Here is a 119,428-nt window from a genome sequence, read left to right as displayed (position 1 = left end):
CAGAGTCATCTTGGGATTCCTGACCCCCCCTCCCAGGGGTATCCTGGTGGCAATTCCTCCTTCCACGCTCCTGCACCGTGGAAGTGTCAGAAAGGAGCAGATTTAATTAAACCCAGGCACCTCCAGCACTATCCCTGACCCCACAAACCCACGGCAGTGGCTACAACTCGGATTCATTCCACGGGCCAAGATAAACAAGAAAGGGGGGAAGACGTGTCCTGCTCCAGGAGGACATAAATATTCCAGCTGGGAGGCTGTGGGAGCTTAAATCCCCTGGAACTGGTTTCCCTTCCCAAGCTCCCCCTGGCTGGTGGGTTTCACTGGAGCTCTGGGAAAACGGGCCAGGAATTTTGCACCAGAGCGTTTTATCCCCGGGCTTTAAATATTTTAGAATCCAGAAACGCGAATGAAGGCGACGAAAAGCTCCCTGTGTCCCCCTGTGCTGATGGCACTGGATGTCAGCAGGGAGGTTTTTGCCAAGGGGGGTGCTTGGGAGGGGGATGTTTTCCCGGTTTTCCAGCTTTCCCAGTCCTTGGAAATTAAAGCTGCTCCAAAGGGAAGGGGAAGAGTTTCTGGTGATTCTTCCCGTTCCCAGATATCGGGGCCTTCGTGGCAGGAGGGGTGTCAGTCACCCAGGGGAGAGATCCCAAGGGAATATGTATCCATGGCTAAAGGTGGTGGGATGATCTCACCGGGGGTTGGAAAGGTCCATGTGGGGTCTGGGAGGTGGAAGAATTCCCATCTCCAAGGGGTTTTGTTCCCTGATGGGGACATCTGCTCCTGGTTTGGGAGAGGGGGAAACCTCACAGAATCCTGGAATGGTTTGGGTGGGAAGGACCTTAAAGACCATCTCGTTCCAACCCCTGCCATGGGCAGGGACACCTTCCACTGGAACAAGGGGAAGCTTTGACCAAACTGCCCCTGGAGCCCTGGGAGTGTCCAAGGCCAGGTGGGAGCAACCTGGGAGAGTGGGAGGTGTCCCTGCCCAGGGCAGGGGTGGCACTGGGTGGGATTTAAGGTCCCTTCCAACCCAAACCATTCCAGGATTCTGGAGCCCCTCTGCTCTGGAGCCAGGCTGGGAGAGCTGGGGGGTTCCCCTGGAGAAGAGAAGGCTCCAGGGAGAGCTGAGAGCCCCTGGCAGGGCCTGAAGGGGCTCCAGGAGAGCTGGAGAGGGACTGGGGACAAGGCAGGGAGGGACAGGACACAGGGAATGGCTTCAAACTGGAAAAGAGGAAATTGGGTGGGATATTGGGAAGGAATTCCTGGCTGTGAGGGTGGGGAGGCCCTGGAATGAATTTCCCAGAGAAGTTGTGGTTCTCTCTGGATCCCTGGAAGTGTCCAAGGCCAGGTTGGAGCAACCTGGGCTGGTGGAAGGTGTCCCTGCCCATGGCAGGGGTGGAATGAGATGATCTTTAAGGTCCCTTCCCACTCAACCCATTCCATGACTTACCAAGGAATTGCTGCAAAACCCACAGGACTTGGCTTTCCACCTTCCCCCCTTCCCACTGCAAGATCCAAGGATTTGTCCACCCTCAATGGGAACAAACCCCACCCCCTTGGATCCTCCCTGCACCCCCTTCATCCCAGCACTGCTCCCACCCCTCACAACAACCTCCTGCCTTCCCAGGGCCTCCCTGCCTGACCAAGGGTCACTCCCGGGGGGATCCCACCCCTTCCAGGGGGCAACTGGGAGCACATCCCACAGCGGCACCACCCCTACAGCCCGGACCCTTTTTGTCGTGGAAAACCCCATAAATGGAGTTTGGCTGGTGACAAAACTGCCCTGCCCAGAGCCCTGGGAAGTGGGGACAGGGAGAGGCAGGGCTGGGGGAAGGGTAGGGTGGGAAGGGGCAATTCCAGGCCGGGGGAGGTGGACGGGTCCCTTCGGAGGCGGCGGAAAATTCACTCCGCGATAAACGTAAAATTCCCTCCGGGATCAAAACCGAGCTCTGAAATCCCCCAAAAAACAACCCACGGCCAGAGATTGATTTCCCAGCCCTGGGCAGAGGAAGGGGTTGGAATTATTGTTTGTTTGGGGGGGTTGTTCTGCAGTCAGGAGGGGGGAGAGATGGGCAGAGGGGAGGCTGGGGGATGTTTTACGGTCGTGAATAAAGCAGAGGGGAGGAGGGGAAAACCCGGAGGGAAAAACCCGCTCCTGTTCCCGGGAAAGTGTTGACAGGGCTGCGTTTCTGCTGGGCTGCTTTTGTGCTATGGGATACAGAGCAAGGAGAGAACTGGATTTTTGGGAAGGCAGGAGGCCCCGGGGGGTTTGCACCCAGAAATCTGGTCCCGCTTCAGCCTGTGAGAGCAGCAGGTCCCTCATCCCGGAGCAGCTGGACAGGCAGGAGACTCTCCCTGGAGCTCCCAGGATGCCTGAGGTTGGAAAAGCCCTCCCAGCCCATGGATCCCCCCTGTGCTTGATGCCCCCCTTGTCCCCCAGCCCAGAGCACTGAGTGCCACGGTCAGGCCTTCCTGGGACACCTCCAGGGCTGGGCACTCCAAACCTCCCTGGGCAGCCCCTGCCAAAGCCTCACCACCCTTTCCAGGGGGAAATTCCTCCTCCTGTCCCACCTGAGCCTCCCCTGGCACAGCTGGAGGCCGTTCCCTCTCCTCCTGTCCCTTGTTCCCTGGCAGCGGAGCCTGATTTCCCCTGGCTCCAACCTCCTTCCAGGGAATTTTAGGGATCCAGAAGGTGCCCCCTGAGCCTCCTTTTCTCCAGGCTGAGCCCCCCCAGCTCCCTCAGCCTCTCCTGCTGCTCCAGCCCCTTTCCCAACTCCATTCTCTTCCCTCCACACGCTCCAGCCCCTCCGTGTCCTTCTGGCCACGATGGTCCCAGACCCGGACACGGCACCAGCCCATTCCATCCCCTCTGACATTCCCTGCCAACCCTTTCCTGCCCTAAACACCCTCCTGAGCTCAGCCCTGGCAGCTGCACTCGGCTGCTGCTGGAACCAGGACGTGCAGCCGAACATTCCCAATGAATTCCAGCCTTTCCCAGCTCCCGGTGCCCGCGGGATGAGGGGGCTGAGCCCTCCCTGTGCCCGGAGATTCCCATCCAGCCGAGCTGGGATTGCCCTCGGGGCTGTGCCAGGACCATCCAATATCCCTGCAAGAGCTGGGACCTGCCAGGCTCAGCCCCGGGGATCTAAAGCTGAAACTTCAGGTTTAGGTTGGATTTTGGGAAAATTCCCTCCTGGGAAGGATCGTCCAGCCCTGACTGGGGGGGAGTCCCCATCCCTGTGGGATTTAACAGCCCTGTGGATGTGGCACTTGGGGACATGCTCAGGGCTGGGGGATGGTTGGATCATCAAATTTTAGGGACACTTGGAGAGCTGGAGAGGGACCTGGGACAAGGGATGGAGGGTCAGGACACAGGGAATGGCTTCAAACTGGAAAAACGGAGATTTGAGTGGGATACTGGGGAGGAATTCTTCCCTGTGAGGGTGGGGAGGGGCTGGGATGGAATTCCCAGAGAAGCTGTGGCTGCTCCTGGATCCCTGGAAGTGTCCAAGGCCAGGTTGGAGCAACCTGGGCTGGTGGAAGGTGTCCCTGCCCATGGGGGTGGAAATTAATGGCCTTTAAAATCCTTTCCAACCCAACCCATTCCAGGATTCTGGAACCCCTCTGCTCTGGAGCCAGGCTGGGAGAGCTGGGGGGGTTCCCCTGGGGAAGAGAAGGCTCCAGGGAGAGCTGAGAGCCCCTGGCAGGGCCTGAAGGGGCTCCAGGAGAGCTGGAGAGGGACTGGGGACAAGGAAGGGAGGGACAGGACACAGGGAATGGCTTCACATTGGAAAAGGGGAGATTTGGGTGGGATGTTGGGAAGGAATTCTTCGCTGGGAATCCCTGGGAGATCCAACCCCAGCCGGGAGCAAACAGCAGGGACAGGCTGGGAATCCCTGGGAGATCCAACCCCAGCCAGGTGCAAACAGAGGGGAGAGGTTGGGAATCCCTGGGAGATCCAACCCCAGCTGGGAGCAAACAGAGAGGAGAGGTTGGGAATCTCTGGGAGATCCAACCCCAGCTGGGAGCAAACAGCAGGGAGAGGTTGGGAATCCCTGGGAGATCCAACCCCAGCTGGGAGCAAACAGAGAGGAGAGGTTGGGAATCCCTGGGAGATCCAACCCCAGCCGGGTGCAGGTGCCTTTGAGCAGCTCCCACTTCGCCCCCGGGGGCGGTTTTGATTTAAATTCCAACTTCCAGGGCCCGAATTTCCAGCCAGGGGCTCTTCCAGCAGCGCTTTTAATGAAGGGGGAGTTCAAACAGCACCCGGGGAGATCAAACCCAGGCCCCCGGACACAAACCCGGCTTTGCCTTCATTAGTCCTGCCCTGCCAGGGGCCTTTTACAAGCTGTTTATTTTCAGAGCCATGTGCTGGGAGGGGGAAGCAAATCCCGGCACAGTGGGATGGATTTGCTTAAAGGGTTTATAGGGGGAGGGCTTGGCTTTTCCAGAGGGGGATAATTGGATGTGGAACGCGCCGTTCCCGGGGTTTGGGGAACGTGAGGCGTGAAATGGGCACGGCTGGGATTCTTGTCTGCCCAGAGAGGCCCCTCTGGGAGCTGGGGAGTGGCTGGGATGGGGATTGGAGTGGCTGGGATGAGGGGCTGGAGTGGCTGGGATGGGGGATTGGAGTGGCTGGGATGGGGATTGGAGTGGCTGGGATGGGGCATTGGCAGGGATGGGGGATTGGAGTGGCTGAGATGAGGGGATTGGAGTGGCTGGGATGGGGGATTGGAGTGGCTGGGATGGGGGATTGTCAGGGATGGGGGGTTGGAGTGGCTGGGATGGGGGGTTGGAGTGGCTGGGATGGGGGATTGGAGTGGCTGGGATGGGGGATTGGCAGGGATGGGGGGTTGGAGTGGCTGGGATGGGGGATTGGAGTGGCTGGGATGGAGTGGCTGGGATGGGGGATTGGCAGGGATGGGGGACTGGAGTGGCTGGGATGAGGGGTTGGAGTGGCTGGGATGAGGGGTTGGAGTGACTGGGATGGGGGACTGGAGTGGTTGGGATGAGGGGTTGGAGTGGCTGGGATGGGGCATTGGAGTGGCTGGGATGAGGGGTTGGAGTGGCTGGGATGGGGGGTTGGAGTGTCTGGGATGGGGGGTTGGAGTGTCTGGAATGGGGGACTGGAGTGTCTGGGATGGGGGACTGGAGTGTCTGGGATGGGGCATTGGCAGGAATGGGGCATTGGCTCGGGGGTTTTTCCAAGCCAGGCCGCCCAAAATCAGGTGGGATGGGGGGTCCCAGCAGGTTTGGGGGACAATTCCAGTGCAACAGGGACGTTTGGGCAACACTCACTCCATGAGGTTGAGCTCTCAGGAGCCAGGGAGGGAGCAGAGATCATGGGATCACAGAATTCTGGGATCATTTAGGTTGGAAAAGCCCTCCAAGGTCACCAAGTGCCCCCTGTGTCCCATCCCCACCTTGTCCCCCAGCCCAGAGCACTGAGTGCCACCTCCTGTCATTCCTGGGACACCTCCAGGGCTGGGCACCCCAAACCTCCCTGGGCAGCCCCTGCCAAGGCCTGACCACCCTTTCCAGGAGGAAATTCCTCCTGATGGGATGGAATCACACCTTCCTCATGGCATGAAGGCTCAGGTGGCTGGAGCTGGAGCCTCCAGGGAGGTGTCACAAGCAGGACCAAATGTGGGAAGGCAGGACTGTCCCTGCTGCCCACACCCCACACACCCCAACAACCCTGGAATGCCTCATGGAATGCTTTGGGTTGGAAGGGACCTTAAAGATCATCCAACCCCAATCCCCTGCCGTGGGATCAGTACATTCCACTAGAATCCCACTCCTCTTACTCCTTTAATCCTCCTAAACTCCAGGTGAGGAGCAGAAAATTTAGAGGGAATAGATCTCCTCCTCCTGCAGCGTTCTGTGTCCAATTTTCCCTAATTTCCCCCACTGTTTTCACTGGCATTATCCCACACACCCCAATTCAATCCCTGTTTCCTTCCCTCCATGAAATTCCCACATTTGATCACCCTGTTGCACCAAGTGATCCAAGGAACACCAGGAGCAATAAGAGGTGGAGGAATCACATCCATTTGTACCTTCCCAAGAGAGGAACTCCCTAGTAGACCAATCTTCCCCCTGAACCCCAAACCAAAGCTTTTCTTCCCATCAGTGGTACATCCCAACCCGTGATCCCCTCAGGAATTTGGAGGCAGCTCCTTCCTTTCCCTCCTCCTTAGCCCGTCTGGGAAGTTCTTGCACAGGAAGACATCCACGATTCCATGGGGGAGGCCAGAGGTTCCCACCCAAGCATCCCCATGGGAACGCCCTCTCCAGACCAACCAAGCCACCCTGAAAGTTCACCTGGAGAGCACTTGGCCACCACTGCACCAACATCCATCCTTGCCCAGCCCAGAGGGGTCTTTCCTGGGCGGATCCACCTCTCCAAACCCCTCCCACAAACCCACCTCTAACTCTGACCCCACCAACCTGGATCCTTTTCCCACAACGGGAGGTTCAAACAACACCATGGCAAAGCTGAGCCTCGCACAGCTCCGGCTGCGAAGGTCCCAGACGCCAATTCCACCCCGGAATTCCCAGGGGAAGGCAGGAATCCCTCCCTGCAGGCCGCTCACCTTCTTCGCCACGTGGCACATCTGCTCGGCCGGCAGGTAGTCAAAGGGGAAGACGAACCTCCAGTTGAAGTTGCCCTCTCCCCCCATGGACCTGTAGTGCACGTCTGTCTTCTGCTTGTTCTCCTCGTGCCCCACCAGCCACCTGCAAAGCACAGACAGAGCCCATGGAAAACCGGGAACGCGCCGAGGATTCGGGAGTTCCCGGCGCAAAGGACGCGAGCGGGAAATGGGATGTTCCCCTCAGCCCTGCTGGGATTCATTTTTCCCAGCTGAGTTCTGCAACTGCTGGAGGTTTTACTCCCCTTTCCAGGGTTTCCAAGGTGCTCCCCACTCTTAGGTCTCTACAGGTCCCTATTGTCATGGGAGCATCCAAGAATTCCAAAGAAAAATGACGTCTTCGAGCAGTTCGGAGCCCAGTGGGGACGTGCCTTCCAAAAAAATGGATCTGTCCATGGAGAGGTTTGGATCCATCCACGGAGAGGGTGGATCCATAGTTGGAGACAGGTGGATCCATACATGGAGAGGTTTGGATCCCTCCAGGGAGAGGATGGATCCATGTCTGGAGGGGGGTGGATACCTCTGTGGAGAGGTTGAATCCATCCATGGAGAGGGGGATCCATAGCTATAGAGGTTTAGAGCTATCCATGGAGAGAGGCGGATATATTATTGGAGAGGTTTGGATCCATCCATGGAGAGGTCTGGATCCGTCCATGGAGAGGTTTGGATCCATCCATGGAGAGGTCTGGATCCGTCCATGGAGAGGTTTGGATCCGTCCATGGAGAGGGTGCATTCATCCATGGACAGGGTGGATCCATTCACGGAGAGATTTGGATCCCTCCGTGGAGAAGTTTGGATCCATCCATGGAGAGGTTTGGATCCCTCCAGGGAGAGGATGGATCCATGTCTGGAGAGGGGTGGATCCATCCATGGAGAGGTCTGGATCCATCCATGGAGAGGGGTGGATCCATCCACGGAGAGGGTGGATCCATCCATGGAGAGGTTTGAATCCATCCATGGAGAGGTTTGGGTCCATCCATGGAGAGATTTGGATCCCTCCATGGAGAGGTTTGGATCCATCCACAGAGAGGGTGGATCCATCATTGGAGAGGTGCAGTGGTTCATCCCAGCAGGATTCACATCCATCCCAGCAGGATCCAGGTCCATCCCAGCAGGATCCGTGCCCACCCCCGCCATGTTGCTCCCAGACCGGTTTTCCCCCTTTCCCCGCTGTTCCCACTCCGGACTCCAGGCTCCCCGGGGTGGAAGGACTGACCCTTTGACGTAGATGTCGCTCATCTTCTCCCCGGTGATGCTCAGGTCGTCCAGGATCACGTCCCTGGTGTTCCAGATGATGCAGCGCAGGTAGAACCTGGAGAACCCGGAGAACCCGGGAACAGCCGGCGTGAGCGGGTGGGAAACTCAGTCCCTTCCCACCCGGGCAGCCAATCCTGCCAGGAGCTGTCATTCCCTGGGGATGATCCCACATGGGAAGGTGAATCCCATCCCACCTGGGCAGCCGGTCCTGCCACCAGCCATCATTCCCTGGGGAATGATGATCCCACATGGGAACCTCAGTCCCTTCCCACCCGGGCAGCCAATCCTGCCATGAGCTGTCATTCCCTGGGGACAATCCCACATGGGAAGATGAATCCCTTCCAACCCGGGCAGCCGGTCATGAGCCATCATTTCCTGGAGATGATCCCATATGGGAACCTCAATCCCATCCCACCCAGGCAGCCGGTCCAGCCACCATCCGTCATTCCCTGGGAAAGATCCCACATGGGAACCTCAGTCCCACCCCACCCAGGCAGCTGGTCCTGCCACCAGCTGCCATTCCCTGGGAATGATCCCACATGGGAAGGTGAATTCCATCCCATCCGGGCAGCCAATCCTGCCATGAGCTGTCATTCCCTGGGGATGATCCCACATGGGAATCTCAGTCCCATCCCACTCGGGCAGCCAGTCATGAGCCATCATTCCCTGGGGATGATCCCACGTGGGAACTTCAGTCCCTTCCCACCCAGTCCTGCCATCAGCCCTCATTCCCTGAGGATGATCCCATGTGGGAATCTCAGTCCCTTCCCACCTGGTCCTGCCATCAGCCATCATTCCCTGGGGATGATTCCACATGGGAAGGTGAATTCCTTCCCACCTGGGCAGCCGGTCCTGCCATGAGCTGTCATTCCCTGGGGATGATCCCACATGGGAACCTCAGTCCCTTCTCACCCGGTCCTGCCATCAGCCATCATTCCCTGGGGATGATCCCACATGGGAAGATGAATCCCACTCCACCCGACACTTCCAAGCCCTCCCAGTTTCCCAAAGAGAAGGGGCTGGATCGTCACCCCCCCGGGAAGTGCCCAGTTACCTCTTGGCTTTGCGGGGGCTGATGTTGAAAGGGGGCCCCGGATGTCCCAGGGATTTGGGGAACAGATCCACCCACATCTGCAGCTTTCCCTGCGGGGAGAGAACAATCCATGAAGCACGAGGAGCCTCCAAGCTCCATCACCTCGGTGACAACCAGAGCGGGGGGAGAGAGAATCCCACGTGCTCTGGAATTCCTTCGATGAGAGGGAAGGATTCCCTCATGGAAAAGTGTCCTTAAATATGATATTACAAGTATTTTATTGTGGGGATGGATTGGAAGTCCTGTGAGGAGCATCCAAGGGAGCTGGGGGGGCTCAGCCTGGAGAAAAGGAGGCTCAGGGGGGACCTTCTGGATCCCTAAAATTCCCTGGGAGGAGGTTGGAGCCGGGGGGATTCGGGCTCTGCTCCCAGGGAACAAGAGACAGGAGGAGAGGGAACGGCCTCCAGCTGTGCCAGGGGAGGCTCAGGTTGGACATCAGGAGGAATTTCCCCCTGGAAAGGGTGGTGAGGCCTTGGCAGGGGCTGCCCAGGGAGGTTTGGAGTGCCCAGCCCTGGAGGTGTCCCAGGAAGGCCTGGATGTGGCACTCAGTGCTCTGGGCTTTGATCAGTCACAGGTTGGACCTGATGAACTTGGAGGGCTTTTCCAACCTCAGTGACTCCGGGATTCTGGGATTCTCTGATTCCATGAACCATGGAAAGTGGAAAGTGCTCTTTGTACTTTCAGGATTTGACCTAAAAATGACTTATTTTCAACCCGCAACATTTTCACCCCCTGAGTTTCCTGAATCTCATTTGCCACCCTCTTAAGGGAACAAAGGACAGGAGGAGAGGGAACGGCCTCAGGCTGTGCCAGGGGAGGCTCAGGTTGGACATCAGGAGGAATTTCCTCCTGGAAAGGGTGACCATGCCTTGGCAGGGGCTGCCCAGGGAGGTTTGGAGTGCCCAGCCCTGGAGGTGCCCATGGAATGACAGGAGGTGGCACTCAGTGCTCTGGGCTGGGGGACAGGGTGGGGATGGGGCACAGGGGGGATCCATGGGCTGGGAGGGCTTTTCCAGCCTCTGGGATCCTGGGAGGAGGATTCTGCACCAGGACTGGGAGATCAGAAACGACTTTTCCATCAGAAATGTAAAATTAAAATTGAAATGGTAAAAAAATGAATAAAAACAAATAAATATAAAATCAAATGGAACGGAATAAAATAAAGATAATAAAATAGAATAATATAAAAGAGAATAAAATAAAATACTATAAAATAAAAGAGAATATAAGAAAATAAAATATAAAATAAAAATAAAATAAAGATAAAATAAAATAATATAAAAGAGAATAAAATAAAATAAAATACTATAGAATAAAAGAGAATAGAATAAAATAAAACATATACAAAATAAAGATAAAATTAAAAAAAGATAAAAAAAAGAGAATAAAATAAAATATAATAGAATAAAATAGAATAAAATAAAATATAAAAAATATATAATAAACTAAAAATAGAATAAAGATAATAAAATAGAATAAAATAAAATATAAAAAATATAAAATAAAATAAAGATAAAATAAAGATAATAAAATAGAATAAAATAAAATAAAATTAAATTAAAAATAAAATAAATGAAAATAAAATAGAGATAAAATAAATTAAAGTATAAAAAATATAAAATAAAGATAAAATAAAATAGAATAATATAAAAGAGAATAAAATAAAATAGAATAAAATAAAATAAAATAAAATAAAATAAAAAATATAATATAAAATATAATAAAATAAAATGAAGATAAAATAAAATAAAGAAAAAATAAAATAAAATAAAAATAAATTAAAATAAAATAAAAACAAAATAAAATAAAGATACAGATAAATTTCAAAACATGAGGCACAGCTGCAGGGGGCTGGAATCTGTCCCCCCCTGTCCCATTCCCACCTGAGGGATGCCAGGCTGCAGGGGCTGCAATCCCTGTGCCCCCATTCCCACCTGAGGGATGCCAGGCTGCAGGGGGCTGCAATCCCAATCCCATTCCCACCTGAGGGATGCCAGGCTGCAGGGGGCTGCAATCCCTGTGCCCCCATTCCCACCTGAGGGATACCAGGCTGCAGGGGGCTGCAATCCCAATCCCATTCCCACCTGAGGGATGCCAGGCTGCAGGGGGCTGCAATCCCAATCCCATTCCCACCTGAGGGATGCCAGGCTGCAGGGGGCTGCAATCCCAATCCCATTCCCACCTGAGGGATGCCAGGCTGCAGGGGCTGCAATCCCTGTGCCCCCATTCCCATTCCCACCTGAGGGATGCCAGGCTGCAGGGGCTGCAATCCCTGTGCCCCCATTCCCATTCCCACCTGAGGGATGCCAGGCTGCAGGGGGCTGCAATCCCATTCCCATTCCCACCTGAGGGATGCCAGGCTGCAGGGGCTGCAATCCCAATCCCATTCCCTCCTGAGGGATGCCAGGCTGCAGGGGGCTGCAATCCCAGTCCCCCCATTCCCATTCCCACCTGAGGGATGCCAGGCTGCAGGGGGCTGCTCAGCCGCCGCGTCTCCACGTGCTCGGGCACCAGCCCCTGGTGCCGCAGTGCCAGCAGTGCCAGCCGCTCCTCCACCGGCCCCAGGTGCGGGTTCGGGGCCTTCCCGTCCTCTGCCAAGGGCAAAGAGCAGCGTCAGTCCCGCGGGGGAGGCTTTGGGATGGCTTTGGTGTGGCTTTGGGGTGGCTTTGGGGTGGCTTTGGGACGGCCCAGGGATCACCAGCAGCCCCGGGGAAGCCGGGGCGAGCAGGAGGGGCAGAGCCTCCGTTCCCAAATCCATCACCACAACCCCCCCTGGGCACAGCTGGGCCACCCCACGGGCAAGTCTCATTCCCATGCCCTTCTCCCATGAGCAAACCCCCCCCAGATGGGAGAGGGACCTGCTGGGAGCCTCGTGCAACCACCCCAAACCAGGGCAGGGGGACAGCACAAGGACCAGGTTGAGGGACATGGAAAGGAGACCCCAGGCTTGGATCCCACTCCGGGGTCCAGGGCTCCTAAAGCCACAGAAATTGGGGTGCAGGGTCCCCAGCAGCCCCCCAGCCCACACTGCTGCCCTGCTGACATTCCCACTCCCACCAGAGGGTTATCCCATCATTCCAACCCATCCAGGATCTTCAGCTGGGCAGAGGAATGAGCTCCCAAGGGGATCCCATTTCTTCTCTGCTGGGTTGGGGATGAAAGACAGAAAGGAGGGGGGGAGGAAGGCCATGGAGACACCACCAGCAGAGCTTGGGGGCTGATCCTGCTTCCTCTTCCATCCCAGTCCCTGCTCCACCCCTCCCTGCTCCCACTGGGATATCTGTGGTCCTTCAAGGAAAGGGGTCAGGACGTGGCAGCCACGGTGAATAAAGACCTGGAAGCATCTCCTGCTACTCACCTGCTCCACCATCCATCCATCCATCCATCCACTCACCCATCCATCCATCCATCCATCCATCCATCCATCCACTCACCCATCCATGCACCCACCCATCCTCCCATCCATCCACCAATCCATCCACCCATCCATCCATCCATCCATCCATCCACCCATCCCTCCATCCACCAATTCATCCACCCACCCATCCATCCATCCATGCACCCATCCATCCTCCCATCCATCCATTCACCTCTCCACCCACCCACCCATCCACCCACCCATCCACCCATCCACCCACCCATTTATTCACCCATCCATCCACTCATCCATCCACCCACCCATCCACCCATCCATCCATCCATCCATCCACCCATCAATCCATCCATCCACCCATCCACCCATCCCTCCATTCATCCACCCATCCCTCCATCCATCCACCCATCCATCCTCCCATCCATCCATTCACCTCTCCACCCACCCATCCATCCATCCACCCATCCATCCATTTATCCACCCATCCATCCCTCCCTCCCTCCCTCCATCCATCCATCCCTCCCTCCCATCCTCTCATCCATCCATCCCTCCCTCCATCCATCCATCCATCCTCCCATCCTCCCATCCACTCACCCACCCATCCATCCATCCACCCATCAATCCATCCATCCATCCATCCATCCATCCATCCATCCATCCACCCACCCACCCATCCATCCTCCCATCCATCCCTCCAATCCATCCCTCCATCCATCCATTCATCCCTCCAATCCATCCCTCCATCCATCCATTCATCCCTCCAATCCATCCCTCCATTCTCCCATCCACCCATCCAGGCAGTTGGGTGGCCAACCTGTCCTTGGCTGAGCCTGCTCCAGCCTCCCCATCCCATTCCATGATTCCATAACAGTTGGACAGGATGAGCTATCCCTGGCAGGGGCTGCCCAGGGAGGTGGTGGAGTCCCCACCCCCGGAGGTGTCCAAGGAATGACGGGATGTGACACGTGGACAAGGTGAGGATTGGCCGGATTGGACTCAATGCCCTCGGAGCTCTTTTCCAACCTTAACGATCCTGGGATTTCATGATCCCAAAGCTCTTTCCCAGCCTAAAAGATTCCCTGGTTCCACGAATCCAAGCTGGATGATTCCACAAGCACCCCTGGGCCAGGCTGGGGAGGGAGCAGGACCTCACCCCAACCCCGCTGCCCTTCCAGGACCTTGGGCACGAAACGCTATCCCATAAACGTTATCCCATAAATGCCATCCCATAAACGCTATCCCATAAACGCCATCCCATAAACACCATTCCAGCTCTGCCAGACCCAGGTGACACATCCCAGCTCCTTTCCTGGCAGAGTGCTTCCCTCCAGCCGTCTGGGCTCCATCCCAGCCATTCCCAGGCACTGGGAAGCTGGAGTGTGCACACAGGGGGGTGCTGGGACCGGGGGGGGGCAACCGGCCCCCCTCGGGAACTACAGCTGGGAATTGTGGGATGAGGGGCCAGGGAGTGGGATGAGGGGCTGGGGGGGTGTGGGATGAAGGCTGAGGGGTGGGATGAGGGGCCAGGAGGTGTGGGATGAAGGGCTGGGGGGTTGTGACATGAGGGCTGGAGGGGTGTGGGATGAAGGGTGAGGGGTGGGATGGGGCTGGGGGGGGTATGGGATGAAGGGTGAGAGTTGTGGGATGAGAGTCAGGGGGTGTGGGATGAGGGAACAGGGGGGTTGTGGGATGGGGGGCTGTGGGATGAAGGGTCGGGGGGCTGTGGGATGAGGGGCTGGGGGGGTGTGGGATGAAGGCTGGGGGGTGGGATGAGGGGCCAGGAGGTGTGGGATGAAGGGTTGGGGGGTTGTGACATGAGGGCTGGAGGGGTGTGGGATGAGGGAACAGGGGGGTTGTGGGATGGGGGCCTGTGGGATGAAGGGTCAGGGGGCTGTGGGATGAAGGCTGGGGGTTCTGGGATGAAGGACCGGGAGAGTGGTGGGATGAGGGGCTGGGGGAGTTGTGGGATGAGGGGCCGGGGGGGTGAGATGAGGGTTGGGGGGTGGGATGAGGGGCTGGGGGGGGTGGGATGAGGGTCAGGGGGTGTGGGATGAGGGGCTGGGGGGGGTGGGATGAGGGTCAGGGGGTGTGGGATGAGGGGCTGGTGGTGTTGTGGGATAAGGGTGCAGGGGGGCTGTGGGATGAGGGAACAGGGGCGTTGTGGGATTTGGGGCTGTAGGAGGAAGGGTCGGGGGGCTATGGGATGAGGCGTTGGGGGGTGGGGGATGAGGGGTTGGGGGGTGTGGGATGAGGGGTTGGGAGCTGTGGGATGAGGGGTTGGGGGGCTGTGGGATGAGGCACTGGGGGCTGTGGGATGAGGCATTGGGGGGTGTGGGATGAGGCATTGGGGGGTGTGGGATGAGGCATTGGGGGGTGTTGGATGAGGCATTGGGGGCTGTGGGATGAGGCATTGGGGGGTGTTGGATGAGGGGTTGGGGGGTGTGAGATGAGGAGTGGGGGGCTGTGAGACGAAGGGTCGAGGGGGTGTGGGATGAGGGGTGGGGGGCTGTGAGATGAGGGGCTGGTGGTGTTGTGGGATGAGTGGCCAGGGGGTGTGGGATGAGGGTCGAGGGGTGTGGGATGAGGGGCTGGGGGTTCTGGGATGAGGGGCTGGGGGTTCTGGGATGAGGGGCTGGGGGTTCTGGGATGAAGGACCGGGAGAGTAGCGGGATGAGGGGCCAGGGGGTGTGGGATGAGGGTTGTGGGGTTGTGGGATGAAGGCTGAGGGGTGGGATGAGAGGCCAGGGGGTTGTGGGATGAGGGATCAGGGGGTGTCAGATGAGGGTCGTGGGGTGTGGGATGAGGGGTTGGTGGTGTAGTGGGATGAAGGGTGGGGGTTGTGGGATGAGGGGCCAGGGGGTGCGGGATGAGGGTTGGGGGGTGTGGGATGAGGGGCTAGGGGTTCTGGGATGAAGGACCAGGAGAGTGGTGGGATGAGGGTCGGGGGGGTTGTGAGATGAGGGGCTGGTGGTGTTGTGGGATGAAGGGTGGGGCTTGTGGGATGAGGGGCTGGGGGTTCTGGGATGAAGGACCGGAAGAGTGGTGGGATGAGGGGCCGGGGGGGTTCTGGGATGAGAGGCTGGCAGTGTTGTGGGATGAGGGGCTGGGGGGACTGTGGGATGAAGGGTGGGGGTTGTGGGATGAGGGGCTGGGGGGGCTGTGGGCTGAGGGGCTGGGGGAGTGTGGGCTGAGGGGCCAGGGGCTGTGGGATGAGGGGTTGGGGGAGCTGTGGGCTGAGGGGCTGGTGGTGTTGTGGGATGAGGGGCTGGGGGGACTGTGGGATGAAGGGTGGGGGTTGTGGGATGAAGGGTGGGGGTTGTGGGCTGAGGGGCTGGTGGTGTTGTGGTCTGAGGGGCTGGGGCAGACGCTTGTAAAAGCCCTGCTGTGGTTTCCTGGCCCAGCCCAGCCCAGCTCACAGCTGGTTCCCAGATCTCCTCCAGGTCAAGCTCCACACTTTGTTCTGCTCTTTGAACTCGCTGCCATTAAAGCAGAGGAAGGTGAAAGGCAGGGGGTGGCATGGGGGGGGACCTGCTGCTCCAACACCTCCCCAGCCCCAGCTGAAAACCCCCTGCTGCCTTCCTCCTCTTCCTCCTCCTCCTCCTCTTCCTCCTCCTCCTCTTCTTCGTCCTTCTTAGGGAAAACCAGGAATTTAGACCTTGATTCCCAAGAGCAGGAGAGGGATCAGCGCTGGGTTGTGCCTTGTTTTGTGCCTCTGACGACCCCCTTGATGGGGTGGCCCCAATACTGCCACAATAAAATTTGTCATGGGATACTGGGAAGGAATTCCTGGCTGGGAGGGTGGGGAGGCCCTGGCATAAATTTCCCAGAGGAGCTGTGGCTGTCCCTGGATCCCTGGAAGTGTCCAAGGCCAGGCTGGAGCAACCCGGGTTGGTGGGAGGTGTCCCTGCCCATGGTTAAACGGGATGATCTTTGAGGTTCCTTCCCACCCAAACCATTCCATGATCCCCCCAGGGCCTAAACACCCCTTTGATGCCTTAAAGCAGAGTTTTCTCACAGAGGCAACTCCTGCCCCAAGGGGGTGTGGGTCAGAGGGGCACGAGGTGATGCCCAGGGTGGTCAAAGGGTCAGTGCTGGGGTGGGTTTTGTGCAAACAAGAAAACACCTCCCCAGGCCTCAGAGATACTCCCAGATAGGGCAGAGGTTGGTTTTGCCCTTCCAGCTGCCCCCTGAGCCCTGAGGGGATCCCTGGGCACTGTGTGTGTGATCCTGTCTCCATCTAGTGACCCAAAACGAGATTCCAATGGCACAGCTGCTCCTCCAGCAGCTGGAACATCAGGCTGGAGCTTCTCAGCCCAGGATGGACTTCAGAGCTCCCGCAGCCCAGGGAAGTCACCCAAGGTCAATGTTCCCAGGGCTGCACTGCAGGTCTGGGTTCGATCCCAGGGTTTGGGGCACGGCCAAGCCTGGGAATGGTGCAGATCCAAGCTGGACAGTGAGGTGGGGAGGATGGGGATGTGCCCACCAACCTGCTCTGGCCTCCAGCTCCACCCCTTGCTCTGGATAAAGGAAACTCCGCTATCCCAGAAGATCCCAGTGCCCTTACCCTGCTCAGACAGGACGTACTCCTGATCCCTGAAGATGATCCGGTCGGATTTGTAGGTGGGAGCCTTGTAGTTGTGCTGCAGGGAGAAGAGGTGGAGCAGCTGGGAAGGGCGGAGCTGGTCCCGCCACTGGTTGGGCCCGGAGCTGAAACCGAACAGGACCACGGACTTATGGAATGGGTTGGGTTGGAAAGACCTTCAAAACCACCCAGTTCCAGGGGCAGGGGACACCTTCCACCATCCCAGGTCACTCCAACCAGGTCCTGGACACTCCCAGGGACGGGGTATCACCAACTCCCCCGGGCAGGCTGTGCAAGGGGAGCGTCCCCAGCACGGTGTGACCGGGAGACGCCGGGGGGGTGACGGGATCTCCCCGAGGATTTCCAGGTTATTTGCCCCATTTGGGGCTCCTGGAGGAGAACCAGCACTGGGGGAAGTGCAGCCCCGGGCAGGTGCCCCTGGGACCCCCCTGGTGCCCCCCCAGAGCCCCCCAGCCCCAGTACCCACACGCAGTAGGTCTGGGGCAGCCCGCAGCGCGCCCCGTAGCGCGACAGGAACCGGTTCTCCAGGTCGATGACGGTCTCCCCGATCTTCTCGTCCTTGGACAGCAGGTCGTAGTCGTACAGGGCCACCCGCAGGTCCTTCTCCAGGGGCAGGGTGCAGCTCAGCTCGAACATCCTGCACGGGGTGGGAGACATGGATGGGACGGGGGAGACCCTGGGAGGGACCCACTCCCCATCCCAACACCCCAGTGGGATGGATCCACTCCCATCCCAACACCCCAGTGGGAATGGACATGGACCCACTCCCCATCCCAACACACCAGTGGGATGGACCCACATCCTATCCCAACACACCAGTGGGAATGGACCCACTCCCCATCCCTATACACCAGTGGGAATGGATCCACTCCCCATCCCAACACCCCAGTGGGAATGGGAATGGACCCACTCTCCATCCCAACACCCCAGTGCCAGTGGGATGGATCCACTCCCATCCCAACACACCAATGGGATGGATCCACTCCCCATCCCAACACCCCAGTGGGAATGGACCCACTCTCCATCCCAACACACCAGTGCCAGTGGGATGGATCCACTCCCATCCCAACACACCAATGGGATGGATCCACTCCCCATCCCAACACCCCAGTGGGAATGGACCCACTCTCCATCCCAACACCCCAGTGCCAGTGGGATGGATCCACTCCCATCCCAACACACCAATGGGATGGATCCACTCCCCATCCCAACACACCAATGGGATGGATCCACTCCCATCCCAACACACCAATGGGATGGACCCACTCCTCATCCCAACACACCAGTGGGATGGACCCACTCCTCATCCCAACACACCAGTGGGATGGACCCACTCCCCATCCCAACACATCAGTGGGATGGACCCACTCCCCATCCCAACACCCCAGTGCCAGTGGGATGGATCCACTCCCCATCCCAACACACCAATGGGATGGACCCACTCCCCATCCCAACACACCAGTGCCAGTGGGATGGATCCAATCCCCATCCCAACACACCAGTGGGATGGATCCACTCCCCATCCCAACACACCAGTGCCAGTGGGATGGATCCACTCCCATCCCAACACACCAATGGGATGGATCCACTCCTCATCCCAACACCCCAGTGCCAGCAGGATGGACCCACTCCCCATCCCAACACCCAACAGTGCCAGGGCTGTGTCATGTTGGCTCAGTTTATCATGGAATCATGGAATGGGTTGGGTTGGGAGGGACCTAAAAGCTCATCCAGTTCCATGGGCAGGGACACCTTCCACTCTCCCAGGTTGCTCCAACCTGGCCTTGGACACTCCCAGGGATCCAGGGGCAGCCACAGCTTCTCTGCCCAACCTGGGACAGGGGCTCCCCACCCTCTCAGCCAGGAGTTTCATCCCAATATCCCATCTAAACCCTGTCCATCCAGCTTTTCTGGGAAGGTGTCACTGGCAGCCTGAACTGGCAGGAACTGCCTCAGGAAACCATGTTTATGGATAACTCTTTTCCACGGAATCCCATTTGGAGGTGTCCTGTCCCACGGTCCCAAACAGGTCTCCATCCATCCCATTTTTCCTCCAGACATGGAACCAAATTCCCTAAACCAGGAGCAGAAGTTCCCTGGACTCCCCCTACCACCGGTGGGACCGGGATTATTCCTCCACGAGGGAATTCCAGGTCTAAACATCCCTCCTGGTGCATCCATGGATGACGGAGCAGACCCAGCTCCACAGCTCGGAATTCCCAGGGAGAAGATGAACAAGAGCCAAGGGAATCATGGAATGGTTTGGATGGGAGGAACCTTAAAATCCATTGGATGGGAGGAACCTTAAAATCCATCCCATTCCATGCCCTGCCATGGGCAGGGACACCTTCCACCATCCCAGGTTGCTCCAAGCCTCATCCAGCCTTGAGTGCAGGTTGGAATGGGAAGCTCTGGCTCATCCAGCACAATTCCCTCAGCGTGACACAAAAAAATCCCCTGGATCCCAAAGTGAATCCCAAACTTACTTCCCAAAGACAGGCTCCAGGGTGCAGGGCAGGTAATTCTCCTGGTCGTTGATGGATTTCTTTCCCACGGAAATCTTCACGTAGGGATCGCACTGAGGGGGGGGGGGCAAGAGACAGGGAATCATGGAATGGGGTGGGAAGGACCTTAAATCCCACCCAATCCCATCCTGTGCCAGGATCCATAGACCAGGATGGTCCAAACCCCATCCCTCTCACGGTCCCAGCAACCTTGGAAACTCAGCATTCCTTTAAAAAGGGGTTCAATTGACTCGAGGGCCGGGAAAAAAAAAGTCGGGAAAACGATCCAACTGCACCGAAAAGATTCCACCCGGCTCAGGGTCAGGGATCCTCCATCCCAGCCCTCACCAAAAAAATTCCCTGGAAAAGGCACCCGGGACCAGTTCCTCATAACTTTTCCTGGATTTCCCTTTTCCTGGAGATTTTTTTGTTTTTAAGGAATGGATGGGAAAGCACCAGCCAAGGAATGACACTGGACACCCGGGATTCCCCAGGGGAATTCCCAGCCCGGGGGGGACACTGGGGGTCAAATTTGGGTCAGTTTGGGGGTTTTTGAGTGTGAAAAAAGAGCCTTTTTTCTAGTTATTCTTAATCCCTGGGAGTCACTTACGGGAGATTCCCAAGGGCTGGAAAAACTTCATTCCCAACCCATTTTCAAAAGCCAGGCAGGTTCAAAAGCAGTTTCATTTTCTTCACACATTTTTTTCATGTATTTCATACAGATTTCATGTTTTTCATATTTTTTTTTATATTTCATCTATATTTCATCTATATAAATATTCTTATTTTTCATATATATATTTCATATCTATTTCATATATTTTATATATATAAATTTCTTATTTTTCATATATATATATTTCATATCTATTTCATATATTTTATATATATAAATTTCTTACTTTTCATAATATATTTCATCTCTATTTCATATATTTTATATATATAAATTTCTTATTTTTCATAATATATTTCATATCTATTTCATATATTTTTTATATATAAATTTCTTATTTTTCATATATATATTTCATATCTACTTCACATATTTTATATATATAAATTTTCTTATTTTTCACATATATATATTTCATATCTATTTCATATATTTCATATATATAATATTTTTCATACATTTCTTTTATATATTTAATATATTTCATATCCATATTATTTCCCCTCTATATTTCACATCTCTTTCCTCGCCTATTCAAACATTTCCCGTTGTTTTCCTTAACTTTTTCCCTGTTTTCCAGTCGGAACAAAAACAGTTAAAAAGGACCTTTCCCTGAGATATATTTTTTTTTGGGGGGGAGGGGGTAAAGTGACCCAAAGTGAACAAAAAAAATAGAATAAGATAGTATAGAATAGAGTAAGATAGTATAGAATAGAATAAAATAAAATAGTGTAGAATAAAATAAAAGAATATAGAATAAAATAAAAGAATATAGAATAAAATAAAATAGTAGAGAAGAAAATAGTATAGAATAAAATAAAATAAAATAAAATAAAATAAAATAAAATAAAACAGTAGAGAAGAAAATAGTATAGAATAAAATAAAATAAAATAGTATAGAATAAAATAAAATAAAATAGTGTAGAATAAAATAAAATAGTGCAGAATAAAATAAATTAAAAAATAAAATAGTATAGAATAAAATAAAATAAAATAAAATAGTAGAGAAGAAAATAGTATAGAATAAAATAAAATAAAATAGTATAGAATAAAATAAAATAAAATAGTGTAGAATAAAATAAAATAGTGCAGAATAAAATAAATTAAAAAATAAAATAAAATAAAATAAAATAAAATAAAATAAAATAAAATAAAATAAAATAGTAGAGAAAAAAATAGTATAGAATAAAATAAAATAAAATAGTATAGAATAAAATAAAATAAAATAGTGTAGAATAAAATAAAATAGTGCAGAATAAAATAAATTAAAAAATAAAATAAAATAAAATAGTAGAGAAGAAAATAGTATAGAATAAAATAAAATAAAATAAAATAGTATAGAATAAAATAAAATAAAATAGTGTAGAATAAAATAAAATAGTGCAGAATAAAATAAATTAAAAAATAAAATAAAATAAAATAGTGTAGAATAAAATAAAATAGTGCAGAATAAAATAAATTAAAAAATAAAATAAAATAAAATAAAATAAAATAAAATAAAATAAAATAAATAAAACAAAATAAAGACCCAATTTCCTTTTGCCTTAAATTTTCCTTCCGCACTGGCAAAGGAATTCCTGGGAAAGAGAGAATTTCGTCGCCCTTTGGCACCAAAATCCCCCCAAAAAACCCGCTAAAAAGCCAAAACTCCTTTCCACATTTGAACTAATCCTACGGAAAAATCCCCGTGGGATGAGGAAGAGCTGGCTCTGGCATCCCCAGAGTTCCAACAGAGGCAGAAAAGAGGGACAGATCCCCGAATTTTAAGCGGAATCGACGGATTTTGGTCGGTTTTAATCAACCTGTCCCAAGATCCCGCCCCCGGAGCCCATTCCCACCGGGATAGCGGGATAGCGGGATACCGGGATACCTTCCCGTTGGAGTCCTTGGGCTGCAGGTCGAAGGCCCTGACGATGTAGACCCGGAGCAGACACTCCTGGAGACCCCGCGCCGGGAGCTGCCGGAACTGCCGGGGCGGCGCCGGCACGCGCGGATCCTCGGGAAGGGGGTAGATCCTGAAGGAACCCTGGGAAGGACACGGGAGTTCAGGAGCGATGGGCGTCCCCAGCGGATGGTGGGACGGATCATGGAATCGTGGGATGGGATGGGTTGGGTTGGGTTGGGTTGGGTTGGGTTGGGTTGGGTTGGGTTGGGTTGGGTTGGGAGGGACCTGAAAGGTCGTCTTGGGCCAGTGTGGGAAGAGACACCGCCCGTTATCCCGGGGGCTCCAACCTCGCCTTGGACACTCCCAGGGATCCAGGGGCAGCCACAGTTTCTCTGGGAATGTCATCCCTGGCCCTCACCACCCCCACAGCCAGGAGTTCCTTCCCAATATCCCACCCAACCCTGCCCTCTGGCAGCTTGAAGCCAGAATGGGTTCATGGAACCATGGAATGGGTTGGGATGGGAGAGACCTTAAATCCCATCCAGTTCCAACCAGGGACACCTCCCACTCTCCCAGGTTGCTCCAACCTGGCCTTGGACACTCCCAGGGATCCAGGGGCAGCCACAGCTTCTCTGGGAAATTCATCTCAGCCCCTCACCACCCTCACAGTCAGGAATTCCTTCCCAATATCCCATCTATCCCTGTCTTCTGGCAGTGGGAAGCCATTCCCTGTGTCCTGTCCCTCCCTCCCTTGTCCCCAGTCCCTCTCCAGCTCTCCTGGAGCCCCTTCAGGCCCTGCCAGGGGCTCTCAGCTCTCCCTGGAGCCTTCTCTTCTCCAGGGGAACCCCCCCAGCTCTCCCAGCCTGGCTCCACAATCCTGGAATGCCTTGGGTTGGAAGGGATTGTAAATCCCACTGATTCCACCCCCTGCCCTGGGCAGGGACACCTTCCTCTCTCCCAGGTTGCTCCAACCCGTCCTTGGACTCTCCCAGTGCTGGGGCAACCGCAGCTCCCGTAATTCCCGGAATCCTGGAACGGTTTGGGTTGGAAGGGCCCTCCCAGCCCCTCCCCGGAATTCCAGGCCTCGGGAGCCGCTCCCACCTTGAACTCCCCCACGACCGAGGGGTCGTCGCTGCAGTCGCGGCTCCGGCCCCGGAGCAGGGGGAAGGTGTGGCAGAAGTCACAGAGGTGCTCGAACTCCTCCACCTCCTCCAGCTCCGCGTCGTAGACCTGCAGGGACACACGGGATGGGGACGAGGCTCCTTCCAACCTCCTCAGGCCCCGGGAAAATCCCCCCCCACGGGGGAAAAAAAATCCCGGGATCTCCCACCCCCGCCGTCCCCCAGGATGGGGATGGAGAGTTTGGTGACCCTACAATAAACACCAGCCCATCACAGAGGGCTCCTTCCAGGGTTTCCCCCCGGAAAAATCCCGCTGGGAACGTTTTCCTTAAGGGCAGGAAAGGTCTTTTCCCCGTTTTAGCCCTGCTGGGGCCTGGGTGTGAAATCCTGCCCGGTTTTCCTCATTCCCAAACAATTCCCAGGGCGGCCTTTCCCCCACCTCCTCGGCCACTTCCAAAGTGGAGATTTCCCGAAGGCAGCAGAGCTTCCAGAGGGGATTTTGCAAAGCAATTTGGATTTTCCAAGTAGGTATTTTTAAAACAATTATATTTATATTTATATTTTTATATAAAATTATATTTTTTAAAAATAATATTTCTATTTATATTTATACATAAAATGTATTTTAAAACAATAATATTTATATATAAATTATATTTTCAATGGTAATATTTATGTTTACATTTATGTATAAACTATATTTTAAAACAATAATATTTATATTTATATATAAATTATATTTTAAAACTATAATATTTACATATAAATTATATTTTTAAACAATAATATTTATATTTATATATAAAATTACATTTTTAAAACAATAATATTTTTATTTATATATAAATTTTATTTTAAAACAATAATATTAATATTTATATATAAATATATTTTAAAACAATAATATTTATATTTATATTTATAATATATTTTAAAACAATAATATTTATATTTATATATTAAAATTATATTTTAAAACAATAATATTTATATTTAGAATATCTTTTTTAACAAAAATATTTATATTTATATATAAAATATCTCTTAAAACAATAATATTTATATTTTAGATATTATTTTAAACAATAATATTTATACTTATATATAATTATATTTTTTAAACAATTATATTTATATTTACATATAAAATATATTTTGAAACAATAATATTTATATTTATATATAAAATATGTTTTTAAAACAACACTTACCTTTAAAACAGTATTTGATTTTTTAAACAATATCTATTTTTAAAACAACACTTACCTTTAAAACAGCATTTTATTTTAAAACAATATATATTTTTAAAACAATCTTTACCTTTAAAACAATATTTTACTTTAAAAACAATCTCTATTTTTAAAACAATACTCATCTTTAAAACACAACTTATTTTAAAAACAATATCTATTTTTAAAACAATACTTACCTTTAAAACAGTATTTTATTTTTAAAACAATATCTATTTTTAAAACAACACTTACCTTTAAAACACTATTTATTTTAAAAACAATATATATTTTTAAAACAATCTTTACCTTTAAAACAGTATTTTACTTTAAAAACAATATATATTTTTAAAACCATACTCATCTTTAAAACACAACTTATTTTAAAAACAATATATATAGTTTTAAAACAATACTTATCTTTAAAACACTATTTATTTTAAAAACAATCTCTATTTTTAAAACAATACTTACCCTTAAAACAGTATTTTACTTTAAAAACAATATTTTTAAAACCATACTCATCTTCAAAACACAACTTATTTTAAAACCAACGCGCATTTTTAAAACCAACATCCATTCGGAAAATATTCCGGTTTTTTCCCCCCTCGGGGCAACGTTTCATTTTTTTTTTTTTTTTTCCTAAGCCCAAAAATTCCCCCCAAAAATTCCTGGAGCGCGAGATCCAAGGAGCCGGAAGTGCGGGAATCCGCTCACCTTCAGGGTGTCAAAGCCCTTCTCCAGGTAGGAGCCGCATTTTTCCCTCTCTCCTACGGAAGCATAAAACTTGCTCCACCAGTCGATGAACTCTTCCTCCTGCAGCAGATCCCAGAGTTCCTCAGCTCCAAGGAAAGATCCCAAATTCCCGGAGCTGAGCTCCCGCGCCGACCCCAACGCCGGGGGTTGGATCCCCCGCCGGGAGCTCCTCCAGCCCCCATTCCCGGGGGGATTTGGGGGATTCTCCCGGCCCAAATCCGCGAACCTTCTCCTGGCGGGATGGTTCTCCTCGGGAGGGCAAAGTGGAGCTCCCAGGAAAACGACGGGAGCGTTTTTAGGGAGATTCCGGCCCTTTGGAAGGTGGTTTTCCCGGGATTCTCCGGGCGGGACCGCGCAGGGAATGGGACCGAACGGACTCCGGCGCCGAGACTTTTGGGGACAGGGATTGACTTCCTGGTTGTGCCCCAGCACCACCCAACCCCCTCCATCCCGACACAGCCCGGGGGGAAGGAAGAAATCCATCCAATCCCAATCCAGACATTCCCACGAAAAATTAAGGACAAAACCCTCTTCCCACGATATCAGGCCGAAAAGCAGGAAAATCCCACCCAGTTTCACCTCCCGCCAGCAAGGACCAGTTGCCTCATTCCCTGGGCAAACCATTCCAGCCCCGAGGATGCTGCTCCGAGAGGAAAACCGCGGATTTTCCAAGAATCCCATTTTTTAAATGCCTAAAGCAAAGCCGGAGGGGCTTTGCCTGCGATCCACGAAACGTTCCCACGAAACATTCCCGCAAAACAACGATGCCTGATTCTAGAAGGCCACAGAATTCCAGACCAACGCAGGAATTACACCAGAGGTTTCCTGGAATTCTGTTTGAAGCCAGTGCTGCGGGATTTCACTGGGACAGACGTTGGATTTCATGGGAATATCACACAAATTAACTCCTTTTTTATTTTTTTTTTGGAAAATCTGAATTTGCCTTCCATGATTTCCCCCGGTTTAGTGTTTGAAAAGCTCCTCTTGGAGCATCGTGGCTTTCCTGGGACGTTCCCCCGGGGATTCCAAGGAAAGCACTTGGATTCATCCCAGGACTTACCCACGGGATCTTCTGCAGCCCCAAGGAAAGAGAGGGGGGGGGAAAGATTTTAGTGGATTTTTACGGAGGTCACGACAAAAAAAACGGGAGGAATTAAAAAAGGGAGGGAAGGGGAGCAGCTGGAATGTTAATAGGGAAGGGTAGGAATCCGTTTGGGAATGGGGCGGGCAGGGAGAGCAATGGATCCACCACGCCAAGGATGGACTGAGGGATTTCATGGAGCGACCAAGGGGGGCCCAAATCCCCTCCAGGGATCCCAGATTCATTCCCAGCTATCCCAAATCCCCTCCAGGGATCTCAAATTCCATCCCAGGGATCCCAAATCACCTCCAGGGATCTCAAATCCCTTGCAGGTATCCCAAAGTCCCTCCAGGGATCCCAAATTCCCTCTCAGGGATCTCAAATCCCCTCCAGGGATCCCAAATTCCATCCCAGGTCTCCCAAATCACCTCCAGGGATCTCAAATCCCTTGCAGGGATCCCAAATTCCCTCCAGGGATCCCAAATTCCCTCTCAGGGATCCCAAATCCCCTCCAGGGATCCCAAATCACCTCCAGGGATCCAAGATTCCCTCTCAGGGATCCCAAATCACCTCCAGGGATCTCAAATTCCATCCCAGGTATCCCAAATCACCTCCAGGGATCCCAAATTCCCTCCCAGGTATCCCAAATCACCTCCAGGGATCCCAAATTCCCTCCCAGGTATCCCAGATCACCTCCAGGGATCTCAAATTCCCTCTCAGGGATCCCAAATTCCCTCCCAGGTATCCCAAATCACCTCCAGGGATCTCAAATTCCCTCTCAGGGATCCCAAATCCCCTCCAGGGATCCCAAATTCCCTCTCAGGGATCCCAAATCACCTCCAGGGATCCCAAATTCCCTCTCAGGGATCCTAAATCCCCTCCAGGGATCCCAGATTCATTCCCAGCTATCCCAAATTCCCTCCAGGGATCCCAAATTCCCTCTCAGGGATCCCAAATCCCCTCCAGGGATCCCAAATTCCCTCCAGGCAGTCAAAATTCCCTCCAGGCAGCTAAAACTCCCTCGAGATTCCCAAATCACCTCTGGAAAGCCAAAGTTACCTCGGGACACCCAAAATTCCCTCAGTACAGCCCAAATCGCCTCCAGGTATCCCAAATTCCCTCCAGAGAGCCAAAAATCCCCCTGGGATATCCCAAATCACCTCCAGGTATCCCAAATTCCCTCCAGGGAGCCAAAACTCCCTCCAAGTATCCCCAAACCCCTTCCAGGTAGTCAAAATTCCCCTGGGATAGCCAAAATTCCCTCAGGATATCCCAAATCACCTCCAGTGGTTTATCCTGGACACAGCCCAGAGGGTCTCCAGGTCGGGATCTGTTCCCTGAGCCTGGAGCAGGTGGCTGAGGGACCTCCTGCATTCCCTCTCCAGCTTTTCCATGGATCCCACGGGATCAACCCCCGGCTGATCACAAATTTAAGCCCAAGGGATCGAAGCCTCCAATTTGAGCTTGGAAAGGAGCTCCTCCAGACCTGGAAGTGAGTTATCCAGAGGTTTCCTGCCTCCCCATCCCTGTCCCCTCTCCCGGAGCAGGGATCACCACGAGGTGGGCTGGCACCTTTATCCCAATTCTCCCAGGCTGGAATCATGATCCCAAACGTTTTCCCGCTCACTACTGGGATAAAAGTCCAGGTCTTTCCAGCTCCAGGGAGTCCAGCTTTGGAATTCTCTGCTAACATGGGAAAATCCACCTTTAACAAGGGATCAGAGGGATGATCCAGGATTATTTCACCAGCGGGACCAGCTCAGCAGTTTTCCAGGGAAAGGGAAGCAGCAGAGCCCCTTCCAGGGGGGAAATCCCAAAGACAGGAATATCTTATGGCCAAAAGCTTCCAGAAATACAGAAATTCCAGTATTATTTTTTTTAATGACTTAAATCCCCAGAATTCCCCAGCGGGTTGAAATTCCTGGGATTGTGGTTTGGGCACATCCAGGGCACTCAGGGAACGTGCTGAGTTTCCATGGAGTGGGGAAACCTCGGGGGAACCCCTGAGGTTCCTCAGACGGGGCCTTGAGGATCCCTGGATCAGGGCTTGGGATCAGCAGAGCCATCGGCTGCCTCATCCCTTGGGATAACAGGGAATGGGGTGGAAGCTCTGCCTGATCCCCCAGTTCTTCCCCCCTTTGGATCCCCAAACCCAGACCTGTGTCACCCCAACGGCTCCGGGGACGTTTTCAATCCCATTTTTTCCCCAATCCCGGAGAGAATTCCCTGTTTTTAACCTCATTTTGGTCAGGAAGGCTGAGGCACAGGGATTTCCCCCCCCCTACCCAGGGTTCCCTGTGACCACGAGCCCATCCCATGGGATGCATTCCCAAATGGAGATCCCAGGAACCTGGGCTTGTCCAGCACAACCCAGCTGTCCCAGGAGTTGCTGGAATGGTTGTTTCAGTCTGGAGAAAGACGTGGAAACCTGGGAAATTCCCACACCACGGACAAATCAGCTGCTGGTGGAACTTAATCCTCACCAGCACCTTCCAGGGAAACTGAGGCAGGGCCAGGATCAGGCCCAGGCAGAGCCCGGAGCGGAGCAGCAGCGGGATAACGGGAGCCTCGATCCTTATCCCTGTTCTCCTGCTCACTCTGGCTCTTCCCAGTGGGAATACAGAGAATTACAGCAACAAACCTGCCCAAGGCAGCTGAGCCACCCCCTCAGGCTGGGCCCGCTCATCCCTCCCGGCTGGAGGCAGAATTCCTGCTGGGGGAAAGCTCTGGAGCTGGGATGGGATGATCCCTCTGGAAAAGGCCGGGATGTTCGGCTGCCCGGGCCTTTCCCCTGGATCCTCCTGCCCATCCCAGGATCAGCTCTGGGCTGGGCTGGAGGGAGGAGGATTTCTCCCTTCAGGAAGGAATTCCTGCCTGGGAGGGTGGGGAGGCCCTGGGATGAATTTCCCAGAGGAGCTGTGGCTGCCCCTGGATCCCTGGAAGTGTCCCAGGCCGGGTTGGAGCGACCTGGGAGAGCGGGAGGTGTCCCTGCCCGTGGGACTGGATGGGCTTTAAGATCCCCCCCAAGCCAAGCCATTCCATGACTCCACGGTGGGAACCCAGCATTCCCCCCTGGCCAGGGGCTGTCTCCCAGCTGGGAATAAAAGGAACAGGGGGAACATTCCGGGAGGCAGCTCCTTGGCAGCCGTTCCCAGGAGGAGCCATCCAGCGCCAGGAGCTCTTCCAACGGTAACTGGAGAAGCCGTGAAATGTGTGCTGGGCTCTGCAGGGAGCAAAGCCAGCGAACAACCAATTATCCCAAATCACTCCCAGGTCTGGGCTCCGTGGATTTGGCTCCGCTGGGCTCCGTTCCCGGGTCCTTCCCTGGGATATTTGTGTGGGACGAGGAATGTTCGGCCGGAGGGACGGGGGAGGCACCGCAGGGAAAGGGCCTTGGAGCCATTCCCGGGGGGAATGGGAGCCTCCTCCTTGGAGTCCCACGGCTCAGGGGCGTCTCAGGGCTCCTCCTGAGCTCCTCTCCTCTGGGAGATGCCCAAGAATCATGGAATCATGGAATGGGTTGGGTTGGGAGGGACCTGAAAGCTCATCCAGTTCCATGGGCAGGGACACCTTCCACTCTCCCAGGTTGCTCCAACCTGGCCTTGGACACTCCCAGGGATCCAGGGGCAGCCACAGCTCCTCTGGGAATTCCATTCCAGCCCCTCCCCACCCTGCCAGGCAGGAATTCCTTCCCCATATCCCACCCCTCCCTCTGGCAGAGGGAAACCATCCTTTGCCATTAACACCACAGCGGGAGGCGGATCCCCGGGGAAATCCAGGGATTTTCCCCCTCCTGGACTCCACACTGGGCTGGAGCTTTTGGGTTGGAAAAGCCTTTTTTCCTAATATTTCTTCCCCTGCCCCTCATCCCACAGCTCCTGCTTTCCTGGGAAGCTCCAAAGCTCTGAAAGGAGCAGGAGGTGGGACAGGGACGTGCACGGCCCAACTCCATGACCAGCTTCCCAAACCAGGATGGTTTTCCCAAGGGAACATCCACACCTCCCTGCAAAGTGGGGTTTGTTACATCACATCCCATCATCCCGTAGGATCCTGGGGAAAACCAGGACAAGGGGTCTGTTCCTGCCTCCCATTCTGCTGCTTTTATTTTTAATTAATGATTTGCAGCTTTTCTCCTCCTTTCTTATCCCCCCCTATTTTATGGGAACTAAACCAAACCCACGCTCCTGTAAATTCCAGATGCTGATGGACAGGGCTGGGGAAGGGATTCATGGAGGGTTTGTGGGCACTGTTGGGATCCCAGCACTGCCACCCATCCATCCTCTCCATGGGACACACAAACCACCCCAGGGGGCAACATCTGGGTCCAGAGGTGCTGCAGAGACACAGGGACAGAACTGGGATAGATGGAATACTGGGAAAGAATTCCAGCCTGTGAGGGTGGGAAGGGCCTGGCACAGGTTGCCCAGAGAAGCTGGATGAGGGTAATTAAAGAATCCTGGAATGGTTTGGGTGGGAAGGGACATCAGAGCCCATCCAGTCCCACCCTGTGCCATGGGCAGGGACATGGCAGGGACACCTTCCACTATCCCAGGTTGCTCCAACCTGTCCTTGGACACTTCCAGGGATCCAGGGGTAGCCACAGCTTCTCTGGGAAATGCATTCCAGGGCCTCATCACCCTCCCAGCCAGGAATTCCTTCCCAATATCCCACCTATCCCTGCCCTCTGGCACTGGGAATCCATTCCCTGTGTGCTGTCCCTCCCTCCCTTGTCCCCAGTCCCTCTCCAGCTCTCCTGGAGCCCCTTCAGGCCCTGCCAGGGGCTCTCAGCTCTCCCTGGATCCTTCCCTTCTCCGGGCTGGACAATCCCAGCTTTCCCAGCCTTTCCTCCCAGCAGAGCTGCTCCATCCCTCTGCTCATCCAGGTGCCCCCTCTGGACTCTCACCAACAGCTCCACATCCTTCCTGCTCCAGAGCAGGACCCGGGATTCCTCCCCAACCCCAACTCCTTCCCTTGGGCAGGAAGGGAAAACCATTCCCCGTGGAACTGCCACCTCGCCGAGCAGCAAGGGGGTCTTTCCCAGTGGGAAATGCCTCTTTCCCATCTCCACATGCCCCCCAATCCCAGAGAAAAGCCCTCGAGGAAGCCGTGAATTGGAAGTGAAGCGATACCTACAGGAGGCGGGGCCCCGGCAGGAGGGAGGGTAATTAGTGCAGAGCTGGTCACGCCCTCGGCAAGCTACAAATCAAAAGGATCCATTAGCCATGGAATTAGAGGGATGGGGGGGAGCACACGTCGGCAAAAGCACCATTGGGGAGAAATCAAAGCAATTAATCCAAGGAAATCCGCCCCGGGGACGAGGGTGAGGCCTCGGCCCCAGGGAGGGTGAACCCTCCCAGCCTCGGCAGGGTTTGGGCTTTTAGGGGTGTTCAGCAAACTGGACACGGTTACAGGGAGTGGATGGGATGTTAGAGGGGGAAATGTGGGATGGAAAAGCTGTTAATGCTTTCCAGTGGAGCAGGGAATCTCCCCGGGCACAGCGGGGCACGTTCATCCCGGGAGCCCGCGAGGGGTTTAACGGGATCAGCAAAGCTCGGGACCAAGGCCCAGCTCCAAGCTCAGCCTGTCCTGGGCGGCCCAAGAGCTGCCATCCCTGCCCTGGGCACCAAGCTCTGCTCCTGCTTCCCAAGGGTTGGTCCCTTGGAGGTGGGAGAGGGGGACAAACGAGATGTTCTTCCCAGAAAACATCAGCCCCATCCCACCAGCGTTCCCTGAGCCTCTCCCCCAACACGCTGCTCTGAGCCCCACCCCGGACCTGAAACCAGCTGAAAACACCCCATTCCCAGCTGCTCCACGGGGAAAACATTCCCTGAGGCTCAGCTCCAACCAGGACACCCCCCCAGCTCCGGGAGGCTGCTGGGAACGGCCCCTCCATGATTTATCCACGAGCAGAAGGACAAACCCCTGGCTCATCCCTTGGGGCTGCACATGGACACACCATGGATGTCCTTCCCAGGGGAGTGACCCCCTGGAGAACAGGGAATGCAGAGCAGGCAGGACTTCAGCCCTTCCAAAACCCCACTCCGGGTCCATCTCCCAAACTAGAAGGGGTCAGCCTGGAAAAGCAGCTGTTCCGTGGGTTTGGGGAGGTTTTTCCATCCCTCCGGACGACCACGGTGTGGTTCACGTGCACACCAAGTGCTCTGAACTCCAGATGAACTCCTCTTCCCCCCTGGATGGGATGGCCAACACTCCCCAGCCCTGGAGCAGGGGGGATTCACCTCTGCTTGTTTTCCCCATTCCCGAGGAGGACAACAGAGGGATCCTTTGTTCCCAACATCCATCGGAGCAGGGACCAAGGCCAGGTCTGGCAAGGAGGGAGAAGAGCTCTGCAGCCACCCACTGAAGCACAGCCCTGCACAATCCTGGCTCCTGCTTCCAAGGTCACGGCTGGGAGAGCCCTGGGAATGGGCTCCTGGCCATGGATCCGTCCCTCTTTCCCAGGGAGAAGGAGCAGGATGGTCTCTGCAGGCTGGGAGTGCTCCTGGACCCCCCGGATCTGCCCCCAAACGGGAGCAGGGCGGGGTGAGAGGACCCTGCTGATCCACCCACGTCCCAACCCTGTCCCCCTCCAGGGCAGGAACAGCTTCCAGTGCCAGGATTCAGGGGTCAGGGAGGGAGAAGGCGGGAATTTCGGTTTGGCTTTCCAGGAACAAGCTCCCTCCTCTCCCAAAACAAAAAGGGAAAGACAAACAAACAAACAAACAGAGGAGGACAAATGTGGGGTCAAAGTGAACAACTCGGCTCAGGGCAGGGGTTGTTTGGGAAGTGTTTGTTCCCATAAAACATCATCCAAATCTTCCCTGGAGTGGAGGGGTTTGGCTTTGCCACGTCCCTCTCCCCCTTTTCCCCCCCTTTCAACTGTTCCCTGAATCTGATGTGAGTTGGGAGATGTTTTTCCATCAGCTTTAAACCACCCCAAGGAACGATGTGTGGATTGCAAACCTCTCTCCTGCCCCTTCCTCCGGGATCTCTGCAGCTCCTGGGCTGATTCCCCACTCCTGGGAGCCGCCCCTGGAGCTCCAAATGCTGGGAACATCTGTACAGAGGGGGGGTTGTGTCCCTATCCAGGGGTTTCATCCCCCAAAAGCTGATGGGAGGAGGGTTGGTCACATCCCCATGAAATCCCTGCGAGGTTTTGGGTGGGAGATCCCAGGGATTCCCCAGGGATTCCCAGAGGGAAGGGCTGAGCTGCTCCAGCTCTCCCAGCTCCAGGAGCATCACAGGAAAGGTGCACATGACTACTCTTGTCCTGGAGGATTTTTGGGAAGAAAGCCCTGCCTGGGGGTCCCAGAATCATGGAATCAGGGAATGGGTTGGGTTGGGAAAGACCTTAGAGACCACCCAGTGCCACCCCTGCCATGGGCAGGGACACCTTCCACTAGCCCAGGATGCTCCAGCCTGGCCTTGGACACTCCCAGGGATGGGGACTTGGAATGGGAGCCTGGGGGTGGGATAAGTGACCAGGACAAGGCCAGTCCAGGCTGGAGTCCCACAGTCATGGGATTTGCTGGGAACTGGCCAAAAATCTTCATTCCCAGCCCGATTTGGGATCCCCAGGCCGAGCCCACCCTGGGACACGCCCACGGGGATCCAACGGCACCACGGAATCCTCGGGAATAGAAACGCTGGGGAGCCACCAAGGGGATGGACAAGGAGCAGGATTGGTGCCCAAGTGCCACATCTTCCTGCCCACCCCTGGAAGTGCCCAGGGCCAGGAAAGGTGGGGCAGGAGACACCCGAGGGGCAGATCCTTCCCCAAAGCTCAGGCTCTTCCAGCCCGAGGTTCCCTGCGGCACCTCCAGCCTTTGGAACGGGGGGAAAGGCAATTCCAGCACGTGCCCAGGACACCAAAGGGACAGGAGACCATGGGAAGCTGCACCAAACGTTCCTGGCACCACGCCCAGCTGCTCCTGGGCCACCAGGATCACCTGTGGATCAGCCATGGATCTGCCCAGCTCGGCACAGGCAGGGCTGTCCCAGAGGGGACACCCCTGCTGGGGCAGGAACACAGGGATTACGGGAATGGGAAGCTCCAGGGAGGAGAACAGCAGCTCCAGGGGCGTGTCCAGCCTGATCCACCCACGAGGGACAGCTGAGGTCCCTCAAACTCACGGCACAGGGAGCTTGGAACACCCCTCTCCTTCCCTGCCCAAGCTGGATTGTGGATCCTGCAATCCCAGTCCCACCAGCCCCCTCTGCAGAGGGACTGGAGCTGCTGGAAGCAGCAAGGGAACCTTCAAAGAGGAAAACTGGGAAAAGGAGACCTGGCTTGGGGTGAGGATGATGGAACCTCGGGGAATCTTTGCTTCCAGCCTGGCCTTGGGAAAACTGTCCCATCATCTCCCAGCACCAGTTCACCTCCCAGTGCTGGGATAAATCCCTCCAGGGATTATTTATCCCTCCCATCCCTTCTTTGGGACAGTGCCTGTCCTTCCCAAGGGGTGACTCCAGACCTTGTCCAGCCTCAAACCAAACCCCACAGTGAGGAGGAGACGCTGAAGGAAGAGCCTGGTGTGGAGAGAGTCCCTTGTCCTCCCCCAGAAGAGCCAACCCAGCCCCTGACACCGAAAGCAGGGAAGGAGGATGAGTTTGGGGATGTGCAGGTGGAGGAGGGGGGGTGAGAACACGGGTGGAAGCTCCAAAGGGAGGGAGAGAACCAGCCATGGCCTCCCAGGGCATCACTCCAGCCCTCCAGCCTCCCAGGGTCCCCCAGAGCACCCCGAGGATCCCGTTATCCCCCCCTGCCCCGTTTTCCATACCTGGGCAGGGAGCAGGGGCTCCTTGTCGTCGATGTCGATGAGGACGTCGTCCCCGGGCGTGAGGCTCACGTCGTCTGCAGGGAGGGCACGGCATGGCAGGGCAGCCAGGGGCACCCAGAGCCTTGGGGTGACACCCTGCACCCCACCCAGAGCCCTCACACCCCCCACGGCTCCTGTCCCTGATCCCAACCCCACCCAGAGCCTCAGGATGACACCCTGCACCCCACCGAGAGCCCTCACACCACCCACGGCTCCTGTCCATGATCCCAAACCCACCCAGAGCCCACACACCCCCCATGGCTTGTGTCCCTGATCCCAACCTCTCCCAGAGCCTCGGGGTGACACTCTGCACCCCATCCAGAGCCCTCACACCCCCCACAGCTCCTGTCCCTGATCCCAAACCCACCCAGAGCCCTCACACCACCCAAAAATTCATCTTCATGATCCCAGCCTCTCCCAGACCCTTCACATCACCCACGGCTCCTGTCCCTGATCCCAACCTCTCCCAGAGCCCTCACACCACCCACGGCTCATGTCCCTGATCCCAACCCCATCCACAGCCCTCACACCACCCCAAAATTCATCTTCATGATCCCAACCGCTCCCAGAGCCCTCACACCCCCCACAGCTCCTGTCCCTGATCCCAACCCCATCCAGAGCCCTCACACCACCCACAGTTCATATCCCTGATTCCAACCCCATCCAGACCCTTCACACCACCCATGGTTCCTGTCCCTGATCCCAACCACATCTTCACAATCCCAACCTTGTCCAGGCCCTCCACAGAACCCAAAAACTCATCTTCATGATCCCAACCTCTCCCAGAGCCATCACACCACCCAGGGCTCCTGTCCATGACCCCAACCCCATCCAGAACCCTCACACCACCCACAGTTCATATCCCTGATCCCAACCCCATCCAGACCCTTCACAGTACCCACGTCTCCTGTCCCTGATCCCAACCTCTCCCAGAACCATCACACCACCCACAGCTCATGTCCCTGATCGCAACCACATCTTCACAATCCCAACCTTGTCCAGGCCCTCCACAGAACCCAAAAACTCATCCTCATGATCCCATCCTCTCCCAGAGCCCTCACACCACCCATGGCTCCTGTCCCTGATCCCAACCCCATCCACAGCCCTCACACCCCCCACAGCTCATATCCCTTATTCCAACCTCATCCAGACCCTTCACACAACCCAAAAATTCATCTTCATGATCCCAGCCTCTCCCAGACCCTTCACATCACCCACGGCTCCTGTCCCTGATCCCAACCTCTCCCAGAACCATCACACCCCCCACGGCTCATGTCCCTGATCCCAACCACATCTTCATAATCCCAGCCTTGTCCGGGCCCTCCACAGAACCCAAAAACTCATCCTCATGATCCCAACCTCTCCCAGAGCCCTCACACCACCCACAGCTCATGTCCCTGATCCCAACCCCATCCAGATCCTTCACAGCCCCCAAAGTTCATCTTCCTGCGGGTTGACCAGCCTGGCCCAAGGACAGCCCATCCCACCAGCCAGTCCCAGAGCTAAACTCATTCTTGGCACCTCCTGGGGTTTTTGGATCCGGACTAGAGCTGGGTTGAGCTCAAAGCCACGTGGGGAGTGACCCACGGCTCCTCCTGGAGAAGGGAGGGCTCCAGGAAGGCTTGGACAAGGACACGGAGTGACAGGACAAGAGGGAATGGATTGAGCCCAGGGAGGGCGGGGTTAGGTGGGATACTGGGAAGGAATTCCTCCCTGTGAGGGTTGGGAGGGGCTGGGATAGAACTCCCAGAGAAGCCGTGGCTGCCCCCGGATCCCTGGAATTGTCCAAGGCCAGGCTGGAGCACGCTGGGCTGGGGGGAGGTGTCCCTGGGCGGGTCCCTCCCCACCCGCCCCGTTCCCTGCTCCACGAGGATCCCGGTGCCAGCCCACCCCGTACCTCCGTGCCCGGGGGGCCGGGCGCTGTCCTGGCCGGAGGGATCCCATCGGAAGGGCTCCAGGGAGCGCACGGAGCACTGTCCCACCACGGGCCGGCGCCCGAAGGGACGGTTGTCCAGGACCTTGATGACGATGGGGGGGCTGTAGAGGCTCTCCTTGGGCAGGCGCTGCGGGAACAGGGGGGGTCAGGACACGGGGCAGGGGGGCAGAGCTGCTGCACCACCCCACAGAGAACGGGGGCAGAACCAACCGTGCCATAAAGGGCTTTGTTATGGGGCTCCAGGGCCTTTCACCAGAATAATCCATTTCTGAGAGCTTTGGGGTCCTTCACCACGAGATTCATTTCTATGGGACCTCCAGGCCCTTCACCAGAAAATCCACTTTTATGGGACTCTGAGGTTCTCCACCACAAGATTCATTTCTATGGGACCTCCAGGCCCTTCACCAGAAAATCCACTTTTATGGGACTCTGAGGTTCTCCACCATAAGATTCATTTCTATGGGACCCCCAGGTCCTTCACCAGAAAATCCACTTTTATGGGACTCGGAGGTTCTCCACCACAAGATTCATTTTTATGGGACCCCCAGGTCCTTCACCATAAGGTGCATTTTTATGAGATTTGAGGTCCTTCACCATAAAATCCACTTTTATGGGACCCCCAGGTCCTTCACCATAAGGTTCATTTTTATGGAGCTCTGAGGTCCTTCACCACAAGATGCATTTTTGTAGGACTTTAAGGTCATTCACCATAAAATCCACTTTATGGGACTCTGAGATTCTCCACCACAAGATTCATTTCTATGGGACCCCCAGGTCCTTCACCAGAATAATCCATTTCTGAGAACTTTGGGGTCCTTCACCACGAGATCCATTTCTATGGGACCTCCAGGTCCTTCACCAGAAAATCCACTTTTATGGGACTCTGATGTTCTCCACCACAAGATTCATTTTTATGGGACCCCCAGGTCCTTCACCATAAAATCCACTTTTATGGGACTCTGAGATTCTCCACCACAGGATTCATTTCTATGGGACCCCCAGGTCCTTCACCAGAATAATCCATTTCTGAGAGCTTTGGGGTCCTTCACCACAAGATTCATTTCTATGGGACCTCCAGGTCCTTCACCAGAAAATCCACTTTTATGGGACTCTGAGGTTCTCCACCATAAGATTCATTTTTGTGGGACTCCAGGTCCTTCACCAAAAGATTTTTAATGGTGCCCCCAGGTCCTTCACCATAAGGTTAATTTTTATGGGACTTTGACATCCTTCACCGTAAGATTCATTTTTATGGAGCTCTGAGGTCCTTCACCACAAGGTGCATTTTTATAGGACTTTACGGTCATTCACCATAAAATCCACTTTATGGGACTCTGAGATTCTCCACCACAAGATTCATTTTTATGGGACCCCCAGGCCCTTCACCATAAGGTGCATTTTTATGAGATCTGAGGTCCTTCACCATAAAATCCATTTTTATGGGACTCCCAGGTCCTTCACCATAAGGTGCATTTTTATGGGACCCTCAGGTCCTTCACCACAAGATTAATTTTTATGGGACCCTGAGGTCCTTCACCATAAAATTCATTTTTATGGGACCCCCAGGTCCTTCACCAAAAGATGCATTTTTATGGGACTTTGAGGTCCTTCACCATAAGGTGCATTTTTATGGGACTTTGAGGTCCTTCACCACAAGGTGCATTTTTATGGGACCTCCAGGTCCTTCACTATAAAATCCACTTTCATGGGACTCTGAGGTTCTTCTCCACAAGATTCATTTTTATGGGACTTTGAGGTCCTTCACCATAAGGTGCATTTTTATGAGATCTAAGGTCCTTCACCATAAAATCCATTTTTATGGGACCTCCAGGTCCTTCACCATAAGGTGCATTTTTATGGGACTTTGAGGTCCTTCACCAGAAGGTGCATTTTCCTGGGCCCCCCAGGTCCTTCCCAAGCAGCCCCGTGTGATCCCAGCCCCCGGGGCCCTCACCACTTCCATGTAGAGCACGGAGACGTCGAAGTTGGGGTTCTTCTTGACGTTCTTGATGACGCAGGACTGCACGAGCTGCCCCCCGCACTCCACCAGCAGGCTGGGAGAGGTCACGCTGGCCAGCTGGAAGCTCTTGAGGTTCCTCAGCCCCCAGGCCAGGATCTGCAGGGGAGGGGACAGCAGAGACTGAGCCACCCCTCTGTCACCGGCTCTGTCACTGAGCTCCTCGCCAGGGGAAGGGAAGGTGAGGGGTGGCCCTCCATGGAGAGGTGACCCAGTGGTGGGAAAAGCCGGGTGTGCACGGAATCCCTGAGGCTGGAAAAGCCCTCCAAGGTCACCGAGTGCCCCCTGTGCCCGATGCCCCCCTTGTCCCCCAGCCCAGAGCACTGAGTGCCACATCCAGGCCTTCCTGGGACACCTCCAGGGCTGGGCACTCCAAACCTCCCTGGGCAGCCCCTGCCAAGGCCTCACCACCCTTTCCAGCAACAAATTCCTCCTCATGTCCAACCTGAGCCTCCCCTGGCACAGCCTGAGGCCGTTCCCTCTCCTCCTGTCACTTGTTCTTTGGGAAAAGGGCCCAAACATCCCCCCGGCTCCCCCCTCCTGTCAGGGAGTTGTGAGGACCAAGAAGGTCCCTCTGGAGCCTCTTTTTCTCCAGCCCCCCAGGTTCTGGGGGTTCTCTGCATCCCAAGGCCTGTTTTGGATCCCCGCTCACCTTGATGGCCATGACCTCATCCCCTGTCCCCTCTCACCTCGATGGCCATGACCCTGTCCCCGTGACCCCGTCTCCTGTCCCTGCTCACCTCGATGTCCTCATGACCCCATCCCCGTGCCCCTGTCCCCTCTCACCTTGATGTCCCCCTGACCCTGTCCCTGTCCCCTGCCCCCTCTCACCTCGATGGCCATGACCCCGTGACCCTGTCCCTGCTCACCTCGATGTCCCCATGACTCCATCCCCTGTCCCCTCTCACCTCGATGGCCGTGACCCCATCCCTGTCCTCTGTCCCCTCTCACCTCGATGGCCATGACCCCATGACCCTTTTCCCTCTCATCTCGATGGTCATGACCCCATCCCCATGACCCTGTCCCTGGTCACCTTGATGGCCATGACCCCATCCCCGTGACCCTGTCCCCTCTCACCTCAATGTCCCCGTGACCCCATCCCCGTGACCCTGTCCCCTCTCACCTCAATGTCCCCGTGACCCCGTCCCTGTCCCCTGTCCCCTCTCACCTCAATGTCCCCATGACCCCATCCCCATGCCCCTGTCCCCTCTCACCTCGATGGTCATGACACCGTCCCAGTCCCCTGCCCCCTCTCACCTCAATGTCCATGACCCCATCCCCATGCCCCTGTCCCCTCTCACCTCGATGTCACCATGACCCCATCCCTGTCCCCTGTCCCCTCCCACCTCAATGTCCCCGTGACCCCATCCCTGTCCCCTCTCACCTCGATGGTCATGACCCCATCCCTTGTCCCCTGTCCCCTCTCACCTCGATGTCACCATGACCCTGTCCCTGTCCCCTGTCCCCTCTCACCTCAATGGCCATGACCCCGTCCCTGTCCCCTGTCCCTGCTCACCTCGATGTCCCCACAACCCTGTCCCCTCTCACCTCGATGTCCCCACGACCCCATCCCCTCTCACCTCGATACCCCCACAACCCCGTCCCCTCTCACCTCGATACCCCCACAACCCCGTCCCCTCTCACCTCGATGTCCCCACAACCCCATCCCCTCTCACCTCGATGGCCCCATGACCCCGTCCCTGTCCCCTGTCCCCTCTCACCTCGATGGCCGTGCGCTGCAGGACGGGTCTGATGCCCTGGGGCACCATGTAAATGTTGGGCTCCCGCTGGGGGGGCGGGTACGGAAGGTCAGAATCCTCTGGCTGAGGGAGCAGAGAGAGGGAAAGGACATGTCAGGAACCCCAGGATGGGACACCGACCCCCTCCCCACGCTGGATCCTCCCAGAGTCTCCATCTCTCCGCCAAACTCATGTCCCTCTGGAAGTCCAGGACAGCCAGAGGGGGAGATGAGGGTTGGGGGGAGGATTTCGCTGGAAAACTGGGTTTCTCCCTTTCATCTGAGCCTGGAGAAGATCAAACACCTGCTGGGAGCGATCCCTGAGCGTTCCCAGGGAAACAGGAGGGATCTGCCCTCCAGCAAGTTCAGCCCCTTTTAGGGAAGGATGAGGTGGAACCACCTCTGTCCCACCAGGATCACGGTGGGAGGGTTCCAGAGGGATGAGGAGAGGGGAGGAAGCGGCAGCAGCAAGGTCAGAGTTGGGCAGAGTGAGATGCTGGGAGCCAGTTCCCAAAAAGTATTGATTTAGTGGGAGCAGCAGCACGGGATGGGGGGCTGGCATCACCCTTGGGTGTGGGAAGGGGCTGCTGTTCCTACAAACCACATCAACCACCACCCCACGGGACAGGGAAAGCCACCCCTGCACAGTGCCCAGGGAGAGGGAGCTCCAGAGGGTGATCCCAAATCTGGGAAGCACGTGAGGGATTCGGAATTTGCCTTCTGAGGGGAGCAAAGCAGGAGCCAGAATTCCCTGGACACTCGTGTTCCTCTGGAACCTGCATCTCCCAGTCCAGAGTCACCAAAAAAAAGCAGGAATGAAAGGAAAACCTCGGAAAATGCCACCCCTCGAACGAGGGCAGTTGGGAGCAATTTGGGAACCTGGAATTCTTTCCAGGCTGGAAACACACTGCATTAAATCCAGTGTGTTTCTTTTCCAGTCCCAGGATTGGAGCAGGTTTCCATCTGGGCACAAATAAATGCTCCCCAAAGGGATTTTCCCTGTGGAATGTAGAGAATCGTGGAATCACGGAACGGTTTGGGTTGGAAAGGGACCTTAAGGATCATCCAGTTCCAAGCCCTTGCCATGGAGCTTTAATTCCCGTTGGGAATTGCTGACTCAAGCTGGAGATTTTGGGTAATTCCGTTCTGGGGCAGATGCCCGGGTTTCCCACCTGGAGAAGTCCTCCATCCCATGATCCATGTGCTCACAGAGGGGGTTAGTGCCGGCAGGGAATGGGAAGGTTATCCAGGAGGTGAGTCCCAAGGAGAAGGGAGAGCATCCCCAGCATCACCCGGGAACCCCCTGCTTCCCAAAATCCTTCATCTGAGGCTGCTCACACCCGGAATCACGGAATGGTTTGGGTTGGAAGGGACCTTAGTGATCAGTCCTTCGGGAAATCCATGTGGGATGAAGGGAAAACTCGGGGGAAGAGCTCCTGCCTGTCCCTGCACTCTCTCCAGGTTGAGCTTTGGAGGCCCCAGGGGACACTTGGCTTCCAACCCTGCACCATCTCCAGCTCTTCCTGAGTCCTTCTCGCTCCCTGCTGCTCTCCCAGGGCTTTTCCAGTGGCCCTCAGCGATTCCAGGAGGATCAGATGTCCCACCAGATGGACAGCAGGGAGCAGGGAATGCCGGGGATGAGGCAGGAGCGGGGAGGGATCAGGGAACAAGCAATTCCCAGGCACAGCTCTCACCCACAGCGGGTGGGAGGGAGGAGACAGCCAGGAAAACACCTGCTGGCAGTGGGATGGCTTGGACAAGGACAAATCAGAGGGAATGTGGGTGGGAAGGAGCTCTGGAGCTCAGCTGATCCCACCCTGGCCGTGAGCCGGGGCTGGAAGAGCGATGGGTGAAGCCAACACTGAGCCAGGGCTGGGAGCGTCTCCCAGTTGGAATGGGAGTTCCAAGAAGGGCTTAAACCCCACAGTTTGGAGGGGATTTGGTCCCAAAAGGCCGTTCCCAAGCAGAGATGGAGCAGGAGGATGGTCCCAGCCTGGTCCTCCAGGAGCACCAGGATTCTCCCCAAGGCGCTGGAGACTCAGGCTGGCACCAAACTTTGGGATGAGGCTCAGGGATGGGTGGGATGGGGATCCCACGGGGCAGGAGAGCCAGGCCAGGCCCCTCTGGAGGAGCTGCTCTCCCCGAGAGTCTCTGTTGGGATTTTGCTTGGATTTCTGGGAAAAGGAAGGGGGGTGGAGGGGAGCAAAATACCCATTGGAGGAGCCCCTCGGAGAACAAGGCCGGGAGGCAGAACTGTGGAATTCCCCATCCAGGGATGGGAAGAGATGAAGGAGAAAGAGCAGAGAGATGATTATGGTCACACCAACTCATGGGAGCAACAGGGGTGGGCCCCGCTCCCTCGGGAAAGGCAGCTGGGAAAATGTGCTCATCCCATCCAATCCAACCTTTCATGGGAATGTGGCCAGGCCCCAGGGCCTTCCCTAGCTCATCTCCCAGATTTTGGGGTCACCTGGCTCCAAGGGCCACCCCAACACTCCAGCAGATCCCTGCCTGGAGTTTTCCAGGATGGAACTTCCCCCCGTGGTGATCTGCTCCGAAGGAGCCACGAGGTCTGGGGAGAGACTTGGACAGGTTGGGATCCTGCTCTCGGAATCACAGACCCATGGAGCAGTTTGGGTTGGAAGAGACCTCGAAGGTCATCCAGTCCAAACCTCCTGGGATGAGCAGGGACACCTCCCACTATCCCAGCTTGCTCCAGGCCCCATCCTAACCCTGAACTTTTCCAGGGATGGGGCAGCCACCACCTCCCTGATGAGAATATTTCCTTCAGAACCACTGGAACAGTCCGGGAAATCCTCAATTCCTGGGCAATTCCCCAGGAAAAGGTGGCAACCGGGATTCCAGCTGAGGTGCAGCCGAGGGGCAGCCCAGCATTCCAGCTTTTCCATGCGTGCTTTGGGAAGGGGGAACTCCTCACACACACACATCCCAGGGAGCTGGGATGGATCCCAACATGCTTCCCAATCCCACGTTGACTTTCCCTGCCATGGGTGAAGCACAGAGTCCACCCCCCCCCCCCCGTCCCGCTGGTGGTCACTCCTGTCCCCAAAATCCGGATGCTCCCGGAAAAAGGGGCTCCCCCAGGGAGGCAAATCTGCCCCAGCCCAAGATGAAAAGCAAGGGATCCCTAAAGACTCACCTCGTCCAGGCTGGAGGACAAATCACTCTGGAAAAGAGGAGGAGAGGACAGAGTTAGAGGAATTCTCATCCATCAGCCCATCCCAAGGCTTGGAATTGCAGCTGAAACTGAATAGGATCCGGGAATGGTTTGGGTTGGGAGGGACCTGAAAGCTCATCCAGTTCCAGCCAGGGACACCTTCCACTATCCCAGGTTGCTCCAACCCGGCCTTGGACACTCCCAGGGATCCAGGGGCAGCCACAGCTTCTCTGGGAAATCCATCCCAGCCCCTCAACAGCCTCCCACAGAAAAATTTCTTCCCAACATCCCACTCAAATCTCTCTTTTTCCAGCCTAAACCCATTCCCTGTGTTCTGTCCCTCCCTCCCTTGTCCCCAGTCCCTCTCCAGCTCTCCTGGAGCCCCTTTAGGCCCTGCCAGGGGCTCTCAGCTCTCCCTGGAGCCTTCTCTTCTTCAGGGGAACCCCCCCAGCTCTCCCAGCCTGGCTCCAGCCCTTGGAGCATCTCCGGGGTCTCCTCTGGACCTTGGAATGGGACCCATTTTCCCTCTTCTAACAGGCCATAAATGAGCTTTCCCGCTTTTTCCAGCTCTTTTTGCCAGCTGAAGGACACCGGAATCCCTGCAAGGGGACTCCTCCATCCTAAAATAATTCCTGAGGACAGGATGGACAAACTGCCCATGGAAGTTCCAGGGGGGTTCATGCAGAGCTCAGGTGAAGCTGGGGATGGAGCAGGGATGGAGCAGGGATGGAGCAGGGATGGAGCAGGGATGGAGCAGGGATGGAGCAGGGATGGAGCAGGGTCAGGGATGGAGCTGGGGATGGAGCTGGGGATGGAGCTGGGGATGGAGCAGGGAATGGAGCAGGGATGGAGCAGGGATGGAGCTGGGGATGGAGCAGGGATGGAGCAGGGATGGAGCAGGGATGGAGCAGGGGATGGAGCAGGGATGGAGCAGGGATGGAGCAGGGATGGAGCTGGGGATGGAGCAGGGATGGAGCTGGGGATGGAGCTGGGGTTGGAGCAGGGATGGAGCAGGGTCAGGGATGGAGTTGGGGATGGAGCTGAGGATGGAGCAGGGGATGGAGCAGGGATGGAGCAGGGGATGGAGCTGGGGATGGAGCTGGGGATGGAGCAGGGATGGAGCAGGGTCAGGGATGGAGCTGGGGATGGAGCTGGAGATGGAGCTGGGGATGGAGCTGGGATGGAGCTGGGATGGAGCAGGGTCAGGGATGGAGCAGGGTCAGGGATGGAGCAGGGTCAGGGATGGAGCAGGGATGGAGCTGGGGATGGAGCAGGGATGGAGCTGGGGATGGAGCTGAGGATGGAGCAGGGGATGGAGCAGGGATGGAGCTGGGGATGGAGCTGGGGATGGAGCTGGGGATGGAGCAGGGATGGAGCAGGGGATGGAGCAGGGGATGGAGCTGGGGATGGAGCAGGGGATGGAGCAGGGTCAGGGATGGAGCTGGGGATGGAGCTGGGGATGGAGCAGGGGATGGAGCAGGGTCAGGGATGGAGCAGGGATGGAGCAGGGTCAGGGATGGAGTTGGGGATGGAGCAGGGGATGGAGGAAGGGATGGAGCAGGGGATGGAGCTGGGGATGGAGGAGGGGATGGAGCAGGGATGGAGCAGGGTCAGGGATGGAGCTGGGGATGGAGCAGGGATGGAGCTGGGGATGGAGGAGGGGATGGAGCAGGGGATGGAGCTGGGGATGGAGCTGGGGATGGAGCAGGGATGGAGCTGGGGATGGAGCAGGGATGGAGCTGGGGATGGAGCTGGGGATGGAGCAGGAGATGGAGCAGGGTCAGGGATGGAGCTCGGGATGGAGCAGGGCCAGGGCTGGAGCTGCAGGGAGGAGTCAGGAATTACCTCGAAGCCGGGGATGTGATGGACAGCCGGCTGTGGAGAGAAAACACAATTCCCACTGCAATTCCTGCTGCCGCCTCAGCCTTCCCTGGCAGGGAACATCACCCCCACACTACCCACCTCCAAACACCCTTGGCACGAGGATTCCAGGGAAACCAGGGCTCTCCTCTTTCCAGGAGGAACTGGCAGAACCTCAAACCCACCCAGATGATTTGTGGATCCCACGGGCCCTCCGAGGGCACAGCCCTTCCCAAGGATTTCCCCCTCAGGGGGTGAGGGGGAAGCAGAAGGCCCGTGCAGGGGAGTTGGTGCCTTGTCCTGGCTCCAGGGGCCGTGCTGGGACCTCCAGGCAGGAGGGAACCGTGGGATCCCCATTCCCAGGGACACCCAGGCTGGGAGGGAGGGATGGGATGGGAGATGGAGCTCCCAGTCCATCCATGTTCCCTGGCACAGGGGCACCCCTGGCATATGCAGCAGCCACTGGAAAAGGCAGTGTGGCTTCAAGCTCTCCTAAACCCCCTCCAGAAATCAATTCCAAGCAAAGGGCAGCATTCCTCATGGATCTCTGCAGTCCCAGCTCCCCGTAGCTCCCCCTGAGCCCTCCAGGGGTTGTCTTAGGAGAGAAGGAGCCATCCAGCCCTTCCCACCCGGAATTCTGCAGGTTTCCATCAGGCCAGCCCTAAACCACCTCCTCCTCCACGCTGGAGAGGCTCAGCCTGTGGATTTATTCCTCAAAAAGGGCCAAATCCGTGAGGCTCTTCCCGAGCCTGAGCCTGGGGGGACACAACCCGACACCCGGCAAAGGTCGGATCCGCCGGGCAGGGAGACTCCAGGGGGGAGAAACCAGCGCTCCAGGAGGGGCTGAGGGAGGGGTGGGGGGTCTCACCTTCTCCCTCTGGATGAGCTCGAAGGCCGCCAGGAGCTCCCCCACGTTCCTGCTGCCCTTGGTGACGGGGTGCCAGGCCAGGCGGGGCGAGCGCTCCAGGCTGGGCCGGCAGATGCAGCGGCCCATGAACTCGTCTGCTCCCTGCGGGGAGACACGGGCACTGGGAGCCTCCTTCCCAACCCTCCTCCCGCTGGAATCCACCCCCACGCGCCCCCCAGACTCGGCCAAAGTCCCACCACCCAGGTGGGTCCACCCCAGGATCGCGGGATGGACCGTTACGGGACCGGTGAGGAAGTTCAGTGGGTTCGATGCCCAGAGATCCCCCCCTGGAATCCTTAGGGTTGGAAATGCATTTGGGCTCAAGCAGGAGGTGAAATTCCCACTCCACGATTCCCAGAGCAGGAGCCCTGAGCAGCAGCTCCTAAAAATCCCATCTTCCATTGAAGAAACATTCCCTGCTTCCAGCACTGCTTCAAATCTCATCCCAAGCTTTTTCCACAGGGAAACGTGGTCCATTTGCCCACTCTGGATGATGGAGATGCAGCTTCCCACCCCTTTTCCCGGTGCAATCCATCCACACACCACCAAAACTCAGCCAAAATCCCACCACTCAAAAACCAGGATCATGGGATGAACCAGGTGAGAAAGTTCCATGGGTTCGAAGCCCAGATCCCCCCTGGAATTCCTGGGGCTGGAAATGCCCCTTTTTCAGGCATTTGGGCTCAAACAGGAGGTGAAATTCCCACTCCACAACTCCCAGAGCATTCAGGATCAGCAGCTCCTAAAAATCCCATTCCCTGCTCCGCAACGGGATCTTCCATTGAAGAAACATTCCCTGCTTCCAGCACTGCTTTAAATCTCATCCCAAGCTTTTTCCACAGGGAAACGTGGTCCATTTGGCCACTGGGGATGATGGAGATGCAGCTTCCTACCCCTTTTCCCAGTGCAATCCATCCACACACCCCCAAAACTCAGCCAGGACCCCACCACCAAAAACCAGGATCATGGGATGGACCAGGTCAGAAGATGAAGTGGGTTTGATGCCCAGATGGTTTCCAGATCCTCCCCAGAATTCCTAGGGCTGGAAATGCCCTTTTTTAGGCATTTGGGCTCGAGCAGGAGGTGAAATTCCCACTCCACGATTCCCAGAGCAGGAGCCCTGAGCACTCGGGATCAGCAGCTCCTAAAAATCCCATTCCCTGCTCTGCAACGGGATCTTCCATTGAAGAAACGTTCCCTACTTCCAGCACTGCTTCAAATCTCATCCCAAGCTTTTTCCAGGGGGAACGTGGTCCATTTGCCCACTCTGGATGATGGAGATGCAGCTTCCTACCCCTTTTCCCAGTGCAATCCATCCACACACCCCCAAAACTCAGCCAGGACCCCACCACCAAAAACCGGGATCATGGGATGAACCAGGTCAGAAGATGAAGTGGGTTTGATGCCCAGATGGTTTCCAGATCCCCCCTGGAATTCCTAGGGCTGGAAATGCCCTTTTTTAAGCATTTGGGCTCGAGCAGGAGTAAAATTCCCACTCCACGATTCCCAGAGCAGGAGCCCTGAGCATTCAGGATCAGCAGCTCCTAAAAATCCCATTCCCTGCTCTGCAACGGGATCTTCCATTGAAGAAACGTTCCCTACTTCCAGCACTGCTTCAAATCTCATCCCAAGCTTTTTCCAGGGGGAACGTGGTCCATTTGCCCACTCTGGATGATGGAGATGCAGCTTCCTACCCCTTTTCCCAGTGCAATCCATCCACACACCACCAAAACTCAGCCAGAATCCCACCACCAAAAACCAGGATCATGGGATGGACCAGGTCAGAAGATGAAGTGGGTTTGATGCCCAGATGGTTTCCAGATCCTCCCTGGAATTCCTAGGGCTGGAAATGCCCTTTTTTAGGCATTTGGGCTCGAGCAGGAGGTGAAATTCCCGCTCCACGATTCCCAGAGCAGGAGCCCTGAGCACTCGGGATCAGCAGCTCCTAAAAATCCCATTCCCTGCTCTGCAACGGGATCTTCCATTGAAGAAACATTCCCTACTTCCAGCACTGCTTCAAATCTCATCCCAAGCTTTTTCCATGGGGAAATATGGTCCATTTGCCCACTCTGGATGATGGAAATGCAGCTTCCTACCCCTTTTCCCAGTGGAATCCATCCACACACCCCCAAAACTCAGCCAGGACCCCACCACCAAAAACCGGGATCATGGGATGAACCAGGTCAGAAGATGAAGTGGGTTTGATGCCCAGATGGTTTCCAGATCCCCCCTGGAATTCCTAGGGCTGGAAATGCCCTTTTTCAGCCATTTGGGCTCAAGCAGGAGGTGAAATTCCTACCCCACAATTCCCAGAGCAGGAGCCCTGAGCACTCAGGAGCAGCAGCTCCTAAAAATCCCATTCCCGGCCCGTTCCCAATTCCCATTCCCACGCCAGGCTCACGTAGGTGTCGTGGTCGTAGATCTCCACCACCACACAGGGGGGATCCTGGGCCAGGCCCGGGGGGGCCCCGAAGATCTCGACCTCGTAGAAGATCAGGGTCTGGTCCCACGTGGGGTTCAGGGTGTTCTGCACCACCTGGGACTTCTGGCTCTGGTGCAGGAAGGACACGATGGCGTAGGGATCTGTGGGAATGGGATACAGGGATCTGTGGGATACAGGGATCTGTGGGAATGGGATACAGGGATCTGTGGGAATGGGATACACGGATCTGTGGGAATGGGATACAGGGATCTGTGGGATACAGGGATCTGTGGGAATGGGATACAGGGATCTGTGGGAATGGGATACAGGGATCTGTGGGAATGGGATACACGGATCTGTGGGAATGGGATACACGGATCTGTGGGATACAGGGATCTGTGGGAATGGGATACAGGGATCTGTGGGATACAGGGATCTGTGGGAATGGGATACAGGGATCTGTGGGAATGGGATACACGGATCTGTGGGAATGGGATACACCGATCTGTGGGAATGGGATACACCGATCTGTGGGAATGGGATACATGGATCTGTGGGATACAGGGATCTGTGGGATACAGGGATGGGATACAGGGATCTGTGGGAATGGGACACAGGGATCTGTGGGATACAGGGATCTGTGGGAATGGGATACAGGGATCTGTGGGAATGGGATACAGGGATCTGTGGGATACAGGGATCTGTGGGAATGGGATACAGGGATCTGTGGGAATGGGATACAGGGATCTGTGGGAATGGGATACACGGATCTGTGGGATACAGGGATCTGTGGGAATGGGATACAGGGATCTGTGGGATACAGGGATCTGTGGGATACAGGGATGGGATACAGGGATCTGTGGGAATGGGATACAGGGATCTGTGGGAATGGGACACAGGGATCTGTGGGAATGGGATACAGGGATCTGTGGGAATGGGATACAGGGATCTGTGGGATACAGGGATGGGATACAGGGATCTGTGGGAATGGGATACAGGGATCTGTGGGAATGGGACACAGGGATCTGTGGGAATGGGATACAGGGATCTGTGGGAATGGGATACAGGGATCTGTGGGAATGGGATACACGGATCTGTGGGATACAGGGATCTGTGGGAATGGGATACACGGATCTGTGGGATACAGGGATACAGGGATTGTGGGATACAGGGATTGTGAGAATGGGATACAGGGATCTGTGGGATACAGGGATACAGGGATCGGTGGGATACAGGGATTGGGAATGGGATACAGGGATGGGATACAGGGATCTGTGGGAATGGGATACACGGATCTGTGGGATATAGGGATTGGGGGTATGGGATATAGGGATGGGATACAGGGATCTGTGGGATATAGGGATTGTGGGAATGGGATATAGGGATGGGATACAGGGATCTGTGGGATACAGGGATTGGGAATGGGATACAGGGATCTGTGGGAATTGGATACAGGGATCTGTGGGAATTGGATACAGGGATCTGTGGGATACAGGGATCTGTGGGAATGGGATACAGGGATCTGTGGGAATGGGATACAGGGATCTGTGGGATACAGGGATTGGGAATGGGATACAGGGATCTGTGGGATACAGGGATTGGGAATGGGATACAGGGATTGGGAATGGGATACAGGGATCTGTGGGAATGGGATACAGGGATCTGTGGGATACAGGGATTGGGAATGGGATACAGGGATGGGATACAGGGATTGTGGGAATGGGACACAGGGATGGGATACAGGGATCTGTGGGATACAGGGATTGGGAATGGGATACAGGGATCTGTGGGATACAGGGATTGGGAATGGGATACAGGGATCTGTGGGATACAGGGATTGTGGGAATGGGATACAGGGATTGGGAATGGGATACAGGGATTGGGAATGGGATACAGGGATGAGATATAGGGATCTGTGGGATACAGGGATTGTGGGAATGGGATACAGGGATTGTGGGAATGGGATACAGGGATCTGTGGGAATGGGATACAGGGATCTGTGGGAATGGGATACAGGGATTGTGGGAATGGGATACAGGGATTGGGAATGGGATACAGGGATTGTGGGAATGGGATACAGGGATCTGTGGGAATGGGATACAGGGATTGTGGGAATGGGATACAGGGATCTGTGGGAATGGGATACAGGGATTGTGGGAATGGGATACAGGGATCTGTGGGAATGGGATACAGGGATCTGTGGGAATGGGATACAGGGATTGTGGGAATGGGATACAGGGATTGGGAATGGGATACAGGGATTGTGGGAATGGGATACAGGGATCTGTGGGAATGGGATACAGGGATTGTGGGAATGGGATACAGGGATCTGTGGGAATGGGATACAGGGATTGTGGGAATGGGATACAGGGATCTGTGGGAATGGGATACAGGGATCTGTGGGAATGGGATACAGGGATTGGGAATGGGACACAGGGATCTGTGGGAATGGGATACAGGGATCTGTGGGAATGGGATACAGGGATTGTGGGAATGGGATACAGGGATTGTGGGAATGGGATATAGGGATTGTGGGAATGGGATACAGGGATGGGATACAGGGATCTGTGGGAATGGGACACAGTGGGAATGGGATACAGGGATCTGTGGGAATGGGACACAGTGGGAATGGGATACAGGGATCTGTGGGAATGGGATACAGGGATTGTGGGAATGGGATACAGGGATTGTGGGAATGGGATACAGGGATTGGGAATGGGATACAGGGATTGGGAATGGGATACAGGGATGGGATACAGGGATCTGTGGGAATGGGATACAGGGATCTGTGGGAATGGGATACAGGGATTGCTGCTCCTGCCCAGGGATCTGTGGGATCTGTGGGAATGGGACACAGGGATTGCAGCTCCTGCCCCACTGGGACCCGCCAGACACCCCTGGAGAGGGCTCCAAACAGCTCCTGGGGGATTCCTGCCCTTCCCAGCTCCCTCCAGCTCTCCAAACAGGATTCCTGCCCTTCCCAGCTCCCTGCAGCTCTCCCAGAGCTCCCCCAGGTCCTGCACGAGGACAGAAGGAGCTGCCCAGCCCTTCCCACCTGAGCTCCCCCCTGGAATTGTGCAGGTTCCCACCAGGACAACCCAAAACCACCGGTGTTTTTCCAAGGTTGGGATTGTTCTAAAGCTCCAGGGAGACCTTCCAGCCCCTTGCAGGGCCTAAAGGGGCTCCAGGAGAGCTGGAGAGGGACTGGGGACAAGGCAGGGAGGGACAGCACACAGGGAATGGGTTTAGACCGGAAAAGGGGAGATTTGGGTGGGATATTGGGAAGGAATTCTTGGCTGTTGGGGTGGTGAGGGACTGGAATGAATTTCCCAGAGAAGCTGTGGCTGCCCCTGGATCCCTGGAAGTGTCCAAGGCCAGGTTGGAGCAACTTGGACTAGTGGGAGGTGTCCCTGGGTGTCCCTGGATGAGTTTTCCAGCCCGTGCTGGATCCAGCCCCAGGATCCAGAGGGATGGGAAGGGCTCACCTGAGAAGCTGTCCTTGTCCATGGGCAGCAGATCCCGTGCCTGGTACAGGTAACAGCGCAGGTGGTACCTGTTCCCACCTGCCAGAGGGACATGAACCACGTCAGGGATGAGCCAGGGAATGTTTCCCACCCCTCTGGCTCAGTCCCCCCCAGCCCCAAGCACATCACATTCCCACACGGACAAACCCATGTCCCCTCCCGCCCCTCCACCCTCCTCTCATCCACCTGCTTCCCACGTGGGCGCCAGGAAGAGGCCGGGAATGCTCTTCCCTCCCCCCTTTTCCCCCTTTTTTGGGCTCTCACAGTCGAAGATGCAGGAGATGGTGGGTCTGTTCACCCCCAGGCTCAGCGGGGCCGCTCCTCTCCCGTCGTCGCTCCTGTCGTCCGTCACCCCCCCCTGCCAGGGCAAGGAGGCCAAGGGTGGGCATCCCAGGACCCCCCCTTGGGATGGGCTCCTCCAGGGCACCACCCACACGGGTGTCCAGGAGGAGTTTGGGCTTCTTATGCTCCAAGGAATTGGAAAATTTAGGTGGGAAAAGGCCCCTGAGACCCCCGAGTCCAATCGTTCCCCACCCCTGACCGTGTCCCCAAAATCCACAGGGTGTTAAATCCCCCCAGGGATGGGGACTCCCCCCTGCCCTGGGCAGCTGTGCCAGGGCTGGCAGCCCTTTCCAAGAGGAATTTCCCCAATATCCAACCTGAGCCTCCCCTGGCACAGCTGGAGGCCGTTCCCTCCCCTCCTGTCCCTTGTTCCCTGGCAGCAGAGCCCGACGCCCCCCCCCCCCGGCTCCAACCTCCTTCCAGGGAATTTTAGGGATCCAGAAGGTGCCCCCTGAGCTCCTTTTCTCCAGGTTGAATCCCCCCAGCTCCCTCAGCCCCTCCTGCTGCTCCAGCCCCTTCCCCTTCTCTCCCAGTCCCACCTCGGCTCTTCCCTCCCCCCGTGCCCTGACCCGGCCTCTCATCACCTCCCAGTTTCCCCCCCTGGCCTTGGAATATTTAGTTGAAGGAAAAGGAGGGATTTCTGAGGCTGGGAATCCCACCCAAGGGCTCCAGGGTGGCAGCCAGGACCCCCGGGGTGGGAGCAGGGGGAGCTCAGGGAGGCTCCAACACTTCTTCCCCCCCTTCCAGGCGCTGCTGGTTTTCCAGGCAGAGCTCAGGGATAAGACTCGAGACTTGGACGAGGGAGCAGCACGTCCAGGGGTGCAGAGGAGGAACCCCCTCAGCATCCCAGAGCTCCACGGGTGACCTTCCCACCGGGTTGGCACCCGGGGCCCCAGAGGAGCCACCGGGAAAGAGCAGGAAAAAGCAGGGAAAGAGGGGGGGGAAGCCAAATGGAGGGGGGGAATAAAACCCAGCTTTGTGGTGCCGGGGTTGGGTCTCCTTTAGCCACCGGGAGTGAAACAGAAAATGAAATAAAATTGAGCTATTTAACTATGTAAAGTGTGACTTTGGAAAACGTAAAACCGCTTAAAAGTTTCCGCCCAAGCTGCGGGCAATTAAGCTAAAACAGCTTAAAGAATAGGGAAGGCTTTTCAGCACGTAGAAAGGGGGTGGGGGACCTGAAACTGTTTGAGATGTTAAACTTTATGTAACTACTCTGTAACGGGAAGAATAGGAGGTAAAACTAAGTGTCCATTCAGATAAGGCAGACTGCAAAAAGAGGGTGTGTACAGATAATTTGTACAGAAATTGCTACTTTCAAACTGTGTAAAAAGCTACGGTGTTCCTTTGCTCGGCTGAGTGCACCGGGGGAAAAACACCTGCCCCTTTGCACTCCCCGGCCCGTAATAAAAGCGCTTTTCAGACTGTTCAGAGGTTTCTTTGAATCGGGAGAGCAAGGAATCGGGGAAACCCAGAAAGCTGGGATATCGGGAAACCAAGAGGGCGGGAGAACGAGTGGCTGATAAGGAGCTGATAAGGAGCTGATAAGTTGATACCGAGCTCCGGCCTGAGCCGGCTGCCCCCATTCCCGGGCAGGAATTGGGGCAGGGAAGGGGGGGGGTCCCTACCAGAGCCCCCTCCAGGGCGAAGACGGCGGCGGCCCCGGTGCGCTCCAGGGGCTCCATCCTGCGCCTCCAGCGGCGCCGGCGGAACGAGTCGGTGCGGCGCTGCTTCAGGTGGAAGCGCCAGCCGAACAGCGACGCGTATTCCCAACCTTCCCCGTCCAGCTCCTCCTGCTTGGGCTGCCCGGACAGGAGGGACACGCCGGGACTCAGCGGGGTGGCTGCCAAAACCACCCCGGCCCCGTCGAGGGTGACAGAGGGAAAACCGCCCGGCACAAAACCGCCCGGCTTTTCCGGCAAAAAAACCCCAGGGATTCGGGGGTTTCGGGGTGTTGTCGGCCGCGGTGGTGCCACCCCGTGCCCTCCCCGGCTTGGAAACGTGGAATAGAGTCACGGGGTCATTTAGAGGATCACAGGAGTGTTTAGGTTGGAGGAGACCTCCGAGGTCATCGAGTTCAGGTTGGGAATGACCCTTAAAATCATCACGGATTCGTGGAATGGGTTGGGAGGGATCTTAAATCCCATCCAGTGCCACCCCCTGCCATGGGCAGGGACACCTTCCCCTAGCCCAGGTTGCTCCAGCCCGGCCTTGGACACTTCCAGGGATTACCCACTAACAGTGCCGGGTCCCCCCCTGGGAACTGAGCCCTTCCCCAGTCCCTGGGGTGAATCCCACTGGGATCGGGCTCACTGGGCTGGAGGGTCCCCATGCTGAGCGAGGAGGGAGCCACATCCAGGGTCTCCACCCCCCCAGCCTTCCCTTTGCTTTCCCACCTTCCCGCGGCTCTGCCCCCTCTGGAATGTCTCCCTGGCTCGCTGCTCACAAGCCTGCGCTGGCTTTTCCTCCCCGGAGCTGCGTCCCCTCCCCGTGACACCCACACCCCCTTGGCAAACAGGGCGCCAGGGGCTCCCCACGGCCACAGTTATCCAGGAGAAGCGCTGGGAAGGGAGACAAGTGTCCCTGAGAAGGGTCGGGGACGGGGCGGGAGGAGCCGCAGCCGCGGTGCCATTCCCGGTCCAACTGCACCATCTAGAGGGAAGCGGGGCAGGGACAGGCCGGGGACAGGCTGGGGACAGCCCCGGGATGTCCCCATCCCACCCCAGAGCCCTACCAAGCCCCTCTGGAGCGGCGGCCACCCCCGGGACACGCTGACCCTCCAGTGGGAACCCCCGACCCTCCAGCTGGGAACTCCGAGGGGCCACCGACTCCAGGGAAAACCAGCTCTGTGCCAAAGCCACCTGCACGTGGAGGGACAGGGACACCCCGGGGAGGGACAGGGACAGGGACACACACCCCCCCCCGGCCCATCCCACCTTCCGGGAGGTGTCCATGTGCTCCAGGTCGCGCCGGCGGAGCCGCACCCAGCGCCGGCGCCGGTTGGTGTGGTACATCTTCTCCGCCGGCACCCAGGCCTTGGGCCGGCGATCCGGGGGGATGGTCAGCCCGTATTCCCAGCCTGGAAGAGCGGGAGACACCCCGGTGAGGAGCCCCAACCCTCCCTGTGTCCCACCAGGGACCCTCAGCAGGGAAGGAGCGTCCGGATCCGAGGAGATTTCCCAGTTTGTTGCTCCTGCCCGTGGTGGTCCCCCATGGATGTGTCCCTCTGGGATTCCCAAGAGGGGAATCCCTGGTGGCCCTTGGTGGTCCCCATGGATGTGTCATTTGGGATGTCCCAGTGATGGATCCCTGGTGGCCCTTGGTGGTCCCCATGGATGTGTCCCTCTGGGATGCCCAGCTGGTGGATCCCTGGTGGTCCCCCATGGATGTGTCCCTCTGGGATGTCCAGCTGGTGGATCCCTGGTGGTCCCCATGGATGTGTCCCTCTGGGATGCCCAAGTGGAAGATCCCTGGTGGCCCTTGGTGGTCCCCATGGATGTGTCATTTGGGATGTCCCAGTGATGGATCCCTGGTGGCCCTTGGTGGTCCCCATGGATGTGTCCCTCTGGGATGCCCAAGTGGAAGATCCATGGTGGCCCTCGGTGGTCCCCCATGGATGTGTCACTCTGGTGGATCCCTGGTGGCCCTTGGAAATCCCCATGGATGTGTCCCTCTGGAATGCCCAAGTGGAAGATCCCTGGTGGCCCTTGGTGGTCCCCATGGATGTGTCCCTCTGGAATGCCCAAGTGGAAGATCCCTGGTGGCCCTTGGTGGTCCCCATGGATGTGTCCCTCTGGGATGTCCAGCTGGTGGATCCCTGGTGGTCCCCATGGATGTGTCCCTCTGGGATGTCCAAGTGGAAGATCCCTGGTGGCCCTTGGAGGTCCCCATGGATGTGTCCCACTGGGATGTGTCCCTCTGGGATGTCCAGCTGGGGGATTCCTGGTGGCCCTTGGTGGTCCCCATGGATGTGTCCCTCTGGGATAGTCAAGTGATGGATCCTTGGTGGCCCTTGGTGGTCCCCATGGATGTGTCACTCTGGGATGCCCAAGTGGAAGATCCCTGGTGGCCCTTGGTGGTCCCCCATGGATGTGTCATTTGGGATGTCCAGCTGGTGGATCCCTGGTGGCCCTTGGTGGTCCCCATGGATGAGTCCCTCTGGGATGTGTCCCTTTGGGATGTGTCCCTCTGGAATGTCCAGCTGGTGGATCCCTGGTGGCCCTTGGCTCAAAGTCACAGCCTGGGGACTCTCTGTCCTCCCTCCCTCGGGCCACCCCGACCCCTGTGACCGTCTCTGGCCTCATGTTTTCCGTTTCTCTCGCACCAGAATTTCGGGAAGCTGTCCCTGGACTATCCCAGCAGCCAGGAGAGCGCTGCCTTTGGGAATTCCCACCCCCAGCCCGAGCAAGAGGGTCCCCCAGGGCCTGACCCCCTTCTCCTGATCCAGCAGGGATCCAGGACATGTCTCATCCCTGGGGAGGGAAGAGCAGGATGGGGGATGAGCACAGGGCCCCCAAAGTGCTCACGGTACCTTTCTCATCCACAGCTCTGTTGAGATCCGTGTCCCACTCCAGGTCTTCCCATTTCCAGCCCGGAGGACACTCGATCTCATCCTTGGGCAGGACCTTCTCCCCGTTCTGTGGGACACAGGGGTGTTGGCAACAAAAGGATCCATAAATCCCCCCTGATCTCCAGCACTCCCAGCCCGGGCTGGTGCCCAGCTCCAGCATTCCCACCCCAGCTCCAGCATTCCCGCCCCAGCTCCAGCATTCCCACTTTTCCCTCACCACGTCGGTGTAGGCGTCAGTCATGTGGATCCACTGCCCCCCGGGGAGCCGGACCTGGTTCTCAAACACCTCCTCCACGAAGCTCAGGTGTCCTGCATCCACGTCATGGAGCAACCTGTATCCCGGGAAACATCCCATGGGATTGCCCATCCCACCCTCCACATCATGGAGCAACCTGCATCCCGGGAAACATCCCATGGGATTCCACATCCCACCCTCCACATCACGGAGCAACCTGCATCCCGGGAAATATCCCATAGGATTCCCCATCCCACCCTCCACATCATGGAGCAACCTGCACCCCCCATGGGCACATCCCAGTCAGGGAATCCCCATTCCACCCTCCATGTTGTGGAGCAACCTGCATCCCGGGAGATGTCCCATGGGATTCCACATCCCACCCTCCACATCATGGAGCAACCCGCACTCCAGGAAACATCCCATGGGATTGCCCATCCCACCCTCCACATCATGGAGCAACCTGAATCCCGGGAAACATCCCATGGGATTGCTCATCCCACCCTCCACATCATGGAGCAACCTGCATCCCAGGAGACATCCCATGGGATTCCCCATCCCATCCTCCACATCATGGAGCAACCTGCATCCTTGGGAAACATCCCATGGGATTGCCCATCCCACCCTCCATGTTGTGGAGCAACGTGCATCCCAGGAGACATCCCATGGGATTCCACATCCCACCCTCCACATCATGGAGCAACCTGCACTCCAGGAGACATCCCATGGGATTCCCCATCCCACCCTCCATGTCATGGAGCAACGTGCATCCCAGGAGACATCCCATGGGATTCCCTATCCCACTCTCCACGTCATGGAGCAACCTGCATCCCGGAAAACATCCCATGGGATTGCTCATCCCACCTCCACATCATGGAGCAACCTGCATCCCAGAAAACATCCCATGGGATTTCCCATCCCACCTCCACATCATGGAGCAACCTGCACTCCATGGGCACATCCCAGTCAGGGATTCCCCATCCCACCCTCCATGTTGTGGAGCAACCTGCATCCCAGGAAACATCCCATGGGATTCCCCATCCCACCCTCCATATCATGGAGCAACCTGGGACACACCCCAGTCAGGGATTCCCCATCCCGCCCTCCACATGATGGAGCAACCTGCATCCTGGAAAACATCCCATGGGATTCCCCATCCCACCCTCCATGTCATGGAGCAACCTGCATCCCAGGAGACATCCCATGGGATTCCCTATCCCACTCTCCACGTCACGGAGCAACCTGCATCCCAGGAGACATCCCATGGGATTGCTCATCCCACCTCCACATCATGGAGCAACCTGCATCCCGGGAAACATCCCATGGGATTTCCCATCCCACCTCCACATCATGGAGCAACCTGCACTCCATGGGCACATCCCAGTCAGGGATTCCCCATCCCACCCTCCATGTTGTGGAGCAACCTGCATCCCAGGAAACATCCCATGGGATTCCACATCCCACCCTCCACATGATGGAGCAACCTGGGACACATCCCAGTCAGGGATTCCCCATCCCACCCTCCACATGATGGAGCAACCTGCATCCCGGGAAACATCCCATGGGATTGCTCATCCCACCTCCACATCATGGAGCAACTTACATCCCAGGAGACATCCCATGGGATTTCCCATCCCACCTCCACATCATGGAGCAACCTGCACTCCATGGGCACATCCCAGTCAGGGATTGCCCATCCCACCCTCCATGTTGTGGAGCAACCTGCATCCCAGGAAACATCCCATGGGATTCCCCATCCCACCCTCCACATCATGGAGCAACCTGGGACACATCCCAGTCAGGGATTCCCCATCCCACCCTCCACATGATGGAGCAACCTGCATCCCGGGAAACATCCCATGGGATTGCTCATCCCACCCTCCACATGATGGAGCAACCTGCATCCCAGGAGACATCCCATGGGTTTCCCCATCCCACCCTCCATGTCATGGAGCAACCTGCATCCCAGGAGACATCCCATGGGATTCCCCATCCCACCCTCCTGGGCATGGGCACAGCCTGGGGCCATGCCCAGCATTCCCAAACCTCTTCCACCTCGGGTTCCAAGCAAAGCTCCCGGGACACCTCAGGCCAAGCCCAAACCCCGTGAAATCCCTGCCAGTGCCCCACGGGGATCCCATTCCCAAACCTCCTCAGCCTCGGAGACCCCGGCCCTCTTCCCTGCTCCGGGGGCTGGTTCTCCATGCGGATCTCAGGACAACCCCCAAGGCTCCTCAAAGGGAGCACCAGGAGGAACCCCCAGGGCACCCCAGCCCTGCAGCCCGGGCTCTGCTCCGTTTTTTGGGATGTCCCACTCACGTCCTCTCGGGGCAGACGAACCAGTCCCCGGCCCAGGCCCATCCGGCGGAGGGTCGGAAGCTGTCCTTGGGCAGGCGGATCCGGCCCGTCACGTCCGAGTACTTGGGGTACGTGAGGCCCGTGGTGCCCCAGTTCCCCACCAGCGCCAGCTTCGTCTGGTTCTCGTACTGGGGGGAGCAACAGCAGGCAGGTTTTGGGGTGGCAGGCACGAAATCCCGCCCGGAATCCTTTAGAGTTCCCACCGACCAGCCCTGCGGGGCCCCATCCTGAGGACGGGACCTCCTGGGAAAAGCCAACCCCCAGCCCCACCAGACTCCCTCCTGGCCAGGAGGTGGATGGAGATGGGAAGGGACGATGTGGATTTATGGCTCTTTCCCAACTTTCTCCTCAACATTCCAGGCTGGATATTGGTGGAAATGTTTCCCTCTTCTCACAGTTTTTAGGGAATAACGTGACCTGTGGTCCAGCTCATTCCCTTCCCTCCAGCAGGAGGATGGACATGGGAAGGGACAATGTGGATTTATGGCTCTTTCCCAATTTGATCCTCAGCATTCCAGGCTGGATGTTGATGGAAAGAGCTCCCTCTTCTCACAGTTTTTAGGGAATAACATGACCTGTGGTCCAACCCATTCCCTTCCCTCATGCAGGAGGATGAAGAACTGAAGAGACAATTTATGGATTTATGGCTCTTTCCCAACTTTCTCCTCAACCTTCCAAGCTGGATATTGGTGGAAATGGATCCCTCTTCTTACAGTTTTTAGGGAATAATGTGACCTGTCCCCACCAGGGTCCAGCCTGTTCCCTCCCCTCCACAGGAGGATTGAGATGTGAAGGGACAATGTGGATTTATGGCTCTTTCCCAGTTTGATCCTCAACCTTCCAAGCTGGATATTGGTGGAAATGGATCCCTCTTCTTACAGTTTTTAGGGAATAACATGACCTGTGGTCCAGCCCATTCCCTTCCCTCCAGTAGGAGGATGGAGATGTAAAGGGACAATTTATGGATTTATGGCTCTTTCCCAACCTTCTCCTCAACCTCCCAGGCTGGATATTGGTGGAAATGGCTCCCTCTTCTCACAGTTTTTAGGGAATAATGTGACCTGTACCCACCACGGTCCAGCCCATTCTCTCCCCTCCAGCAGGAGGATGGAGATGGGAAGGGACAATGTGAATTTATGGTTCATTCCCAATTTGATCCTCAACCTTCCAGGCTGGATATTGGTGGAAATGGATCCCTCTTCTTACAGTTTTTAGGGAATAACGTGACCTGTGGTCCAGCCCATTCCCTCCCCTCCACAGGAGGATGGAGATGTAAAGGGACAATGTGGATTTACAGCTCATTCCCAACCTTCTCCTCAACCTTCCAAGCTGGATATTGGTGGAAATGGATCCCTCTTCTAACAGTTTTTAGGGAATAATATGACCTGTGGTCCAGCCCATTCCCTTCCCTCCAGTAGGAAGACGGAGATGTAAAGGGACAATGTGGATTTATGGCTCATTCCCAACTTTCTCCTCAACCTTCCAGGCTGGATATTGGTGGAAATGGTTCCCTCTTCTCACAGTTTTTAGGGAATAATGTGACCTGTACCCACCACGGTCCAGCCCATTCTCTCCCCTCCAGCAGGAGGATGGAGATGGGAAGGGACAATGTGAATTTATGGTTCATTCCCAATTTGATCCTCAACCTTCCAGGCTGGATATTGGTGGAAATGGATCCCTCTTCTTACAGTTTTTAGGGAATAACATGACCTGTGGTCCAGCCCATTCCCTCCCCTCCACAGGAGGATGGAGATGTAAAGGGACAGTATGGATTTATGGCTCATTGCCAACCTTCTCCTCAACCTCCCAAGCTGGATGTTGATGGAATTGGCTCCCTCTCCTCCCAGTTTTCACGGATTGATGTGACCCGCGGAGCCGCCGCCCGCCCCGGGGAGGCCCCAAATCCCAGGATATCCCTGTGGGTCACTCACGGTCTCGGCGAACACGGAGAGCTTTCCCTCGGCGAACTGGTTGAACTCCTTCTCGTCCACGGCCAGGCCGAACCAGAGCCGCACCCGGATCTGCGCCGGGATCCGCGGCCCCGCAGCCTCCTCCTGCGGGTACTGCCCCGGAACGGCCCCGTCAGCACCCCCGGGGGGATCAACGGGAATGCTCGGGATGGGAGGGCGGGAATGGTGCCCCGGAGGGGGGAGGTGGGACACGGAGCACAGCCGGGAATTGGGAGAAGTTTGGGGATCGCGGAATCGCGGAGGGAAGAGACCTTCGGGATCATCCAGTGCCGGTCAACAGCCCGGAAATGTGTTCCCAGGGGACACTGAGGAGCTTCAAAGGTCCAGGGGTTGGAGGCAGGGAGAGGGGTGGGATCAGGGACAGGGACAAAGGTAGGGACAGGGATAGAGTCAGGATCAGGGACAGGGTCAGGATCAGGGACAGGGACAAAGCAGGGACAGGGATAGAGTCAGGATCAGGGACAGGGTCAGGATCAGGGACAGGGACAAAGCAGGGACAGGGATAGAGTCAGGATCAGGGACAGGGACAAAGACAGGGACAGGGATAGAGTCAGGATCAGGGACAGGGTCAGGATCAGGGACAGGGACAAAGGTAGGGACAGGGACAGAGTCAGGATCAGGGACAGGGTCAGGATCAGGGACAGGGACAAAGGCAGGGACAGGGACAGAGTCAGGATCAGGGACAGGGTCAGGATCAGGGACAGGGACAAAGGTAGAGACGGGGATAGAGTCAGGATCAGGGACAGGGTCAGGATCAGGGACAGGGACAAAGGTAGAGACGGGGATAGAGTCAGGATCAGGGACAGGGTCAGGATCAGGGAAAGGATCAGGGAAAGGATCAGGGACCGGGAGAGGGACAAGGTCATGGACAGGGTCAGAGACAAAGTCAAGGACAGGGACAGAGTCAGGATCAGGGAGAAAGTCAAGGACAAGGTCAGGGACAAAGGCAGGGACAGGGAAAGGGACAGGGAGGGGGGCAAGGTCAGGATCATGGACAGGGTCAGAGACAAAGTCAAGGACAGGGACAGTCAGGATCAGGGACAAGGTCAGAGATGGGCAGGATCAGGGACAAGGTCAAGGACAGGGACAAAATCAGGGACAGGGACAGAGTCAGGGACAGGGACAGAGTCAGGGACAGGGATAAGGTCAGAGATAGGATCAGGGACAGGGAAAAGGACAAGGTCAGGGACAGGATAAGGGCCAGGGACAGGGACAAGGTCAGGGACAGGATGAGGGACAGGGAGAAAGTCAAGGACAGGATCAGGCACAGGGATAAGGTCAGGGACGAGGTCAGGGACGAGGTCAGGGACAGGAATAAGGTCAGGGACAAGGTCAGGATCAGTCAGAGGGAAAGGGACAAGGTCAGGGACAAGGCCAGGGAAAAGGTCAGGATCAGGGACAGGGACAAGAACAGGGACAGGATCAGGGACAAAGTCAGAGACAGGGAAAGGGACAAGGCCAGGGACAAGGTCTGGATCAGGGACAGGGATAAGTCAGGGACAAGGTCAGGGACAAAGTCAGGGACAAAGTCAGGGACAGGATCAGGATCAGGGACAGAGTCAGGGACAAGGCCAGGGACAATGTCAGGGACAGGATCAGGATCAGGGACAAAGTCAGGGACAAGGTCAGGGACAAGGTCAGGGACAGGATCAGGATCAGGGACAAAGTCAGGGACAAGGCCAGGGACAAGGTCTGGATCAGGGACAGGGATAAGTCAGGGACAATGTCAGGGACAAAGTCAGGGACAGGATCAGGATTAGGGACAAAGGCAGGGACAAGGTCAGGGACAAGGTCTGGATCAGGGACAGGGATAAGTCAGGGACAATGTCAGGGACAAAGTCAGGGACAGGATCAGGATTAGGGACAAAGGCAGGGACAAGGTCAGGGACAAGGTCTGGATCAGGGACAGGGATAAGTCAGGGACAATGTCAGGGACAAAGTCAGGGACAGGATCAGGATCAGGGACAAAGGCAGGGACAAGGCCAGGGACAAGGTCTGGATCAGGGACAGGGATAAGTCAGGGACAAAGAAAGAGGGACAGGATGAGGGACAAGGACAGGATCAGGGACAGGGTCAGGATCAGGGCAAAGGCAGGGACAGGGACAAAGTCAGGGACACCCTTCAGGGTCAGGACACCAAACCCAACCCACACACTCAGCAAAAATAGAAATAATCCACAGGAATTTTCCCTCATTTCCCCTTTTTTCTCTCTCTCAGCCACTTTTCCCTAATCCAAGTGCTGCTGGTTTTCCATCCAGAGCTCAAGGACAATGAAAAAAATAAATCCCAGTTTAGGGATTTTAGCTCATTTTTGCTGCCAGCCGGGTTTGGGCTTTGGGGCTTTACTGAGTTTATTTTGTTTGACTTTATTTAGTTTAGAGCTTGTTCAGTGCTCATTCTCTGCTCCCGAGGTGGCACCGGCCAAGGAATGCCACTGGAGATGGGAGAAACTCGGGAATTGCCTGGCAGGGGAACGGCAGCTTAAATTCCTTGGGGCGGCAGAGGGTCAGGAATTGGGGGGAAAAAAAATAATATATATATATATATATATACACTAATTATATAATATAGTTTTATTAATTATATTTATCATATAATTCTATTATATAATTATATAATATTATATATCTGGTTGCTTTTAGCTTGTAGGGTATATTTATTCGTGTAAATAAATGTATATACACTTCCCCTTTCCCCAGTTTTATATATATATATATAATATAATTATATAATACAATTTTACTAATTATATTTATAATATAATTATAATTCTATTATATAATTATATAATATTATATATCTGGTTGCTTTTAGCTTGTAGGGTATATTTATTCGTGTAAATAAATGTATATATACTTCCCCTTTCCCCAATTTTATATATATATATATATATATATATATATAAAATATAATTATATAATATAATTATATTAATTATATTTATCATATAATTATAATTGTATTATATTATTATATAATATTCTATATATGGTTGCTTTTAGCTTGTGCAGTATATTTATTTGTGAAAATAAATGTATATATACTTCCCTTTCCCCAATTATATATATATAATATAGTTATATAATTATACAAAATAATTATATTAATTATATTTATTATATAATTATAATTACATAATTCTATTATATAATTATATTATATATATGGTTGTTTTCAGCTTGTAGGGTATATTTATTTGTGTTAAATAAATGTATATATACTTCCCCTTTCCCCAATTTTATATATATATATATATATATATATAATATAATTATATAATTATATAATATAATATGGTTATATTAATTATATTTATTATATAATTATAATTATATTTATATAATTATATTATATAATTATATAATATTATATATCTGGTTGCTTTTAGCTTGTAGGGTATATTTATTTGTGTAAATAAATGTATATATACTTCCCCTTTCCCCAATTTTATATATAAATATAATATAATTATATAATATAATTATATATATATAATTATAGTTTTATTAATTATATTTATCATATAATTATAATTCTATTATATAATTATATAATATTCTATATATGGTTGCTTTTAGCTTGTAGAGTATATTTATTTGTGAAAAATAAATGTATATATACTTCCCTTTCCCTAATTATATATATATATTATATAGTTATAAAATTATATAATATAATTATATTAATTATATTTATTATATAATTATAATTATATAATTCTATTATATAATTATACTATATATATGGTTGCTTTTAGCTTGTAGGGCATATTTATTTGTGTAAATAAATGTATATATACTTCCCCTTTCCCCAATTATATATATATATATATATATAATTGTATAATTATATAATTATATAATTATATTATATAATATAGTTGTATTAATTATATTTATTATATAATTATAATTCTATTTATATAATTCTATTATATAATTATATAATATTATATATATGGTTGCTTTTAGTTTGTAGGGTATATTTATTTGTGTAAATAAATGTATATATACTTCCCCTTTTCCCAATTTTTTATATATATATGTATATAAAATATAATTATATAATATAATTCTGTTAATTATATTTATCATATAATTATAATTATATTATATAATTATATGATATTATATATATATGGTTGCTTTTAGCTTGTGCAGTATATTCATTTGTGTAAATAAATGTATATATACTTCCCCTTTCCCCAATTTTATATATATATATATATGATATAATTATATAATATAATATAATTATATCAATTATATTTATCCTATAACTATAATTATATTATATATCATTAGATATATAATTTTATATATTATATAATTATATAATATAATTATATTAATTATATTTATCATATAATTATAATTATATTACATAATTATATAATATTATATGTATGGTTGCTTTTAGCTTGTAGGGTATATTTATTTGTGTAAATAAATGTATATATACTTCCCCTTTCCCCAATTTTATATATATATATATATAATATAATTATATAATATAATTATATTAATTATATTTATCATGTAATTATAATTATATTATATATAATTATATATATGATTTTATATATTATATAATTATATAATAAAATTATATTAATTATATTTATCATATAATTATAATTATATTATATATAATTATATATATAATTTTATATATATTATATAATCATATAATATAATTATATTAATTATATTTATAATATAATTATAATTCTATTATATAATTATATAATATTATATATCTGGTTGCTTTTAGCTTGTAGGGTATATTTATTTGTGTAAATAAATGTATATATACTTCCCCTTTCCCCAATTTTTTATATAGATATATTATATAATTATATAATATAATTTTATTAATTATATTTATCATATAATTATAATTATATTATATATAATTATATATATAATTTTATATAAATTATATAATATAATTTTATTAATTATATTTATCATATAATTATAATTATATCATATAATTATATAATAATATATATATGGCTGCTTTTAGCTTGTAGGGTATATTTATTTGTGTAAGATAAATGTAAATATACTTCCCCTTTCCCAAATTATATATATATATATTATAGAATTATAGAGTTATATATTATAATACAATTATATTATTTATTATAGAACTATAATTATATTATATAATTATATATTATAATACAATTATTTTAATTATATTTATTATAGAACTACAATTATATTATATAATTATCTATTATAATACAATTATATTAATTATATTTATTATATAACTACAATTATATTATATAATTATATAATATATATCTGGTTGCTTTTAGCCTGTAGGGCATATTTATCTGTGTAAAATAAATGTAAATACACTTTCCCCTATAGAAGCCTCCGGCCTGAAAGTTTCTCTTGGGCGTCGAGATGAACTTGCGGGCAGGGGGTGTGTGGGAAGCCCGGAAACGGGATTTTGGGATTTTCGTGGCGGCTCAAAGGACCACCCCCCCCCCTCCCCGTGGCCAGGGCTCCGAGGTACCTTGAGGAAGATGGTTTGGAGCTTCCCGCAGTCGGAGCCGCAGCACGGGGGGATGTTGCGGGAGAAGAGGACGCGGTGGGCGGGGACCCGGGCGTAGGCGACGCGTCTGTCCCCCTGCAGCAGCCAGATCACGATGTCCGGGAGGCTGTTCTGGGGCTGCGGACGGGACACGGAACGGTGGGAGGCTGCTCTGGGGCCGGGAGACACCGCGGGGGCCGAAGGGAGGGATCCGCACGGACACGCGGACACGCGGACACGCGGACACACGGACACGCGGACACGCGGACACGCGGACACGCGGCGGGCAGGGAACCCTTCCCGGGGTGGGAAGGACCTCAAAGCTCATCTCCTTCCGCCAACCTTCAACACCTCCCACCAGCCCAAGTTGCTCCAAGCCAGTGTCACCCAGCAGTGTCACCCAGCAGTGTCACCCCCTCTGTCCCCACCCCAGCAGTGTCACCTCCTCTGCTCCCACCCCAGCAGTGTCACCTTCTGTGCCATGGCCTGGAGGCAGCACAGCCAGTGTCCCCCAGCAGTGTCACCCCAGCAGTGTCACCCAGCAGTGTCACCTCCTCTGCTCCCACCCCAGCAGTGTCACCCCAGCAGTGTCACCCCAGCAGTGTCCCCCCCTCTGTCCCCATCCCAGCAGTGTCACCTCATGTGCCATGGCCCGGAGGTGGCACAGCCAGTGTCCCCCAACAGTGTCACCCCAGCAGTGTCACCCCAGCAGTGTCACCCCAGCAGTGTCACCCCCTCTGCTCCCACCCCAGCAGTGTCACCCAGCAGTGTCCCCCATCCCAGCAGCGTCACCTCACGTGCCATGGCTCTAAGGTGGCACAGCCAGTCCCACCCCAGCAGTGTCACCCACCCCAGCAGTGTCCCCCAACAGTGTCACCCTTCAGTGTCACCCCAGCAGTGTCACCCCGTGTGCCATGGCCCGCAGGCAGCACAGCCAGTGTCACCCAGCAGTGTCACCCAGCAGTGTCACCCAACAGTGCCCCCCTGCAGTGTCACCTCCTGTGCCATGGTGCACAGGCAGCACAGCCAGTGTCCCCTAGCAGTGTCACCCAGCCCAGCAGTGTCACCTCCTGTGCCATGGCTCTGAGGTGGCACAGGCAGTGTCCCCCAGCACTGTCACCCCCTCTGTCTCCACCCCAGCAGTGTCCCCCAGCAGTGTCACCTCATGCGCCACAGCCCTGAGGTGACACAGCCAGTGTCCCCCAGCAGTGTCCCCCCCTCTGCTCCCACCCCAGCAGTGTCCCCCAGCAGTGTCACCTCATGTGCCACAGCCCTGAGGTGACACAGTCAGTGTCCCCCAGCAGTGTCCCCCCCTCTGCTCCCACCCCAGCAGTGTCCCCACCCCAGCAGTGTCCCCCAGCAGTGTCACCTCGTGTGCCAAGGTCCTGAGGCGGCCCAGCCAGTCCTCCCCCTGCTCCAGGAGCGTGTCCAGGTTGTTGTCCCGGTGTTTGAGCCTCAGGGCCGCCTGCACCATCTGCTCCAGGTGGGAGCTGCGCAGCCGGAACAGCCGCTGGTCCAGGGCCGTGCTGCAGGCTCTGCCCAGAACATCGGGAAGCTGCAGGCTGGGGAATGGGAACAGAGTGGGGTCACACACTGGGATGGGCTGGGGAATGGGAACAGAGTGGGATCACACTCTGGGATGGGCTGGGGAATGGGAACAGAGTGGGGTCACACGCTGGGATGGGCTGGGGAATGGGAACAGAGTGGGGTCACACTCTGGGATGGGCTGGGGAATGGGAACAGAGTGGGATCACACTCTGGGATGGGGCAGAGAACGGGATCACACTCTGGGATGGGCTGGGATAGAGCAGAGAATGGGATCACACACTGGGATGGGGCAGAGAATGGGATCACACACTGGGATGGGGTGGGATGGGATGGGATCACACTCTGGGATGGGGCAGAGAGTGGGATCACACTCTGGGATGGGATGGGATGGGATGGGATCACACTCTGGGATGGGGCAGAGAGTGGGATCACACTCTGGGCTGGGCTGGGATGGAGCTCAAAGGTGGGTTAATCCACCTCCCAGCCCACCCCAACTCAGTCACACTGGGGGGGGGGGTCCTGTCTTTTTAAAGGGGGGGAAAAGAAGAGGGAAAGAAGGTGTAGGGAAAAGGAGGAAGAAAAATAGGAGGGAGAAGGGAAGGGAAAAAGGTTTGGGGGAGAAGGGAAGGGAAAAACAGGGGGGGAAATGTGGGGGAAAAGGGCGGGGAAAAAAGAGAAAGGAAAAAAAAAAAAAAAAAAGAGAAAGGAAAAAAAAGAGAAAGGAAAAAAAAAAGAGAAAGGAAAAAAAAGAGAAAGGAAAAAAAAAAAAAAAAGAAAGGAAAAAAAAAAAAAGAGAAGGAAAAAAAAAAAGAGAAAGGAAAAAAAAAAAAAAAAAGAGAAAGGAAAAAAAGAGAAAGGAAAAAAAAGAGAAAGGAAAAAAAGATAAAGGAAAAAAAGAGAAAGTAAATAAGAGAAAGGAAAAATGAGAAAGGAAAAAAAGAGAAAGGAAAAAAGAGACAGGAAAAAAGAGAAAGGAAAAAAAGAGAAAGGAAAAAAAGAGAAAGGAAAAAAAGAGAAAGGAAAAAAAGAGAAAGGAAAAAAAGAGAAAGGAAAAAAAGAGAAAGGAAAAAAAAAGATAAAGGAAAAAAAGAGAAATGAAAAAAAGAGAAAGGAAAAAAAGAGAAAGGAAAAAAAGAGAAAGGAAAAAAGAGAAAGGAAAAAAGAGAAAGGAAAAAAGAGAAAGGAAAAAAGGGAGGGGAAAAAGAGAGGGAAAAAGAGAGGGAGAAAGGGAGGGAAAAAGGGAGGGGAAAAAAAGGGGGGGAAAAAGGCGGGAAAAAAGGCGGGAAAAAAAGGCGGGAAAAAAAGGTGGGAAAAAAAAGGCGGGAAAAAAAGGCGGGAAAAAAAAAGCAGGAAAAACAAGATGAGAAAAAAAGGCGGGAAAAAATGGTGGGAAAAATAGGTAGGAAAAAAAGGCAGGAAAAAAAAGGCAGGAAAAAAAAGGCAGGGGAACAAGGTGGGGAAAAAAAGGTGGGAAAAATGGCAGAAAAAAAAGGCGGGAAAAAAAGGCAGGAGAAAAAATGCAGGGAAAAAAAAAGGGTGAGGCCAAAGCAGTGGGTCCGTTGTGGGGCAGGCAGTGAGGGCAGGCCGGGCCTGGTACCTGCAGTCGGCGATGACATCGTCCAGCAGTTGGTTCCCCAGCCCCTCCAGCTCGGCCGGGGGCACGTTGGACTGCAGGGCCAGCTGGACCCGCGCCAGGTTGGCTTCCTGGGGGATGGGGCATGAGGAGCTGCCATCAGGGAACCCCCAGAACCACCCCACACCCCCCAGAGCCCCGGGGTGTCCGGGGTCGATCCCCGGGATCAGAGGCTCTGCACCCCCGAGCTTTGAGTGCCAGGGGAAACAAGAGGGAAATGCAAGAAATCCCATAAATAGCTCAGGAGATGAAGGGAGGTTCCATCCCTGGAAGTGTCCAAGGCCAGGTTGGATGGGGCTTGGAGCAGCTTGGGATAGGGGAAAGTGTCCCTGCCCAGGGCAGGGGGTGGCACTGGGTGGGCTTTAAGGTCCCTCCCAACCCAACCCATTCCAGGATTCTGGAGCCCCTCTGCCCAGGAACAGAGCTGGGGGGGTTCCCCTGGAGAAGAGAAGGCTCCAGGGAGAGCTGAGAGCCCCTGGCAGGGCCTGAAGGGGCTCCAGGAGAGCTGGAGAAGGACTGGGGACAAGGGAGGGAGGGACAGGACACAGGGAATGGCTTCCCACTGCCAGAGGGCAGGGATAGGTGGGATATTGGGAAGGAATTCCTGGCTAGGAGGGTGGGGAGGCCCTGGCCCAGGTTGGGCAGAGAAGCTGTGGCTGCCCCTGGATCCCTGGGAGTGTCCAAGGCCAGGTTGGAGCCACCTGGGATAATGGAAGGTGTCCCTGCCTGTGGAACTGGATGATTCTTAATATCCCCCCCCCGCCCAACCCAACCCATCCCACGAATCCATGACATCCCTGCCCTCCCAGCCCCGCAGCAGGGAGGGGTGCAGGACAAAGCCCCAGCCCGAGGGGGTCAGGGTGGTCCCAATTCCCCCATCACCCCATGGGCAGGGCAGGACACCCCGAACACCTCGGGTTGTCCCTCCACAGCCCCAGAGCCACCGACCCCCGGAGCTGAGCCAGGCTGAGGTGGCCTCTGTCCCCTGCCTGAGGTGGCCTCTGTCCCCTCCCTGAGGTGGCCCCTGTCCCCTCCCTGAGGTGGCCCCTGTCCCCTCCCTGTCCCCCCAGGAGGCAGAGGGACACTCACCAGCCTGTGGGCCGTGTGGAGCAGCAGGTTCTGGGCGTCGGTGCGGGCACTGATGTCCTCCCAGTAGGACGACAGAACCACCACGGGCTTCACGTTCCCCCAGGGCAGGTAATAGTAGTGACAGCCTGGGGACAGCACCCCCTGAGCTCGGGGAGCCGGGATAACGGAGGATCCCACCCCCTGGGAGCAGGGACCAAGGAGGGCACGGTGGGATTTGGGAGGGAGATCGACTCTGAGGGGGGTTTGGAGCTCCCCAAAGCCCAGCAAGGCCCACAGGGATGGGGGTCGGGCTCCGTGGGTGTGGCAGTGAGGTCAGAAAGCAGCACAGTGACCCCGGGGGGGTGAGGACATCCCACCCCAGGAGCCAGGGAATGGTTATCCCGAACACTGGCTCTTCCTTGGCAGAGAAACTGGCACTGGGCGTGCCATGGTGGTCCCAAAAACCACCTCAGTCAGCACAGGGCTGAGAGCAGTGCTGGCTGCCCCACTCCTCTCCAGTCACATGTTCCCCATGGGTGAGGTGGGAAGAACCTCTGGAGTCTCCTGGTCCAAGCCCTGCTCGAGCAGGGTCACCTTCAGCAGCTTATCCAGGACCACCTGGATACAACCATGGACTTCCTAACCCTGGGAGTGTCCAAGGCCAGCTTGGACAGGGCTTGGAGCAACCTGGGATACTGGGAGATGTCCCTGCCCAGGGCAGGGGGTGGCACTGGGTGGGATTTAAGGTCCCTTCCAACCAAAGACATTCCAGGATTCTGGAGCCCCTCTGCTCTGGAGCCAGGCTGGGAGAGCTGGGAATGTCCAGTTTGGAAGAGAGAAGGTTCCAGGGAGACCTGAGAGCCCCTCCTGCTCTGGAGCCAGGCTGAAGGAGCTGCCCCATACCTGGAAGTGTCCAAGGCCAGGTTGGACGGGGCTTGGAGTAACCTGGGCTAGGGGAAGGTGTCCCTGCCTGTGGAACTGGATCTTTAAGGTCCCTTCCAACCCAACCCATTCCAGGATTCTGGAGCCCCTCTGCTCTGGAGTCAGGCTGGGAGAGCTGGGGGAGTTCCCCTGGAGAAGAGAAGGCTCCAGGGAGAGCTGAGAGCCCCTGGCAGGGCCTGAAGGGGCTCCAGGAGAGCTGGAGAGGGACTGGGGACAAGGCAGGGAGGGACAGCACACAGGGAATGGCTTCAAACTGGAAAAGTGGAGATTTGGGTGGGATATTGGGAAGGAATTCTTCGGTGGGAGGGTGGTGAGGGGCTGGGCTGGGATTCCCAGAGCAGCTGTGGCTGCCCCTGGATCCCTGGGAGTGTCCAAAGCCTGGCTGGACGGGGCTTGGAGCCACCTGGGCCGGTGGAAGGTCTCCCTTCCCACGGAACCCGACAAGCTTTAAGGTCCCTCCCAGTCCCAAGCCATTCCGCGATCCCGCGCCCGCATCCCGCCGGGATCGGAGCCTCCCGAGGCCGGGAACTCACCGTCGAACACGGCCCTGCTGTACTGGGTGGTGGAGGCCAGGGGCAGGCACGTGGTGTCGAACTTGTTGCCGTAGTTGCCGATGCTGACCTCGAACTGCACCGCGGCCTCCACGCACGGCAGCATCGTGGCCGAGTAGAAGGCGGCGAACAGGGAATATTTCCGGCGGCGCAGGAACTTCTGCGGCGGGAACGGGAGCGTGGGCGTGGAGCAGAGGCCACCACCCCCCTCCTGGACACCGAGCCAGGGAGCCCAGGGAAGGGAACAGAGCTGGGGAAGGGGTTGGAGCAGCAGGAGGGGCTGAGGGAGCTGGGGGGGCTCAGCCCGGAGAAAAGGAGGCTCAGGGGGGACCTTCTGGCTCTGCAACCCCCCGACAGGAAGGGGGAGCTGGGGGGGGCTGTTTTCTCTGTTCTCCAGCAGGGATTGAGTCACCAGGATGGTGGGACTCAGCAGGGATGGGGGGGACCCCATTCCAGCCCAGGAAGAGCCGTTTCCCAGCAAGGTGTGTGTTTGCTTCCCAATCCCACTCTGGATCCTGAGGTGAGTCATTCCCGGGTGGCCTTTGGGGAGTTCAGGTTCTGGATAAAGTGGCTCAGGATGGATCTCTCCATGTGTCGGGCTCTGCTCCCAGGGAACAAGGGACAGGAGGAGAGGGAACGGCCTCCAGCTGTGCCAGGGGAGGCTCAGGTTGGACAGGAGGAGGAATTTCCCCCTGGAAAGGGTGGTGAGGCCTTGGCAGGGGCTGCCCAGGGAGGTTTGGAGTGCCCAGCCCTGGAGGTGCCCATGGAATGACAGGACGTGGCACTCAGTGCTCTGGGCTGAGGGACAAGGGGGGCATCGGGCACAGGGGGGATCCATGGGCTGGGAGGGCTTTTCCAGCCTCTGGGATCCTGGGATTCAGGGACCCTTCACTGCCCCAGCACACACAGCCCAGAGAGGCCTCTGAGATGGGAACTCCATTGCAGGGCAGAAAAACACACTTTGCAGCACAGGAGTTTTGGGGGAGATATTCAGGAAAACAAGGAGAAGGCCACAGCTTCTCAGGGAAAATGCAGCTGAAAGGTGAAAAATGAGGAAAGGGAGCAAATCTGGGAGAGCACCGGAGTGGAGGCAAACCTTCCAATGCTCCATGAGACCTTCCAGCCCCTTCCAGGGCCTGAAGGGGCTCCAGGAGAGCTGGAGAGGGACTGGGGACAAGGCATGGAGGGACAGCACACAGGGAATGGCTTCATAGTGGAAAAGTGGAGATTTGGGTGGGATTTTGGGATGAAATCTCTGGCTGGGAAGGTGGGGAGGCCCTGGCCCAGGTTGGGCAGAGAAGTTGTGGCTGCCCCTGGATCCCTGGAAGTGTCCAAGGCCAGGTTGGAGCCCCCTGGAATAGTGGAAGGTGTCCCTGCCCATGGAAATGGATGACCTTTCAGGCCCCTCCCAACCCAAACCGTTCCATGATTCCCTGTTCCCCACGATCAGCTCACACCACACGGGACCTCGGACGGATCAATCCTTGGAGGGACCCCTTGGAATGGAACTCGGCAGGAGGTACCTCCAGCAGCTCCCCAACCACGGGACCCACCCAGGAGCAACTTCCCACACCCTTTTCCAGAGTGTCCCACGTGCCCAAGGGGCCGGACACCCCCCGGAATGCTCCCCGAGACCCCGTTACCTCCACCCTCAGGACGTCATCCGCTGGAATATCCTCCACCTTCTGCTCCAGGTGCTCCACCAGTTTGGTCTCCAGCTCCACCAGCACCCTGCCCCGGTAGGCAACTCCCTCTCCCTTGGGACAGAGCAGGGAGGAAGCGTCAGGATCCCGGCATTCCCTCCCCACGGATCAGCTCTGCCTTTGGGTTTTTCCAGGAGCTCCGTCGCGGAGGAGAAAAGGGCGGGCAAAGAGCTCCGGCGGGCGCTTCCCGGGCGGAAAGTTCTGGGAGCGGAGCGGAGCCGGGAGGTCGGAGGCAGCGGGAATAGCCAAGGAATAGCAGGAGCCAGCGCAGGATCCCGCTGCCAGAGCCAGGGGGGGGTTAGAGCAGCCGGGCTGGAGCAGGAGGAGCTGCCGGGTTAGTGGAGCCCGGAGAGAAGCCGATGTCACCTTTCCCAGGTTGAGGGTCTCGTAGGGATCGGGGAATCCCGTGAATTCCCGGGGGCTCCCGTAGAGGTTGATGTAGCAGGGACCGAAGGTCGGCAGGAATCCGAGCCCGTCATCCACTGGGAATCACAGGGAGAGGAGCCATCAGAGCCGTCAGGGATTCCCGGAGGCGCCTCCAGGGCCCTGTCCCACCCCAGGCCGTGGTGGCCACGGCGGGGATGGAGGCACCAAAATGCTGTGGTTTGCACCCAAACTGGAGCCCTGAGAGCACTCACCTCAGGGCAGGACACACACAGGGCTGTGTCCCAGGAAAAACGGGAATTCCCAGCCCCGGGAAGGGTCCTCAGGGAAGGGGGGACGGTAAGAGAGGGGGCTTGGACAAGAGTAGGGGTGACAGGAGGAAAGGAAACGGCCTCAAGCAGCACTAGGGGTGAGCTGGGGTTGGATATTGGGAAAATTCCTTCCTGGAAAGGGCTGTGCAGCCCTGGCACAGCTGCCCAGGGTGGGGGGAGTCCCCATCCCTGGGGGGATTTAACACCCTGTGGATGTGGCACCTGGGGACATGGTCAGGGGTGGCCTTGGCAGTGCTGGGGGAACGGCTGGACTTGTTGGATCACAGGGATTTTCCAACCTATCCAGTTCCGTGATTCCACGAAGAGAATCACCCCTTTCCATGGAATTTCGGGCAGGAATCCCTGGCAGGGCCCTGCCCTGAGCTCCCCGTGCCAGCGGGGACACCCCAAAGGGCAGGGGAGCCCTTTCCCTGCTCCCAGAGAGCAGGAGGAGGCCGAGTTGGAGCCATTCCCTTCTCCCAAGGTGCCCAGACTGAACCCAGCTGATCCTCCCCCAGCCCGGACACTGAACCAGTAAAACCAGTCCCGAGCGGCGCCAAACTGGGACGGTACAGGGACGTTACTGGGACGTACGGTCTGAGGCCTTCAGGGGCTTCGGGGGAGCAGGAAACTCATCTGGGGCACAAAGAAAGGCAGAGAGGTCAGGAAAGGCTGGAAGAGGAGCCTGGAAAAGGGATGGAGGGGCACGGGGAACGAGGGTGGATGTCCCTGGGATTTAGAGCCGAGAGACAGGAGAGAGACAGAGAAGGACAGGGAGAGGTTGGCACGTGGAATCATGGAATGGTGTGGGTTGGAAGGGACCTCAAAGCCCATCCAGGGACACCTTCCAGCAGCCCAGGCTGATCCAAGGCCTGTCCAAGCCCGTCACCAGAGGCTGTAGGATTGGGGTGGACCGGGATCTGAGCATCCCTGAGGAGCATTCCCTGGCAGATCCCACCTCCCTCCTGGCCTCTCTCTCTCTCTCTCTCTCTCTCCAGCCCAGCCCAGGAGCCGTGCTGGAACTGGGGAGGAGGGGACTGGGCACACTGGGCACACTGGGCACACGAGCAGAGCCAGGCAGGGCCAGGGCAGGACACGGGGCTGGAGCACCTGGGCCGTGTCCTGGGGGCTGATCCACGGAATGGTGGAATGGCTCGGGTCAGAAGGGACCTTAAAGCCCACCCAGTCGCTCCCAGGGACACATTCCACCTGCCCAGGTTGCTCCCAGCCCATCCAGCCTGGATCCCGTGTCCCTGTGGATGCTCCCGGTGTGGGGGGGGTCCCAAGACACTCGAGATGCCCGAAGCCAGACGGGACATTCCCGGGGGGATCCAGATGCCACGAGGCCCTGGCAGCAGGACACGCTCATGCAGGACGGGGCAGGCTCTGCTCCTGGCCCTCAGCAGCCCCAAAACTGTGCCCCAGCTCCCTGCCCTCCCACCTGGCACAGGTGACAGTGTCACCCACCCTTCCCTGTCACAGTGTCACCCAAAATCCCTGTCATAGTGTCACCCATGAATCCCTATCACAGTGTCACCCGTCCATCCCTGTCACAGTGTCACCCTGTCCATCCCCATCACAGTGTCACCCATGAATCCCCATCACAATGTCACCCATCCATCCCTGTCACAGTGTCACCCACCCAACCCTGTCACAGTGTCACCCTGTCCATCCCCGTCACAGTGTCACCCATGAATCCCCGTCACAGTGTCACCCTGTCCATCCCTGTCACAGTGTCACCCGTCCATCCCTGTCACAGTGTCACTCACCCATCCCTGTCACAGTGTCACCCACCCATCCCTGTCACAGTGTCACCCACCCAACCCCGTCACAGTGTCACCCACCCATCCCTGTCACAGTGTCACCCACCCATCCCTGTCACAGTGTCACCCCCCTATCCCTGTCACAGTGTCACCCACAAATCCCTGTCACAGTGTCACCCATCCATCCCTGTCACAGTGTCACCCACCCATCCCTGTCACAGAGTCACCCATGAATCCCTGTCACAGTGTCACCCGTCCATCCCTGTCACAGTGTCACCCCCCCATCCCTGTCACAGTGTCACCCATGAATCCCTGTCACAGTGTCACCCTGTCCATCCCTGTCACAGTGTCACCCATCCAACCCTGTCAGTGTCACCCATCCAACCCTGTCAGAGTGTCACCCGCCCATCCCTGTCACAGTGTCACCTGTCCATCCCTGTCACAGTGTCACCCTGTCCATCCCTGTCACAGTGTCACCCATCCAACCCTGTCAGTCACAGTGTCACCCCCCCATCCCTGTCACAGTGTCACCCACCCATCCCTGTCACAGTGTCACCCCCCCTTCCCTGTCACAGTGTCACCCACCCATCCCTGTCACAGTGTCACCTATGAATCCCTGTCACAGTGTCACCCGTCCATCCCTGTCACAGTGTCACCCATCCATCCCTGTCACAGTGTCACCCTGTCCATCCCTGTCACAGTGTCACCCATCCAACCCTGTCACAGTGTCATCCCGTCCATCCCCGTCACAGTGTCACCCACCCAACCCTGTCACAGTGTCACCCGTCCATCCCTGTCACAGTGTCACCCCCCCATCCCTGTCACAGTGTCACCCACCCATCCCTGCCAGCACCTGAGTGTCCTTGGAACCCCCCTGGGATTTGGGAGAGCCCGAGCTGGGTCTGGGAGAGCCGGATCCCTCCCTGTTGGATCCCACCCCGTGACAGCCCCCAGATCCCCCCTCAGGAGGAGCCACCGGTGGGGCCACAGGTGGGACGTGGCATCTCCCAGCTCTGGTGACACCCCCGCTGTCCCCAACCCCACAGGGCACCGCGGCCACCGCCAGGAAGAGGATCCAAACCTCCAGCACTCCAAGCTCTGCCAGGCTGGAGGGGTTGTTCCCACCCCGCACAGGGACACGGTGACCCCCAGGCAGGGACAGTGACAGCCGTGACACCCCCCCCGAGCCACCACCAACCTCCAGCCACTCCATGCAGAGCTGTTCCAAGGCCATGCATCCCAAATCCCAGAGCTGCTCCAGGGCCATGCATCCCAAATCCCAGCCCCCTCCCCGCCCTTACCCTCCAGCTCCCCGCCGGGGGCCGAGATCTTGGACATGGCCAGGAAGGCGGTGCCGACGACGTCGTTGTGGGTCAGGCGGTCCCTGGGGCAGCACGGGGGACACTGTCACACCTGGGGGGTCCCTCCCTGCCCATCCCACTGCCCCGGGCACAGGGAGACCCCAACCCCACTCACCAGTCGGTCACACGGATCCTCAGCCGCTCGCACATGGAAGGGAACTGGGGAAAGAGACAGGGAATGGGGAGGGATGGTGGGATCGGGAGGGTGGGGGGTGCTGGGGACACCAGGGAATGGTGAGGGATGGTGGGATGGTGGGATTGGGGACACCAGGGAATGGTGAGGGATGGTGGGATTGGGGGTGTGGGGGGTCCTGGGGACACCAGTGCTCACCAAGGAATGGTGAGGGATGGTGGGATGGTGGTCCTGGGGACACTAGGGAATGGTGAGGGATGGTGGGATGGGGGGTCCTGGGGACACCAGGGAATGGTGAGGGATGGTGGGATCAGGGATGGGGGGTCCTGGGGACACCAAGGAATGGTGAGGGATGGTGGGATGGGGGGTTCTGGGGACACCAGTGCTCACCAGGAAATGGTGGGATCAGGGACAGGGTGCCCAGGGGACACCAGTGCTCCCCAGGGAATGGTGAGGGATGGTGGGATCAAGGGGTGGAGGGTCCTGGGGACACCAGGAAATGGTGAGGGATGGTGGGATCAGGGATGAAGTGCCCATTAGGACACCAGTGCTCACCAGGGAATGGTGAGGGATGGTGGGATCAGGGGGTGGAGGGTCCTGGGGACACCAGGGAATGGTGAGGGATGGTGGGATGGGGGGTCCTGAGGACACCAGTGCTCACCAGGGAATGGTGGAATCAGGGACAGGGTGCCCAGGGGACACCAGTGCTCACCAGGGAATGGTGGAATCAGGGACAGGGTGCCCAGGGGACACCAGTGCTCACCAGGGAATGGTGAGGGATGGTGGGATGGGGGTCCTGGGGACACCAGGGAATGGTGAGGGATGGTGGGATCAGGGGGATGGGGGGTCCTGGGGACACCAGGGAATGGTGAGGGATGGTGGGATTGGGTGCCCAGGGGACACCAGAGCTCACCAGGGAATGGTGAAGGATGGTGGGATGAGAGGGATGGGGGGTCCTGGGGACACCAGTGCTCCCCAGGGAATGGTGAGGGATGGTGGGATCAGGGATGGGGGGTCCTGGGGACACCAGTGCTCCCCAGGGAATGGTGAGGGATGGTGGGATCAGGGACAGGGTGCCCATGGGGACACCAGTGCTCTCCAGGGAATGGTGAGGGGTGGTGGGATCAGGGACAGGGTGCCCATGGGGACACCAGTGCTCACCATGGCCGGCAGAGTCAGGCACTGGTTCCACTGGGGGTTGGCGTTTTTCTCCAGGATCCTGGAGTAGAGCTGGAGGGGTGGGATGGAGGAGGGAACAGTCAGTGCTGCTCCCACCACCCCGGGAGCTGGGAAGCCTCAGGATCCCCAAAATCCCCCATGGGTGACCCCGTGGGGCTCTGCAGCCCCCTCAGTGCAGGAGGCAGAGGATGCTGGGGGATGCTCAGGGATCTCCCCACCTCAGGACCACCAGAATGATGTCCCAAGCCTGTGTTCCCCCCCCCAGATGGTGTTCCCATGGGAAGATCCACGGGAAGAGGAGACTTCCAGCCCCTCAGTGCTGCTGTGGCTCAAAGGGCAGGTGGCAGCTCATGGGTTCAGCCTCTCCAGACCCGTTTGTGAGGCATCAGCACCAGCAAGAGCCCAGAGGAGAAACTGCTCTGGTGGCACCACAGGGATCCCAGCATGTCACACACACACAGGGATAGGGCTGGGAATAGGGCTGGGAATAGGGCTGGGAACGGGGCTGGGAATGGGGTTGTTCCACTGCCATCCCAGCCCTGAGGATCCCAAGGGAACACCCCACTGGTGTCCCAGCCCCAGGGACTGGGAGGACTGTCCCACTGCCATCCCAGCCACAGGAACCCAGGAATGAGTGTCCCACTGCCATCCCAGCTCCAGGACCCAGGAGGGACTATCCCACTGCCATTCCATCCCCAGGCACTCTCCTATTGCCATCCCAGCCCCAAGGACCCAGAAAGGACCATCCCACTGCCATCCCAGCCCCAAGGATCCAGGAAGGACTATCCCACTGCCATCCCAGCTCCCAGGGACCCAGGAGGGACTGTCCACTGCCATCCCAGCCCCAAGGATCCAGAGGCACCACCCCACTGTCACCACCCCAGCTCCAGGACCCAGGAGGGATTTTCCCACTGCTATGCCAGCCCCAGAGATCCCAAGGGAAAACCCCACTGGTGTCCCAGCCCCAGGGATTGGGAGGGATTGTCCCACTGCCATCCCAGCCCCAGGGACCCAGGAGGGACTGTCCCACTGCCATCCCAGCCCCGGAAATCCAGGAGGGACTATCCCACCGCCATCCCAGCTCCCAGGATCTCGAGGGAGCACCCCCCTGCCATCCCAGCCCCATGGATCCAGGAGGGACTGTCCCACTGCCATTCCAGCCCCATGGATCCAGGAATGAGTGTCCCACTGCCATTCCAGCCCCATGGATCCAGGAATGAGTGTCCCACTGCCATCCCAGCCCCATGGATCCAGGAGGGACTGTCCCACTGCCATCCCAGCTCCAGGGACCCAGGAGGGACTGTCCCACTGCCATTCCAGCCCCTGGAATCCAGGAATGAGTGTCCCACTGCCATTCCAGCCCCATGGATCCAGGAGGGACTGTCCCACTGCCATTCCAGCCCCATGGATCCAGGAGGGACTGTCCCACTGCCATTCCAGCCCCATGGATCCAGGAGGGACTGTCCCACTGCCATTCCAGCCCCATGGATCCAGGAGGGACTGTCCCACTGCCATTCCAGCCCCTGGAATCCAGGAGGGACTGTCCCACTGCCATTCCAGCCCCTGGAATCCAGGAGGGACTGTCCCACTGCCATTCCAGCCCCATGGATCCAGGAATGAGTGTCCCACTGCCATCCCAGCCCCAGGAATCCAGGAGGGACTGTCCCACTGCCATCCCAGCCCCATGGATCCAGGAGGGACTGTCCCACTGCCATCCCAGCCCCGGGAATCCAGGAGGGCCTGACCGTCCTGCCGGCAAAGGTGACTTCCACGAAGGGATCCACCAGGTTCTTCTTGTTGCTCTCGAAGCCGAAGATCTGCCGGACGTTGTCCACGACGGCGTCGTCCACTGGGAGGAGGAGAAGGAGGAGACCCTAAAGCTCAAGGAATTCCGGGAGCGGCGTCCGCCTGGTCCCGGCTGTCCCACCAGCTTTTCCATCGGGGGGAAGCTCCCCAGGTGGACAAAACCAGTTTGCACCAGTGGCAGACCCATCTCCCGGCACATCACGACTGGCTGACATCTAGAAGGTCTTTGGAGCGAGACTATGGATAATTCCCTCCCCCGAGCCCGAATTCCTGCCCGGAATGCCGCGACGCCGAGGGATCCAGGGCGCTCCGGAAAGCGAAGGGGACACCTACTCTGGGGCAAATCCTCGGCTTTGAAGATCTTGAGGCAGAACTGGGCCCCCCGCAGGGCGACCCCGGTGGGGCGCAGCAGGTTGGCCTCGATGTCCTCCTTGTCCTCGGACACCTCCTTCTTCTCCAGCTGCAGGGGGGGGGACAGGGAGAGAGGGAAAACTCAACCGGGCTTCCCAACAGTGCCGGAACGAGCAGGAAAACCCCAAAGCAGAGAGAGGGTGCCCAGGGAGGGGTGGATTCCCCATCCCGGGAAGCGTCCAAGGCCAGGCTGGAGGGGGCTCAGAGCAACCTGGGCTAGTGGAAGGTGGGATGGGATTTAAGGTCCCTCCAAGCCCAAACCAGGCTGTGATTCCATGGCTGTGATTCCATGGCTGTGATTCCACGACAAAAAGCAGCTCTTTGCCCCCGAAACGGAGGAAGATCCAAGGTGCAGCTTCCCCGGGAAGGGACGGGGGGTTTGGTGGCCCAGGGAGGTGGAAGGGTGGAAGATCCCACGGGATCCAGGGGGATACTCACAGGAGCTTCGTCTCCAGGCCCCAGCACGAGGACGCTGACCTTCAGGTAGCCCTTGGCCCCCGCGGAAAGATCCTCTGGATCGGAGAGCAGGAGCCACTTCCTGAGGAAAGCGTGTTCTGGGGGGGAGGGAAGAGATGGAGAGCCCTGAGCCGTGCAGGGAGGGGATCCAAGGATGCCCTGGGAAGGCTTTTATGATAAACACCACATTCCTTTGATGTAAAACCAGGGAATATGTCAGCTGGAAGGGATGTGGGAACAGGGAAGGAATAGGTTGCCCGGAGAAGCCGTGGCTGCCCCATCCCTGGAAGTGTCCAAGGCCAGGTTGGACGGGGCTTGGAGCAACCTGGGATAGCAGAAGGTGTCCCTGCCCATGGCAGGGGGTGGGACTGGGTGGGATTTGAGGTCCCTTCCCACCCAAACCAGTCTGGGAATCCCTGGTGATGGACACAGGGACACGTCTGGGTCCGTCCATGGAAGAGCCGTGATTTGTGTCCGTGTTTCCCAACGTTTGGCCCCCACAAAAAAAAAAAAAGGGGTTTCCCAAAGCTCACTTGGCTCCGAGTAAACGGTCTCCACGTCCATCTGTGGGATGAAAGGAAAAGGGAATTCCAGAGTTCATCCCGTGGGTCAGTGTGGGGGGGAAGGGGGAAGGGGAGAGGGCACCGTACCCGGAACTCCCCGATCACCGAGTCCGGGCGGAAAGATCGGGAATCCACCACCTGGAGGGGGGGAGAACACGGGAAAAGGGTCAATCCAGCCCCGACCCGCCCAGGATGGAGGATCCCACGGGATCCCAGGGATCCCTGGCACTCACGGTGATGAAGACGGGCGTGTCAAACAGCTCCGACGGCGACTCGAAGACGTTGAAGAAGAAGGTCTGTGGGAAAGAGGGATCGGGGTTCGGGAGCCTCCCGACCGCTCCCAAGCCCCCAATTCCACAGGATGGATCCTCCCGCCCTCCAGGACATGGAGAGTTCCCTCTGGGACCTCGGGAAGGTGACGGGATGGAGGTAGGACCCGCCATCCCCAACCCAACCTCTGCCCGCTCCGGGATTTTCATCCCTCGGGAAGCCAATCCGAGCGCTTCCCGGTGCTCCCGGGCAGTGCCAGGATAATGAATAATTATGGATATATCTGATATATTTTCCCAGTGGTGGTTTCTGAGGATTTGATCACAATCTTGCTCTGCTGGTGTTCGGAACAAGCAGATTTTGGAGGTGCTGGTGGTTCCTTCAGCGGTCACGGGGTGATGACCACCCTTGACGGTGCCAGTTGGGTTTGGGGCTCCAGCAGGTTAAAAACTACCTAAAACCCCTTCTCTATTTTATATAAACCTTAAAAAATACGTATTTAATGAGGTTTATGTGCTACAAATACATTGTTGATGGATCTTAAAGGCAGGACTATAACAGAACATCTTTCCTGACATCCTGAGCCTGCCCGTGAGGATCACTGATGATTCCATGGATTTATTGATGATCTGGATGAGGGGATTGAGTCCATCAGCAGCAGATTTGCAGATGACACCAAGTTGGGGGGGTGTGTTGATCTGCTGGAAGGCAGGAGGGCTCTGCAGAGGGACCTGGACAGGTTGGATCCATGGGCTGATTCCAAGGGGATGAGGTTCAAGCAGGCCAAGGGCCGGGTCCTGCACTTTGGCCACAACAACCCCCGGCAGCTCCAGGCTGGGCCAGAGGGGCTGGAGAGCAGCCAGGCAGGAAGGGAGCTGGGAGTGGGGATGGACAGGGAGCTGAACAGGAGCCAGAGTGTGCCCAGGGGGACAAGAGGGCCAATGGATCCTGGCCTGGAGCAGGAACAGTGTGGCCAACAGGTCCAAGGAAGTGATTCTGCCCCTGGACTCAGCGCTGGTGAGGCCACCCCTGGAGTGCTGTGTCCAGTTCTGGGCCCTCAGCTCAGGAAGGACATTGAGGGGCTGGAGCAGGTCCAGAGGAGAGCAACGAGGCTGGGGAAGGGACTGGAGCACAAGTGCTGTGAGGAGAGGCTGAGGGAGCTGGGGCTGTTCAGCCTGGAGAGGAGGAGGCTCAGGGGAGACCTCCTCACTCTCTGCAACTCCCTGACAGGAGGGGGGAGCCGGGGGGGGTTGATCTCTTTTCCCAGGCAACCATCAGCAAGACAAGAGGGCTCGGGCTTCAGCTGTGCCAGGAGAGGTTTAGGTTGGAGATTAGGAAGAATTTCTTTGCAGAGAGGGTGCTCAGCCATTGGAATGGGCTGCCCAGGGAAGTGGTGGATTCTCCCTCCCTGGAGGTGTTTAAGGACAGACTGGATGTGGCGTCAGTGCCATGGGCTGGGAACCACGGCGGGGTTGGATCAAGGGTTGGACTGGATGATCTCGGAGGTCCCTTCCAACCCAGCTGATTCTGGGATTCTCTCTCCGATGAGCGTCAGGAGGACGAATGTCAGCAGGGTGAACATCAGGTGAGTGTCAGCCCTCACCTCGTCGAAGGAGGGGCTGTTCCCCTTGCGGATCCGGGTCCTCTTGGTGTGTCCGGCCGCCGTCACCTTCACCACGGGCCGGATGTTGATCCCGGGGAGCTGCCGGGCCTCGATCACCCGCACCCGGATCTGGGACAGGCATGGGGGGCATGGAAAGGAGTGAAACACATCCCAGAACTCCCCTAAATCCCACCCCCACCCAGAGAAAAACAAATCAAATCCCATCTTGGTTTTCAATTCGAAGCTGAGTCGAGCTTTTAAAAATTCGAGGCGATTTCTTGAGCTCGAAATTAAATCGAGTTTTTTAAAAATTTAAAGCGATCTTACATTTGAAATTAAATCCAATTATTTTTTTAAATTCACGTAACTTTAAGTTAGAAATTAAATCGGATTTTTAAGAATTGAATTAAATTTCAAAATTGGCATTAAACTGAATTTTTAAAAATTTAAGGCAATTTCAAAATTGGCATTAAATTGAATTTCAAAAAATTTAAGGCAATTTCAAAATTGGCATTAAACTGAATTTTTAAAAATTTAAGGCAATTAAATGGCATTAATTGCAATTATTATTATTACTATTAATTATTAATTAACTAATACTCCAGGGCCACCTGTGAGGTGCTGAACCCTCCACCGGGACAAACTGGGGGATTCTCAAGGGGTTCCAGGGGAGCAGCTCATTGCCATCCCACCATTCCCATCCCATCCTGCCCACCATTCCCATCCCATCAACCATTCCCATCCCACCAACCATCTCCATCCCACCCACCATTCCCATCCTACCAACCATTCCCATCCCACCCCATCCCACCCACCATTCCCATTTCACTCATCGTTCCCATCCCACCACCCACTTCCATCTCATTCCATCCCATCCCACCACTCCTTTCATCCCACCCACCATTCCCATGGCATCCCACCACCCATTTCCATCCCATCCCACCAACCATTTCCATCCCACCAACCATTCCCATCCCATCCCACCAACCATTCCCATCCCATCCCACCAACCATTCCCATCCCATCCCATCCACCATTCCCATCCCACCCCACCCACCATTCCCATGACATTCCACCACCCACTTCCATTCCATCCCACCAACCATTCCCATCCCATCTCACCAACCATTCCCATCCCATCCACCATTCCCATCCCATCCCATCCACCATTCCCATCCCATCCACCATTCCCATCCCATCCCAACAACCATTCCATTTCACTCACCATTTCCATCCCATTCCACCAACCATTCCCATTTCACTCACCATTCCCATCCCATCCCATCCACTGTTCCCATCCCATCCCACCAACCGTTCCCATCCCATCCCACCTCAACCATTCCCATCCCGTCCCACCAATCATTCCCATCCCATCCCATCAACCATTCCATCCCACCAAACATTCCCATCCCACACCATCAACCGTTCCCATCCCACCTCAACCATTCCCATCCCATCCCACCAACCATTCCCATCCCACCAATCATTCCCATCCCATCCCATCAACCATTCCATCCCACCAAACATTCGCATCCCACACCATCAACCATTCCCATCCCACCCATCATTCCCATCCCACCCATCATTCCCATCCCACCCATCATTCCCATCCCACCCATCATTCCCATCCCACCCATCATTCCCATCCCACCAGCCATTCCTACCCCACCAGCCATTCCTACCCCACCAACCATTCCCATCCCACCCCACCCACCATTCCCATCCCATCCCACCCACCATTCCCATCCCATCCCACCAACCATTCCCACCCCACCCCACCACCCCCTTCCCCTCCCACCTGGAAGTCCTGGGGCTTGTTGGCCAGGGGTTTTTTGGGACTGCTCCTGGCCCTCCTGCCCCGCAGGCTGGGCTGGGTTTGGGGTCTGTGGGGCGGGGGGGGCTCCGAGCCGGGGGGGCCCGAGGACGACGACGGCTCCGCCTCGTCCCCCGTCACCCCGGGATCCTCCGGCTCCTCCTCCTCGGCCGCCTCTGGAGCAGGGACACGGACACGGGGACGTGGGAATGGGGCTTCCAGAGACCAGGATATGGGGAGAGGGACACGGGGACGTGGGAATGGGGCTTCCAGAGACCAGGATATGGAGAGAGGGACACGGGGACGTGGGAATGGGGCCTCCAGAGGTGGGATATGGGGAGAGGGACATGGGGACGTGGGAATGGGGCCTCCCAGGGTGGGATATGGGGGGAGGGACATGGGGATGTGGGAATGGGGCCTCCCAGGGTGGGATATGGGGAGAGGGACATGGGGATGTGGGAATGGGGCCTCCAGAGACCGGGATATGGGGAGAGGGACACGGGAACGTGGGAATGGGGCTTCCAGAGACCAGGATATGGGGAGAGGGACACAGGGATGTGGGAATGGGGCCTCCCAGGGTGGGATATGGGGAGAGGGAGATGGGGATGTGGGAATGGGGCCTCCAGAGACCGGGATATGGGGAGAGGGACACGGGGACGTGGGAATGGGGCTTCCAGAGACCAGGATGTGGGGAGAGGGACACGGGGATGTGGGAATGGGGCTTCCAGAGATGAGATATGGGGAGAGGGACACGGGGACGTGGGAATGGGGCTTCCCAGCGTGGGATATGGGGAGAGGGACACAGGGACGTGGGAATGGGGCCTCCAGAGGTGGGATATGGGGAGAGGGAGACGGGGATGTGGGAATGGGGCTTCCAAAGGTGGGATATGGGGAGAGGGACACGGGGACGTGGGAATGGGGCCCTCCCAGGGTGGGATATGGGGAGAGGGAGACGGGGATGTGGGAATGGGGCTTCCAAAGGTGGGATATGGGGAGAGGGACACGGGGATGTGGGAATGGGGCTTCCAGAGGTGGGATATGGGGAGAGGGACACGGGGACGTGGGAATGGGGCTTCCAAAGGTGGGATATGGGGAGAGGGACACGGGGATGTGGGAATGGGGCTTCCAGAGGTGGGATATGGGGAGAGGGACACGGGGACGTGGGAATGGGGCTTCCAGAGACCAGGATATGGGGAGAGGGACACGGGGACGTGGGAATGGGACTTCCAGAGGTGGGATATGGAGGGAGGGACACGGGGACGTGGGAATGGGGCCTCCCAGGGTGGGATATGGGGAGAGGGACACGGGGATGTGGGAATGGGGCCTTCCAGGATGGGATATGGGGAGAGGGACATGGGGATGTGGGAATGGGGCTTCCAGAGGTGGGATATGGGGGGAGGGACACAGGGATGTGGGAATGGGGCTTCCAGAGGTGGGATATGGGGGGAGGGACACAGGGATGTGGGAATGGGGCCTCCCAGGGTGGGATATGGGGAGAGGGACACGGGAACGTGGGAATGGGGCCTCCCAAGGTGGGATATGGGGGCACCAGGGGGCTCTCACCAGTGCCCGTGTCCAGCTCGGCCGCAGCCGGGGCCGGATCCGGAGGGGCCGTGGGTGGGAAGAGCGGGATGGCCCCCGGGGGGGGGCAGGTAGGACACCTGGAGCAGCAGGAACGCCTGGAAACAGGGAATGCTGTGAGATGGAGAGCAGGAAGGGATAACGGGGAAAACTGGCCTGAAACAGGGCTCAGACTCGGCTCAAACTGGGCTCAGACTGGGAGGGACAGGGCTCAGACCGGGCTCAAACTGGGAGGGACAGGGCTCAGACCAGGCTCAAACTGGGAGGGACAGGGCTCAGACCGGGCTCAAACTGGGAGGAATGGAGCTCAGGCTGGGCTCAAACTGGGAGGAATAGAGCTCAGACTGGGCTCAAACTGGGAGAGACAGGACTCAGACTGGGCTCAAACTGGGCTCAAACTGGGAGGGACAGGGCTCAGACTGGTAGGGACAGGGCTCAGACTGGTAGGGACAGGGCTCAGACTGGGCTCAAACTGGGAGGGACAGGACTCAGACTGGGCTCAAACTGGGAGGGACAGGACTCAGACTGGGCTCAAACTGGGAGGGACAGGGCTCAGACTGGGCTCAAACTGGGAGGGACAGGGCTCAGACTGGGCTCAAACTGGGAGGAATAGGGCTCAGACCGGGCTCAAATTGGGAGGGACAGGGCTCAGACTGGGTTCATACTGGGACCCCCCCAGCCGTGCCCTGCCCATCCTGGTGCCACTTTGGGATCCCTCAGCCCATGTTGGTGCCACCCTGGGATCCCAGCCCATGCTGGTGCCACCCTGGAATCCCACCCTGTGCTGGTGCCACCCTGGAATCCCCCTGCCCATGCTGGTGCCACTTGGGATCCCCTAGCCCATCCTGGTGCCACCCTGGGATCCCCCAGCCCATCCTGGTGCCACCCTGGGATCCCACCCTGTGCTGGTGCCACCCTGGGACCCCCCTGCCCATCCTGGTGCCACTTTGGGATCCCCCATCCGTGCCCAGCCCCGCACTCACCCCGGTGCCCTCCCTGCGCGTGTCCAGCAGCGGGAGGTTGAACGAGGCCGCCAGGCTGGGGGTGCCCAGGACATCCCGGAGGGGCACCCGGCATTCCCCCAGGAACCTGGGAAAGGGCACGGCTCAGAGGGGAAGGGGCCGCTCCAGGGACACCCAAACCCCTCCGGAGCCGGGAGCTGCTGGAGCAGATCCAGAGGGAGCCGTGGGAATGATCCCTGATCCCTCCCCTCTGGAGCCAGGCTGGGAGAGCTGGGGGGGTTCCCCTGGGGAAGAGAAGGCTCCAGGGAGAGCTGAGAGCCCCTGGCAGGGCCTGAAGGGGCTCCAGGAGAGCTGGAGAGGGACTGGGGACAAGGCATGGAGGGATGGACAGCACACAGGGAATGGCTTCCCAGTGCCAGAGGGCAGGGATAGGTGGGATATTGGGAAGGAATTCCTGGCTGGGAGGTGGGGGAGGCCCTGAAATGAATTTCCCAGAGAAGCTGTGGCTGCCCCTGGATCCCTGGAAGTGTCCCAGGGCAGCTTGGACAGGGCTTGGAGCAACCTGGGACAGCGGGAGATGTCCCTGCCCAGGGCAGGGGGTAGAATCAATGGGATTTAAGGTCCCTTCCAACCAAAGACATTCCAGGATTCTGGAGCCCCTCTGCTCTGAAGCCAGGCTGGGAGAGCTGGGGGGGTTCCCCTGGAGAAGAGAAGGCTCCAGGGAGAGCTGAGAGCCCCTGGCAGGGCCTGAAGGGGCTCCAGGAGAGCTGGAGAGGGACTGGGGACAAGGCAGGGAGGGACAGGACACAGGGAATGGCTTCCCACTGGAAAAGGGGAGATTTGGGTGGGACACTGGGAAGAAACCCTTCCCCGTGAGGGCGGTGAGAGACCGGAATGATTTTCCCGGAGCAGCTGTGGCTGCCCCTGGATCCCTGGGAGCGTCCAAGGCCAGGCTGGACCGGGAGCAGCCGGGCTGGGGGGAGGTGTCAGCTGGAATCTCCTGTCCCGGGATCCAGGACCCTCCTCCCGCCCTGCCCTCACTATTTATAGCCCCACCGAGCTGGCCCGGCCCCAAATCCCAGTCCTTGGCCTCCAGCCCAACGGCCCGTCCAAGGTTGGCTCCCGCTCTGGAAGCGGGATGAGGCCAGGCCGTGCTCCCTGTCCCGGATGAGGCCAGGCCGTGCTCCCTGTCCGGGCCGGAGCCGGAGCAGGAGCAGGAGCAGCGCATTCCCAACCCTCCAAAAAACAACCCCCTTCCCGGATTCTTTCCCTTTCCAAGCAGCTCTCCCTCCCCACGGAGCTCCACACTGGGGGTCCCACGGGGGGAGCCAACACGGAGCCCCCCCCTCATCCCTGGGGAATTCCCGGCGAGGGGACACGGGGGCCGTGGGGAGGAAGGAAGGCGGCGGCTCCAAGGGCTCCGCCGCCCCTTCCCGGCGCCTCGGGAAAGGAGCTTGGCAGCCAATTCCCACCTCCCGGCCAAGGAAGGGCCCGGCACAAGGATCCCTTGTGCATTCCCGGCCCTCCAACGCCGGAGTTTCCCCCCACACACACTCGGAGCAAAAGCAGCCCAGAAATGCAGCTCCGGCCTCCCACTGCCCCGGGAAGAGCCCGGGAAGAGCCGACGCATCCCAAGGGACGTTCCCGCACGTCCCGGGGTCGGGAGCCGGGAAAAGGGGATCGTTCCCGGCTCCCAAAGCTTCTCCCACCTGTTCCTGCCCACGGTCTCGTGGTCCTTGACCACCACGGTGAGCTCGGCTCCGGCATCCAGGGGAACCCCCTTGAGATCCCACTCGAATCCCTGCAGAGGGAAGAGCAGCGGGATCAGCAGGATTTTGGCCCATGGAAACACAGGACAGGGTTGGGAGGGAAAAGGTGCTGGAAAAAATTCCCTTTTTTTCCCATTAAATCCCCTTTTTTTTAAATTTTGCCCCATGGAAACACAGGACAGGGATGGAAGGAAGAGGTGCTGGAACAAAACTCCCCTTTTTTACCACTAAATTCCCTTTCTTTTAAATTTTAGCCCATGGAAACACAGGACAGGGATAGAAGGAAGAAGGTGCTGGAAAAACTCCCCTTTTTTCCCACTAAATTCCCTTTCTTTTAAATTTTGGCCCATGGAAACACAGGACAGGGTTGGAAGGAAGAAGGTGCTGGAAAAACTCCCCTTTTTTCCCCACTAAATCCCCTTTTTTTAAAAATTTTGGCCCAGGAAAATCCAAGTCAGGGTTGGAAGGAAGAAGGCGCTGGAAAAATTCCACTTTTTTTCCCATTAAATCCCCTTTTTTTTAAATGTTGGACCATGGAAACACAGGGATGGAAGGAAAAAGGTGCTGGAGAAACTCCCCTTCCATGGGCTCATTTCCCACAAAATCCCTCTTTTTTTAAATTTTGCCCCATGAAAATCCAAGTCAGGGCTGGAAGGAAGAAGGTGCTGGAAAAAATTCCCTTTTTTTCCCATTAAATCCCCTTTTTTTTAAATTTTGCCCCATGGAAACACAGGACAGGGATGGAAGGAAGAGGTGCTGGAACAAAACTCCCCTTTTTTACCACTAAATTCCCTTTCTTTTAAATTTTAGCCCATGGAAACACAGGACAGGGATAGAAGGAAGAAGGTGCTGGAAAAACTCCCCTTTTTTCCCACTAAATCCCCTTTTTTTAAAATTTTGCCCCATGGAAACACAGGGTTGGAAGGGAAAAGGTGCTGGAAAAACTTCTCTTTTTTTCCCCACTAAATCCCCTTTTTTTAAAAATTTTGGTCCAGGAAAATCCAAGTCAGGGTTGGAAGGAAGAAGGCGTTGGAAAAATTCCACTTTTTTTCCCATTAAATCCCCTTTTTTTTAAATTTTGCCCCATGGAAACACAGGGATGGAAGGAAAAAGGTGCTGGAAAAACTCCCCTTCCATGGGTTTATTTCCCACAAAATCCCTCTTTTTTAAATTCTGCCCCATGAAAATCCAAGTCAGGGTTGGAAAGAAGAAGGTGCTGGAAAAAATTCCCCTTTTTTCCCATTAAATCCACTTTTTTTTAAATTTTGCCCCATGGAAACACAGGACAGGGATGGAAGGAAGAGGTGCTGGAACAAAACTCCCCTTTTTCACCACTAAATTCCCTTTCTTTTAAATTTTAGCCCATGGAAACACAGGACAGGGATAGAAGGAAGAAGGTGCTGGAAAAACTCCCCCTTTTTCCCACTAAATTCCCTTTCTTTTAAATTTTAGCCCATGGAAACACAGGACAGGGTTGGAAGGGAAAAGGTGCTGGAAAACCTTCTCTTTTTTTCCCCACTAAATCCCCTTTTTTTAAAAATTTTGGCCCAGGAAAATCCAAGTCAGGGTTGGAAGGAAGAAGGTGCTGGAAAAAATTCCCTTTTTTTCCCACTAAATCCCTTTTTTTTAAAATTTTGGCCCATGGAAACACAGGACAGGGTTGGAAGGAAGAAGGTGCTGGAAAAATTCCCCTTTTTTTCCCACTAAATCCACTCCCACCTCATTCCATACGGGATTGACGTTGTTCTTGATGACCTTTGTCCTCTTCTTCACACCTGCAGGGAGAAACCCTCGGATCAGAGGGAGAATCCTGGGAGCAGGAGCCCAAAATTCCCGGCTCTCAGCACCTCCAGGGGCTCCCACAATTCCCAGGAGCAGGATTGGGTCCATTCCCTGTTCCCAAGGACATCCACAATTCCCAGGAGCAGGATTGGATCCACATTCCCTGTTCCCAAGTGGGACTGAGCTTCCAGTGACTCCCACAATTCCCAGGATAGGATTGGATCCACATTCCCTATTCCCAGGTTGGTCTCAGCCTCCAGGGACATCCACAATTCCCAGGATAGGATTGGATCCACATTCCCTGTTCCCAAGTGGGACTGAGCATCCAGGGACATCCACAATTCCCAGGAGCAGGATTGGATCCACATTCCCTGTTCCCAGGTGGGACTGAGCTTCCAGTGACTCCCACAATTCCCAGGACAGGATTGGGTCCCCATTCCCTGTTCCCAGGTGGGACTGAGCTTCCAGGGACATCCACAATTCCCAGAATAGGATTGGATCCACATTCCCTGTTCCCAGGTGGGACTGAGCTTCCAGTGACTCCCACAATTCCCAGGACAGGATTGGATCCACATTCCCTGTTCCCAGGTGGGACTGAGCTTCCAGTGACTCCCACAATTCCCAGGACAGGATTGGATCCACATTCCCTGTTCCCAGGTGGGACTGAGCTTCCAGGGACATCCACAATTCCCAGGATAGGATTGGAACCACATTCCCTGTTCCCAGGTTGGTCTCAACCTCCAGGGACATCCACAATTCCCAGGAGCAGGATTGGGTCCCCATTCCCTGTTCCCAGGTGGGACTGAGCTTCCAGGGACATCCACAATTCCCAGAATAGGATTGGATCCATGTTCCCAGTTGGGGCTGAGCATCCAGTGACTCCCACAATTCCCAGGAGTAGGATTGGGCCCATTCCCTGCTCCCAGGTGGGACTGAGCTTCCAGTGACTCCCACAATTCCCAGGACAGGATTGGGCCCATTCCCTGCTCCCAGGCTGGGCTGGGGATGCAGGGATGGGGTCCAGGACCCCACTTGGATCCCAAATCCTGGAAAATCCCTGGAAGTCACCTTGGAGCTGTGCCTCAGTTTCCCCCGGAGCAGAGAGGAGGCTCCCAAAGGGTTCCAGGGGGGATTTTTGGGATGGGAGGCACCACGGGGGTCCCAAACATCCCCTCCCTCCATGAAAACCTCGGGAATGTGCCTCAGTTTCCCCAGGATCCCACAAAATCCGGGGATGGTGCCCTGTCACCTGGTCCCCCGGGATGGGAACGGAGCCATCCCGGGATGTCCCGTCAGGAGCTGATATTCCCGGTGCTGGGGGGGCTCCAGTTCCCAAGGATCCCCCAAAAGCCACGACCCCCCCGTCCCCCGTCCCCTTTGGAATGTCGCTGGATCCCGAGGGGGAGGGACCGGGGGAAGAGGAAAAGGAAGAGCCAAACAATAGGAGTGACTCAAATCCCGGGGGACACCGGGAAGGGACACCGGGATTCGGCACAGGGGGGACCCGGACACGCCAGAAATTCCCACTTTTTCGGCAATTTGGGCATCACCAAAAGAACCTTTCCCTGTTTGGGATGGGGAAGAGCCTCCGGCAAATCCCCTGGACACGGACAAGGAGCCCTGGGAATGTCAAACCCTCCTTCCTCCCTCGGCTGGAGACTCCGATCCCTCGGATCCCTCATCTCCACAGGAGTCCCAGAATTCCCGATCCCTCATCCCTGCGGGACTCAGAGCCCCGGAATTCCTGATCCCTCATCCCCGCAGGACTCAGAGCCCCGGAATTCCCGATCCCTCATCCCTGCGGGACTCAGAGCCCCGGAATTCCCGATCCCTCCTCCCCGCAGGACTCAGAGCCCCGGAATTCCCGATCCCTCATCCCCGCAGGACTCAGAGCCCTGAAATTCCCGATCCCTCATCCCCGCAGGACTCAGAGCCCCGGAATTCCCGATCCCTCATCCCCGCAGGACTCAGAGCCCCGGAATTCCCGATCTCTCATCCCTGCAGGACTCAGAGCCCCGGAATTCCCGATCCCTCATCCCTGCGGGACTCAGAGCCCCAGAATTCCCAATCCCTCATCCCCGCAGGACTCAGAGCCCCGGAATTCCCGATCCCTCATCCCTGCGGGACTCAGAGCCCTGAAATTCCCGATCCCTCATCCCTGCAGGACTCAGAGCCCCGGAATTCCCGATCCCTCATCCCCGCGGGACTCAGAGCCCCGGAATTCCCGATCCCTCCTCCCCGCAGGACTCAGAGCCCCGGAATTCCCGATCCCTCCTCCCCGCGGGACTCAGAGCCCTGAAATTCCCGATCCCTCATCCCCGCAGGACTCAGAGCCCCAGAATTCCCAATCCCTCATCCCTGCAGGACTCAGAGCCCCGGAATTCCCGATCCCTCATCCCTGCAGGACTCAAGAGTCCCGGAATTCCCGATCCCTCATCCCTGCAGGACTCAAGAGTCCCGGAATTCCCGATCCCTCATCCCCGCAGGACTCAGAGCCCCGGAATTCCCGATCCCTCATCCCTGCAGGACTCAGAGCCCCGGAATTCCCAATCCCTCATCCCTGCGGGACTCAGAGCCCCAGAATTCCCAATCCCTCATCCCCGTGGGACTCAGAGCCCCGGAATTCCCGATCCCTCCTCCCCGCGGGACTCAGAGCCCCGGAATTCCCGATCCCTCCTCCCCGCAGGACTCAGAGCCCCGGAATTCCCGCTGCCTCCAGGACCGGGATTGGGTCGAGCAGAGCCGATGGATGGGAGGGATCCCAAAGATCAGGAGCACCCTCCTTCCCAGCACCCATCCCATTCCCAGCACCCCCCTTCCCAGCACCCATCCCATTCCCAGCACCCTCCTTCCCAGCACCCATCCCATTCCCCGCAGGAAAAGCCGGGGCAGGAATTGCTCATCCTTTTCCTTGTTTGTTTTTTTTCTAAAAATGGAGATTTTCCAGCGCCAGGAAACGGCTTCCAAAAAAAAAAAAAAAAAAAAAAGGAAAATCCCAGGGACATCCTCCAGGGAGAGCTTTGGAGGTGCAGAGCCTTCCCTCCCTTCCCGGGAAATCCATCCCCCCGGGAACGGGATAACCCCCACCCCCCGAAAGGGATCGTTTATGTTAATTCCCCCTTAATTAAAACACCTTAATGAGGGGCAAAGCGCCCCGAAATCATGGAAGGACGGGGAGAGAATTCCCACCCCACTTCTGGGACGCGGCGGTGCCGAGGGTGGGAATGGGGGATGCACCCAGGGAGGGAATGGGGTGGGAATTTCCCAAGGATTTCCCAAGGATTTCCCAAGGATTTCTCAAGGATTTCCCAAGGATTTGGGAACAGGACCCCGGGCTGTGTGGGAAGGGGCTTCCAAAGCGGCCCAAACTCTTCCCGACCCCCCCCCTCCCATCCCGGGAATCCCTCACCTCGGAAGGTCAGGCTGGCCACGGGATCGCTCTGCTTATCCCGCTTTTCCAGGCTCGGGAGGTGGGTGGCCCGCTGGAGCAGGACCCGCAGCATGGCCGGGCTGGAGCCGGGAGCAGGAGATCCCGATCCCACCCCCCAATCCCCATTCCCACCCCCCCTTTTCCCGGGCCGGCCCTTCCCGGCGGGAGGAGGCGCCGGGAGGAGGCGGCACAAAAACGCCCCGGAGCGGCAGCGCCGGAGGGGGGGAAAACCGGGAGACAGGGAGCTGGGATTTGGGGGGGGAAGGGGAGGAGGCACCGGGATAAATCAGAGGGATCCAGGGATGCTGGAAGGGATAAATCGGTGGGATTCTGGGATGCTGGAGGGGATAAATCAGTGGGATTCTGGGATGCTGGAGCCACAGAGAGGGGTAAATCAGTGGGATCCAGGGATGCTGGAGGCACAGAGGGGATAAATCAGTGGGATTCTGGGATGCTGGAGCCATGGAAGGGGGTAAATCAGTGGGATCCAGGGATGCTGGAAGGGATAAATCAGCGGGATCCAGGGATGCTGGAAGGGATAAATCAGTGGGATCCAGGGATGCTGGAGGGGATAAATCAGTGGGATTCTGGGATGCTGGAAGGAATAAATCAGTGGGATCCTGGGATGCTGGAGCCACAGAGAGGGGTAAATCAGTGGGATTCCAGGATGCTGGAAGGGATAAATCAGCGGGATCCAGGGATGCTGGAGCCATGGAGGGGGATAAATCAGTGGGATTCTGGGATGCTGGAGCCATGGAAGGGGGTAAATCAGCGGGATCTAAGGATGCTGGAGCCATGGGGGAGGGATAAATCAGCAGGATCCTGGGATGCTGGAAGGGATAAATCAGTGGGATCCAGGGATGCTGGAGGCACAGAGGGGATAAATCAGTGGGATCCAGGGATGCTGGAGCCATGGGGGAGGGATAAATCCACGGGATCCAGGGATGCTGGAGCCATAGAGGAGGGATAAATCAGCGGGATCCAGGGATGCTGGGATTTGGGATGGGGATAAATCAGCGGGATCCAGGGATGCTGGAGCCATGGAGGGGGATAGATCAGTGGGATTCTGGGATGCTGGAGCCATGGGGGAGGGATAAATCAGCGGGATCCAGGGATGCTGGGATTTGGGATGGGGATAAATCAGCGGGATCCAGGAATGCTCCAGGATCTGGGAGTGCCCAGGCACCAGGACTCAGGGATGCTGGGAACTCCAGGGATGGCCTGGAACTGGGATCCAGGGGTGCTGCAAGTGCCAGGGATGGGAAATTAAATTATCAGGATCCAGGAATGCTGGAAACCCAAGGCTGGCCTGGCTCTGGGATTCAGGGATGCTGCAAACCCCGGGATGGGAAATAATTCACCGGGATCTGGGAATGCTGCAAGGCCCAAGGATGCCCAAGCACCAGGAGCCAGGGATGCTGCAATTCCCAGGAATGGGAAATAAATCCTTGGGACTCAGGGATGCTGGAAACCCCACGGATGGTCCAGCACTGGGATCTAGGGATGGGAAAGAAATCCCTGGGATCTGGGGATGCTGTGAGTGCCAGGGATGGGAAAGAAATCCCTGGAATTCAGGGATGCTGGGAATCCCAGGGATGGGAAATAAATCCCTGGGATCCAGGTGATCAGACCTGGGAAATGAAAGCATTGGGACCCAGGAATGCTGGGAACACCCAGGATGCCCAGGCAGTAGGATTTGGGATTGCTGTGAGTGCCAGGGATGGGAAAGAAAACCCTGGAATTCAGGGATACTGTGAGTGCCAGGGATGGGAAAGAAATCCCTGGAATTCAGGGATGCTGTGAGTGCCAGGGATGGGAAAGAAATCCCTGGGATCTGGGGATGCTGTGAGTGCCAGGGATGGGAAAGAAATCTGTGGAATTCAGGGATGCTGTGAGTGCCAGGGGTGGGAAATCAATCCCTGGGATCTGGGGATGCTGTGAGCTCCAGGGATGGGAAAGAAATCCCTGGGATCTGGGGATGCTGTGAATCCCAAGGATGGGAAATAAATCCCTGGGATCTGGGGATGCTGTGAATCCCAGGGATGGGAAAGAAATCCCTGGGATCTGGGGATGCTGTGAATCCCAGGGATGGGAAAGAAATCCCTGGGATCTGGGGATGCTGTGAGCTCCAGGAATGGGAAAGAAATCCCTGGAATTCAGAGATGCTGGGAATCCCAGGGATGGGAAAGAAATCCCTGGAATTCAGGGATGCTGTGAGTGCCAGGGGTGGGAAAGAAATCCCTGGAATTCAGGGATGCTGTGAGTGCCAGGGATGGGAAATAAATCCCTGGGATCTGGGGATGCTGTGAGCTCCAGGGATGGGAAAGAAATCCCTGGGATCTGGGGATGCTGTGAATCCCAAGGATGGGAAAGAAATCCCTGGAATTCAGGGATGCTGTGAATCCCAGGGATGGGAAAGAAATCCCTGGGATCCAGGTGATCAGACCTGGGAAATGAAAGCACTGGGACCCAGGAATGCTGGGAACCCCCAGGATGCCCAAACAGCGGGATTTGGGATTGCTGTGAGTGCCAGGGATGGGAAAGAAATCCCTGGAATTCAGGGATGCTGTGAGTGCCAGGGATGGGAAAGAAAACCCTGGAATTCAGGGATGCTGTGAGTGCCAGGGATGGGAAAGAAATCCCTGGGATCTGGGGATGCTGCAAGGTCCACCCAGGGGTGGGAAATTAAATCCTTGGGACTTGGGAATGCTGGAAATCCAAGGATGGCCTGGAAGTGGGATTTGGGGCTGCTGTGGACCCCAGGGATGGGAAACATATCCCCAGGATCCAGGGATGCTGGGAGCCCTAAGGATGAGAAATAAACCTCCGGGATCCAGGGATGCTGCAAGGCCAAGGGATGGGAAATGAAATCCCTGGGATGCTGGGAACTCCAGGGATGTCCCAGCACTGGGACCTGGGGATGCTGGGAGCTCCAGGGATGGGAAAGAAATCCCTGGAATTCAGGGATGCTGTGAATCCCAAGGATGGGAAATAAATCCCTGGGATCTGGGGATGCTGTGAATCCCAGGGATGGGAAAGAAATCCCTGGGATCTGGGGATGCTGTGAGCTCCAGGAATGGGAAAGAAATCCCTGGAATTCAGGGATGCTGGGAATCCCAGGGATGGGAAATAAATCCCTGGAATTCAGAGATGCTGGGAATCCCAGGGATGGGAAAGAAACCCCTGGAATTCAGGGATGCTGTGAGTGCCAGGGATGGGAAAGAAATCCCTGGGATCTGGGGATGCTGTGAACTCCAGGGATGGGAAAGAAATCCCTGGAATTCAGGGATGCTGGGAATCCCAGGGATGGGAAAGAAATCCCTGGGATTTGGGGATGCTGCAAGGCCCGAGGATGTCCCAGCACTGGGATCCAGGGATACTGTGAGTTCCAGGGATGGGAAATGAATCCCTGGGCCTCAGGAATGCTGGAATCCCCAAGGATGGCCTGGCACCAGGATCCAGGGATGTTGCAGAGCCTGGGATGGTAAATGAAATCCCTGGGATCCAGGGATGCTGTGAGTCCCAGGAATGGTAAATCCCTGGGATCTGGGGATGCTGCAAGGCCCAGGGATGGAAAAGAAATCCCTGGAATCCAGGGGTGGATGCTGCGAACCCCAAGGGTGGCCTGGCACTGGGATTTGGGAATGCTGTGAACCCCAGGGATGGGAAAGAAATCCCTGGGATCTGGAGGTGCTGTGAGGCCTGAGGATGCCCCAGCACCAGGATCCAGGGATGCTGCAAATCCCAGGAAGGGGAAATCCAATCCTGAGGGCTCAGGAATGCTGTGAAGCCAAGGATGGCCTGGCACTGGGATCTGGGAATGCTGCAAGCCCCAGGATGGGAAATAATTCACTGGGGTGGGAAATAATTCCCTGGGATTCAGGGAACCTGCAATCCCAGGATGGGAAATAATTCCCTCCGATGGGAAATAATTCCCTGGGATGGGAAATAATTCCCTGGGATCCAGGGAAGCTGCAAACCCAGGATGGGAAATAATTCCCTGGGATGGTAAATAATTCCCTGGGATGGTAAATAATTCCCTGGGATTTGGGAAGCTGCAAAGCCAGGATGGGAAATAATTCCCTGGGATTTGGGAAGCTGCAAACCCACGATGGGAAATAATTCCCTGGGATTTGGGAAGCTACAAACCCAGGATGGGAAATAATTTCCAGGGATCCAGGGAAGCTGCAGATCCCAAACATGGCAAACTCCATCAGGGTGACTCAGGAATGCTGAGAACCTCCAGGATCCATCCCAGGATGGGAAAGAAACCCCCTGGAGCTGGGATGGGAAATAAAGCCCCAGGATCCAGGGAAGCTGCAAGGCCCTGACATGGAAAACTAAATGATTGGGATGCAGGAATGCTGCAAACCCTGAGGATCTCCCGGGATCTGGGAATGCTGTGATTCCAGGACTGGAAAAGAAACCCCTGGGATCTGGGGGTGCTGCAAGGCCTGAGGATGTCCCAGCACCAGGATCCAGGGATGCTGCGAGGCCTGGGAATGGGAAATTAAATCCCTGGAATCCAGGGATGCTGCAAAGCCCAAGGATGGCCTGGAGGCAGGATCTGGGAATGCTGGGAACGCCAGGGATGGTGAATAAATCCCTGGGATCCAGGGATGCTGCAAATCCCAGGGACAGTGAATAAACTAAACCATGAGGACCCAGGAACGCTGGAAACCCCAAGGATCCCTGAGCACCGGGATTTGGGAATGCTGTGAGCCCTGAGGATGCCCAAACCCCGGGATTTGGGAATACTGTGAGCCCTGAGGATGCCCAAACACTGGGATTTGGGAATGCTGTGAGCCCTGAGGATGCCCAAACCCCGGGATTTGGGAATGCTGTGAGCCCTGAGGATGCCCAAACCCCGGGATTTGGGAATGCTGTGAGCCCTGAGGATGCCCAAACACTGGGATTTGGGAATGCTGTGAGCCCTGAGGATGCCCAAACACTGGGATTTGGGAATGCTGTGAGCCCTGAGGATGCCCAAACACCAGGATTTGGGAATGCTGTGAGCCCTGAGGATGCCCAAACCCCGGGATTTGGGAATGCTGTGAGCCCTGAGGATGCCCAAACCCCGGGATTTGAGGGGCTGTGATCCCAGGGATGGTAAATAAACCACTGGGATTTGGGGATACTGCAGGGCCTGAGGATGACCCAGCACCAGGATCCAGGGATTCTGCAAGGGATTCTCATCCCAGGGGATGAGAAATCAAATCACTGGGATCTGGGAATGCTGCAAATTCCCAGGCTGGCCTGGCACCGGGATGCAGGGAAGCTGCAGATCCCAAGGATGGTAAATGTAATAATCAGGAATGCTGACAAACTCCAGGACACATCCCAGGGGGAGACACAAACCACCTGGAGCTGGGAGGGGAAATAAATCCCCAGGATCCAGGGAAGCTCCAGACCCCAGGGATGGCAAATGAAACCACTGGAATGCTGCAAATCCCCAGGCTGGGAAATAGTAATTCCCCGGGATCCAGGGAAGCTGCAGATCCCAAACATGGTAAAAACTCCGGCAGCATGACTCAGGAATGCTGAGAAAGTCCAGGACACAGCCCGGGATGGGAAACAAACCTCCAGGATCCAGGGAAACTGCAGCCAAGGCTGGGCTGGCACTGGGATTTGGGGATGCTGGGAGTGCCAGGGATCCCCCAAAACCCGGGATTTGGGGATTGGGAGTGCCAGGGATCCCCCAAAGCCCGGGATTTGGGATGCTGGGAGTGCCAGGGATCCCTCAAATCCCGGGATTTGGGGATACTGGGAGTGCCAGGGATCCCCCAAAGCCCGGGATTTGGGGGCTGTGATCCCGGCAGGGGAAGGAAATCCCTGGGATCTGGGGATATTCCAAGGCCTGAGGATGACCCAGCACCGGGATTTGGGCTGGGAAATCTCCCGGATTCGGGAATGTTTCGATCCCGAAGGGCACACGAACGCCGGGAGCCGGGAATGCCGGGAACGGGGGGTGTCCGAGCCCCCGGCCCGGGGTTTTCCGGGAATGGGACAGCGGGAAGGGACCCCCCGGCAGCCGCTGGAGCAGCGGGACACGGGGAGAGCCCAAATCCCGGGAAAGGCCCCCCCCCATCCAGGGAAAACCAACACAAACCCCACACGCGATTCCTGGCCCGACCCGCCCCCAAAAGCTGCTTTTTCACCCCAAAAACGTCCCAGACGAGCTGTGACGTCACCTCCCGCCCCGTCCCTCCTGTCACCCCTTTTTTGGGGGGGGTGGTTTCGACCCCCAACGACGCTTTTGTGCCCCCCCCGGGGGGGACCTGGGCGTGTCCCCACCCCCGGCACCGCCTGTCCCGGGGGGTCCCCAACTCGTGGGACCCCCCCCCTTCGAGCCCACGGGGGGTGGCAGGGAAGGGACACCCCCCCCCCCAAAATTTGGGACCTCCCCTCCCCCCCCGGGAGCGCAGAGAGGCCAAAAATATCCGCGCTGGTGTCACCGCTCGGCGACGTCCCCCAAAAATGGAACCCGGGAGGGGGGGGCTTTAGGGGGGTCCCCAAGTGTCGGGCGGGGCGTGACAACCTGGGGGGGGGGGGTGTCACAAATTAAGGGGGGGGGGGACACAAGCAGGACCCCCCCGCCCCCCCAAATGACTGTGTCCCCGTCCCCGCGGCGGCGGCAGAGCCCGGGGTGGGCAAAAAAAACCCCCGGGGGAGCCCCAAAACCCCGGGGGAGCCCCCCCCGAGCCCTGAACCCCCCCCCCGGGGGAGCCCCCACCTTGGAAGCTGGCGGAGCAATACGCGTCGCTGATGTCCGAGTCGGGCGAGAGCAGGTTCTCGGCGCGGAGGATGAACACGCGGAGCATCCTCCTCCTCCTCCTCCCCTCCTTCTTCTCCTCCTCCTCTTCCCTCGGCCCAACCCCCCCCCGGCCCCCTGACCCCCCCCCAAATCCCAGGAACACCCCCCCCGGCTCCGCCCCGACCCCGCCTCCCTTAAAGGGAACCGGCCCCGGGGCGCGGGGGGGGGGGGAAAAGGGGGGATTTGGGGGTGGGACCCCCCCCGAAATGAGGGCGGGGGAGGGTCCCCTCCTTGGGGACCGCCAGGAAGGGGGTGGGACCCCCCCCCGCTGTTCCCAGGGAAGGGGGGGGGGGCCCAATAAGGGTGGGGGAAGGTCCCCCCTTGGGGACCACACGAAGGGGGGTGGAACCCCTTTGGGAGCCCCCCACTGTCCCCGGGGGGGGATTTGGGGGTCCCCACCCCCTCGTTGTCCCCGGGAGAGTGATTTGGGGGTCCTCATTGTGACCGGGGGGGAAGGATTTGGGGGTCCCCACCCCCTCATTGTCCCCGGCGGGGGAATCTGGGGGTCTCCACCCCCTCATTGTGACCGGGGGGGTCTCCAGCCCCTCATTATAACCTGGGGGGGATTTGGGGGTCTCCACCCCCCTCATTGTTACCTGAGGGGAGATTTGGGGGTCCTCACTCCCCCCATTGTCCCCGGGGGGTCCCCACCCCCTCATTATAACCTGGGGGGGATTTGGGGGTCTCCACCCCCTCATTGTGACCCGGGGGGAGGGATTTGGGGGTCCCCACCCCCTCATTATAACCTGGGGGGGATTTGGGGGTCCCCACCCCCTCATTGTGACCCGGGGGGAGGGATTTGGGGGTCTCCACCCCCTCATTGTGACCTGGGGGGGGGGATTTGGGGGTCTCCACCCCCTCATTGTCTCCGGGGGGGGGATTTGGGGGTCCCCACCCCCTCATTATAACCTGGGGAGGATTTGGGGGTCCCCACCCCCTCATTGTGACCCGGGGGGAGGAATTTGGGGGTCCCCACTCCCTCACTGTCCCTGGGGGGGGGATTTGGGGGGTCCCCACCCCTTCATTATCCCCGGGAGGGATTAGAGGGGTCTCCACCCCCCACTGTGACACTGGGGGAGAATTTGGGGGTCCCCACCCCCCGATCGTGCCCAGGGGGTGCATTTGGGGCTGGGGGGCGTCTCCCAGCGGGATCAGCCGGGAACGCCCCCTCTCCCCCCCCCCCCGGCTATTTTGGGGGGGTAATTTTATCCCGGGATTTCCCAGCAAGCGGCTCCGGGAGGCCCCTCCCCCAGAGCGGGAAAAGGGACCCCCCCCTTTTCCCCGTGTCCCCCCCCTTTCCAACCCCAATCCCCCTTTTCCACGTGCCCGCTTTGCCCTTTGTCCCCCACCCCCCATTCCCATCCCTTCCCGGCCCCAAAAGCCGGGATCAGCCTTGGAATTGGAACATTGGGAGCAGCAGAGTCCTGGAATTTGGGGGGGGAAAGGGAATCTGGGGGGATTGGGGGGAAATGGGGGATTTGGGGGAATTGGGGGAAAATGGGGGATTTGGGGGAATTGGGGGGAAATTGGGATTTGGGGGAGATGAGGGATTGAGGGAAATGGGGGAATTGGGGGGTTTGGGGGGCGTTGAGGGAATTAGAGGGAAAATGGGGGATTTGGGGGATTTGAGGGAATTAGAGGGAAAATGGGGGAATTGGGGGAATTGGGGGGTTTGAGGGAATTAGGGGGAAAATGGGGGATTTGGGGGAATTGGGGGATTTGAGGGAATTAGAGGGGGAAATAGGGGATTTGGGGGAATTGGGGGATTTGGGACAGATTAAAGCCAAAGGGCACCCGTGGGAGAAGGAAGAGCCCAGCCAGGGGGTCCCTCAGCCCCCAACCCCCCCCCTTGTTCCCCTCACATGCCCAAAAATCCCTGGAATCCCCCCACTTGCCCCAAGACACTTCAGAACCCCCCACTTGCCCCGAGCCCCCCCAGATGCCCCCAAATCCCCTCCAGACCCCCCCACATCCCCCCCAGACCTTCCCACATCCCCCCCACTTGCCCCAAGAGCCCCCAGCCCCCCTCCCAGGCCCGAAGGCCCCCCAAGACCTCCCGTGTTCCCCCCACTTGCCCCAAGACCCCCAGACCCTCCCACCACAGGCCCCCCCTTGCCCCAAGAGCCCCCAGACCCCCCCCACGTGCCCGAAGAGCCCCCCAACTGCCTCGCTCACCCCGAGAGACCCCAGACCCCTCCAGGACCACCCCACTTGCCCCAAGACCCCCCCAGATGCCCCCCCAAATCCCCCCCAGATCCTCCCACATCCCCTCAATTGCCCCAAGACCCCTTCAGACCCCCCCATGAGCCCCAGAGCCCCCCAGACCTCCCAAATCCCCCCCAGACCCCCCAGATCCTCCCACATCCCCTCCACTTGCCTCAAGACCCCCTCTGACCCCCCCATGAGCCCCAGAGCCCCCCAGATCTCCCAAATCCCCCCAGACCCCCCAGGTCCTCCCACATCCCCCCCACTTGCCCCAAGACCCCCTCAGACTCCCCCATGAGCCCCAGAGCCCCCCAGACCCCCCAGACCCTCCCACATCCCCCCCACTTGCCCCAAGACCCCCCCAGACCCCTCCGGCCCTTCCCTCGCCCCCAGCCCCCCCCCACGTGCCCCAAGACCCCCCCTCAGGTGTCCCTCCCCCCCCGTGCCACGTGTGTGTGTCCCCCCCCGGCACAAATGTGTGTCGTCCCCCCCCCCCCCCGAGTGTCCCCACGGCACGTGCCACCTGCGTGTCCCCAACACCGGCTGCATGTGTGTCGTGTGTCGTCCCCCCCCCCCGGTGCCACGCGTGTCCCTGGCAGCGCCTGCAGCCCCCAGACCCCGGGCCCGGGTTCCCCTCGCACGGGGGTCCCGCTGTCCCCAGGGGTGGTCCTGCTGTCCCCACGGGGGTCCCAGTGTCCCCAGGGATCTCAGTGTACCCACGGGGGTCCCGGTGTTCCCGGGGGGGTCCCAGTGTCCCCAGGGTGTCCTGGTGTCCCCAGGGATCTCATTGTCCCCACAGGGGGGTCTCGGTGTCCCCACGGGGGTCCCAGTGTCCCCAGGAGTGTCTCCCTGTCCCCAGGGGGTCCTGGTGTCCCCAGAGGGGTCCCGCTGTTCCCGGAGGGTCCCTGTGCCCCATCCCCAGGGGGTCCCGCTGTCCCCAGGGGGTCCCTGTGTCCCCAGAGGGGTCCTGGTGTCCCCAGGAATCTCAGTGTCGCCACAGGGGGCTCGGTGTCCCCACAGGTGTCCCGGTGTCCCCACAGGGGTCTCAGTGTCCCCAGGAGTGTCCTGCTGTCCCCAGGGGATCCTGGTGTCCCCAGGGGGTCCCGCTGTGCCCAAGGGGACCTTGTGTCCCATCCCCGAGGGGTCCCGCTGTCCCCGGGGGGTCCCGGTGTCCCCACGGGGGTCCCGCTGTCCCCAGGGGGTCCCAGTGTCCCCAGGAGTGTCCCGCTGTCCCCATGGGGGTCCCGCTGCCCCCAGGGGATCCTGGTGTCCCCAGGGGAGGGCCCAGTGACCCCACGGGGGTCCCTGTGTCCCCAGGCGGGTCCTGGTGTCCCCAGGGATCTCAGTGTCGCCACAGGGCTCCCGCTGTCCCCACGGATGTCCCAGTGTCCCCAGGGGTGGTCCTGGTGTCCCCAAAGGGGTCCCACTCTCCCCAGGGATCTCATTGTCCCCACAGGTGTCCCGGTGTCCCCACAGGGGTCTCAGTGTCCCCAGGAGTGTCCTGCTGTCCCCAGGGGATCCTGGTGTCCCCAGGGGGTCCCGCTGTGCCCAAAGGGTCCTTGTGTCCCATCCCCGGGGGGGTCCCGCTGTCCCCGGGGGGTCCCGCTGTCCCCACGGGGATCCCGGTGTCCCCAGGGGGGTCCCGCTGTCCCCACAGGGGTCCCGGTGTCCCCACAAGTGTCCCGCTGTCCCCGTTCCCGCCCGGGCCGTGCCATGGCTCGGTGTCACCTCCCCGTGCCCCCCACACCCGTGCCCGGCACCCCCGCGGCAGTGCCACCTGTGCCACCCGCCCCCGCGTCCCCCCCCCCCCCCGTGCGCTGGCACCGCCGCCGCCTCATTAACCTTTCTTGATTAACGTAATTAACTCCAGCACCCTCCGCTCGAGCAGCGACACCCCGGAGCGGCGCGGGGGGGGGACAGGAGGTGGCACCTGCGGCCCGGGGGACACGGGGACCCCCAGGGGACAGGACAGACTCGGGAGGGTGGCAGGAGGTGGCACCTGCGGCCGGGGGGACACGGAGGACCCCCAGGGGACAGGATGGAGCCCGGAGGGGACAGGAGGTGGCACCTGCGGCCCGGGGGACACGGAGACCCCCAGGGGACAGGACAGGGCCTGGGGGGTGTCGGGGGGTGGCACCTGTGGCCAGGGGGACACGGGGGACCCCAAGGGGACAGGATGGAGCCCGGGGGGGGACAGGAGGTGGCATCTGCAGCCAGGGGGGACATGGGGGACCCCCAGGGGACAGGACCCCCGGGAATGGGGACAGGAGGTGGCACCTGCGGCCCGGGGGACACGGGGAACCCCAGGGGACAGGAGGTGGCATCTGGGCCAGGGGGACACGGGGGACCCCAAGGGGACAGGACAGAGGCCGAGGAGAACAGGAGGTGGCAGCTGGGCATGGGGGGACACGGGGGACCCCAAGGGGACAGGACAGACTCGGGAGGGTGGCAGGAGGTGGCACCTGGGCATGGGGGGACACGGGGACCCCCAGGGGACAGGACCCCCGGGAATGGGGACAGGAGGTGGCACCTGTGGCCAGGGGGACACGGGGGATCCCCAGGGGACAGGACAGAGGCCGAGGAGGACAGGAGGTGGCAGCTGGGCATGGGGGGACACGGGGGACCCCCAGGGGACAGGATGGAGCCCGGGGGGGACAGGAGGTGGCACCTGCGGCCCGGGGGACACGGGGGATCCCCAGAGGACAGGACGGAGCCCGGGGGGGACAGGAGGTGGCACCTGCGGCCGGGGGGGACACGGGGGACCCCCATGGGACAGGACCCCCGGGAATGGGGACAGCGCGGGGGGGCCGCGGGGCGCAGGGTGGGCGCCGGGAGGGTGAAGCCCCCCCTCCCTCTCCCCGGGGCTGTACCCAGGACCCCCCTCCCCGGTGCCACCACCCCGGGGGTCCCCAGTGCCGCCCCCCCTCCCCGCTCACAGACCCCCGGAGCCGCAGCCCTTCTGCAAGGCCTTTATTCCCACGGCACAGCCCCCCCCCCAAAACGAGGGACACCCCCCCCGGCCACGCCCTGGCAGCGCCGCGGGGGGGGGGGGGCTGTCCCCGGGGGTCCCTGTGCACGGGGGTCCCGTCCCTGGGGGTCCCTGTCCCCGAGGGGCCCGCGGGACCCCCCAGCCCTGCCCGGGGGGGAGACACTGACACCGAACAGGGACAGTGGTGACAGGAGACACGGGGGGGGGTCGGGTCACCCCCGGGTGGGATATGGGGGGGTGGGGGGAGGTTGAAGGGGTTGGGGTTGAACCCTTTTTATGTACAAAGTTCCCGCTGCTCCTTCCCGGCTGGAAGGGGGGGGGGGGGGCAGAGGTGGGGGGACAGGGACACCCCCCTGGGGGCAGCAGGGCCGGGCTGGGGTCCCCTGCCCCCCCCCTCCCCCCCCCAGGGCTCCCCCCCCGGGCTAAAAATCACTCGAGTGTTGACATTAATGAGGATTGATAACGAGGAGAGGAGATCCCACGGCCCCGGGGGCTCCGGGACAGGGAAGGGACAGGGGGGTCCCCACCCGGGGGGGCACCGGGGCCCGATCCTGCACGGGCAGAGATCTGGGATCTGGGATCCAGGCCTGGGAGCCGTGGGTGGGCAGCTCCAGATGTGGAGCCACACAGCTGGGAGAGAGCTGGGAACGGTGGGGGGAGCTGGATCCCACCTGAGCATCCTTCCTGTCCTGGAATATCCATCCCATCCCAGAGCATCCCATCCCTGAGCATCCTTCCTGTCCTGGAATATCCATCCCATCCCAGAGCATCCTTCCTGTCCAGGGATATCCATCCCATCCCATCCCATCCCTGAGCATCCTTCCTGTCCTGGAATATCCATCCCATCCCATCCCGTCCCACCCCAGAGCATCCTTCCTATCCAGGGATCTCCATCCCATCCCAGAGCATCCTTCCTATCCAGGGATCTCCATCCCATCCCAGAGCATCCTTCCTGTCCAGAGATACCCATCCCATCCCTTTCCAGAGCATCTTTCCTATCCAGGGATCTCCATCCCACCTTGGAGCATCCATCCCTCCTGCCCTGGAGCCTCCTCCAACCACAAATATCCATCCCATTCCAAAGCATCCATCCCAGCCTGGAGCTTGCAGCCCTCCCCAGAGCATCCCTCCATCCATCCATCCATCTCTCCATCCATCCCTTCATCCCTCCATCCATCCCTCCTTCCATCCATCCATTCCAGCCTGGAGCTTGCAGCCCTCCCCAGAGCATTCACCCATCCCTCCATCCATCTCTCCATCCCTCCATCCATCCCTCCATCCGTCCCCTCCCTGGAGCTTCCATCCTGCCCTGGACCATCCCTCCACCTCTGAGTGTCCATCCTGCCTTGGAACATCCATCCCACCCTGGAGCATCCATCCATCCTGTCCTGGAGCATCCATCCATCCTGTCCCAGGTCATCTCTCCTGCCCCAGAGCATCCATCCCTCCCATCCCTCCATCCCTCCATCCATCCCTCCATCCATCCCACCCCAGAGCATCCCTCCTGCCCTGGAGCATCCCTCCAACCCCGAGTATCCATCCTGTTCCAGAGCATCCATCCCACTTCGGGGAATCTATCCCACCCTGGAGCATCCATCCCACCTCAGGGAATCTATCCCACCCTGGAGCATCCATCCCACCTCAGGGAATCTATCTCATCCTGAGCATCCATCCCATCCTGGAGCATCCATCCTACCCTGGAGCATCCATCCCAGCTCAGGGAATCTATCCCATCCTGGAGCATCCATCTCACCCCAGGGCATCCCTCCCACCTCAGGGCATCCACCCCACCCTGGCACACCCCTCCCTCCTCGCCCGGCTGCCCCCACTCCCAGGTCTCTCCACGTCTTTCCGAGGCCAAATCCAGCGTGTTTGGGTCATTCTGGGCTCCCCAAAGCCCCCCTGCAGCGGGGCCGGGGTTCCCTCGGGGGGGCCGTGGCCATGGGGTCGGGGGTCCCCTTTGGGGTGGGGGTCCCCTTTGGGGTGGGGGTCCCCCCGTCCCGCTCCGTGTGGCGGCTCCGGTGCCGTCCCGGCTCCCAGGGCGGCTCGAGGGGGCCGGGCCCGGCTGCAAGGGAAGGGGGGGTGGCAATGGGGGACAGGGGGGGACAGGGGGGTCCCCATCCCTTGTCCCTGCCCCTCCATGTCCGTCCCAGGGGAATGGGGGGGTCCAGAGCCCCCCAGGACCCACCGTGCTTAGGAATAGGCCAATCCCTGGAGCGGCCGCGCCGGAGCCGGGAACTTGTCGGAGTCCTCGAACGGAGGGTCTGGCACAGGGGGATGGGGGGGACAACGGGGACAGGGTGAGACAAGGGGGGACAGGGGAGACAAGGGGGGACAGGGGAGACAAGGGGGGACAGGAGAGACAAGGAGGGACAGGAGAGACAAGGGGGGACAGGGTGAGGCAAGGGAGGACAAGGGAGACAAGGGGGGACAGGAGAGACAAGGAGGGACAGGGTGAGGCAAGGGGGGACAGGGGAGACTAAGGGGGGACAGGGGAGACAAGGGGGGACAGAAGAGACAAGGGGGGACACCAGGGACATGAGGGGACACGGGGGGACAGGCACAGGGGTGGCACAGGGCAGCCCCAGCCGTGCCCATGTCCAGGGGACACGGGGACCTCTCTGTGGGGCAGGGGGAAACTGGGGGGGATACTGGGGACACTGGGGACATCAGGAACACTGCAGGGGACACGGGTGGCACAGGGCACCCATCCCCTGAGCACAGCCCTGGCCGTGCCCAGGGACAGGGAGCACGGTGACACTGGGACCCCCTGTGGGGCATGGGGTGGGTGCTGGGGACACTGGGGACACTGGGGGACAGGGATGAGGGTGGCACTGGGCAGCCCTGGCTGTCCCCAGGTGCAGGGAGCCAGGCAGGTACCGGGAGCATGGGGACACCAGGGTGCATCCATGGGGCAAGGGGGAGCCAGGGGTGGGTGTGGGGGACACTGGGGGACACTGGGGGATACTGGGGGACACAGAGGCACACTGGGGGACACTGGGGACAGGCACGAGGGTGGCACAGGGCAGCCCTGGCCATGCCCCTGTACAGGCCATCAGGGGGGCACAGGGAGCACGGTGACACTGGCACCACTCTGTGGGGTACGGGGTGGGTGCTGGGGACATTGGGGACACTGGGGGACAGGGATGAGGGTGGCACTGGGCAGCCCTGGCTGTCCCCAGGTGCAGGGAGCCAGGCAGGTACCGGGAGCACGGGGACACCAGGGTGCATCCATGGGGCAGGGGGGAGCTGGGGGTGGGTGTGGGGGACACTGGGGGATACTGGGGACATGGGGGACACAGGGGGATACTGGGGGACACAGGGGGATACTGGGGGATATTGGGGACACTGGGGGATACTGGGGGACACAGGGGGATACTGGGAGATATTTGGGGACACTGGGGACAGGCATGAGGGTGGCACTGGGCAGCCCTGGCCATGCCCCTGTACAGGCCATCAGGGGGGCACAGGGAGCACGGTGACACCGGGACCCCTCTGTGGGGCAGGGAGGAGCCGGGGGTGGGTGTGGGGGACACCGGGGACAGAGGGGACAGAGGGGACACCGGACACACACTGTCACCTTGCAGGGCGGCGGCGCTGGCACAGGCGGGGGGCGGGGAGCCGGGCGGGCGCACCACGGGGGCGAAGGCGCTTTTCTGCTTCACGGCCGCCGAGATCATCGTCACCGGCGAGAAGGAGAAACCCCCCGGGGGGGTGGGCGCGGGGGGGCCCGCGGGGACGGACACCGACGACGCGCCCAGGGGGGGACTGGCCGGCATGACTGCGGGGACAGCGACAGCCGGGGCTGGGGACACCGCGGGGACACCGCGGGGACAGCGACACCCGGGGGGGGACACTGCGGGGACAGTGACACCCGGGGGGGGACACCGCGGGGACAGCGCAGGGACAACGACAGCCGGGGGGGGGACACCGCGGGGACAGTGACACCCGGGGGGGGGACAACACGGGGACACCGCGGGGACAGTGACTCCCGGGGGGGGGACAACACGGGGACACCGCGGGGACAGTGACTCCCGGGGGGGGGGGGACATCGCGGGGACACCGCTGGGATAATGACACCCGGGGGGGGACACCGCGGGGGCAGTGACACACCGCCTGGTACATGACTTTGGGGACCCCCAAAAGACCCCTCCCATGACTCTGGGGACCCCCCCAGGGCTGGCACATGGCCGTGGGGACCCCCCCCATGACTTCGGGACCACCCCCCCCTCAGGGCTGGTGCGTGACTTTGGGACCCTCCAGGGAAACCCCCCCCCGCCGCCATGACTCTGGGGAACCCCCCAGGGCTGGCACGCGGCTTTGGGACACCCCAGGCTTGGCACGACTTTGGGGACCCCCCCCCAGGAACCCCCCTATGACTCCGGGGACCCTCCATGACTTTGGGGACCCCCCAGCACTGGCACATCAATGGAAATTCCCAAGGGACCCTCACACGACCCCCCAGGGACCCCCCATGACCTCGGGGACCCCCCAGCACTGGTACATCAATGGAAACCCCCCAGGGACCCCCCCACGACTTTGGGGACCCCCCAGGAACCCCCCATGACCTCGGGGACCCCCCAGCACTGGCACATCAATGGAAACCCCCCAGGGACCCTCCCACGACTTTGGGGACCCCTCAGGAACCCCCAATGACTTCGGGGACCCCCCAGCACTGGCACATCAATGGAAACCCCCCAGGGACCCTCCCACAACTTTGGGGACCCCACCCGGACCCCCCCATGACCTCGGGGACTCCCCAGCACTGGCACATCAATGGAAACCCCCCAGGGACCCCTCCCACGACTTTGGGGACCCTCCCACGACTTTGAGGACCCCCCCAGGGACCCTCGCACAACTTTGGGGACCCCAGGAACACCCAATGACTTCGGGGACCCCCCCAGCATTGGCACATCAATGGAAACTCCCCAGGGACCCTCCCATGACCCCCCAGGAACCCCCAGGAACCCTCCCACGACTTTGGGGACCCCCCCCCAGGAGCCCCCCAGGACTTCGGGGACCCCCCCCAGCACTGGCACATCAATGGAAACCCCCCAGGGACCCTCCCACGACTTCGGGGACCCCCCAGGGACCCTCCCACGACTTTGGGGACCCTCCCACGACTTTGGGGACCCCCCCGGGTGGGACTCACTGGCGTAGGGGGAGGTGGCGGTGGAGCCGCTCAGGAAGCTGGGGGGGGGACCCGGGCACCCCCAGCCCGGCCATGGTGCCCCCCCCGAAGGCGCCGGTGCCCCCGGCATAGCCCTGCTGGGGGGCCGAGCCGGGGGGGCCGAACCCCCGCGCCGGGGGGGTGCCGGGGCTGCGCGAGAACCCTGCGGGACACGGGGACACGTGGGGACACGGGGGGGGGGACACGGGGGGGGGGCCACGGGTGGGGAGGAGGGGGGATGAAGCCCCTCTCGCCCCCAGCGCGGGGCCGGGCCCACCTTGGTCGGAGCCCTGCGGGGACTCGGGCACGGGCAGCCCCAGCTGGGCCCCCCCGAAGGTCGGGACCCCCACGGGGGCGGGGGGCAGCGGGCCGGGGGCGCGGGGGACGCTGTACAGAGCCTCGGCGATGTCGGCAGCGCGCTTCAGCAGCACCTCCTGGGGACGGCGAGGGGAACGGGGACGGGGACAGGGACGGGGACGGGGACGGGGACGGGGACGGGGACGGGGACAGGGACGGGGACAGGGACGGGGACAGGGACGGGGACAGGGGCACCGTCACCGCGGGGAACAGGGGGCACCACACAGTGTCACCTCCCCACAGAGCTCCCGGGGGCACCACAAAGTGTCACCCCACAGAGTCACCACGGGCATCACAAAGTGTCACCTCCTCACAGAGTCATCAGGGGGCACCACAAAGTGTCACCCCACAGAGTCACCAAGGGCACCACAAAGTGTCACCTTCCCACAGAGCCCCCGGGGGCACCACACAGTGTCACCTCCCCACAGAGTCACCATGGGCACCTGGGGGCACTACACGTGTCACCCCACAGAGCTATTACAGGTACCCGGGGGCACCACACAGTGTCACCTCCCCACAGAGTCACCAAGGGCACCACACATGTCACCTCCCCATAGAACCCCCGGGAGCACCACACAGTGTCACCCCACAGAGTCACCACGGGCACCACACCTGTCACCCCACAGAGTCACCATGCGGATACCCGGGGGCACCACACGTGTCACCCCACAGAGTCACCGAGGGCACCACACAGTGTCACCCCACAGAGCCCCTGGGGACACCACACGTGTCACCTTCCCACAGAGTCATCAGGGGGCACCACAAAGTGTCACCCCACAGAGTCATCACAGGTACCCGGGGGCACCACACAGTGTCACCTCCCCACAGAGCCCCCGGGGGCACCACAAAGTGTCTGTCACCTTCCCAGAGAGTCCCCGGGGCCACCACACAGTGTCACCCCACAGAGTCACCATGGGCACCTGAGGGCACCACACGTGTCACCCCACAGAGCCCCTGGGGACACCACACGTGTCACCCCACAGAGTCATCACAGGTACCCAGGGGCACCACACAGTGTCACCTCCCCACAGAGCCCCGGGGGCACCACATGTGTCACGTCCCCACAGAGTCACCAAGGGCACCACACGTGTCACCTCCCCATAGAACCCCCGGGAGAACCACACAGTGTCACCTCCCCACAGAGTCACCACGGGCACCACACGTGTCACCCCACAGAGCCCCGGGGGCACCACACGTGTCACCTCCCCACAGAGCCCCCGGGCTGGCACCACACGGTGTCACCTCCCCACAGAGTCACCACGGGTACCCGGGGGCACCACACGTGTCACCCCACAGAGTCATCACAGGTACCCAGGGGCACCACACAGTGTCACCTCCCCACAGAGCCCCGGGGGCACCACATGTGTCACCTCCCCACAGAGTCCCCGGGGGCACCACACGTGTCACCCCACAGTCACCAAGGGCACCACACGTGTCACCTTCCCATAGAACCCCCAGGAGCACCACACAGTGTCACCTCCCCACAGAGTCCCCGGGGGCACCACACGTGTCACCCCCCAGAGTCACCGCAGAGCTCCCGGGGGTACCACATGGTGTCACTTCATGGCACAGTGTGGCACCCCCCCCATGTCACCCCCCAGCATGGTGGCACCTCATGGGGTCACCCCGCAGGATGGTGGCACCCCCCAGCACAGTGTCACCCCACAGTGTCACCCCACGGTGTCACCCCATGGTGTCACCCCATGGTGTCACCTCATGGCACAGCGTGGCACCAGCGTCACCCCCTCGTGAGACCCCATGGTGTCACCCCCCAGTGTCACCTTGTGGCACAGTGTGGCACCCCATGGTGTCACCCCCCAGCATGGTGGCACCCCATGGTGTCACCCCCCCCCAGTGTCATCTCCCAGCACGGTTCACCTCCCAGTGTCACCTCCCAGTGTCACCTCCCAGTGTCACCTCCCAGTGTCACCCCACAGTGTCACCCCCTGGTGTCACCCCCAGCACAGCACCAGCCCATGGCACAGTGCCAGGGCAGGGGGGCAGGGGGCTCCCAGGGTGGGGGTCCCAAGGGGGGATCCCAGAAATGTTCCCAGGGTGGGGGACCCAAGGGGGGGGTCCCAGGGGTGTTCCCAGGGTGAGGGTCCCAAGATGCAGGTCCCAGGGGTGTTCCCAGGGTGGGGGTCCCAAGATGGAAGTCCCAGGGGTGTTCCCAGGGTGGGGGTCCCAAGGGGGGGTCCCAGGGGTGTTCCCAGGGTGGGGGTCCCAAGGGGGGGGTCCCAGGGGTGTTCCCAGGGTGAGGGTCCCAAGATGCGGGTCCCAGGGGTGTTCCCAGGGTGGGGGTCCCAAGGGGTGTTCCCAGGGGATGTTCCCAGGTTGGGGGTCCCAGGGGTGTTCCCAGGGTGGGGATCCCGAGGGGGGGTCCCAGGGGTGTTCCCAGGGTGGGGGTCCCCAGGGGGGGTCCCGGGGGTGCCCACCTGGTTGCTGTGGGGCATCCCATAAAGCGCCTCCACCAGGTCGGCCGCCCGCTTCAGCAGCACCTCCTGGGGCAGGGGGGGGCAGGAGGGGACAGGAGGGGTCAGGGAGGGACAGAGGGGGACAGGAGGGGTCAGGGAGGGACAGGGGGGGCTGCACCCCCACCCCAGCCCCATCACACACTGCAGGCACCCCCACTCTGCCCCCCCCCCCCCAGCCCACCCCCCCAGCCCTCCTTGAACCCCCTCCCAGGGACCCCCTGTCCCCCCTCCTTGGTCTCCTCTGTGTCCTCCCATGGCCCCCCCGAGCTCCCCCCAATACCCTCCCTAAGGCCCCCCATGGCCCCCCCTGTGTCCCCCCACAGCCCTCCCTGAGCCCCCCAACACCCCTCCCCATATCCCCCATGGACCCCCCATCCCTCCATGGCCTCCCTGTCCCACCCATGGCCCTTCCTCAACACCCCCCAACACCCACCCATGTTCCCCCCATGGCCCTCCTTGACCCTCCCCCGGACCTCCCTGAGCCCCCCATCCCTGTGCCAACCCCTCTGTCCCCCCCATGCCCCCTGGGGGTGTCCCCATGCCCCCTGGGGGTGTCCCCATGCCCAGGGGTGTCCCTGTGCCCCCCAGGGGTGTCCCCATGCCCAAGGGTGTCCCCATGCCCAAGGGTGCCCCTGTGGCCCCAGCGGTGTCCCCATGTCCCCCAGGGGTGCCCCTGTGCCCAGGGGTGTCCTCATGCCCCCCGGGGGTGTCCCCATGCCCAAGGGTGCCCCTGTGGCCCCAGCGGTGTCCCCATGCCCCCTGGGGGTGTCCCCATGCCCAGGGGTGTCCCTGTGCCCCCTGGGGGTGTCCCTGTGCCCCCGGGGGTGTCCCCATGCCCAGGGGTGTCCCTGTGCCCCCCGGGGGTGTCCCCATGCCCAAGGGTGCCCCTGTGGCCCCAGTGGTGTCCCCGTGCCCCTCGGGGTTGTCCCCATGCCCAGGGGTGTCCCTGTGCCCAGGGGTGTCCCCATGCCCCCCAGGGTTGCCCCTGTGCCCAGGGGTGTCCCTGTGCCCCCTGGGGGTGTCCCCATGCCCAGGGGTGTCCCCGTGCCCCCTGGGGGTGTCCCCATGCCCCTCAGGGTTGTCCCCATGCCCAGGGGTGTCCCTGTGCCCAGGGGTGTCCCTGTGCCCCCGGGGGTGTCCCCATGCTCAGGGGTGTCCCTGTGCCCCCGAGGGTGTCCCCATGCCCCCCGGGGGTGTCCCCATGCCCAGGGGTGTCCCCGTGCCCCCGGGGGTGTCCCTGTGCCCCCCAGTGCCCCGGGGTCCCACCTTGGGCAGGCGCTCGGGGTCCCCGGGGTGTCGGGGGATCACCTTCTGCAGCCGCTGGAACCCGTAGTCGATGGTGGGCTCGTTCAGGGCTGGGGGGTCAGGGGGGGTCAGAGCCCCGGGCTGGGAACCCTTCACGGGTCTGTGTCCCTTTCCCTGGGGTCTGTGTCCCCTTCCCAGGGTCTCTGACCCCTTCCCAGGGTCTATATCCCTTTCCCAGGGATCTATGTCCCCTTCCCGAGGGTCTTTGTCCCTGTCCCAGGGTCTGTGTCCCCTTCCCTGGGTCTGTGTCCCCTTCCCGGGGCTCTGTGTCCCCTTCCTGGGGGTCTGTGTCCCCTTCCCTGGGTCTGTGTCCCCTTCCCAGGGGTCTTTATCCCTGTCCCAGGGTCTATATCCCTTTTCCCAGGGGTCTGTGCCCCTTTCCCAGGGATCTGTGTCCCCTTCCCAGGGGTCTGTGTTCCCTTCCTGGGCGTCTACGTCCCTGTCCCAGGCATGTGTGTCCCCTTCCCTGGGTCTGTGTCCCTTTCCCGGGATCTATAACCCATTCCCAGGAATCTGTGTCCCCATCCCAGGAGTCTGTGTCACTGTCCCGGGGGTCTGTGTCCCCTCCCTAGGGTCTGTGTCCCCTGATGAGGGGTCTGCACCCCTTTTCCAAGGGTCTGTGTCCCCTGATGAGGGGTCTGCACCCCTTTTCTGAGGGTCTGTGTCCCCTCCCCAGGGTCTGTGTCCCCTCCCCAGGGTCTGTGTCCCCTTCCCAGGGTCTATATCCCTTTCCCAGGGGTCTGTGTCCCCTTCCTGGGGGTCTTTGTCCCCTTTTCCAGGGGTCTGCACCCCCTTTCTGGGGGTCTTTGTCCCCTTTTCCAGGGGTCTGCACCCCCTTTTCTGGGGGTCTGTGTCCCCTTTTCCAGGGGTCTGCACCCCCTTTCTGGGGGTCTGTGTCCCCTCCCCAGAGTCTGTGTCCCCTTCCCAGGGGTCTGTGTCCCCTTCCTGGGGGTCTTTGTCCCCTTTTCCAGGGGTCTGCACCCCCTTTCCGGGGGTCTGTGTCCCCTCCCCAAGGTCTGTGTCCCCTGATGAGGGTCTGCACCCCCTTCCTGGGGGTCTGTGTTCCCTTTTCCAGGGGTCTGCACCCCCTTTCTGGGGGTCTGTGTCCCCTCCCCAGAGTCTGTGTCCCCTTCCCAGGGGTCTGTGTCCCCTTCCTGGGGGTCTGTGTCCCCTTTTCCAGGGGTCTGCACCCCCTTTCTGGGGGTCTGTGTCCCCTCCCCAGAGTCTGTGTCCCCTTCCCAGGGTCTACATCCCTTTCCCAGGGGTCTGTGTCCCCTTCCTGGGGGTCTGTGTCCCCTGATGAGGGTCTGCACCCCCTTCCTGGGGGTCTGTGTCCCCTTTTCCAGGGGTCTGCACCCCCTTCCTGGGGGTCTATGTCCCCTCCCCAGGGTCCATGTCCCTCCCCGGGGTACCCGTGTCCCCTTCCCGGCTCTG

At 57.3% G+C, this 119,428-nt stretch overlaps 3 protein-coding genes across 3 annotated transcripts in view; all 3 read right to left on the bottom strand.

Moving 5' to 3' along the window:
- Nucleotides 1-6,477: 6,477 nt before the first annotated feature.
- Nucleotides 6,478-69,182, bottom strand: LOC116785622 (dysferlin-like). The gene is made up of 30 exons (XM_032685451.1): nt 69,028-69,182; nt 67,641-67,796; nt 62,070-62,201; nt 60,100-60,266; nt 57,763-57,877; nt 57,507-57,612; nt 55,912-56,054; nt 54,604-54,777; nt 52,898-52,991; nt 52,595-52,672; nt 49,089-49,270; nt 46,649-46,789; nt 45,766-45,795; nt 43,903-43,929; nt 40,726-40,827; nt 38,942-39,103; nt 36,949-37,114; nt 35,013-35,086; nt 31,366-31,428; nt 25,113-25,211; nt 23,147-23,275; nt 22,031-22,186; nt 19,467-19,558; nt 17,447-17,617; nt 16,942-17,084; nt 11,456-11,595; nt 8,966-9,054; nt 7,871-7,966; nt 6,597-6,738; nt 6,478-6,519 (listed from the first exon to the last, which is right to left on the bottom strand). Exons 1-30 carry the CDS (start codon nt 69,130-69,132, stop codon nt 6,478-6,480), a joined length of 3,516 nt encoding a protein of 1,171 aa, XP_032541342.1. The 5' UTR covers nt 69,133-69,182.
- A 422-nt stretch (nt 69,183-69,604) lies between these two features.
- On the bottom strand, nt 69,605-103,504 carry LOC116785621 (dysferlin-like). The gene is made up of 22 exons (XM_032685450.1): nt 103,414-103,504; nt 93,188-93,243; nt 91,409-91,500; nt 89,717-89,826; nt 88,720-88,851; nt 87,142-87,332; nt 85,344-85,472; nt 83,704-83,766; nt 83,558-83,608; nt 83,441-83,471; nt 82,890-83,005; nt 82,374-82,500; nt 81,980-82,083; nt 80,217-80,285; nt 79,038-79,081; nt 78,863-78,945; nt 75,470-75,585; nt 75,044-75,157; nt 73,383-73,560; nt 71,929-72,053; nt 70,804-70,910; nt 69,605-69,611 (listed from the first exon to the last, which is right to left on the bottom strand). Exons 1-22 carry the CDS (start codon nt 103,499-103,501, stop codon nt 69,605-69,607), a joined length of 2,133 nt encoding a protein of 710 aa, XP_032541341.1. The 5' UTR covers nt 103,502-103,504.
- A 7,150-nt stretch (nt 103,505-110,654) lies between these two features.
- Nucleotides 110,655-119,428, bottom strand: part of LOC116785620 (transcription factor COE4-like) — a 9,329-nt gene continuing 555 nt past the window's right edge. Inside the window, 8 exon segments of the mRNA XM_032685449.1 lie at nt 110,655-110,753; nt 110,877-110,952; nt 112,269-112,469; nt 113,841-113,886; nt 113,888-114,021; nt 114,136-114,292; nt 116,651-116,716; nt 117,956-118,044. Coding sequence (XP_032541340.1) covers nt 110,882-110,952; nt 112,269-112,469; nt 113,841-113,886; nt 113,888-114,021; nt 114,136-114,292; nt 116,651-116,716; nt 117,956-118,044 — 764 coding nt within the window. The 3' untranslated portion in view covers nt 110,655-110,753; nt 110,877-110,881.

This window comes from Chiroxiphia lanceolata, chromosome 4, assembly GCF_009829145.1.
Source record: "Chiroxiphia lanceolata isolate bChiLan1 chromosome 4, bChiLan1.pri, whole genome shotgun sequence".
NCBI lineage: Eukaryota > Metazoa > Chordata > Aves > Passeriformes > Pipridae > Chiroxiphia > Chiroxiphia lanceolata.
This window is presented reverse-complemented; position numbering and strand designations above follow the sequence as displayed.

Excerpts from the sequence above, each read along its gene's own strand:
- LOC116785622 (XM_032685451.1), bottom strand. The coding sequence starts at position 69,132 with ATGGTGCAGGCGGCCCTGAGGCTCAAACACCGGGACAACAACCTGGAC. Across the intron at positions 52,992-54,603 it reads TCGCCCTGGAGGGGGCTCTG|GGGGGGGTGACGGACGACAG; the intron begins GTAGGGACCCCC and ends TTGCCCTGGCAG. Across the intron at positions 25,212-31,365 it reads CTGCCGGGGCCCCGCCTCCT|GAGGAAGAGTTCATCGACTG; the intron begins GTAGGTATCGCT and ends GATCTGCTGCAG.
- LOC116785621 (XM_032685450.1), bottom strand. The coding sequence starts at position 103,501 with ATGCTCCGCGTGTTCATCCTCCGCGCCGAGAACCTGCTCTCGCCCGAC. Across the intron at positions 83,767-85,343 it reads ACAGCCCCTCCTTCGACGAG|ACCTTCTTCTTCAACGTCTT; the intron begins GTGAGGGCTGAC and ends TCTTTCCCACAG. Across the intron at positions 75,586-78,862 it reads CCCCGGCGGGGAGCTGGAGG|TGGATGACGGGCTCGGATTC; the intron begins GTAAGGGCGGGG and ends TGTGATTCCCAG.